We start from the raw sequence: 144,179 nt of genomic DNA, 5'->3' as shown, positions 1-144,179 counted from the left end.
CAATTGTAGTGCGCTTACGTAGGAGCATGGGATCACGATTGGTGTTAACGGCGATTCTATCAGCCGCTCCGTGTGAAACGCGCATGAGACTCGTAGCGATCACCAGACCTTTGGAAAGAAAGCGAGGAGTGGGAACGATGAGGACATCACTGTCATAAAATTGATCAGAACTAATGGAAATGATTTCCTCACAGCAGGGGTTGAGGACGTAATCCGCGCTGGCCAATAAGCACTGCTGCGGCGCGTCAGGAACATTTGAATCGTCTGTTTCCGTCAGTTCGATGTCGGGGGAGCGACAACAGATTACGGCGGATGCAGACGAGAGGAAGGCCCACCCTAAAATGAGATTATGGGCGGAATGCGGCAAAACCGCACACTGTATGTGGTGCCGAATACCATCTATAAAAACAAGCACAATACAATATCCCGTAGGTTCCATTCCACCTTGATTCGCATTACATAAGGAGGGGCCAGTGCACCGGATTTGCACTTTGCGTAGCTCTGAAAGAAAATTATCATCAATCACTGAAATACTGGCTCCTGTGTCAACAAGTGCATCAACCTTTACACCTTCTACTTCGACTCTTACAGTGTTGAATGGTCTTTCTGGAGGAGTTGTCGTTGTTCCCACTAGTGCAGGTTTCCCTCCAAAAAAAAAGTTCCTGCGTTTTTGCAGCCGCCCCTTTCCATAGGGGCGATTTCCCGTGCAAGCCGGGTGAACTTCCCAAGCGTTGTAGTCCCACACAAGGGCCGAGCGCCAGACCGGGGAGTCGCTTGTACCTATTTTACTGGTGGGTGCCCGGCGCCACCTAGGAACACCAATTCACATGGTGCCTTCCACAGCCACGATGGACGCTCAACTCCCAACCGCCTGTGGCAGGACATGCCGCCAGACTCTTTCACCACCGGCAATGGCGCAACGCGGCATGATGGCCGGGGGCCCCGCCAGATGGACAAGGGTCAGGGGCCCCTCGATAGCGTAAAGGCAGCTTTCCTGACGTGGATTCCCCTTTCAAGGGTCCGCACTCGACCAGGGGCGCCTGTGCCCATTAAAGAAATCGGTGGGTGCCCGGCGGCACCAGGATTCGAGCCCAGCACCTTCCGCATACGAGGCGAGTGTTGTACCTCTGAGCCACCGCTGCTGTCAAAAGTTACGACCTTTTCCACCGGGGCATTTCGCGACAAAGTCGGGTAACTTCCCAAGCACTAGATCCCCTGGGCAGGGTGTGCTTGTACCAATTTTTACTGGTTGGTTCCCAGCGGTACCGAAGTACCTCCCACATTCTCGTACCCCATGGTACAAACTGACGTGGTGGAACGGCTTACAGTACACTGGATCCCCCGTACGGGGGGCGCCTGTCCCCATTTTTATTCTGGGGGGTGACGAGCGGCTCCAGAGGAACCTACCACGTCAGCCGCAGTGGTAGTGCGTGTCCAAGCCCTTTTTCCTCCGCCGAGACAGGGGGCGCTTGTGCCCTTTGAACTGGTGGGTGCCCAGAGATACCAGACCCCGCCCGAAGGTGTTCGAGGGACCTACCACATGGCCTCCCATGGCTGCTTGTGGTCAAGCTCCCAGCGTTTGTTTCACCGTCGAGACAAGCTATGGTACGGGGACGCTTGTACCCTTTAAAGAAACCGGTGCGTATCCGGCGCCCCAGGATTCGAACCTGGTACCTCCCGCTTACGAGACGAGTGTTTTACCACTCGACCATCACCGTCGGTAAAAGTTACGACCCCTTCCACTGACTGGGGCATTTCCCGACAAAGTCGGGTAACTTCCCAAGCCCTGGATCCCCTATTCAGGAGGTGCTTGCACCAAATTTATACTGGTTGGTGCCCAGCGGTACCGAGGTACCTACCACTTTCTTGTAACCAATGATACGGTACGGGCGTGGTATTACGGTTTCGAGGAACCCCCGAGGTAGGCGCCTGTTCCCACTTTCAAACTGGTGGGTGGCCAGCGGCTGAAGTCGCGCAGCAGCAGCCTCCCGCATATGCCGCAGTGGTAGAGCGGGTCCAAAGCCCTTTATCCCCTGCCAAGGCAGTACAGGGGGCGCTTGTACCCTTTTGACTGGTGGGTACCCATCGGTTCCTGACCCTGCGCGAAGGGGTTCGAGGGACCTCCCACATCGCCTCCCACGGCTGCTTGGGGTAAAGCTCCAAGCGTTCGTTCCACCGTCGAGACAAGCTGCGGTACGGGGACGCTTGTACCCTTTAAAGAAACCGGTGGGTATCCGGCGCCCATGATTCGAACCTGGTACCTCCCGCTTACGATACGAGTGTTTTACCAGTCGGCCATCGCCGTCAGCGGCCACAAACCCACTCGTCACTCCACAGACTACAATGATCATCCTGCTGCAAATCTGACACTCAGTCAGAACGATTGGCCAATTGATCTGAGCCCTCCAGGCAGGAGGGGTTGGACAGCCGCGCGTATTTGCCGGCGTCCTGGAACGTCAATCGCGTACAGATTTTGTCCCCCCCCCCTACGACTGCCTCCCACCACGTCATCAGGAGCGCAGCCCATTGGGTGCCCAAGTTGGCCTACTGGTGTGATCAAGACCACACCAGCGTTTCTGCGGCAGGACCACGTCAAGGTCCAGGCACCCTGCATTGTCACTCTCGCTTCCTAGTAGCTCGATTACAAGGAGTCGCCAGCTTCCCCAGCAGGGAACCTGGCATAGTCCCGCTGTCACCACAATTCCTGAACGCCAAAAGGCGCCGAAGTGACCTCGAGGTTACCAGGAGAACCCACAAGAGTGCCATATGCTGTAACACTGACACCCTGGCCTCCTCCCACGCTGGATTACAGGACCCCGTTATGGACACCGGCTATTGGGTTATCTTAACGAGAAATTCCCACAAGAGAGTCATAGTTACTCCCGCCGTAAAAGTTCCTGCGTTTTCGCAGCCGCCCCTTCCCATAGGGGCGGTTTCCCGTGCAAGCGGGGTGATCTTCCCAAACGTTGTAGTCCCAAACTAGGGCGGAGCGCCAGGCCGGGGAGTCGCTTGTACCTATTTTACCGGTGGGTGCCCGGCGCCACCAAGGAACATGAATTCACATGGTGCCTTCCACAGCCACGATGGACGCTCAACTCGCAACCGCCTGTGGCAGGACATGCCGCCAGACTCTTTCACCACCGGCAATGGCGCAACGCGGCATGATGGCCGGGGGCCGCGCCAGATGGACAAGGGTCAGGGGCCCCTCGACAGGGTAAAGGTAGTTTTTCAGACTGAAATCCCCTTTCAAGGGTCCGCACTCGACCAGGGACGCCTGTACCCATTAAAGAAACCGGTGGGTGTCCGGCGGTACCAGGATTCGAAGCCAGTACCTGCCGTTTACGAGGCGAGTGCTGTACCTCTGAGCCATCGCTGCAGAAGCTAGTTTTCCAGGTGGGTGTTTGTAGCGTGGGTAGCCGGACGGAGGGGCGACAAGGAACGACGGTACGGTGAAGGCGAGCGGCGGTGTGCAGCACTATCACTCGGAGACTCGAGTGGCCCTGGAGGCGAAGAGGGGCGACGTGGAGGGGAAGCGTGTTCGGTACGCCGATAGCCGTAGGGAAACCGGGAATAGTCACGTTCGAACGGGGCCTAGCCTCTTCGCTCGTCTTGCTGACGACGACGACAGAAACGAGAAATGTGGCTCCTGATTCCACAATATTAGCACACTGGGCCATCTCCAGGAAACCGTTGACGGCCCGGTCGCATAGACGTGTAATAATGCGGGGAAACAGGTGCTGCGGCAAGTGCTGTCTCATTGCCCTGCGGCAACGGTGGCTCAAACTGCAAGGCCGGTTTGGCCGCAATCGCAGAGTAGGACGGCGCGTAGACGGTGGCCAGGGGAGGAGTCGTGGGCGAGTAGGACTGCGTGCAGACGGTGACAAGAGGAGGACGGGCAGGTGAATATCCCGTCATGGGTGTTAGCTCCTCTCTGACAATATCTCGGAGCTGAGGCGCATTGGTGTGACAATGGTCACGTGGCGAGCAAGGTGAGTCGGGGTGCTGTAGCTCTTCGGGAATGATCGCGCGAATAAGACTGCGCAGGTCCGAGTCCCCGTATTGATGAGGGGCCCAAGCCTCCTGGCGAAGGCAAATAGACTGTAGTTGGTCCGGCTGTTGACAAGTCTTGCGGACGTCACTAACGCTTGCAGGATTTTTTATAGCCAGAGCGTTAAAGGCAAACGGAGCGATACCTTTCAATATATGACGCAGCTGGTCAGCCTCTGGCATGGTTTCATCCCCACGGCGACAAAGAGCGACGACGTCCTCAATGTATGAGGCGAACCTCTCATCAGGACGTTTAATGCGAGAGGCAAGCTTTTGTCTGGCTACGTCTGCGCGAATGGACTGCATGCCGAAAATTTTCCGTAGCTCCTGAGTAAAGCCGGTCCAGTCTGTGATAGTGTGTTCGTTGTTACGGAACCACGTCTTGGCCGCCTCGTGTGGGGAGAAGGATACGATTCGGAACTTCAATGCGTCATCCCACCGATTAAAGCTGTTGACCCGATTGTAACTATCCAGCCACTCGTCGACATCGTCACATCGAAGCCCAAAAAAATCTGGCAGATCGCGTTGGTGGCTGGTGATGGTAAACGCAGCAGGTACGGCAGCTGACGCTCCAGAGGAGGGCGGGGGCTGTTGCTGCTCTCGTGCTACATCCTCAGAGGCAAGCGGGTACTGGAACGGAGCATCAGGTGTGTGACTGGGAAAGACACAGGACAGGACCCAGCTGCATCTCCACCACTTGAGGGAGACGTCAAAGGCAGCCGTCACCCAGAAGAGACGTCGCAGAGTCAGTCGAAACGGCGCGTTTATTCCGAGAGGCAACCGAGAATACCAGCCCGAGGAATGATGATGTGGGTGGGTATGAGAAACAGATGAGGTACGACACGGTGATGATAATGAACGTGAGAAGCAGACGGAGTGCAAAGTGGATTGGACACGAAAGGAGCCGGTACCTTCCATGTGTCCTTGAAGCGAGCACTATAGTAGCGCGCACACAAATGCTCAGAATATTATTACTGTGACATGGTCCCAAGCAATCACGGTGTGTATCAGCCTGATCGTTATTAAGGAAACGGGCGGCTTGGAAACACTTTTTCGAACGCGTCATACGCTGCTGCTTTTATGTCGTATGGTGTATGTCTGACGTATGCGCCCTTGATTTTTATCTACCACCCTTGTGTTTCAATAAACTCAGATGGTAGTACCAGCATGGGTGGTTGTACAATTGTTTGCCTCTTGTGCAGCCATCTTCAACTGCTTCGATCCGCAGTTTTCAGACCTATGTACCAACTGGCCGAGCACAAGACTCTTCTTATCCAGGTAAGAAAAAGGACCCAAATAAAGTTATTTGTAACATATTGGTATATATTTGGGGGTACAAGACTGCGAAAAGAAGTGCAGCACATTGGTGAAAAACGGTGGGACCGGACGGTTATTGAAGCGTACTCTCGCGTTAGAGCGTGCGAGAAAAGTTTCTAGACGATGCGGCAACAGTAAAAACTGATATGTACAGCGGTGAGGTTAGAAATACGCTATATGACAGCTTATTCTGCACTCAACAGACGACACCTCTATTGTCGCAGATACAACTGTCCTTGCAAGTCGGAGAAAAGCTGTAGAAGCGGCTTTATAGCGTCAAACCCAGAATCACGTTATACTTTAAAATTACAAGCAAATGTACACAAAAAGGCCAGGTGAACATTGCAAATTCCAAAGAGGGCAGAACAATAAACTTGGTCGCCAGAGCGTCAGGTCTCTGGCAAACAAATTTGCAAAAATTAAATTAGGAGGGGCTGAAGAGCCATACGCAACCTCTTGTTGTTCTTCTTGAACGGTGTCTCGCTTGAAAAATAAGATGACTGGGGCATCATCTTTTAAACGAAACGAGCAATGTCATCTTTCCCTCCTAACTAATCCCAAGCGTTGGATTACCCCGAAACGAACTACAAATGTTTCCTGGAATCCAAAGGCTGTGGCACGGGGTTGCGCTTGAGACTTCGAGGCTTGAGGCTTTTTCAGGTTAGACAGAGTGCTTTACACACACGTTTCGCTCGGGGAATGCCGAGCAAGAGCCTTGTTTGGTTGTGCCCCATTTCAAGCATACTGATAGTCTCTCTACTCAGCATTAAAGCCGCCCATATGTAGCCATCTGCAAATAACTATCTCGATGGTACCATTGAGTAAAAAGAAAGATCAACTTCTCAACTATCTCGATGGTACCATTGAGAAAAAAGGAAGATCAACTTGTCAGATTTGACAACATCTTCAATGTTGGTAATGCCAACAACATAACCGTAAGCTTCGCTTCGGCATCTCCCCATGAGCGGTGGCGTGACTCCTGTGCGTGCAGAGGATAAAGGAAACAATGGTACATATTCGACAACCGGTCGCTTGAATTGCTGCTCAGCACCAGTGAGCAGCAGTTCCAAGTAAGCTTACGAGTCACTGGCTATCAGTTGCAGCTTTCGGAGAATGTGTCTCTTCTCCAGCCTCCACGGCATCTCGTTAGCACTGGTCGCCCCTGCATCACCTGCAGTGCTGGTCTCGCCATGAGAAATTGTCCTTAGTCGAGCAGAGAGCTGACGTTGTTGAGACTGAAGTTCCTCCACTGCTTGAGTGGCCCTCTGCTGGCCCTGCATGGAATCACTGGAGATTCCTTCAATCTGGGTGGTGACGTTTCGGGCCTCTTCCAACACCTCGTTCATTTTGCTCTGAAGCGCTGGCAAGCGGTCCTGGTAAGGGTCCCTGATAAGTGCCTTCAACTCCTCAATGCATCTTTCGATGTATCCAGCGCTAACCACCACACCATGACGCAATGCTAGTTCTCGGGCTGCCGTCGCCGTGGCCGTATTGTGGCGCTCTGCCCGGTAGTGGCGTGGAAGTTCCTGCTGTAGTACGGCGCAATTGCAATGCGGGCATGTCACAGCGTGGAAAGTGCACTCTTGCTCGTAATGGGCCTGGACGGCTTGAAGTGTGTCCACGAAAGTACATCCACGAGTCTCGTTCCAGCAACAAGCCTTAAAGCAAAGGGAAAAGGAGACACGTAACTGATATAAGACATTGGGAGGGTTGCATAGTGAAGAGATTCGGTGTAGTACAAAGTCTTCCATCCAGCTGTAGTTGTTTTTTTCTTTGTAAAGCGTCGGAATAAAAATGTATAAATGATTCGTCATGAGGCGTGGAGTGATGCTTTGTTCATGAAATTAAAAAAGAAAACGAAATAAGTGGACGAGAATATAAATAGTCATGTTCGAATGATTGATATGCGCGATGACTTTGGGAGAAGAAATGCACGTTGATTTTGGGGACACTTCGAATCAAACGCAACTTCTTTTATCGCATTGCGGCTGAATAAGGACGCTTAAGTGTTCGTAATAATCGTTAACGCCTTTCAACTAAGCTATCTAACGGCATAACTACGCTATTTGAATATAAAGATGCACTGCAATTCTCTGGAGGAAAGATTTGCCGAGGCCTGTTTGTTATTTCAGCAATAGGGGGGGCATGTCGGAAAAAAATTTCACTGTCGATATGTCCCCAGAGTAATATGTAGTTATGGTTTTTATGGCACGGGAAGGCCGAACACTATGGCAATGGGAAACAGAGAATGAAACCGCGCCCTGCCCTGGAAGCGCTGCGCTCGCCCTCCAGCCGGCCTTGCTAGGGGCATTCAAGTCGAAGCGTGGCTAGCCACCGGCCTGTGTCAATCAACCTGTCTCTCACTATCTCGATAGGTCCGGTGACTCCCGCCGCCGCTTGTACCCGCGTATTGAAATGGCAATTTATAGTTAAAGAAAATCCTTTATTTCTCGTCTAAGCGGGAGGCTACTGGAATTAAAGGCCAAGATGGCTTAACAGGGGTCTTCAGCTACCTACACACTGTCTCAGCAGCATTTGAACGTGTCCAAATATTTCACAGAATGTATATCACAGTACACCTGCCTATGTATACAACCAAACAAAGCAATCCCTATCAGCGAGAGAGGAATAAGTAAAAATGTTTAAGCAGCCAGAAAGAGAGCACGCGCAATGATGTGGGCAAAAAAAAAACCATAGAAAACAAAGGACTACCAGATAAAAGTTTACAAAGAACTCTGCGCCATCGATAAACACGGGAATAAAAATTAATATTTCTCTACAAATACATACACATATACCTAAACATATACACCCGCAAAATGTTTTGTAAATATCACGGAAGCCTCGACTGATCGGTTAATCAGCGCCATATGACGGAGTGACACGGGAAACACGACGCGTTGCGGCAGGTGCACTAAGCTCTGGTGGCGGGAGCTCTCGTGTGCTCGGGTCTTCGAGAAGCTGAGAGCAGCCCTTATCGTTTTGTTCGCTTATCACTGTGCTTTGTTCTCGATAGGTCCGTTGTGCCAATACTTCGTAAGTCACCAAAAGGGCAGATTTTGGGATTGGCTACTGGAGAGCATAGAATGCTTCTTGCTGTCTTTTCACCGTTAGCGGCTGCTCGACAGGCTGTGTAATAAACGAAGGAAAATGTCGGGGGGCAGCGTTCTGCTCTTCGAACAGCCTAGCAGACGATGGGCAGTACGGCCAGGGCTTAGTGCGCTTGCGGCTACACTCGACGAATTTGCCGTGTCGCCCCGTCAAACAGCGCGGATCAACAAAACGGTCGACGCTCCGATGATATTGATAAAAAAATTGCCCGGCTGTACACACACTTATACGCTTATACAGATAGTTCGACACAGAAAAAACTCGCTCAATAACTGCGAGACAAAGAACAGAAGTGTGATAAAAGGGTGTGCAGACAATCGAGGGTGGAAAAATGGTATGGGACGACGTACATACTTCCGGGAAATGGGAGCGACGAAGAGCCGATTCTGATGAACAACATAGAAAGTGTCATGTGACCAGTGAGATCGTTAGGGCGCGAAGCGAACTTGGCACCGCGTGCGAGCCACGTGATTTTGTGGGCTTAGAAAGTGGCACTAGGAGTAGCCATCGGGCCGAGCCTGAAGGTCGCGTGGAAGGGGTGCGACATTCTCACACGTTTTTAGATCCGTCAATGAATATTCATTGATTTTGTGAAACTTTCTTGAGATGGCTTATTGCACACACAAGGACAATTGTTCGTTGTTGCGTTCTCACTGGTGGATGGGGGGGGAGCACATATTGGGTCAGTCATGTTAGAAAGTGTCACTGTGAACGGATCGTCTGTTTGATATGATCTCTAGTGAAGTCAGTGCATATTCAGCCAGTAGCAGGAGCATACCTAATGGTTTTTTCATTCCTCAAACCTAAAAATCCTTTGCAACCTGAGTTCTGGCAATTTTCAGTGAAAATAAAGCATGCTGCTTTATTTCGATTACAGGTGTCAGGGAAGCTTGCATAGCTCTCCATGGCTTCGTGTAGCGCAAAAAACGTGCCGGACCAAGTGAGGCGACGGGCACAAGCGCTAACTTCATATCAACGGAATTTCAAATCAATTTTTATTTACAGATAAAACTCGGTAGTATCCTAGGTAACATCTGCACAAGCCGCTGAACGGAGCCCAAGAAACTACTACAAGGCTCAACAACAAGCATATTCACAAAAATACAAGTTTACACTTGAACATAGCAAACCAGCACCACAAGAATAAAACAAAGGAAAGGTTTGCACACTTTCAAAAATTCACAATACTTCACGAAAGCACACAACACACCAACAGCAAGATCAAAGCCATTTCCTGATGGTCATTCAAAATATAATTGATTGTTGGGTTTATTGCGCCGACGCAACGCAGGCGATGAGGCGTGCCGTAATGGAGGGTTCCGGATTAATTTGGACCACCTGGTGATCTTCAACGTGCGCCGAAATCTCGTACACATGAGCGTTCTTGCGTTTCGCCTCCATCAAAAAAACGGCCGCAACGGCCAGGAGTCACACCCACGTCCTCGTGCTCCACAGCAAAACGCTTTGCCACTGAGCAACCGCGACGGGTGTCATTCAAAATGAAATTGCCCAAAATATGTATACAACAAATCTGAAATTAAGGAAACAAAATAATCAGAAGTATTCATACTAGAAATCTTAAAAATGTTGTCGAACTTGTTTGTGTCAGAATTTGGCTGTGTTTTGATATTTCTTCAAAATCAATGGAAGATATCGGCCAACATTTGTAGCTTGTAATTGTTATGGAAATAAGGTTTTTTCCAGACGTCATGACATCGTGTTTATATTTGAACTCGGTTATTGCAAGCCAGCCAATGAGGTTAGGATATTTCTTTTATTGAGTGAAGAAAAATAATAAGTCCGTTTGAGGCGAAATTCATAAATGTACTCTATTGAATTTTATGGTGTTTTTTTAAATGCTTCGTTTATTCTGTGGAGTCATTCAATATTTGCTATCAGCCGAATCATCCTTTTCTGGAGCGGGAAAATTTTTGTTATATTAGACTCAGTAGTGTTGCTGTTCACTGAGCAACAATAATTTAGTAAAATAATGCGCAATGAATTAGAACCTTAACCTTAATCGGAAGTAAGTATCGTGATCTGAATAGGGCACCACAAACAGAGGAAAGTTTTTTACGGGGATAGTCTGTATGGTTCTCGCAGCTTACATGACAAGTGAGATATACCCCTAGAATTTTGTGCACTTTAAGATTTGCTACAAGTTGGTCGTCAGTGTATAATTGTTTGATGCTACTTAACTTTTTTATTATTTGCACAGAAAGTCATAGCCTTAGTTTTGAGTGGGTTAATTTTTATTTTATTTCATTTCGACCAAGAAGTTAACTCCTGTAATACTACATTACATTCATGCATTACGGATTGTTTTTCGGGTGCCGGAAATCGCCAAGTACTATCATTAGCATATATTAAATAATTTTACTCTCTCACCAATATAATGATGCCGTTCATGTACGTGATAAATAACAATACACCCAGGACACTTCCTTGGGGTGCTCCAGACCTTGTTGGCAGAAAACTCAATATGTGGTTATTAATGAAAACAGATAGTCTTTTGTTACTTAAGTATGACTTTAAAAATAATAACAGCATGCCACGAGTTTTGTAAGAGGAGAGTTTGTGGAATAAAATTGTGAATAATACAATGAAAAGCTTTACTGATATAAAAAACGCACATTGAAAACATGTTGTTTTTGAAACCATATTAAAGGTGTTCTTTCATAGCTAAGATTGTAGTTTCGGTAAACCTGCCCTTTCGGAAGACAAACTGGAAATCCCATATAATATTGTTTATGCCAAAATCTTTTGTCACACGGAAATATATAATTTCATTTATTCCCTTCGAAAAAGAGGGATCGCCGATATCGGTCTGTAATTAGCAACAGAATTTCGGTCACCACCTTCATAAGTAACAGAGACTCTAGCACGCGTAATTCCATTTGGAAAGCGCTAGATTAACAATGTGAGTTAGTAGATGGGTGATGTATTTTGCGACATACTTAATTGGCTTTCTTTGAAAGTCTTCTGCATGCAACGCTTTGCTAGTTGAAAGGCTCATGAATGTGTTAAACACTTTTTCAATCGGTAGCACTCATCGGTAGGCGCCAGAAATGTGCTTTCGTTAGAACAATAACTCAAAGCAAGTTGGACTGGGCTATTATCATAGCGAACAATATTTACCAGATTTGAATAAAGTAGTTCGTAAGCACTGGGGCAGTGAGCTCACGAGAGTTCACTCATGTTTTTCGGGACGAGTTTCTTTTTTCTCGAACAGCGATATGGTTTATCAGCTTCCACGTCATGTCAGGGTGCTCTAGAGTGCTATAAACAAACAAGTGCTCTTAATACGCTATTTTAGCCCGTCTCAGTACAGAATTGAGTCGATTGGGCATTTTCTAAAATTTATTTACAGTTAACTCTGAACGCGAACGCAGAAATGAATGATACATCCTTTTTTATTATCCGTATATGATCCCGCCTAATCCACGGTTTTCTGATTTTTCTTTTTTGTTTAAAGATTTTGAATGGAAAGTATTTTTTCATAAAAGGCCCCAAACGTTTGTAGAAATTGGTTGTAAGCTATTTCAGCATCAGTTTAAATCAATCCAAAGACTATAATCTGCATTCATAACGTCACATTCACGTGCCTGAAGGTTACGCTCAGTAACAGACTTTAAAATGACGGGTTCAAATTGGTCCCGTTTCTGCAGCGCAATTATTTCGTATACAATAAAAACTGGGCTGTGATCCCTCATGTCACAACTGGTGGTTCCAGCGCTACGAATAGCTCTTTCGGAGCCCGTGACAAAGGTGTCAAGTAACGACGAGCTGGAGCTCGTAATCCTTGTGGGTGATTTTATGGGGTTCGGGAAACCAAAGAGATGAATTCTAATGTTAAACTCATGAACAGCACTATTATTCTGCAACATGTTTAAACTGAAATAACCGCTGTAAATCAGGCGCAGTGCGTTCCTCGAAACATGATCTAAACGTTCTTCAAAGAAATCTAAGAATGCCAATAGATTTCCATCAGGCGGTCTGTATATTGTACAAATGACAGCATTGTTGAATAGGAGTGTTAACATTTCATAATCGCTTGTGCTTTTGCTGTAATCGGGTGAAAGTTTACAACAATATTTGGGCATTTAAACAAGAACTGCTACGCCCCACCTATTCTACTTGGTCGGTTTAAAAGAAAGGTTTATTGCTTTAGTAAGCTTCATTGAAAAATGCGCGAATTTAAACACGGAGCCGGAACATTTTCGTAAGCAACCAAAGATAGAAAAGAACAGAACAAAACAAAGGTGTCAATAAATTCGAACATAAAATTATTCGCACAACGATGTGATCAAGACGTTAGGTTTTATAACGCTAAGGCATCATGGCCAAAGAGCGCCATTACTATGATGAGGATTATGAATTCCATTGGGAAGATGAAGTGCAGAATCTCTAGTAGTATATGTTTAAAACTTCTGCTAAAAAGGACCGCATTATTAAGCGCATACTAGAAACAATTGTCAACATCACATAAATTTTCTACGCGTGCGCTATGCCACCGTCCTTACGGTAGCAAGGAAAGACCCTATAGGGTTCAAGCGTGAAATGGTGGCTTGGTTCACAGATCATATGACACATACCTTAAGAAATCTACATCTGAGAGGTACTTAAACCACGGTTATCAAAAAAATGGCTCGTCCGATAAAAACAGCAATGGGTGTTGAGGTATCATGCGTGTGTACAATTCTGGAAAAGGAAGTTTTCTTTGTGGTTCAGGCAGTTTGCGTTCCACTAGTAAGTGGATGACTGATAACCCTCGCACCTCGAGCAGCGTGGCTGTTCCGTTCCCTTCAATAGGTACGCATGTTGAGCATGAGTATGGCCTATGCGCAGTCTACAGAAAGTAACCTCTGTGATCCTTTCTGGTTTCTCAAGGATCGATGTACCTAATTTGGGTTTTACCACGTGCAGTTTCTTTGCTGTTTGTCCATTCCAATCTTTTTGCCATTGGTCGCGAAACCTTTTTCGTACGCACGAGTTACGATTCTCGTAAGGGACACATTGAATATCTAGATCACTCCGAAGACCTCCAGCTAGAGCAATTCCTCTCTGCTTCCTAATTTCCGGCTATGCCGCAGTGACCTGTGACCCAAAAGATCATGATTTAAAGTTTTTGCCTGTTTGCTAACCACAGCAGTATTAGCGGGTGATTGAAAACTTGATTTGTTTGTAGTTTACCTGACCCTAAAGCTTGCATTGCACTTCGAGAATCAGTGAATATAACTGACATTTGAACTTCGCTCTGATATATTCTACAGCCGTTACAAGGCCGTGTGTTCAAGCAGTGACTATGTATGTGGCTTTAGGCATAGTCAGGCATGGAAAACTTTGGACCATGTGTAGCACATGATGCGTCACCAGATAACTTGGAGGCATTGTGTAGAACTCAGACGCTCTGTACTTGTTCTGTAAAAGAAAAAATATCCTGTATATTAATTCTTTTGGAGCGGTTTTTTTGTCAAGCTCTATAAAAGAGAAACCAAAAGAGATAGGGCAGCCACCCACGGAAGAACAAAGTCAGCAAAGCTGGTTTTCTGAGCGTCAGCGACGGATATTGCAAATCCTGGGGCCAGTGCACTCACGTACACAATAAATGGCTGAGCCGTGGATCTCGTTTTTCAAAAATCTGGATAGCCTGGTTGCCAAGAGTGCTGTGGGGATGTTCAGTCAAGGATGTCACTTTTAGAGCATGAGTCAGCCCAGTGTACTTCCGCTGTGTCTCAAGGGACCACTGATTTTCCTCCACATACAGGCTTATAACAGGGCTTCTCCAGAAAGCGCCGGTAGCCAGACTAAGGCCCAGGTGGTAGGCAGGGTCTAACATCTTTGGTACTGTTCTTGCGGCGGATTCATAAACAAAGCACCGTAGTCGATGCGTGACCACATATGGGTATTGAATAAGGCCAATAGGCACTTTGTGTCAGTACCCCCGACTGTTGGGAGAGAACTTTCAGGATACTGACAGCATCCAACCGTTTCACGCTAAGGCGCTTGAGGTGTGCGATGAACCAGATTGTTATCAAGCAGAACCCCAGGGAACTTGCGCTCCTTTTTTACTGCTATGGGCATTTCATTAAGTTTAATACCTAGATCCGGACGAATACCACGCTGTTTAGAGAAAACCACACACGTGCTTTTTTCCGGGTTGAAAAGGAAGCCATTCTCATCTACCCATTTTGTAAGTTTTTTCCATCTAGTGGGGCTTGACTGTCACAAATGGGCATATTATATGATTTAAATGCAATGTGCGCATAATCAACATATAGTAAGAAATGTAAGGAGGCAGTGTAGTTCCTAAAAAAATGCACTTAAACAATATAAGGAGTGCAGCTACGCACACCGCCCTGTGGAACTCCGTTTTATTGGATGAACATCTTCGTGGTGACATTTCCAATACTAACCTGAAAAGTGCGCCCCGAAAGGTAATCTTTCCAACTGTTCAGAATGTTTCGACAAACGCCAAGGCGGCGCAGATCACAAATAATACCGCAACGCCAGCTGTGTCGTTCGCTTTCCGAAGGTAAAAAAAACAAACTAAAAAGCAATGCTGCCTGTGAACAAATGATTCCCTGATATAGGATTCAATAGCCAATAGGCCTAATCTGCTGCGGATCTACTAGAGCAAAAACCCGCCTTGGGATGGGCACTTTTCGAGGCTTGTTATCGCCATCGTTATCAGTTGCATCGTGCGCAGCTCAACAAGGCCAGGGTCGGAAAACATTCCGGTAACGGGAATATCGGCCTCTTACAGCGGAAATTAGCCGTTAACGACCGCGTTCAGCACGTTGTTACAGATAAGCGTTCGAAGGGAGACCTTATCAGCTGCCTGTAGCAGACTTTGCCTTGCATTTTCTCTGTCAAGATATCCGCGGTCCCCCAAAACAACGTTTCGACATTAAGGGGGGCAAGTACAATGGGCTTATATGAGGGAAATGCTCGGCGAAAAAAAGTTTTAACATCACCGATAATGTGAGATACACTATTTCTTCAACGAGGGTTTACTGTGTTTTTAACTCGGTTCTGCGGATAGCAGCGCCGCCTCCCCCTATTCGCTATAATACTGTCGGTTTGAGTATTATATCAAACATAAATTGCCATTTCGCAAGCTGTAATGCTTTGTCCTCACCAGTGCGATCACACAAATCAGTTTCCTTTAACATATGCTCTCAGCTTAACAACATTCAATAATCTTAACACTGCATTTCTTTTCCCCGTTTTGCTGGTATTGGTTAGCGCAATAGAACTTGTCATGCATAATTTGCAGATGCCCCCAGAAAACCGCTGCTGGCAGTACTTTCTCGTATTTTGGACCCTTATAATCGCCCGTAGGGCTTTACAATAACCGTTCTACCGCTTGATGGTACTGTGTTCGTAAAACAATTGTTCCCACTGTTCTCTTGCTGTTTCCGCTCCCTACGGCCCAGCAGACTCGAATCCACCGAGCGCCTCGAAGCCCTCGAAAATTCGGGGGTCTTTCCCCAGCTGTTTGCTGCAAGCACGTGCAAGCACCGAATTCCTAGAAGTCGCGAAGCACTAACACGAGTTGAACGTTGTGGCAGAATCGGGGGAAGCATTCTTTTATGCAATGAAATGCCCGGTTTTTCGGTATAACAGTGCACAGTACAACTTTTAAGCCCCTCGGCATAGGGCATCCCGGATTCAATCCGCCAAGTATTACAGTAAGATTACAGTACGCTGTACTTCATGGGTTACATAAGTTCAAATTGTATTGATACGTTGCGCCCTGTGTCGACAAGTAAACTAAAAGATGCCATCCCACCCGCTACCAAGAATATTAGATTATAAATCAACTAAATGCGTAATAGTCTCGGAAAATTTGAGTTTCGGGAAGGTAGAGCCATGTTCTATGCGCACTGAGCTCAAGGCGGCCTACACCCAACCATTTCTCTCCATGTGCGCAAAATATTGCGCGCAAGTATATGAAATTGAGCAGTCAGTTAAGATGGAAAAATAACAAAAGTCAATGTAGTGAATTGAACCAGCCGTGTGTGCATGTTTGTGTTCTGAAAAGCTTAAACATACGGACTTTGTGCTGCCGAGCACATCGGGGGTCAGCTCTCGGGTAGAGATATATACCATTAGTAACAAGCGACTACGTAAGGCCACACAAACATTGCAGCAATTAAGTTTTGCCAATAAAGCGTAAAACTGAATATTCCCGCTGTACAAGGTTGTGCGTTTACTGGTTTGCTGGAGAGAGATTTCTGCGGTACACGCGGAAGAGAATCAGCCTTAGCGGCCGGCAATTTAACGCGCGAGGTCGCCGAGCCGGGCTGCTGGCTTCACGGGGCTGCAGCCATGCAGTGCAGAGGACCGACGGCGGCGGCGTCGTCATTGGCCTTGAGTTCCTCCTCGGACTGAATGGGTTTAGGGCCCGCCAAAAAACTATGCTGAGAACCCCGTGTTTGGCGCTCATTATTTACAAGGACGACAGGAAAAAATATCTCTAAGGAACTTGTGCACACTGCCGTGTTGAAGCACGTTTCTCTGAAGGGAGTCACCTCATCCGAGATGCAGATTTGGTGTGTGAGAACCGGTTCCACTGTTTCTAAGAGATGTTTATTGCTAAACAAGCGGCTCTTAAGAAGCTGGAACGGCGTGTTGAAAGCACAGAAATGTCGACGGAAATTTGGGTAGAAAATAGGTACTGCAGTGTACAGTGAACTCGCAATGTCCGTTGGCGTCCGTGCGGACAGCATCATAACCGAAAAATATGCGAGTCAAGCTAACTAAAAGAGTACAAAAGGCAAAAAAAAAATAACACAACTCCGCGCCGTGAACGATGCCGAGGGCGCGAAGTACTGGGACGCGAATTGTCTTTCGTGTGGCGCTTGTCATTTGCAGTGGATTTACTGCACCTCAAAATCATTTAAAGGGACCCTGCAACACTCTTTGAGCAGTACAAGTAAACCTGCGCGACGTTTAGATTACACTGCCAGGAATACCTGAGCCAAATATTACACGTGCACGTGAAGCGGTGAGCGCGCAAATCGATGTGAAAGACGCGGAAAAACAAACCGCTCTCTCTTCAGTTGTCCTCATTATGCATGGCCTAAGGGACGTCACATAGGCCATGCCTGCCCGATCGGCTGTCACTGGTCAACTTCGCGGCTAGATTCTCCCATTTCCGTCGTCGTCATCGCTGTGTACGAACCTCTTCTATGCCTGAACCTGTAGGCACAGTTTTGCCGTTCCTTTTGTGTTTTCAGTGCGCGCCGAGTTTGAGTGATGAGCTCAATACTTCCCTTTCAACGGGACCACTCGACTACAAACGTTTATTGCTTCAAAAACGCCCTACCAGCCCGAGCGCGCACTTGCGAGCAGGCACCCATGCCTGCTTTTTTGTGGCGCCAGACCGGAAATAGGCCCCTCCGCGTTGCGGAGAAAAGGAGAAAACTACCCGGCATGTGATATATCGAAGGCCGCCGAAGAGAACTCCGCGAGCCGCCCCCCTCTCCGGGAGAGAGCGCGCAGCTTTCGTCGCCTTGTCTGCGCTCGAGTTGAGAGGGAACGATTATGCGCGATTTCTCATCGCGCGTAGTTTCGTTAATTGTGAACGGATTTTCATAATTCTTGCGGGAGGAGATTTCTGGGACAATAGACTTTATCCCAAAATACAGTACTAGTAGTCCATGGCAAGTGTTGCAGGGTCCCTTTAAAACTCAGAGTGCATCAGTACGAACGGACGATGACGCTCATCACACAGGTCATACACAACTTGCGTCGCAGTACTTCGCACCCTCGGAATCGTTCACGGCGTGGAGATGTGTGATTTTTTTTTTTTTTTCCGGACTATTCTCCGCTTTGCTGTGCCTTAAGCTTTTCCTAAAATAGATGTAAGGCTTTCATCTTAAAAGTGCGTAATTTATTACATGTCAAGAAATCGGGCTCTTTACGGCCGGCTGTACTCCTGGCAGACAGATGGCTGTTATTCAGTCTGTCTAGGAGAGGGTTTTTCAAATTTTGTTGCTCAAGAACGTGGCTTATCTGTTCACAATAAAATCCAAACTCAAGTCAAGCCCAAGTGAGTGGCATGCTTCAGTTCTGAGGGGTAAAATTTAACCTAGAGAAATGAGCTCTGTCTGTTTTTGAAAATCCCGCAATGGAATTCACTGCGCCGTCGCAAGGGTGGTGCTGCCATCTGGCTAAGCATCAGCGGAGCAAAGTAGAGGAAGGGAAAACGCGCGCTACGATCATCTCGTTTGAATGGGGCGCTGAAACGGGCACATCTGAAACATACGCAAAATTGTCATTTTCCTACAACCGTGCTTACTATATCACAAAACTGACTGACAAACCATTCTTTTAAACGGAAATTTAAGAGATCGCGCTAAAAACTACCTACAAAATGTTTTAAATACATATGAAGTGTCCGTAAAAGAGGGCATGATTTTAAAACAAATCCTGGAGTGAGCAGAATGATCCTTTAACGAAAATTCTCTCTGTCCAGTTTGAGCCCGCGGCGAATCAGAACTTCGTCGCACAACTCGTTAAACGTATATACATAATTCTAACACGATCGCCGTTTCGAAAGTTGGTGTCACCACTTGAGAACAGAACATAACTAGGGAGATTTGGCTACTATAGACAATGGTGGTTTGGTAACTTCTTTGGAAACGAACAATCCTTTACTTCGTCATGGGCGGGGCGAATCCCATATAGATAGTGTCACTAGTTGGTAATGCACTGAACTCCTAACGCCAACGGACAAGGAAAGAAAACCAGGGTGTCACAATCCTTTCAAAAGAGCAAACAGAAAAAGTTCAGTCACAAATTTCAACTGGTTTTCGTATTGTGTCCTTCATGACACCCATATTAATGCCACTTCGGTAGTATAAACAAGCAGAAAATGAAATGCAAATACACAACGAAACAAATTTGGATACTGAAGTGTTTAGACGGCTGAGCAAAAGTGCTCGCTGTGCACTAAAAAACGCCTTTGACACATTTGGACGTTACTGCACCCCACGACTCGCTCTTCCGTAGGGGCAGCGGTCTTCAGGGTTCATGTAAGAGCCCACGGGACAGGCAAAGGCCTTGGCAAAACGCGGAGAATTCCTCGCTGCCAGGTTGCACTGGTGCGATGCATTCGGGTCTCCCTTGGTGCACAGCCCAACGCAGGCGCCGACAAAGAATAGCATGTCTTCATTCATCGACTCGAATCCGGGAAGGTTCATAGGCAACGTGGCTTGCGAGTGGAGACCGGCAAAGTCGACAACCACTTCGGTGGCTAACGTCCTTCTGGCGGTGATGGAGTTGTCAGCATCCAGGCGAGCTTGTGGTTGCAGTCGCGCGAGGCATTCTAGCCACGAGCGATCCAGACGCACGTGCAGGGCCAGTGCTGCGGTGAGGTCCAGGCCCAAGCCACCGTAGGTGAGAGCCGGCGGCAGGTCAGCCCCGAACAGAGGCGGAAGGAGCCACGTCAACGGTACCGAGGCCTTGCCTGCTTGGGTGGCCTGCGAAAATTGGTTGTATAAATAGGTTCTTCCATAAGCATCCGGTGCTTCATTCAGTGTTTTAGCAGCCGAGATTTTTAGCTTTTAATTCTGCCGGGGAGCGTTACCAGAACACTCGGTCCAGCCGAGCGCACGTGAGCGTACGCCTCGTGAAGACCGCCCGGCGTTGTCAAGGCTTGCGCCACGAGAGGAGTTCGGGAACAAAATGCCAAGAAAAAAATCTGCACAAATTCAGAGATTTGTCTACTAATGTGGTGCATTCTATGCCACTTATCTAGAGTGTGATTTCTTTACAGCCAAACGTTTTGGTTTTTTTTAAATTCTGCTCGAATAATTATCTTTATTTACGCTATTATGACGATTACAGTTGGAAATTCCGCCAAACGAGCATTTTTTTAAATGCCGGGCGTGACACTGTGCGTGACATTATGGTATTTTTTGCCATTTTTCTCATTTTATTGTTTTTCAGCATTCTGTTCGACCAATTATTTTCATTTACGCTATCATAAAGATTGCAGGTGGAAGTTCCGCCAAACCTGTATTTTCTTTTGGAAATGCGGGGCGTTACACGGTTGATCATTTCTGCCTATGTTTTTCTTTTTTGTATTCTTTGGTTCTTCAGCATCCTGTTCGACCAATTATCGCCCTTTACGCTATCATAAAGATCACAGGTGGAACTTCCGCCAAATCTGCATTTCTGCGGTAACGCAGGGCGTTACACGGTTCGACTTTTTCCACTACCTTCTTCAGCAGCAGAGCCGTTGTATTAACTTTAAGGTCGCCGTTGCAGGAAAAAAATAAACAGAAAATATCGCGCGCCCGTGAGCGCGTGCCTAGGGCGACCGCCGAGTCCCCTACTCGCGCAGTGGTTTTAGCAAAAAAAAAAAAACTTTAGCCCTGTGGTTAAGCGTTATCGCGCATGTTACTGGCTAAGCCGTTGCGCTGCTGAGCACGAGGTCGTGGGTTCGATTCCCGGCCGCGGCGGCCGCTTTCCTGATTCTGGCGAAAAGCAAAACCGCCCGTGTGTACGAGATTTAGGTGCACGTTAAAGATCTCCAGGTGGTCAATATTAATCCACAGCCCTTCACTACGGCGCGCCCTATCACCTGCGTTGCGTCGGCGCGTACAACCAATCAATAAATCAATCAAAAAACAGCAGCCGCGCTAAGGATAAAGATGCAAAGGCGCCCTGCTTGTGGGAGGTCACCGCGGCCGCCGCATTATTTAAAAGCGAATATGAATAATTGCAGACATAAGTACGAGTGTGCCAATTCTTGCTGAGATGACCTGCAGAGCCCCCCACCACAGCCTCCAGTTGATGACAAAGAGCTGCTAAAAGTCTACAATGCTGAGGATGATTTGCGTCCACTGCTCAGACGAGGAACTCTTCGACGCATTGGACCACGATTGCTAGTGCCGCCATCATGCAAATAAACAATGATACTGAAACTGAACGATGTATCCGGCAGTGCTCACAGCTTTTCCAGTCAAGTCTTGGCGTAAGTGCAAGCTTTCATGAATTTTAAAGGAATTCTTTTTAGCTCTACCAGCAACGGATCTTTCGTGGCGTGCGGGACAACAAACTCCCAACGCGGCAGAGCGCCGGCGGGGGGGGAGGGGGGGAAGGCGGAGGGGTTCCTCAAGGAGCAGACATGTAGATTCCGGGGCGAATTCACCCAGCCTTCCCCGCGCGGAAGTGTCTGCTCACAGGCTTCGGCGTCGGCGGTACGGTTTTGTCGCCGGCTTTAGCGATGGTTGTTTTGGGCCTGTTTTGGTGCATCTTCGCGTCCATTTCGCGCTGCCTTCGCACGGCTTGATTAACTTCTTCGACAGCACCTTCTGTGTAACCCGCACCCGACGGAATTAATTGGTCGTACGGCAAAGCTACGTTAAGGATTCGTTTGCAGGCCACGAAAACAAAATGTACAAACAACATGCAGACATCAGGGACCGAATTCTCTAAAACGACGGGGCGTCATTTTGAAACGACGGGGTAGCGCCATGCAAATGCATGTGTTCTGGGGTTGGGGCCGTCGCTTTGGGGTTCTCTGAGGTAGGATGAGCCGCAGAAAAGCGCTGTGGCAAGGGCGGAAGCGACACCCACTGCCCCCCCGTCGTTTCACTTGTGGCTTCGCGCCCTTGCCACGGCGCTTTTCTGCGGCTCATCCTACCTCAGGGAACCCGAAAGCGACGGCCGCAACCCCAGAACACATGCATTTGCATGGCGCTACCACGTCGTTTCAAAACGACGCCCGTTTTTTAGAGAATTCGGCCCCTGGCCGCTAGAGAAACGCTACCGTTTCTGCACTACTTGCCATTAGTGGGACTCCGTTTTATAAATTGGTGAATGCCAATTCGGTTGTGTTTTAAAGGGTATTACAAAAGGCGAAAGGGTCAACTGGACATGATAAATAGCGATTATAAAAGTTCCCCCCGGTTTCTCGCTATCCTCAAACTCACTGAACCAACAAGTTTAAATCGGCATAAATTGCTATCACTAAGCTCACATGCCCAATTGTGTCGGTGTCTGCGCTTGTGTCACGCGGTGGTGTAGCCCCGGGCTAGCACATCAGGATGGATAGGTTCCGCTGTCTCACCGTTCGACAGATGCTCCCCTCCCTTTCCTTTCTGCCGACGCACGTTTAGGCTTCAGCGGCGGCGTCCGCCGCTCTAGCCCCGCCACGGCCGACGCTTCGGCGTTCGGGACGCCGTCCCCGCGAATTCCAGGTAACGGCGGGCATAATCTCTGGTTTCCCTCTTTGTCCAGCCCAGTGTGTATTCAAGTGATGTCGCATGGGCAATTGTTGTGGGTGTCGTTTATAGCTTTAATTTCCAACCACCTTCCCAGCGCGGATTGAAGTCGAGTTTTCATTTATTTTTATTTATTTTTTTTTTCAAAATTATGTTCGATCAATGATCTCCATCTACGCGATTATGGCAGGTGGCACCTCCGAAGGTTGGCATGTCTGTGGAAATTCAGGGTAGTGCACGGTTCGCCACTCTTCGCGATTTTTGTTTTTCTAATATTTTGGTCCATTTACACTATTATAACGAGTGCAAGTAGAACTTTCGCGAAATCTGCATTATTGCGGAAATGCAGAGCGTTACGAAATCATGGGTGTGAGGGTACTTGGCGAAGAATGCTACGCGCGTGGCGTCGGCCAGCTCGACCTTCGAAAACACCATGTCCAGCGTTCGTGGCGTGATCTCTCGCGGGCTCTTTTACTCGCCAGTTCACGTGCGGTCACGCCTGAAGTGGGGAGCACTGACTCCGAGTTCGCGATACAGACGCTGATTTCGCGAAGCCGGTTGCCGCCGGTTCTAGCGCGCTAACCGGTCCACTTTGGTAGAGCTGTCGAAGCCTGCGGACTTTTTTGAAATTGTTCCGGGCATGCCAGTCATGAAAAACTTTCGACGGAAAGTTTGGAGGTCCATGTAATGTGCAACAGCCGAGTCAAAGGGAGAGGAGCTGCCAGCCCTGCGGTGTCTCCTGCCTTGTACCACTGGTGCAAGCTGCGAAAATTTTTTCTCATTCAGTGCTTTATGAGCCACTGGACCAAGAGAGGCAGCGAGAAGCAATCTCGGCAAGCAGCAGGAATACATTAAGCGCCGCATGTTTAATCATTCCAAGGAAAGTCTATTCTGAGCTTAAAACCCTAGTGAAACGTTCCCTATAGCTTGTGTTCACTGGTGTGGCACGCATGCAGGCTACCTTGAGTGCGCCGTTAGTGGTTACGTCGGGTTCCGCGGGACGGCGGTGCTTGTCCGTGCTTAGCACATGATTTGTGTTGGACGTTCGAAACTCTACCCACCGAACGCAATGAAATGCCTCGAGTACAATAGGAGTGCGACTAATAACATCTCTGTTGACACCACCGTGTTGAATCGTGGAGAAACGGAGCAGACGGCCCACGCCGGTATATTTTTCTTCGGCGTGCGGGCCCGGGTGCAAAAGCCGCGCCATGTCCGTGGCGCATCGGCCATGTGCGTGGCCTTTACCACTGTTGCCAAGAGAAGAAATTGACAGCTAAACGTTTCAATGAATACCACCTACAAACGAAATTATGTGAATACGGAGTTCATACGGAGCTTTCCGGACCTAGGCATAGCTAGCGCAGACAATCTTTCCAAAAAGAAAACCGAATTATTTCCAAAAAAAAGAGAAGTTTGACGCCGTTTTTGTGTTTGTGTCGCCATTAAAGCTTGAAATACGGCACCAGATAGTTTCCGTATGCTTTCGGTACACTACACCTAAATCGAATTCATGGGAACCACGATTTGACATTTCTGGCAGTTGTACGGATATAAAAAGGGTGTCAAAAATTTTAATACTCTTGACTATTGTCGTACGTCGCGGAAATATAATAGTGTTCTTTTTTGCGGCCGCTTTGTCAGCAGAGGTAAGGATTTTGCACTACCTTGATTCCGTACATAAGGAATGTTCCAGGAGGGCACAATGCCTCTGTACTGTTCCTCCACACTTGTGACGTGCTTGTGAGAACGTATCGACAAAGTTACCATAGAACACAGGAGGAATAACAAAATCAGTTGCGTAGATAAGCACTCAACCAGGCTGCGAGCAGCTGTGACACAAGAAGTCGGAGGAGGTACACTCCAAAAGGACCGCGTGACACTGATTGAAAGCGGAGAAATATTAAAATGTAAGAGGAGGGCAGTGGACCTCTTCCAGCTGCGTAGGCCCCTTGTAGCGGCCGCCGGAAAGACACTTGGGGGATTATAGAAGACACCCCCTTTTTTTCCTCCTTCCCTGCGCAGTGGAGGACGCCGTCCCAGGCGTCATGCATGATTTTGGTGGCACAGAAATGTTTCGATGGCAGCCATAGCGCCGACCTGCCCGCCACTTTCAGGGCTCAAAAAAAGGAGCAGCTCTAAGCTGGCTCTGCATTCGCAACTAGCTAATGTAATATGACGTCGTTTTGTTTACAATTTGCCTCCCAATAATAGTGGATGGGTCACTGGGAACAAGACTACCGCATGCGCAGAGCGCTAATGGAAAAAAAGGTAAATTCTAATATAGAGATTCGCTCGTTTGCGTCAACCTACCTGCGCCCGTGTAGCCCAAGGCGGTGGAAACGGGAAATGTGGGGCGTTGTTATGGGTGATGCTGGCGAGCTCTTTGCTGCGTATCTGGGAGAGCGCAGACAGGTACGCGTGCAGAAAGGGCCGCTCGTCCGAGTGGCCCTCCACTTGCACGTCTTCGTAGAAGGCGTCCAGCTCGCCCGCCGTCGGAAGGCCGAGGCTAGTGGTGGAGTTCCTGCGACGGAAACCGGAACAATACGATAGGACGACATCTTAAAGGAGCCATGAAGAGAAAATACAACTTTGTTTAATTGGAAAGAACTAGGATTCAGTATCTCACTCAGCTCCATTAGAGCCACAAAAGATGTTTTGTTAACGAAAAAAAATCAAGAAGTATTTAAAAACTTTCAAATTTTGCGCCACAGTGACGTGTTATGAGCAAGAATGACGTCATACGGGACAACAATAAAATATAATTTTCAATGCGTTAACTGCACGTTAGCATTCAAGTGATGCGGTCAAATGGAACTAGAGGCCCCATTACAGACGTCCAGTCATGCGTCGTCGCGACAGGTCAGTTAGGCGGCCGCCAATCGCACAAAGAAGGTTCCGTGACGTCATAGAAAAGTTGCGGGAAATTGGCTAGGGGGTCGCCACGGCTTCACGCCTTTTCTTTAATATCTCCGTTATTTGTTCGACGATTGCGATTATATTGGTATCATTGTTATCGGGAATAAGCAGTTTTTCTATTAAACCCAACTTGTATTTTGTCTTCATGGCTCCTTTAAGGCATTGGAGGGTTAAATTTCTACATATTCTTAATGCCAGAACGTTCAGTGCCGTCTGGGCACCGCGGAAAATGGTTATATCAGTAGCACGCACCGAACCCTTAAACGAAATAAAATTTCTTGGGCGTGAATGCCGTGTAAGCCAATTGTTGTCCGCTGCCCTTTTTGAGTTGTTGTTAAAGTGAAGGATTTACGCAATAACCCAATAAATTTTGGCGATATTTGTCTGAACTGGTTTTGACCTTTGATATTTAGCCTGACCAGTCACGTAGCAGCTGGACACGTGAAACCGTAAAAAGAGGAATGAAGAGTTGGGAGGACAACGGAGGGATGGAATAGTGCATCGCTAACCTGAAGTGACGCAAGAACGTTTTCAAATTAAGCAATTCCATTTGTCTTGCAATTCGTCAGTCTTGTGTGTAATTGTACGCTTGAGCCCAAGCACGGCCTATAGAAGAAAATGCCAAGAAACCCGTAGTGGTAGACATTATTTGGAGGAAATATGCTTTGAATAAATAACACTCCAAAGAGGAGTTGGGCGGAAGGCCGCACAAAATCGAAGTTGGCGAGCAGTTACAACAAATTTGTTCAAGAAAAGACAAGATCGCTTAAATAAGTAAAGTCGAGGCAGTTCTGGCGTGAAACACGGCTCTTCTAAAAAATCTCTTGGAGGACATCCCTTCCAATCCGTCAGGTCTTAGCCCAAGATTGTATTATAGTATTGGCAAAAAACATATAAAATTATGTAATGCACTTTTGGACGACAGCTGGGCCTTGCTGGAAGATCTGTAATCATGCTATTTGTGGCATATACTTCCAGTGTCTACTGTGTTCCCTATCATGCCTGCTACCGTGGTGCATTCGAGTACTTTTTAGCGCTCTGCAAGAAGATAGCAGATATAATTGGGGTTCAATTTCGGAATGTATGAACTTATCGGTTTCAAACTGAAGCCGCAATTTGCCACTTCATCCAAACGGCCACATTCTCCGAGCAAATTCAGGCGGTAAATCTGGATCCCCTACCCATACTTTTTTTTAACCAACGGCTTCTTCTGGTTTTCCTATGCCTTTTTCTCGAGGTACGCTGGCCCACAACAGCACACCTAGTAGCACTCACCATTTTGTTTCCACCAAGTGAAAGCTTTCGAAAGCGATGAGCAAAGCAAGATAGATACACTTTGATAAATTCTGATTGTGGGGTTTAACGCGCGGACGCTACACAGGCGATGAGCCGAGCCGTGGTGGAGGTCTTCGGTTTAATTTTGACTACCAGGGGATCTTCAACATGCGCCGAAATCCCGAACACACGGGCGTTTTCGCTTTTCACCTCCATTAGAAAAGCGGCCGCCGCAGCCAAAAATCAAACCCACGTCCTTGGGCTCAGGAGCACAAGGCCATAGCCAGTGAGTCATCGCGGCGGGTACTTTGATAAATTGTAATTGGTCAGCCGAGCTAACAGCCACAAGAGACAACAAAGAATAACGTAAAAATAGCGTGATATCAAGAAATAAAGATAACAAAATGGAGGGGTAAGAGAGAGAAATAAGTGTAAGCAGGTAATGTCTTCTCACCGACGCACATCCGGACAAAACTGCGCTAAGAGGAGCAGACACCGGCGTCTAAAGGTTGTAGAAAAGGATCGACGACTTTTCTTGACACTAACCCAGGAATCGCATTGAAGGGTTATGCTCCACACACAATTTGGCTGTTATCTGTTGTCCGGTGCACAATATGTATGCAAAAATCGTTTTGTACTGTCATCAAATCAGGTTGCAGTTTTCGCTCTCGTCTTGTTCCGACGCGAAGTTTAATTTACCTATTTCGGGCTTTTAGTCACGGCCCTTCTTTAAACCTAGCCGCTTGTTTTGTGTAATTTTCTAATAGTTCTTACTCAGAAGACCGATCATACAGAACCACCGAACACACACTGCCCTTCACTGAATGGACCAGTTGATCACAGCCCGTGGTTCACGCCTACCTCGAGCGAAAAAAAAAAAAAACCTGCCAGACAATTATGTACCTATAATGCAACTTTCAGTCGCGTTTAATGATAGAAATCGCTAATTAGACGATGACGTTTTAGCCAAATGGCGTGAAAGCCAAGGATGTGCGAAAATTCACCACGGCAGCGTCATCTTTTCTCCCTCGTCCTCGCCTTTCGCGCAGTCCTATTTCAAATGAAACTTCACAAACCAGCCCAAGATGGATCCCAGTTTAGATGGGTTTTAGGGCCGAAGCTCCTTAAGTCATGGGTCTGTCCATCCCTTGTGTCTCGTGGTACGTGACCGCCGCATGCTTTCGGAGATGTGCAAAGTGGGCCGCGTTGCAGGCGCAAGAACCGGCTGCAACCGGCAGCGCAAACTCGGCACCGGGAGCGCGAGCTTGTCTGTGTTCGCCAACGGAGGCGCGAGCGCACGTGCACTGCGAGGGGGAGATCACGCAAGAGATCACGCCACGAACGCAGGCAGTCGTTCTCGGAGATCGAACGAGACGCAAGGACCTTTGCTCGTTTCCTCTCGTCTTGTTCAGGCACAAGTTCGCCCTAAATAAAAGTTCTTTCTTTACCGTTGTGTCCCATCCTACGTGACAAATTGTGGTAAGGTGCGGGGTAGTCCTCGATGGCGCGGGGTCTTTCACCAGGTCTGGGCACACAGTCTTACGTACGCACACAGTCTTACGTCTTTCTTAATGATGTAATGGGCGAACTTTCACGGGAGAGTTACGGTTACCGATGATCTCCCCCTCTCGAGCATCGCCCCACTTATCATTCATTCCGTGGATATGGCGTGATTTTTTCGCGCTTGTAAGTATGCAAAACGCGACCTTTTCATTATTTTTTGCTTTTAAATCGGGAGCAGGGGGGTTTCGGGCCAGCATCTGTCGCGTGTAAATATTTTCGTGTGTGCCAAATTCGGGTGCCACAATTTCCGGCTTCTTCTTCTAGGGACCTTCGACGGCATTTGCGGCTCTACGTTCACTCGTAGTCACAACATTTTTCCTCTTATTGTTCACCACTCACCTGGATGCGATCTCCATGCCCCTGTTCTTCAGAAAATTGCTGAGGGCCTCGATGACGTCTCTAAACACGAGGTCCGCTTCCTCCCAGCCTCTGGGAAAGTCTAGCTGTTCCATGTAGGGCAGCACAGTAGGGTACGGCATCAGCCTGTACAGGGCTTCGAAGCACGCGTCCTCGGATGACCCGTGCGACAACCTGCAGTAAACAATTTTCATTACGTTTGGGGTATAAATTTCCGGCCGTAAAAAAATGAATCTTTCAGGTGGCAGATATCGTTGAAAGTGCCAAGAAGGGAGCTGCTGAAGCAGTTATTATTGAAATGAAGGCCTAACTATTGTGTAAAAGTTTCAGTTTAGCTGCTCACGTAACCGAAAACCAGGCTCTCCGTGGGATAAGTGCATCTTTTAAAAGAAAACGTAAACCATCCAAAAGGGGTAATCAATGCAGTGCCGCTCATTCCCACGCAGAGGCATGCGACCGTAAAGCCATCTAGCGACATTTTTATCAAGGAACAATATTTTTCCTCCACCTCAATAAATATAATGAAGCCTGAATGACGTAGTGGCATTGGCCTGAACGTTAGTGAGTACCGTTAAAGAGATATGTGTGAATTGTCATGCAAAATGTAAGCAGCCTGGCGTAGACTTTTTTCCTTATGAACTGCTGATACTGCTTGCCTGTTGGCTGTGAGTTTAATCTCAGCATGAGCAGACCACCAGCCAATTTATTTTAAAGACGATAGTCTTTCTTGGGCTACTTAAACCCAGAAATTTTGGTCTGTCTGTCTGTCTGTCTGTCTGTCTGTCTGTCTGTCCGTCCATCTGTCTGTAACTCGATTCAGCCACCCTACCAAGGTAAAATTCTTACTGCGCAATAGTCTTATATACTCACAGCCAAATGTAAACGTCTAAGCCCGGTTTATATGTTCATACTTGTCAACTTTGTTGAACAAGAACACGACATTACGCAAATATGACAGGAATTTAGTACAACAGTGATTGTACATCTACTGCAGAAAACCGCCGCCTCCTGGCGGCATATGAAAAATCACGCGGGAACAGCAACGAAAGGTTCCACTAGCTACGTTCCACGTTTTGCTTGGAACGCACGTGGAGCACGGCCACGCGGTTCTATAAACCTTGTAGTCGGCCGCCGCCATTGACGCGCGTCTCCGCCGTACTGCAGCGCTGGCATCTAGGAACCCGGCCTGTAGCAGTGGAACGCGGTAAATTCAAATCGCCCTGCGCAAACCTTTAGTGTGTTTACCTTGGGATGAGCGCGACGGTACAGTAACATCATGAAAGGTGAGCGGGAAAGCAAAGGGGGGCATTTGCTTGGCAAATGTCTAGAAAGACTATCGTATTTTGACATTTGCAACGAAAGGAGCAGATACGCGGCCAATTTTTTAGCATGGCTTCAGTTTTCTGGTTTCCATATGTTTTCATAGATTGCGTTTTGCAATTCGCAACCGGCTCTTATGCTTGACTCCACCTTACTGCACCCGAGATGGACGTGGCAAATGCGTTTAGCGCGTTCTGGGGAAGGCCCGTTCTTCGGGGAAAGCGGTAAGCCTGCACGCGAGCTGAATCGCGGAGACTATAATGTAATTAACCGTGTCTTGGGCAAACCAATGTCGTCCTCAGTGGTATAGGGGAATGGTGGCATTCATATATGTGAGAGGGTCGCGTCCGTAGCGTCACATAAGCCCGTCCACATTTTGATGCACCAAATTTATCAAAGGCTATTTCTTAGTTGTAATTAAAAGAAGAACATTAATTATGAATGGCCGATATAAAGCGAAGTTTCATTCAATTTATCCGTGTTTAATCCATCAATTTTAAGAGAGGGCTTACTATTATGGGCGGGGGGAGGGGGGGCGTTAAATCACCAAACTAGATACTTCAAAAGAATTCAGATGGAAGCATTCTTTCATCGGTTTTCCTCTGACCCAAAGTTTTGATGTAAAAGTAATGTTAAGACACATTCATTAAGCTTCTTTTATCAACGCACTGCACCGAAAACTAGGAGTAGGGAGCGAAAAGCCATGTCACTGCGACAAAGAGCTCAAAAAATTGGCCGCGTAACTGCTCCTTTGGTTGCAAATGTCGACAAAGGGCGATAGTCTTTCTCGTCATTTGCCAAGTAAATGCCTCCTCCCTTTGCTTTGCCGCTAACGTCTCTTCCGCGGCGCTCCTCCCAAGGTAAAACACACTAAAGGTTTGCTCTAGTAAATTTAAATTTACCCCGTTTCACCGCTCCAGGCCGGGTGCCTCGATGGCAGCGCTGCAGTACGGCGGAGACGCGCGTGCATTGAGTCGCCTTACTACAACGTTTATAGAACCACGTTGCCCTTCTCCACGTGCGTTCCAAGCGGAACGTGGAACCTATCTAGTGGATCGTTTCGTCGCTGTTTTCGTTTCATTCCTAAATACCGCCATGAGCTATAGGGGCGCTGGAAACAGCAGACAACATATTTCTGCAATTTATGTATTTCGCTTGCTATGTCCAAAAATCAAGCATCCATAATTTTTTCAATAAGGGAACACTGCAGATATCACTTATGTATGGATTTTCCGCCTCATATACTCATAATGTCTTGTTCTTATTCACCATTGTTGACAAGTATGAGCGTCAACACCAGAATTAAAGGTTGAGAGTTGTGAGTATATAAAACTATTATGCAGATTCCGTTTCACTTTGGATGGGTGCCTGAATCTAGTCACAGACAGACAGATAGACAGACAGACCGATGACAGACCAAGATTTCTGGGTTTAAGTAGCCCAAGTAGACTATCGTCTTTAAAACGCAACATTAACGCGATGCTAACTCCCAAATTTGAGAGCAGTTGCAAAAGCCAAACGGGCAGACGACTAGGTGGGCGTACGGATATCACTTGCTTTAGCACAGACGTAGGACAAAGGTGTGGTGTAGTGGCGCCCTCTGGTGGAGCGCCCGCGCACTGTGTGTGCTTGTGTTGTATTAGTTTGTAACTAGATGTCGTTGCGGTGGGACGCACGTGAGGGGAATGCTCCAATGTCCTGATGTGAAATAAATCATTCTTTGTCTGTGGTTGAAGTAGCGACGTCGCACTCTCTTACGGGTTGTGCCTGGGGCCGGCGCGACCACCTTCGCTCCTGTCGCTGCCAATGTCGCTCGCCGTCGCCCACGACACAACAAAAGGCACTTTGCGTGGGCTTTGCAATTTGTTGCCGATAGCTGCTGGGTAAAATGAAAGGTATGAAATAGCCACCAACGCAAACGCACACAGGCGCCCAGTGGTACCGGCGCAGCTTCAAAACGCTACCATAAAAAAATGGCGGCGGCTAGGTCTCACCTTAACCAGAACGGGCTATGGATTATCTTCAACTTTTTTGTCTCCTTGAGCGCGGAATGTGCTTGAAGCGCCTAAGATTTTATCAAAATGTGTTGAAAATTCTAACGCTCGAGCTTCCTATGGCTTGGCTATACTGTATGTACTAATAGTACTGCCTTGGGGCTACGATGTTCATTTCTAGTTTATAAACATTCAGAGACGGCACACCTGGCTACGAATTTGAGCAGTGGCTGGAGTTTTTACTCATCAAGATTATTGGTTGATTCATGCTGATTTACTGAATGTATGCGTTGAAAGTAGGTGACATCGACTGCCTCAGTCATTGATTGAACGATTGAATGATTGTGCGCATGACTGAATGATTGGATGAACAATAGATCAACATAAAAATAAAAAATAACAAATTAATCAATTTATCAATTGATCGATAGATGGATTGAATGATCAAATGATTGATTGATTGATTGATTGATTGATTGATTGATTGATTGATTGATTGATTGATTGATTGATTGATTGATTGATTGATTGATTGATTGATTGATTGATTGATTGATCGATCGATCGGTTTCTTTACCGCAAAGAGGGGGAATGTGTATTTTCAACAGTATATGAACACGCCTTTTTTGTTTGCAGGTTATGACTCTTATGACGCAACTACGAACATCTCAAAATCCCACAAGTCTGATGACAAGCTTCACATTGCCATCCTGCGCTTTCCCTCGACCCGCTGTGGTGGCTCAGTGGTCAACGCGTTGTGCTGCTGAGCACGATGACGCGGGTCCCATCCCCGGACTCGGCGGCCGTTTTTCTGACGCAGGCGAAAAGCGAAAACATCCGTGTGTTCGAGGTGGTTAAAGTTAATCCGGAGCCCTCCGCTGCAGCGCGCCTCATCGCCTGCGTTGCGTCGGAGCATTAAACCCTACAATCAATCAATCAATCAATCAATCAATCAATCAATCAATCAATCAATCAATCAATCAATCAATCAATCAATCAAGCAAGCAAGCAAGCAAGCAAGCAAGCAAGCAAGCAAGCAATCAATGTTTTCTCTAACTCGTGGACGTAACAAGGTGAGAGGTCACAACTATCACAAGCCATATGGCGACACCTAACGACGTGAAGCGGGGTGACAATTACTCCGTTTCGCCTACTTCATCCTAAATCCGTCTTCGTACGTGCTCCTGCCATGACGGTGAGCGAAGCTCCATTCAAAGACTCGCTGTTCAGCATGCTAACAGAGCCGCCAGTTCTCTACCTGGACTCGGTCATCCTTCTCCGTGTTTAATCCACCAGAAATGTCAGAGGTAAACATGTGATCTGCAGCCCTTGCCCAGAAAGCTTTGAAATCCTGCCCTCGTATGTTGTTGTGCCACACTTTCGCATTTGCTTGCTTCACTAGCTGCGCTTTACTCGTGATAGCACGCATCTACCAGCGTGAGCTATGCCAAACAAAGAGTCCTTTGAATAGTAATATTTATTTATTTATTTATTTATTTATTTATTTATTTATTTATTTATTTATTTATTTATTTATCAAAATAAAATTTATTGTCCAGAACTGCACGCGGAGCGCACCTTTTGCAAACACAGCAGCGTTACGTGTTTGACGGACTGGCTCTACCCACCCGCCGCCACAGCCAAGCAGGTGTTTGCCTCCTTGTGGGACTTCGCTCTCGCCACGGGCGTCCATCTGAGAATGTAAAGTTTGCCTGAATTGACACCACCCTCCCCACCCGCCCCCACATAGGCCGAGTCGCCAGGCTTGTGTCAATAAAGTTTAATTTATTTATTTATTTATTTATTTATTCATTCATTTATTTATTTGTTTATTTATTTATTTATTCAAAATACCTTACAGGCCCTGTATCTAATTATATCATATTTTATAACATGTAATTTGTAACACAAATTTAATCCATCAAAATATTCTTGGAATTTTAACACTCCACTATTTTGCAGATTGCTTCGAAGAACTTTTGATAATCTTCTAAAACAAAAAAAGACAATGTTGAATAGGCGCGGTCAATCAAAACGCAGTAAACCTTCGTTATATTAAAGTACCAAAAACGAAATTTGGATTTTTTATAAGCACTACTTCTGGAAAAGTATACTGGATGCACTGAAGATGGTATCACGAAAAACTTCAAATCAAGACAGAATTAATATAAAGCTTTTCTAATGGAGGCGAAAAGCAAAAACGCCCGTGTGTATGACATTTCAGCGCAAGTTGAAGATCCCCAGGTGGCCAAAATTAATCAGGAGCCCTCCACTATGGCGCGCCTCATCGCCTGCGTAGCGTGGGCGCGTTCAGCCCTAAATCAATCAATCAATCAATCAATCAATCAATCAATCAATCAATCAATCAATCAATCAATCAATCAATCAATCAATCAATCAATCAATCAATCAATCAATCAATCAATCAATCAATCAATCAATCAATCAGTTCTAATAAAGGTATTTCCTTGTAACTAGGCTTTGCTGTATTGTACGTTAGTCATAAAGATCACAAAATCCAGCAAAGTTAACCACGAGTAATCTATATCATAAACGAACATTGCCCAAAACAGAAAAAAATCTAATTTCCTTAGAACGAGTCTAATTTCTAATTCTAATTCGAGTCTAATTTCCTTAGAATTTCCTTAGAAAGAGTCGAGAACTCTAAGCACAAGATACAAATCCAATTTCTAAATGGAAACTCGCAAAGCAGAAAAAGTTTTCGTCTACAAAGGCTCACTTCTGATCTGCCAGAGGTCCTAGGTGTCGCACCAACTCCCAAGTCACATAGGCGGCCAGGTCACGTGGCTCCATGTGCGCCTCGAGAAAACCTCGGTAAGCGAGCATCGCCGGGCTCCCGATGGCTACCTCGTTCACGGCATTGAGGGCCAGCATCGTAGCTTTAGAAGACAAGGAGTCGTGCTCCAAGAGCGGCACGATGCGGTAGTACCGTTCAGGGTCTTCCTCGGGCACTCCGGAAGCCAACGCAAGCACGACCTCTTCCGCGGCCACAACGCGTGCTACGATGTCGGCTACATTGTGAATGCCGGGCGTAGCCTCCTTGGAGACGTTTTCCTTCGGTGACATGACGAGGGAAGAATGAGAAGTTGGAAGGTGAGAGAAGGTGACAACTATCTGAAGCCATACGGCGACACCAATCGAAGTGAAGTGGGGCGACAACGATGGTTACACAGAGCTCGAGACCTCGACTACTTAAGCTCTCAGCGGACACTCATAGTCAATCCAGGACTGGTGCTAAACGCGCGCCATAACTAATTTATAGAAGACTGTGACTGCTGCCTCTCAGTGTAGGCGAAAATTAAATTATCGTGAAGTCCAGGACGTCACTTATACGTCGACGTCATCTTCCAGTACTACTTTATAGGGTTCGTCGAAAGTTGGGCTCAATTTGGAATCTAAAACTTGTAATTTGAACTCGGTCTACTGTACAGTAAACTTCACATTGCTTTAATAAATCCCCAAGTTGGCACGTAGATAGTAGTAGTAGTAGTACTAGTAGTAGTAGTAGTAGTAGTAGTAGCAGTAGGTAGTAGTAGCTCCCAGTCGGTAGTAGTAGCTCCTTAGCCCGAATTGTGACGCCCTTCGCCTCCCTATTGAACAGACCATCATGCTCACGCGCGGCAGTGACTTTGCCAGCCTAGTAGTGTGCGCATCACGTTAAAATGCGAAACGGGACGGTTATCTGTAAACGCCTTCCGTCATACAATAGACGTGACTAACCTCCACGCCCAAGGCGCCTTCCCCAAGACGAAGTATCCAGGCACGAGGAGTGCATACAAAGCGTGGTCGGTAGAGAGGCCGGAAACGTGGTACCGTACTCCCTCTCGATCAAAATTACGTTTTCCTTTGCCCCATAGCAGTAGTTAGCCTGTATGCGCTTAAAGGGGCCCAAACGAGTTGTCAGCCTTACGCGATAAATTTTCCAGATTATAGCGTAAAATGTACACGCCGTGTTCTGAGTTCTTTCGTCCGATTTACACGAACATTCGAACGAAGTAAAGTCTTTCAAAGTCCCATTTTTGTCGCACTATCCTTTCTATGTGGTCATGTTGGCTAATCGACACACTGGGAAGTTAGCGGAATCATTTTAAGGAATTGCACGTCCAACCACCACAATCAATGCGGGAAAGCGAGAGCTTGGTGCTAGCTATAAACTCGCTTAAAATTAAAAAAACAATTTCAAAAGGTAAGGTTCAGCTCGTTATTCTTAGGTTTCCTGGTTGTCTAGGATTAGCTGATTATCATGCCTAGTGTTGATAAAATGATTTCCAATCCAGTATAATCCAATCCAATCCAATCCAGTCCAGTCACAGCTCCTCGCGCATGCGCAGCACGGCTCTCCAGGAGCCGCGCGAAACGGCTATCAAGCGGCTCCGGGGCAGCGTCACACCTGGCTACTGCGCAACAGAGGTGCACAGCTAGGCTTGCGTCGGCGCCAGTGCGTCTGCCGAATGCCCAGACCGGCGAATGTGCAGACCCACTTCTCTTCAGATTTCAATCTAACGCAATACAACTTAGTCCAAGCCAATCCAAGCCAATCCGATCCAATGTCCTCGCGCTTGCGCAGAACGGCCCTTCACGGCACACGCGAAACTGCACAACCTCGGCCAGTCTAGCTTACGCTACAAAACTTAGCCCAGCTTCACTGGCGTGACGTCCGAACGCTCAGGTCAACAGCGGGGCTGCCCGGCGTTCCCTAATCGCAAGTCTAAGCTCCATGGGACTTTTCATAGCCAGGAGGTTGATTCCCCTTCGCACAAATTCAAATTCTCAGTGTTCCAATGCTGCCGCCGTCTACAGGAATCTTTCGTTACTTTTGAATTTCGAACACTGAGAAGATATTTTGATGGCGAAACGTTTTTTCAAGGCGTAATTTTATTGGCTATCGCAAAAAACAAACAGCCATGTATTTTAATTTAGAAAACAATGCCAATATCACTTATGTATTGGTCTCTTCCATCAAATATGCCTGTTTCCTTTTTGCTCAACAATACTGACAATTATAAACATTGTCGCCTGATTTATAGCTCAGAAATTATTTGCCTATACAAATGCCTGGTTGCTACACATGTGCTTGGCGCTTACTCTCACCATCGCCGGGCTATATGCCCTCTCCACATCGCTGCGCCTGAGCATGAAGAAAATTGCAAAACACGGAAACATGGTTAGGAAGTTGGTGCGGCCGCCGCAGACGGCGGATATTGTTTTCTCTTGTGGCCTTAGTATCGAAAATAGTCAAACAACCTCTGTGACAGAGGACCTGTCTGTCGCAGCGTCCAATACGACTTCGACGAATTCACACTACCATTTTTTCAAGCAAGCTTCTGAGGGGCGGTAACAATTCTGCTTCTTCATCACCACCTATGCTGGCCTATTTAAGCCCACTGCCGGTCCGAGGCCTTTCTCAGCAACTTTCAACCGTACTGTCCTGCGCTGCTCGAGTCCATTCTTTCCCACGAATTTTCTTATTTCGGCACTACATCGAGTCAATGGCCTTCCCCTTCTTCTAAACCCATCTCTTGGTATCCACTCAGTAACCCTAGGGGTCGACCAGCTGTCATTCCGTGTATTTGCATGGCTCACCCAAACTCGATTCCTTTTTTTTTAGTCTAAACTAAGCTATGTTCCACCCCAATTTCTTTTCTCATCCAGGACGCTCATTTTCGGTTCTTTAGCGTTGATCCTACCATATCCGTCGTTCCATGGCTCGCTGCGGTAACCTCAGTTCTCTTTCCAGTTATTTAGTCTTTGAGGTCGTCGTTCAGCTTGCAAAAAAATACACATTGCGCTTTTGTACTTGCTCACATATGTCAGGACGACGAGGACGTATCGCTGAACGTGGTCGTCGTACGCGTTGTGGTGGCGCATGTTGGTCCTGTCGCGCCACCAGTAGCCCATGTCCGGACGCACACTCATAGCGAGCAGGGGCCGGCCATCGGGACGCCGCCATGTGGCATGTCGGTGGAGGTCAAACAGCGTCTGCGGTACGACGAGCGTAGGCAGCGCCCACATTATGCAACGTGTACGGCTGAAATCAACTGACCTACGTGACTTGATGACCTTACAAATGAAACGGTATGGAATAGATTACGTTATCCTGAATGGCAGGTTGAAGGGCCCTGTTCCGGGAGGGGAACGAAGGTACATGAAGATGGTTGAAATTTGTCCATGACAGTGTTTTCATGTGTTACGGGCGTGTTACCCCTTTAGGTGCAACACGCACGTACGCACACGTACACACATCGCAATACACCACCCAGTTATGAGGAGTCACCCGGGTCCGACAAAGCGCGCGCTCCGGCGGGCAATTTATAAATGGGTAGCGCACCACCATCACATTTGTTATTGATAGCTTGTTGTAAGACCTAAGCCCGTGATTTTATCAAATAGTCGGGGATTGCTCCTTGCACACTGGTGGTGTTCTCTAGAAATTCTGGAGAATTGAGTGAGTGAGTGAGTGAGTGAGTGAGTGAGTGAGTGAGTGAGTGAGTGAGTGAGTGAGTGAGTGAGTGAGTGAGTGAGTGAGTGAGTGAGTGAGTGAGTGAGTGAGTGAGTGAGTGAGTGAGTGAGTGAGTGAGTGAGTGAGTGAGTGAGTGAGTGAGTGATAGTGAATGAAAAACCAGCTCGCCTTCAGATTGTACAACAGGTCGAGCTCCAGGGCTAATGCCACTGGATTTTTGACGTGTCTGGAAAAGCCCAGGCCAACCTCGCCGAGGAACTCTATCAGGACGTCAGCGCGGTGTTTCCCTGCTGCAAGAAGGCAGTCGTTGTACAGAGCGGCCGCCTTTGCGGAGCTTCTCCTGGAAACTGCGCGGGAATCACCCCACACGGATCTCAGCTTCTTCTGGAAAGCCACCGGCCTGCAGGGAATATTTCGCACTAAGGTGGCGCGCACTGAACTCGGATAAGGTATGAAAATGTGAATTAAGTCGAGAAGGTGTCCTGTCCTCAATGCATTCCTTTGCGAGACGGCAGGGCAGCATTCCCATGAATTAGTTGTGGGAACGGCGCTGGCCTACGACCCCAGAACTAAACATACTCGTACTACCCATAAGGACACAGGAAAATGGAGACAAATTCAGTCGCTCCAGTAGCTAAACTGGTACAGCATCGCAGGCGCCGTCCGAAGCCTGTGGTGTGGGATCCCAACCGAAAGGTAAATTTTTTCGTGTTCTTTCTGTCCAACCATAATGAAATTCCGTATTCGGCGGAAAAAAAGGACGAATTACTTGCCGTACTCTATAGTTGGCTTGCCTGCCCTGCGATGCCCTGCCCTGCCTGCGTGCCTGCCTGCCCCCTCGTTTCCCTGCCCGCTTGTATACCCGCTTGCGTGAACGCTTGCGTGAACACCTGCCTTTCCCGCCTGCCGAATGTTTTCTAGCTCCTTCATTTATAGCCTCCCTCTACAACATATTCTGTAGTTTAATCCTGCAAACAATACTATGTCACTGAAACGCTATTCCCGGCGCTCAGACAACACACCACGGTTAGTGTTTCTGCTTCGATGGGATATCGAAAGTTAACGAGTAAATTTGCTACTGGTGCGTCCCTTCTATGGCTACCAGTTGAAGATACCAACTGACACAGGAATTAATCTGCAAATCGGGACACGCGGGGTGGTTCCCTCTTTTCGATGTCTTACCTCGTTCTAGCGGGGTGCGTGGCGGCGGTCTGGTCCAGCATGTGTCTCAGCCTAGAACGTGCTTCTCGCGAGAGCAGTGCCCTCTGCGAGTCGTGAGTGCTGGTGAAGGACGCCCTCTGCAACCATCCCGAGCAGACGTAGGCGTAGAAGTCGGCGCACGGAGCGCCTGTCAGGGTTTCCTGTAAGGAAGAAGCGTTTGCGAGCCTCGAATGAGCACAGAGCGTTACGGTACAAATAACTGCGGAATAGCCAGTGTCTTGCGATCGCAGGGGCCATTACCGTAACACACGAATCTGTTTTGGTTGAAAGTTTCTGGATTGATCCGGTACAGAGGAATTGACATCTAGAAATACAAATTTCAAATTTCTCGTTTCCGTACATGAAGTGTCCCGTGTTTATTACGTAACTGGCCGAGAAGACACAAAACCGCCATGAGTATGCTGGCTACGGCTTGAACAGTTTTATACTAATATATAAGAAAAAAACTGTAGCTGCAGAAAACGGGCTCCTTGGGGCGCCATCATAGCAGCTGGAGCAGTTCCTCTCCCACTGGGCCCAAAATGTAACATGCCGTGTTGTTGCCCCTTACGATGAAGGCATCAAAGGAGGCTTGAATACGCTGTCCTCTTCAGCTTGCATGAAACTTCTAAAGAATTATGATCCAGAAATCTTTTTATAAGAAACCGCAACTACATTTTAATGGGATACTTTTCGTGGCTCTGGAACCTGGTAGAAAAAGCTGCAACAGTTGCGAAACTGCTCAGAAAGCAAGATTTTCCCCTCGTTATTGGCCGTGCGAAATACGTTACACTACACAGGCTAACACCACAGTTATCACTTTTCAAAGTACTTCGATCAGCTGAAAATGTACCTCTTAACAAGTTCGATTAGGAAGTCGAGCAACTTTACAAATTTCCGTACTATCAATTGCGCCCCACCTTGAGCAATGCGGCGGAAAGGCGGCACGAGGTGGCGTTGCAGAGCCGCGACGGTCGAGTGGTCCCGTGGGGGGACGCGTTCCGTGCGTGTTCCCGGGCTGCTGCCAAAGCGACAGGCAGCTCCTGTCGGCGGTTGCGCGTGAGCACCAGGATTATCGTGGTGAGCACGACCACGAGGGCGAGCAGGATCAGCGCTGTCCTCGCCAACCGGGTCTGTGTCTGGGGGCTCATGCGAGGCTCGCCGGTGAGCCGGAATTCCATGCTGGCTGCTCGCGCACGCACAGAATCTCACCCATTATTCACGGATGAGAGAATATACTCCCTCGGCTGAGTCCTAAACTTTCATGTTCATTGGACACTCCTCAAAAAGACGCCTTCTTTAGCCTATCAATCCTGAAAATTATGGTGTCTGTCTGTCTGTCTGTCTGTCTGTCTGTCTGTGGGGCAGGCCATTCCGCCAAAAAGAGCAGCAAAATACTTCAACCGTTACGAACTACTAAAGCGGCTGCCGCGGCTCATACAAACCCACATTAGTCAGCGCAAAGGAAACCTCAGCCGTATTTGAGACAAAGTATAACTACGTAGCAGAGAGTACCAGCGTTCTTATTTGGAATGCACGTTAGCTTGATTGTTCCAGCAGCAACAAAACAACTTGTCAAACACGATGCCGAAGATATGTGAGATGAAAGCAAACACTAAAATAAAAGATCTCAGTTCGAGCTGTACGAAGCACAACAGAGACACATTGTCTTAACCGAGTGCGCGCGAGCAGTTGGCACATTGAAAAAAAATTAATAGAATTGATTAATCCTCCAAAGCATTTATCATGGGTAGAGCAAGAGGGGAGGGGAAGAAGGTGATTCGGTCTAGGAGAGAGAGAGGGCAGGACAGGGGCAGCACAACACTATGACCTTTCGACGGCATTTGCAGCGAAGCAAGATAGGCGTCCGATTTTTTACCACTGAATGCGACGCAAGACTGATGTGCTGTCAAACATTGGTTTAGTGCTCACTACAGATCAAAGTGCCTGCCTACCTGGTTTGCAGGTGAAAATTGCAGCTTTTCTTGTGTGTCGAGTCCCCAAGGAATCGTTGGTGGGCGAGGAAGACAGTGAAGCCCGCCCAGCGATGTTCTTCGTTTTTTTCGTCTCCGTCTCGCGCTAGATGCAGGCACAGCCCATTCTTCTTCCTCTACGGCTGGCGTAGTCCGACAAGGAGGATTGGCTCCAAAACTTATAAAGTGCCAAGCCATCGTTTTTGCCTGTAAAATTTTATAGACACTGTTGATTCCTCATCATTAAAGGCATTCCTCCCTCCTCCTTGATAATAAAAGGGACAATATGAACCTTAAGGTGAGGGATCACTAAGTTGTCCCGTGAATTTTAAAACGTGGTCATTGCGGGTCGCCGATACAAAAACAAAAACCGTGGATCATGCAGAATATATATTTATTGCTTATGGATATATCTAAGGGTCACGTACCGCGCACCATATGAAGCCTTACTTTTATGCGTTAGAGAGAGAGAGAGAAATAACTTTTATTTGTCCAGTTTGTGGAGGAGAGCTAGACCTCCACCCTAGGCGTCGGCCAGGAGCCCTTGGGTCCTAGCAGCGTCTTCGGCTAACTGGACGGCCCAGACTTGATTCGCCGGGTCTGAGCTGAGCAGTACGGTCTCCCACTGCTCATTACTGCTAATTTTGCGGCTCTGAGGAGTCGCCTGAGGACATGCCCATAACATATGTGCAAGATCGGCCCGTTCCTTGCATCTCCGACATTTATCTGAAAACTGTCCAGGATAACAATGACTATACGCGACGGGGTTCGGGTACGAGTTCGTCTGAAGAAGCCGCCAAACCACAGATTGCCTTTTACTGAGGGATGGATGAGCGGGGGGGTAGCGGGCTCGTTCAAGCCTTTTATGCGTTAGATAAATGTTTTTTTTTCGCTAGGTTGCTGCACTTTTTACACAACATAAGTTTGAAGATGTGGCAGTGAGCCTTCGTGGGGAATGAGGTTTTTGCGCACTTAAGCTACAACTTGACTGATATTGGCCCTAATGGAGGCTACGGATAAATGTAGACCTCCGTTGAAACGTTCCTACACCGGCATTCCAGGCTACTGTCGTTTTTTTCTCCCTTGTGAAAAGAACTGCCGGCACGCCCAGAAATTGGAGCCGTTCCTAAGAGCCTAATAGCGCCACATCTAGCCACCGATCACTTAGGCGGTTCAGACATCGTGGTGTACGTACGGACGGAATTCTGTTTTTACTGTAGCCTGGCATGAAATCGATGGAAAGCTTTTTTTCGCCAATGACAGCAACGCTTGCCCGATAAACCTTCTCCCGTGCTGGTACATATAAAAAAAAATGAAAAAGCTCTTACTAATGCGTAATACTTGAAGGTAGCGAAGCTCTATGCAACCTTCACGATCATCCCGACGGTTTAAGTGTAGCGGTTGCATAATTTCGCGGGGCGTTGTTTCACGGGCCTAAATAAAATGCCGGTGGCAGTAAAATTAGGCTTACATCTGCTGCGCTTAGTACAGTGTGAAGAAAGAGGGCATGCTGAGGGGCTCTTTAATGACAGTTCATGCCTCTCAAACGCACGTTGATACAACTTGCGTTCCATTTTGTTTGTCTCTCGCGCTGTAGTTCGCGCTGGTTTCATCTAAGAATATTTCTTTCTAACTAGTCCACCTTGCAACCCTTCTGCCGATAGATAGGCGGGGAGCGAACGGAGACGTTTTCGGGACTCATGTCGCCACCTGGCGGAGCGCCCGGCAAGGAGCAGCGGCCCGATGGTGGCAGGGGAGAGATAGGCTAGGAGGGAACGGAGACGTGCGCGGAACCCGTGCCGCCACCTGAAGGGGGAAGGAGAGGAGGCCGCCGCCGCAGCGATAAGCGCGCGCCTAAAAGGAAGGCCAGGAGGCCACGTGAGGCGCAGAGCTGTGTGCGATGGATGGAGACCAAAATCCAGCTGTGGTCACTCGTACAGCGGCGAGACTTCAACAATGCCGTGAGGTGAAAAAAGATTATGAATAAGCAGTGTATTTATTGCAAACATGTCTGTATATCATAGCGAACCCACACCTCGGCCACACTTCGACAATGGGCCTAAGCAGAGCAGGGATGCTAGGATTAAACCAAAGCTAAAGCACAGCAATTTTTTTCAGGGTGCTCCCGCAACTAGTGTAAGCGCGTTGAAAAGGAAATTGCTAAATTTGTGTCTGGACGGGAATAAAACTCATGGTCTGCGGTGACGTGCGCCTATTCTTAGCGCTGCGATTGGTTCTAGCTGGCTACAGGAAGACCTACTGAGCACGTTGTGGCCATCGACTTCAAAAAATGTGCTGGATAGATGTAGTGAGGCGTTACACGAGTACTTTCAGCATGCTAATTACAGAAGTAACACTTAAGCGAGTGCCAAAGTGTGCTTCCGCTAAATGAAAACCTAAGCGGCATACCACCCATAATCTGTAAAATAAATGTGGTGGAGCAAGCCAAAAGACCACCCAGACTCTAGCCCAAAGTAAAGCTGCTATTACACAGATTTAGTTAGGCGTTCTGGGTGTTAGCGCATTGCTGGGCGTAAAGAGGAGCGTACGCTCGCAGCGACGCGTCCATGGGTAGTTTTAGTACAGCGTTTTTTCTAGCGTGCGCTAACGATTGCGGCGCCACCTGTTGAACCCAATGCAAACTACCAAAATTTGCCCTTTTTCACGTGGCTATCCAAGGCAAGCTGTATGTGGAAGGCACGTTTCTTTTTTTTTTCAGTACGTTAGCGCTGGTTTCGATTGCCCAAATCTTGAAAGTAGGATAAAGACATTCTTACCTTGATTCAGTATTAGGGGTAAATACGATACACCCATCGCGATTATTTTGCTCAACAGCACAGGGCCAAAGCTTTGAAGCAACACGCAGTGATCGGCATTGGCCGCGAGGCCCACCACTGGAGAAGCCGGTGCCGCGATCGTTTTGACCTCACTTGTAGGATCACCGTTCCTATCTTGCTGCGTAGTTGGCTTGCAGCGCGGGACACTTCGTTTGGGACGCGCGTTCTAAAAGTATTTTCGTGTTAATTTCAGTCGTTTGAAGATAGTGCTCAGTGCGTCAAGCGCAGTTTGACGTCACGGGAACTTTATAATCGTATCAACTGCGGTACATTATCCGTAAATATGAGCGTTGTGGTGTATGACGTATGCGACCGAAGCATTAGCAGCGGCTTGTTTTCCCGATCCACAATGTGGACTATACAAAAAACTTGTTAGGCACAAAATACTTTATTTTTCCTGTTACAGGTCGTAACTGTCGTAGGCAATATTCCCCTTTCTGCTTTACGTCCACCTTCTCTCTATAGCCCTCTATAGAGTTCCTGTATATGCTCCCTACAGGGAGCATATACAGGAACTCTAGCCCTCTATAGGCGGCCGCGCCCTCTATCGGTGCGATTAGGAACCTCCGGCGATGTGGTTACCAGGCCCACCAGTAGAGGCTGCCGGCGGATCTCGGAACCTGTTCCTACAACTCCGTAACGCGCAACTTACAGAAGACGTGTGAAAAGGCTCTGCCTACAACATATCCGCTGTTAAAAGTTGTGTTAGGGAAACGTTCCATGCTGCGCCTTACAAGGTAAAAATACGCCAGTTGACAACTTCGTTCAGAAGGCAGAATTACGGTTTACTTTGTCCCTGGAATACTAAAGGCGTTTGAACAATGTGTACATTCTTTCATTCTGTTTTTCTGCCTAATATAGCCGAGATTACAAGACAAGCACATTGTCACCTGTTCCTTCGCTCATGTTCTTGCTTTGCACTTGATCACCTCGTTTTACTAGATGCCATGTTGCGTTTGCAAGAGTCTCACTGCCTTGTGTGCGTAAAAGACTGCGGTATGTTATTACAACTTGTTTTTCTAATGGCTGTGTGGTAACGAAACCGCAAAGTTGAGAAAGCGCATGTCTTTTTTTTTCGTGCTTTGGCAATGATTTGGTCGATTTGCGATGTTTTTTTTATTTTACCGTTGATTTGACGCACGCACAGTGCACCCATTTTTGTATTCATGCAAACAGTGCTCAGCGAGCGCCCACGCCCTGTAAGTTTCTGGCAAGGCTTAGTGTATTTAAAAATAAAAATAAATAAGCGATTACGATCAGGAGGGGAAAAAGTGGCAGTATCTCCACTTCGTGGATGACGGCGATGTTGCGGAGTACGGGGGATCAAAACGACATCCAAGTTGCCCCCGAGTGACATCCGATTTGCGCCCCCACCGTCATTTGATTTGAGCCGTGAGTTGCACCTTGATTATTCCCTAAATGAAACTCGAACTCACAGCTCAAATCGAATTTCGCTTGATTTTCGCTTGACGGTGGTGTGCGCACGGATGGACGCGGACGGACATTGGGGGGGGGGGGGGGGGGTCCTAACGTACTCTGCACCGTTACAGGCGAGGGAGCAAGCCGTTTGACCCTAGGGTACTAACTCGCGCGGTCCTAGCCCAATGGGTAAGACGGCTGACACTAACTACCCGCCCCGGTGGCTCAGTGGCTAAGGCGTTGCGCTGCTACAAGGTCGTGGTTTCGATTCCCGGCCGCAGCGGCCGCTTTTCTGATGGAGGCGAAAACCAAAACGTCCGTGTACACGAGATTTAGGTGCAGGTTAAAGATCCCCAGGTGGTCAAAATTAATCCGGAGCCCTCCACTACAGCGCGCCTCATCGCCTGCGTTGCGTCGGCGCGTTAAACCCTGCAATCAATCAACTGACACTAACTCTGTCTGGTCTACCAGACACAAGCTCTTATCCTGCCGGTGCCTGGGTGATTTTTTGCGATTGTGAATACTATGCGCACGAACGCGGACAGATATTGTGCGGTGCTAAGCCGCTCCGTACCTAAAATTCAGTTGCGTCGTGCACGTGTGTCTGGAAGCGGGGTTGATACCAGAGGAAGTTCGCCATGAAAATGTGTGCAGAAAAATGATGTCCACTTGGGAGAGTGTGTTCTGAACAGCGAAGCTGTTTGGCAGTCTATGGGTTGTTTGGCGAAGCAGTTTGAAGCCGTTTAACGAAACCTGGGTTGACAGTCAACCCATGCTTGGTCAACCCATGCCTTTGGACGTCCACGTACGCCGCGCTTTATCAGAGCAGAAGGGCACAGCTAGGGTCTAGCGCGGCAGAGATAAAGCGCGCCGTATGTTTGACGAGGGACGTCAGCGCGGGAAAATGGCTTTGCGGCGCTTTGCGACCGCCGATCTCAAGAAGCGCGCGTTGGGGGCCTGAAGTATTCACAACGTATTTCTGGAGACAATTACATATTCGCAAATCTAACGCTTGATATCGGGTCGACTGATGATCTCCTACAATTTTCACGTTGCCACGAAACGACTAACTGCAAGAATTAAAACGTTAGTTAACATGCACTAATTTATTTCTAATAGAAATACCACTTGGAACTAGTTTCATTGAGTCCTCCATGACCCCTGATCACTTCGCACAAGAAAAACAATTTTACCTCCGAAACCCTTTTTTAAATCACTTAAAGGGACCCTGCACCATTTTTTTTTCAACTTTTCTTGAAATCCTTAATGCTTGTAGCATGTATAGTCACCCAAGATACCCAGTACGTAGAATACAGGGTCGCAAAGCACCTCAGCAAAAAATATGACCATCAGATAACTTGTAGACTCGCTCAAAAAAGTTTTCCCTCTTTCCCCGTCTTGACGTTCTTCGACGGCTCGAACTACACCTATAAAGCCATGTAGCGGCTGTTGACATGTTTTCATTCAGTTGCAGCAATGAACGCTTTTCGATAGCAACTTCAAAAATAAATCCCCGAAAACGAAGCAGAAACGGAAGGCGTGCCTGATGCGACGAGCAAATCACGCAGTGCCGTTCCTTGCTGGCGATAACTATAGCATTCGCAGTGCTTCCTGACGCAAAGGAAAGAGTGAAAGCGTTTATCAAAAGTGTGCGGGGTTTTTTAAAAGGGTTCCCTGAAACACCCTCTGTATGTCGTCTAGAATTCTTGTGTAGGTTCTTCTATTCCTTGGTCTTTTAATGCTTTTAGCCCACAGCGGTATGTACTGATTCAAACGCTTTCTTATGGTCTGTAAATACCATGTAAGCTGGTTTAGCCTATTCTGCAGACTTTTCTATTACTTTTTTGAGAATATGGATGTTATCCATAACCCTTTCCTCATTCCGGCCCGCTTTCTGGGTTGTTGTGAATCAAGGCGCGGCTAACTAGAACTTTGGTAAACATTTTGCAACTAACTGAGAGTACAATGATGAATCGGTAATTCTTAGGATCGTCTTTATAAACCACAATATTGTTGGCTTTTTTTTTCAGGTAATGAGAATTTTCGGAGCTTTTGGGGGCACCCTCCCGGAGTGAGCGTGCCCCCCGCGAGAGAGAAAAGGGTCAACAATGTCCATTGCAGCTCAGCTAAACGTTTTCACCACCAACGTTGGATGGATGACGTGAACTCGTGTGCGCGACCCGCGGGCTCACATCGGTTGGTATTAACTGTGGAAACGAAAAGTTAGTTTCTCGCGGCTTTTTTTTTTTTGTAAGCACCCACACCCCTTTCTTTTGCCGCGGAGCTGTGGTAGCTGGCCGCAATGTGTGACGCGTAACGCGTTAAAAGTACCAAGAAAATGACGAGCGCTAGGGAGCGCGTGCTTCGCGACGACCGCCGAGCGTCCCCGGCTCGCGCAGTGGCTTTAGCAAAACAAAAAAAAAATCTGGTGAAAACCCGGAGGAGTGCCTCGCGTTGCCCAGCAACGAACGACGCCACAGCTGCCGCAACACCTGCTCCACGCAACATCGGCGTGACTCCAGGAACGCCGTCTATGCGTCGTGCGCACACGCACCCCTTCTGCGCCCCAGCTGTCGTCAAGCACTATCCCGCGTGTAATTCTTGGCATGAGGCACACGGCGATATCGATAGATATGACGATGACTACTACTGGTACAGCGGAAAGCAACGACGAAGCATGTCAATCAACAATTTCAAACTTGTACAAACGCTTTGTGATGTGTCCTTCAGTGCTTCCTTTCAGTGCTCACGTAGAAAGTGCTCACGTGATGTGTCCTTCAGTCCTTCAGTGCTCACGTAGAAAGAAATCCTGTGGCTCCGCTATGGTTTAAGCCTTGCGCCACTTAGTGCAAGTTTCGCCATTTTTTTTACATTATTCGACACGCTTCCCCGCCATGTTTCCCCGATTTTTGGTGGGAGCGGCATGGCAGGGCCGCTTTAAGGGAAGCAATGAGGAAGGACCTCCTCCTTGATGTTATGTGGTGTCGGGTTTTCGAAGCGTCTGTCAGGTCCCGAAACGTTGGCCTCGTATATTGCTTAGGTACTTATATTTTGCCCCAATTATGCCGGATGTTTCCTTTGAACACAGTAATGGGGCTATCTGGGACTTCCGCCGATAGTTTTAGTTTACTGGAACAGTTCTGCCTACAAATACTTGTTTTTGATGAATTGTTCGAACTTTTGGCTGGAGAGCTGAATCAAAGGACAAATGGGAAAATGAACAGACAGACAGACAGACAGACAGACAGACAGACAGACAGACAGACAGACAGACAGACAGACAGAAGGACACCGTAGCAGAACTAAGCTATCGTGAATTAAAACCTGTGACTATAAGTGTGTATTAACAGCCAAATATCCAAAACCACTCACTGCAAAAGGAGACATACAAATAAGACGCACTTTGGACCTCGTGTTGCATATTTATTCAGGCTGCAACGCCGTATTCGAGGTCAGAAATGCGCCAGCTGCCAGCATTTCTTCCTGTATGCCTCGTACTTGACAGGGCAGCGGAAGTGGATGGCCGTGTGGGGGCCCCGGCAGTTGGCGCAGCGCGGCCTCGTCTTGAACGTACAGACCGAGAAGTGGTGCGGACCGGCGCACGTGCGGCAGCGGGCCTCCCGGCGACATCCCTTGGACGAGTGCCAGAACCCCTGGCAGTTGCGGCATTGCAGGGGAGCCTCGACGTACGGCTCGACGGGAAACTTGAAGAAGCCGAGCCTCACGAAGGCAGGCAGCTCGATGTCGTCGCGGAAAGTGAGCACCACGCTGCTTCTCGAGCGTCGCAGGTTGGTGCCCTCCCTCGTGCGGAAGGTCTTCATCTGGCGACGCGCCTTGACAACGCCGACGCGGGCAAGCAGAGTGACGAGGTTGCTGTCGGTGTAGTGGAAGGGAACGGTACGTATCTTTCCCAAGTTCTTAGAGTACGACTTTGGCACGTGGACGGTCACGGGCAGCTCGGCGACGTTAGTGAGCTTGAGGAGCTTGTGTGCTACCTCGCCCGTCTTGACGTACACCACGAGGGAACCGTAGTTGGTCATGCGGTGGCTGGCGATATCGTCTCCGGCCACAGCCCGTAGGTCCCTCGCAAAGTGGTTCGGGTTGAGGTCCCAGAAGGACACGTCGGGTATCTTGCTGGTGAACACGACGGGCACTCCATCGGTGTCCTTCTTTCGGTAAATGGCGCGCGGTGGGCGGCCATTTTGCGAAGGCTTGACGTTGTAGAACTGGCCCTGGGGCAACGGAGTAATTAGCGCTGGGCCACCTGAAGGGCCAGGAACTGCGACGGCATTCTCGTCTTCCACTTTGGCATGCAATTTTAGGACACCACTTATTAACGGTATTGTCTTTTCCGTATATTTAGTATTTATCTGCGAGTGCTCCCCTCCTACGTGGTCCTTGGGACCATTGTATGCTGGGTCCTTCTTCGAGACGTCAGCGTGGAATGAACTCGAAGCTAGGTCATCTTCGAGATTTGAAGGGCCCTGGCTCAAAACGTCAGGCGTTGCTCCGAGACTGGATGCTCGATTTGCGACAGACGAAACCCATTCCTCTACCCGCCTTTTTTGGGCGTCAGAAAAAGTTTTACCGATACTATGTCCGGTAGGCAGGGAAGCCAAGGGGGGAGCTCCCCAGCGAGTCGCACGACTGGAATGTGGGGCTTTTGGTTCGAGCGGCTTCTTGAAGACGACGCTGTTGTCAGTTTCTTCAAGGCTGTTCTCCAAACGTTTGCAGAAGTTATCAGTGTCAAGCTGCTCGGTTTTCTCGGAGGTCCCAGGAATTGCGGACGTGTCGGCAAGTGACCGGCTGTCGCCAGTTTCTGCTTGGATTCTTCGGTCCGTACTGTCTTCAATTGCGTTGTCTTCGTCCACTCTCGCGGTAAGCTGTGGTCGTCCGTCCTCCTCATTGGGCGATGAAACCGCCACAGCTGGCGCTGAATTCGTTGGAACTCCTTCCGGAGTTTTTAAGTCAACAAAATGGGCTTCTCTGAATTGCGCGTCTTCATACCAAACTTCCGGAGCACGCAAATGGATTGGGTTTTTAGGGTCAGCAGCCGACATCACAACCAGCTGGTAGAAGGAAAACTTGCAGCAGAGAGGCTGGTCGGCAAGGAAAACACTAAATAAGTTCACGTTTCTGCTGAAATGATTATAACTTCGCTTCAGCCTCACGTATTTTGTTTTCTTTTCAGAGGAAAAGAAGGACTCACCCCACAGTGAACAACTCTAGTTACTGGGCTAGGCTGGTACAAGTCTGCGGTTCCGGTGCAATTAGGAAAAATATGTGAAGACGCGCAACCTCGCTTTTGATATACGAAAAAAATGGCGCACTATCAAGGAAGATGAACGCCCTCGACGGTTTCACGAACAATGATAGCTCCTAAACCACCGAGAGGGCTGGAAAGTTTCCGGCTGCGTTAAGTTAGGCCCGAGTGGCAACCTCTCCATTTTTTACGCTTTCCCGGCCTTCACTTCCGTGTGCTTCTGAAACACTTGTGTTGCCTCGCACAATGCGAGTGGGCTTCATGCGGCTTCTGCTGCGCTTTTAATGTAGAGGATTCGCTCTTCATAAAAATCGACGTAGCTGATATAACAAACCCCCCCGAATATCCAGTTCATCTGCAATTGTTTTCTTTTTCTTTTATCTTCCGGTAGGTAACGTGCGTTTATAAAGAGTTTACATAATAGTTTATGAGCTCTACCCCTCCAATTCTCTTCGCTAGCGCGCAGCTGCAATAATATCTGGCTGTACGCCGCTACCATAGGGCGAGCGCGCCGGTAGATGGCATGCAAGCTTCCGATCAAACGTAAAAATAACGTTTAGTAAAACAGATGGCGTCTTTTCCCAACCATCGCCATGGTATAAACAGCCGCCGGTTGGTTGGTTGGTTGGTTGCCTCCCACCATGGCACATACCCACGCGGGGGATTGGCCAAGAAGTTTTGTGCCTAATGAGGATGTGACCTATATTATTTTAGATCCCAAAATTTAGAAAAGAAAATACCCAACAGAATTTTTTAAATATGTATAATGTGAAAGTAGATTCAGGAAGAAAAATGAGGTATGTGTGAATGTTTAACTGGCTAGCAGGAAAACCTGCCTGTCGCCACAACATAAGAATGGAGGGCAGACACAACATCCCTGTGGCAGACTCCTAGGGCGGAAGCGCCTAGTGACAGGACCTCGTAACTAGATAGCGGAAGGTTAAGGCGTCTAAAGGTTGACTCCAGATGCGTGCGTCGCATTGGGGAGAAGCTGCGGCAATTAAATAGAAAATGTTCTAAATTTTCCAGTTCGTCGCAGAATGGACATTGCGGAGATGGAGCCAGACGAGATTTATAAAGATAAAAATTTAGTGGGGGAATTTTGCACCGAAGTTTAGTGATTGCTACCTCGCATATCCTTGTTTCACAAAACATTGGCTTCCATGCATGACGAAGGTGGCTATAATCTCTAGAGGATAGAAGGGCGTCTTGCTTATAAGCCTGGAGTAGCTGTAGACGTTTAAATCTCGCCCCCAATAGAAAACTGTCATTTGGACATTGCACGACCACAGGGCCACCAAGAGACATGCTGGCTAATTGATCAGCCACTTCATTGTATGAGATTCCTGCATGTCCTGGAACCCACACTAGCCGAACCTCACAAAGCTGATGCGGAACAAATGATCGGAATGTGCGGATAATTGGAGAATCTTTTTCGGATGTTAATGCGGAACACACAGAGAGGGAGTCAGAAAGTATAACTACATGGGAAAATCTATGCTGAAGTTTTTGAAGAGCCAAAATTATTGCCAATAATTCCGCCTGGAAAATAGGTGTGAAATCAGGTAACCTGATCGAAAAGGACCAATCGAGGTACTGGGAGAATATCCCGACTCCAGCTTTTTCATCAACTTGTGAGGCATCGGTAGCAATGACGATATGGGAATGAAGGGTTGACAAATGATCCTCCAGCAATCCATTTAGAATTCGGGCTGGCAACATCTTGGCATTCGGGGGGAAGATATTATCAAACATTATTTCAACAGATGACACACTAATACAAGTAGAGGGGAGCCGGAAAAGGTCTGCGTGAAGTGGCTGGAGCCATGACTGTACTAGATCCATCTGGGGTCTCTGGAACCGCGTCCACTGAATGCCTTGAAAAAGATCAGGCCTCAGTAGCCGTCGTCGTTATTGTCTTCTTCTTCTTCTTCTTCTTCTTCTTCTTCTTCTTCTTCTTCTTCTTCTTCTTTCTTCTTCTTCTTCTTCTCCTCCTTTTCTTATTTTGTTTTTCCTATTTCTTTTCCTTCTTCTTTTATTATTCTTGTTCTTGTCCTCGTTTTCTTCTTGTGCTTTTTCTTTTTCTTTCCTTTCTTTTTCTTTTCCTTCTTCTTCTTCTTTTCTTTTTTTATTGTTCTTTTTGTTGTGCTTTCTCTTTCTCTTTTCCTTTCTCTTTTCCTTTTCCTTTTTCTTCCTCTTTCTCTTTTTTTCTTCTTCTTTTTTCAATGGGAGAGGTAGCTTATTTTTCATTATTTTCTCTTAACATGGGCGGCCATTTCACTACGATTCGGTTTGACGCTGACAACAAGGACTACGACGACGTTGAGAGTTTAATGAAACACCTAAGGCTTTCCCCTACTAACAAATTCGAGCTCGGCTCTAAATGCTGCGCCCGCATTGCAGTGTATGAGTCCGAGTAAAGTTCGAGCTGTACTTTGGTCCGAATGTAAATATTATTTGATAAGTGAAGCTTAACATATTTGTATTAGGGTGTGTTTCGCCAAACCCTAGACAAATTTCCACCAGCTACAAATCTCCAGTCTGACGGAATCACAGAGAAATGCAGAAATTATTGGAACTGAAATCTATTTCAGGAGAAACATTTTAATCTTAAGCGTCTCGGAGGGAAGCCGAGGCAAGTTACTGACCATTGTTTAATGACTTCAGTAGCTGAACTTAAAATGTGAAGTCGACTGTACCACTTACTTTTCACTGATTCCCATATTTGTTCCTGGGACAGATAGAACAAAGGCGGTATTCAACAAATTAGTGGCATGTTTGTCATCTATAAAGAATGCCTGAAGTTCCTAACCCCTGGTCGAAAAGAACCAAGTAGCTTCATTTCAACAAGGAACACTTAGTCCGGAGGTCCGGGATTAGTCGACAGGGCAGCTCTGCACTTTCCACCAGTCCTCGTTGCACTTCCGCGCTCGAGTCGGCCAGCGTCTAAGCAGCTTTACAGATACCACTTGGAAGCCGACAGCGGGTAACACCCGTCTTTCTGGTCAGGCTTTTATGCGGCGTAACATCAGTCCCCTTTCTTGAATTAGCCTGCCCTCCAAAAAGGTGTTTAGCCGTATTTGCTCTGAAGTAACACTAATTCAACAGCCCCGCTCAAATACCCATAAACTGAAGCTTTCTTCGTAATCCTTCCGATGGTAAATGCAACGAAGCTTCATTAGTGAAGATATAGATGGTATTCACTGAAAAGTTAGCTGTCAATTTCTCCGCTTGGCAACAATGGAAACTGCCACGGACATGGCCGAAGTGCCACGGGCATGGCGCGGCCTGCGCCACTGCACCCGCACGCCGCAGAAAAAAATAACACGGGCGTGCGTTGTCTGCTCCGTTTCAGCCGGATTATCAACCATGGTGTCAACAGAGATGTTAGTAATCGCACTCAGATTGGACTCGAGGCATTACTTTGTGTTCGGTGGGGTAGAGTTTGGGACGTCCAACACACAACATGTGCGCCAACACAGACAAGTACTGTTCCGCGGAGCCCAATGTAACCAGGGACGGCGCGCTCACATGGTTGCTTGTATGCGTGCTTCACCAGTGAATAAAACCTATACGGGCTGTGTCCCCGGCTCGAGAAGCCCGCTTTAAATCCTTGCGCATATACCCGCCGCGGTGGCTCAGTGGCTAAGGCGTTGCGCTTCTGAGCACGAAGTCGCGGGTTCGATTCCCGGCCGCGGCGGCCGCTTTTCTGATGGAGGCGAAAAGCAAAACCGCCCGTGTGTACGAGATTTCGGCGCACGTTAAAGACTTCAGGTGGTCAAAATTAATCCGGAGCCCTCCACTACGGCGCGCCTCATCGCCTGCGTTGCGTCGGCGCGTTAAACCCTACAATCAAATCCTTGCGCATATGGCCTTTCATAGCGTCGTTGTTTCGCTTCTTTTTTTCCCTTCTCTGTCTTCTCCTTTTCGTCCTATGTTCTCCTGCGCATGTTGGCCAACCATGCGTCATTGTCTCGTTGTTGTTGTTGTCGAAAACGCTAAGAAACACTCCTGCCTTTACTTTCACCCTTTCTTTCGTTCATTACGATTGATATTTCATCAAGTAACATAAAAGCTGAGCACCAGAAAGCCACTCCCACGCGCTCATGTCACTCGCAGGTGGACACGTCACACACCCAGCATGCATGCTTTATCTTCGGCTTGAGCGGAAAGTGTTGCGCCGTCGCCGCCGTTTGCGCGCGCAGATAAAGGCGAAGATAAAGCGTGGTGGACGTGTGACGAGTACAACTCCGAGTGACATAAGCGCGTTGGCGTGGCTTTGCGGCGATTAGCCGCCTCATGGAGCCCGTAGCGCTCATCAGGAGAGGTGAGGTTCTGAGAATTGCAGCGCTGCACGAAATTACAATTTCGCAAATCGAATGGTTGTTATCGGTTTGTTTGATGATCCTCTACAATTTCCTCATTACATTCCAACACCAAACTAGTATAATATAAAAGGTAATTAACAAATTATAGTTCATTATTTCGGTAAAGTGCTCTTAGAACCCGTTTCGTTGCCTCCGCCACGGTATCTGAACACTTCGCGCAAGAAAACAATTATACCCGCCGCGGTGGCTTAGTGGCAAAGGTATTGTGCTGCTGAGATCGAGGTCGCGGGTTCGATTCCCGACCGCGGCGGCCGCTTTTCTGATGGAGGCGAAAAGCAAAAATGTCCGTGTGTACGAGATTTCGGCGCACGATAAAGATCCCCAGGTGGTCAAAATTTGTCCGGAGCCCTCCACTACGGCGCGCCTCATCGCCTGCGTTGCGTCCGTTAAACCCTAAAATCAATAAATTATTCACTCAAGAAAACAATTATACCCCCGAAAGTCATTTTTTAATTACTTAAAAGGTCCCTGAAAGAGCTTTTGCCGATGGTATTCGCATTTTCAGGTTAACCAATTTCCGAGTAATCACCTCCTTCAGGAAATCCGTTGAAGCGTCGCGCATTAGTGGCGTTATTGCAAATCAGAACGTCGCATTTCGCACGCGCCGCATTTCACCCTCGTTTCTTCCACCTCCTCGCACCGCGCGAACTTGACTGCCCATAATGTCTCTCTTCTCGGCGACGTCTGCAAGAACATCCGGTTGCGGCGGCGGCTGCTACTGCGATATTCTGCGCCGCAGCCTCGCGCTGGGACAGGGCCATCTGACTTCCTGTATTCCGTTTTGGCAGTTTCTTATCATTTGCTGATGTATCCTGCACTCCGTTCACGGCTGCAAATGCTGATGCAAGGAATGAGGCGGGACATAGGGGAAGTTAAAACATCTAAGGGAATGTCCAAAGAACCGCCGCAAGACTTATTAGAGTGACCACGTACATGCTTTCCGAATCGACGTCGGTTCACCCTCATTTTGTTTAATTAATACATTGCTTAATTGGCCGCTCGTTCGCGCCGTTACGTCCATCAGTTCTTAACGTTTAGAACCGTAACAAAAAGCAGCGGAAAGGTTGCACGGTAACGTACAGGCAGTATTTTTAGAGCGCGTCATGCATCCCTTTTCCCCCGACTTCCCCCCTTACTTTCTTGGAAACTTCTACGCGACTCTGTGTTGGCCAACTGCTAGACAAGTACACAATAACGGATATTACGAGTGGTCTCGGAAGACTAGTGTGAGCTGGCGGGCCGTGCGTGCCTGCCTCTCTGTTCGACTGTGCATGTAATTGCACAAAACTTATTCCACCCTTGCTGTCTCTCCTGATGGAATGGAGGTCGTTTTACCTCAATGAAGGCTGTTCGTTTTTTACGTGCTCAGGGCTGCCAGTGGCGATACATGGAAGGCCTGCTTGCCGGCCGTGACCCTGTAATTCCCCCCTCCCGCCCCCCCCCCTCCTCCAAGCCTACCCTGTGTCTTGTTTAAGTGGATATCTTGACGCTGTATCAAGACATAGCAGTTTTACAAAGTACACACATCAGTATATGGTCCTTTGAAAGCACAATTGTCTTTTTATAGTCAAAGCACGAGTTTAAAACTGAACTTATCGTACCTGTGACTTAAACGATGCATTGACGATTGAAATGTTAGTTCCACAGTTCAACCAGAAAGTTTGTTTTGGATTCTCGAATACGATTCCCAAACCATGCCACTATGGCTCCTAGAAAGATTTGCTAGTCTGCCGTCCAGCGGCCGCGAAGGAGGCTACTCGGTGATGCACGCAGCGGCGGCGCTGCAGGGAATCGGAGCGCGGCCGGCCAGTGGCGGCGCGGGGAGCAGTGCGGCGGACGGTGCTCCACCCTGCTGGCTTCGTGAAGGCCGGCGGTTTTAGCCGATTTTAACTGTGCGTTTTCTTCTTGTCCTCGTTTCTGTCTACAAAACATATTAGCCAAATAAATTGGTCCCTACAAATACGAAGAGGTTTTTTTTTTGTTTTACCGAAGCATGAATTGGTGGGTGTACGTACGTTTTCGCGTACTATGAACGATCGGCCAAACAACGGAATCGTGTGGCGGCATTCTATCCTCTACATCCTCTTCCGGGCAGAAGGTTTCCACACATAATGGGGGGAGGCCTCTGAAACACTGTCGGCACGGCATCTTGTGCTAACTGTGGTACCTTACGCGTAAGTTTGACTTGTTACCTCCGAGAGAAGCATTTTTGTGTATACCCCCGCCGTACACTGTCATGGATTTACAAAGTAAACGCGTGAAAACATTTGTGTGTTGGGTGGGCGCTCCGAAAATTCTTTTGAGGCCGAGTCAAATATATGCTCTGAAGCTTGAACGGGATCTGAACAATTCGCATCGTTCGTTAATCAGGCCAAATCGCATGTCTTCGCTGCCTGCTCAGTTGGGAATATCTGTTAAATGTTATTGCCGAATAAAAAAAAATTGGGCCCATCTCCTCGCGAGGCGGACTCGAGTAAATGCGTCGCATAGGGGGTGGGTGTATTGCGTTAACGTTTAGTGTTTGGGGAGTTGGTGGTAGTGAATGCGTTGTATCAGCAGCTTCTTGACGTAGTTTGAATGAGGCAAGGATATAAGGCGCGTTCGTAGCCTCCCATTCTGTGTCGGCTTGGTGGCGCAGTAGGTAGAGCACCATGTACATTGCGTTCCGCCAGCAGGGTCGAGGGATCGAAACCAGGCGACGGATAGTATTTTTTTTATATAGTGTAGGGGGAGGGGTGCGGACTACGACTACGGACGTCAACGCGGGTGACATCGTGAGTTACTGAAATGCTCTGCATTTAAAATATTACGTGTGTACGCATGCATACGATGTCTTGTGGCCCTTTCAGTCAACATGCAGAAGCTGGGGTACCATGAAACCTTTTATTTTGCGCGCCTGAATTCCGCGATTTCGAAAATTTGCTTACTTGAGGACTACGCGAAACTTATTTTTAATAAAATCAGGCTGCGAAACTGTCACTGCGCTTGCATTCTTCATTGCACAGGGCTTTTTAAGTGCGAATGCACTTTATAAGCGACCCCGAACCTTCCGCCGTCCGCATAGCAACAGCTGCGGGTGCGCGCGCTTTTCGTCTTCCTTAGCAACGGGGGGAGATGGGCGCGCGCTGCCTGGCCGCTGACATGGCACATACCCACGTGGGAGATTGGCCAGGAATAAGCGCGCTGCCTGGCCGCTGACATGGCACATACCCACGTGGGAGATTGGCCAGGAATAAGTGCGAATGCACTTCTTAAGCGAGCCTGAATCGTCCGCCGGGGAGGTGGGGGCAAGTGCGAATGCACTTTATAAGCGACCCCGAACCTTCCGCCGTCCGCATGGCTCCTCCTCCTCTCCCCTAGCAACGGCGCGAGGAGCGGAGAGGAGCGTGAGGTTTGCCCCCACCTCCCCCCCCCCACGATTCGGTGCACGTTCCCCCCAGAGGTTTGCACCAGTGGAGTGAGGTTTGCACCTTTGAGTGAGGTTTGCACTTTGGAGTGAGGTTAGTATTTAGGAGCGGGTTTTGGTGGTATAGTATTTCACTGCAGCTTTTTTTTCCTGTTTCTCGAGCTTATAGCCTGGTCGACTACATGGCGACCATTTTCAATGCATGACGTTCGGCGATAACCCAGTAGTTTTCACAATTATTTGGAACAAACACTCCGACTGCCGCCGCCGGGCTCTGTTTGAACATGATCTCACTGTCTCACCAATGCGCGGAGTAATAGTTCCAGCGGCGGCAGCAAAACAGCTATTCTCGTTGCTGCGGTTTCATCTTTCGGTCTCACTCACGAAGGTCGGCGGCCGCACATAGGCTTCGTAGCCCGATTCGCCAAAAATCCGTGCCGCAAAATTAGAGTTGAAAAGTAGTTTTATCGCAGGTTCAATTGTTAGCTGATGTACCTCGAAGCATTGGATTTCAGCGCTTTGACTGGCTGACAAACCACGATGCGCGCCCGCTCTCGCTCCGACCGCTCCGGCGCTCCGGTTGCTCGCAGCGGCCTCTGCGCAGGGCTATGCGTTCATCAGCGGCGCGGACACGCCTCCCCCATAGATAAGGCGTGGGGACGGCAGATTAGCAAATATTTCTAGGGACCACAATGCCACTTAAAAGGCAGAAAAGAAATGAAAAACCAACACCCGGCCGGGATTTAAACCAGCGGCTTTGATTGAGTGTGTGCGAGGCATGTGACCACTGCACCACAAAATAACCGGCGATAGTGCTGAAGTAACCTGTATACTACATTCAGACCCAAAATTTGTGTCACATCAATGTTTTTTACATGATTTCAAGGATTGCTGCCTGGTTAACTGAACATTTTAGGAGTAACAGTTTCGCAGTATGGTTCCATAAAGCCCCCACCATAGCTGACCTCCGGCAGCAGCGCTGTTCCGGCTGCCACTGCAATTTTGCCGTGCGGGAAATGTGCTCGCCGTGCTTTTGTACTACGCTTTACGCTAAAAACTTTGGTCGATATTGCGTCCTTATTGCCTAATACACCTTGCGTCACTAATCTTCTGCTATTAACTGAGGTTATATTTTCTACGAGTGTTGCTGGTCGCACGCGAAATGTAGTTTGAAATACCGGGAAATGAATTGTCCCCAAAGCGAACAGACTTAAGCCGAAATACCGATCTCATGTTTTGAGCCGTAGGAACTTCATGGCTCTTACAATGTTTATTACGCTCTAGGAACTAACATAACGAAGCCACATTCATTGCAGCACTATTGTTGCCGGGCTGCAGTTTACGCTTCTCGATCAATTCCAGGTGCGGCCTGTCGGTCGTCGTCGGCGTCTTCGGTCAGCGAGCCAGTCACACAACGCGGGCTTTCTATCGGCCGTTGTCGCGTCATCGTCGTGTCGGCACAGCCAACTCGCCTTAAAGGAGCCATGAAGAGAACATACAACTTCGTTTAATTTGAAAGAACTAGGATTCAGTACCTCCCTCAGCTCCATTAGAGCCACAAAAGATGTATTTTTTAACAAAAAAAAGCAAGAAGTATTTAAAAACTTTCAAATTTTGCGCCACAGTGACGTGTTATGAGCAAGAATGACGTCATACGGGCCAACAATAAAACATAATTTTCAGTGCGTTAACTGCACGTTAGCATTCAAGTAATGCAGTCAAATGGAACTAGAGGCCCCATTACAGACGTCCAGTCATGTGTCGTCGCGACAGGTCAGTTAGGCGGCCGCCAATCGCACAAACAAGGTTCCGTGACGTCATAGAAAAGTTGCGGAAAATTGGCTAGGGGGTCGCAACTGCTTCAAACGTTTTCTTTCATATCTCCGTTATTTGTTCGAAAATTGCTGATATTGGTATCATTGTTATCGGGACAAAGCAGTCTTTCTAATAAACCTAACTTGTATTTTGTCTTCATGGCTCCTTTAACGAGAGGCGTGACAATACAGCAAAAAACGAGATAAATATTGACAAACACAATAGCGTTAACCGTGGTTTGGGAAGCGCTAATTCACCAAAGGCGCCGCCACTACCCGTCGACGCTAAGCAGACGACGTTTCTCTTCGCCGGAAGTGAGTGAAAAAGCCGTCCAATTGCAAGATTTATGCTTCGTGACGCACGTAGGAGAGTGTATTACCTACACAGGAGATCATAGCAGTTCTCGGCAAATCTCCCTTTGAAATAATACATCTTTATGCGTTTTGTGCTATCACATGTCTGCTAAAAGTTGAATTATACGACCGCGAAAATGGATCTTGACCAACATTTCTAGAAATCTTAGGTTTACTATTCGCTATACTAGCTTCAACCGCTTTTCAAAAAGGCACAATTTGTATGTTTCGGAGCCGCTGGGGCCACGACAGGTCCGGTTTTGCGGTGAAAACATCGCTGCCAGGCCTGGCCGCTCCGTTAATGATGATAATATGTTAGGCGATACACTGCGCCATCTTGCGAAACGTATCATAATCGAACCGGAAGACGTCCTGCTCACATGCTTCAAGGAAGTTATAGCGTCAGGAGTCAACATCGAAGGGTCAGTTCTACGCGAAAAAGTTGACATATCCGCGCTCTTCTTGCAAACTAAAGACTTCCAAACATACGGCAGCTGGATTCACCGATTTAAGGCCCGCCACGAATTTAAGGCCCGCCACATTACCTACTGTAAGTTCGCCAAATTATATTCCCGACAGCCTCACCACACTCGACAAAGTACGCCCTGTGTTCAGAGTGTCGTGTCTTAGGTGTCAAAGTATTCCTATGGAGTTACCCCATCCTTTTTTTTAATTTAATATGCTTACCCTAATTCGTGTTTCTCGCTGCACGCACACAGGACCCCCCGGACTAAGGACACCACTCACGTCAGCCGTTAGCTCACGTGAGTGGCTGGATAACGGCATAAAAACAACTGAATACCTTCTCCTTCGCATCCCGACCCCCGTCTCCGTTTCCTCATAAAATTAAGTATCATTTAATTCGTAATTAACGCTTTCCGTCTCGTGTCGTGTAATGTTTTTGAATGGGCTCTTTTTTTTTTCACTTCAAGCCGCAATTGTTTTCGTTCAACTCGCTCCGTTTTGACGAATGGACGACAATGGGGTAAGTTAAGTTACCTAAGAATGGGAAAAAAGCTTCCCTGTAAAGAACCCTCGGCGATAAATCGTTTACCCGCCTCATGTCTGCGTTACCCGATTGTCTTGCATTTACTCGCCATCCGTGCAAATTCAGACGTTAGCTTGACCAAGGGCGCTTACTTTGGAAACTGTAAAAATATGTTTTTAGCTAACTCGTCCCGCTACCGACCTGAGAGTTTTAAGAGAGAGAATAAACTTTTTTATTAGCAAAAAAAGTGGAGTTTTGAGAATTGATAACGGGCGGCTAGACGTTAAATTATGGGGCAAAAGGTATACATAGAATAAGGTATACATAGAAAGCAGCACAGAGATCCCAGTAAACCGGTAGGTTTGAGGAGGTAATAAAACACTAATACAACAGACAGCACCGAGGAGGAAGTTTTATTCATCCGGAAAGCCATTTACACCACTTGAAAAGAGTATATGGTAAGAGAAAGAAAACTGCAAAAGAAACGGTTTGCCAAGCGATGTACAGAAAAGCGCAAGTGAAAAAAATAACAGGGGCTTAAGTCTCTGGGACAAAAAAAAGGTTTTCAAACTGTTGATAATGCCATGTAGCGCACAGAATGGTTACTGCTGGGAGGAACACCATGTTCACGCAAGCCACCACTCAGTGTCTTTTTCTCACGTTGAAGTGCTGGAGAGCACGCTGTTCACAGCCGAACTCAACAGTCCGTCGTCCGAAGGTGAGATTACGCTGACGCGGTCACAGAGGTAAGACAAACACCCAAGAAAAAGATTATTAAAGTTCCTTGGAAGGGGAGAAAAGAACGATTACCCAGGTGTTTTTAAATGTCTTCCTGATGGATCCAGCAGCCCAAGGCACCGATTAGTGAGGCGATACCGTGTCACCAACACCCGTACCTCTGGAGTCTTTCACAGAGCGTGGATGTCGTAGGTCCTTCTCCAGAGGCTGGCGAAGGCCACTTCCCGCCTCCTAGGGCAGCCCACGTAGGTGGCCTGGTGCGGCCCGAAGCAGTTGGCGCAGAGGGGAGTCTTGCGTTCGCACTCCTCCTGGCAATAGCGGGCGCCGCAGTTCTTGCAGCGACTCACGGACACGCAGTTGCGAGCGGTGTGCCCAAAGCGCAGGCACTTGAAGCACTGCATCGGGGCCTCGATGTACTCTTCGACGATGAACCGGTCAGGCCCGAGCTCCAGCATCCTTGGAAGCGTGGCGTCCGGCTTGAAGGCGAGCACGACACTGCTTCGGGGATACTCTTCAAAGCTGCCGTCGTGGAGCCTCTTGACTGTAAGCTGGCGCCTGGCACTAACCACTCCCGCATGAGCGAAGTACCGGGCGAGCTCTTCGTTCGTGAAGTGATAGGGAACACCCCTAATCTTGGCCTCGTGGCGAAGATACATGCTGGGTATAACGGTTTCCACTTCGACACCGCCTAGTGTCTTTAGGTTGAGGAGCTTTACGGCATCACCAGCTGTCGCGACATTCACGCAAAGAAAGCCTGCCCGGTTGATCTTCTGGTTGATGACGACGTCGCCGACAACTTCTTCGATCTCACGAGACACTTGGGAGGCGCGAATGTTCCAGAAGGTCCGGGTGGTGCCGATGGCCTTGAAGACGACGGGAATGCCAAAAACCTGGCCATCGTTGCCTCTTCCAGAGAGGCACACGCCATCGGTGCGGTTTTCGACCTCATGATCGTCCTCACTCTCCGATTCTTCGTAACTGCTATGATGCGTCTTGTGCTTCTTCCTGGACGATTTCTTGTGCGATCGCTCCCTGCTCCTTGACTTGGAGCTCTTTTTAAAAGAATAACGTTCCGACTTCTCCGACTCGGAGCTTTCCGTGTAAGACGAGCTGGACGCAGTCTCCATGTCTTCGTCCGTGACTTTTCCGTCCTTTGGTTCCTCACGACGGTCATCGTCCTGTGGCGTCGGAACCGGAGCAACACTCGGTTTTTCAATCTTCTGCGCCTTTTCCTTTTCAATCTTCTGCGTCTTTTCCGGCGCACTGCTGATCGGCTCTGGCTCTTTCGTTTCTTCGGCGATGACACCCTCAGGCGTTGATGATGACACCTCCTGATTCATCAAAGCGGGCTCCTTTTCTGAGGCCACAACTTTCTCAGTGGTCGCTTTGGATTGTTCCTCTGCTTTAGCAGCGTCCTGCCCTTTCGGGGGGTTTTCTTCTTTCCCCTTGTCTGAATCGGTATTTTTAGGCAAGGTTTCCTCCCCTTTAGTTTCTTCTACATCTGCAGTGCCCACTTTCGGGGTTGTCACGGGGGCTTCCTCGCTTTTGCTGGTAGTCTGATGGCCCTTGACTGAGGGACCATAAAAAATAGTGTCAGCTTCCTCTTGCTTTGCACTTGCCTTTTGTGCCTCCGTGACTGCTTTCTGGATTTCCATGGAGGGCTTTTCACTTTCAGTTGCAGCCTTCGTGATTTCCGTAATGGCTGTTTGAGTTTCTTCGACGGGCTTCGGCATTTCTGTGATGGGCTTGATTGCGATGATTGGCTTCTTGCCCTTTTGCAGAAGTCCACGGTTTCCTTTCAAAATTTCCCTATTTTGGTTGTTTCCTTGCAGTTCCTTCTTCTTTCCGACCACTGGTTGGATTTTCGTTGCAAGTTCGAAGTTTTTCGAGCCAGCCTCTTGTTTCTTCGCTTCAATCTCAAAGCTCTTGTTAGCTGATATCTGGCTTTTGAATAGGGCTTCTTGTTTCTTGGCGCAGGCTTCCTGTTTCATAAGAAGGGGCTCCTGAAGTTGAATGGATATTTTTTGGGCCTTTACTTCAGGCCCTTTCGTCGGTTCTTTCCCGGTATTTAGGCTGGCACCAACCTCACTCGTGCTGGCCTTGACCGCTTCCTCCTTAGTCTTTGCTCCTTCGTTAACCTCAATGACCTCTACGTCCGAGCTGTTGTCTGTGTCTGTACTGTTTTCAATAATTTCTATGCTGCAGCCGGGAACTTCAGGCCCATAAATTTTACTTTTCTGTTTTGGCACATTAACCTCCCCCTGGAACAAAGCTAAGCCCTCGGGCTTGTCGCTTACGCTGGACTGGGCCTTCGCAGAAGGCGATATCTTGTTCTGCTCTTGGGGGATAGAAACAGAATCCGAAGGCTTTGATTGCTGATTAGCAGGCCCAACTGATTCAGGACCTGGGGCGGAGGTCGGGGAAGAACAGGCAGCGTGAGCATTCTTTGCATGAGTAGCTGCAACGGCGGCCACGGGGCTGGCCTTGACACTCGTTGAAACTGGGACAGTCGCCATCATTTTCTCCTCGACCGACTGTAGCTGACCTCCTGTTGTAGCACTAAGGGGCGGTGTGGGGAGAGATGGCTGACGTAAATTCCCTGGTATGGGGATCCTTGGTTGACCCGGCATAAACGGCGGTGGAAAACGATAGCGTTCCTGGTTCCCGGTAGGGCCGAAAGGTGCTTGTCCGGGAGTGCTGCAGAATGGCGTGGGCGTAAAACGGGGCTCCAGGTACGAACTGGTTGTGGCGCTACGGGGGCTAGGCACGCTGGAAGGGTGCTGTGATGGGTCGGCGACGTCGGGCACAGGCGGCCGCTGACTTGCAGGTCGAGCGGGCGGGGGATACCTTATGCCTGGTAAAGGGTACTGCAGTGCCCCAGGTGGGAACGAAATCTGGGGACCTTGCGGCGACTGTTGCATATGGCAGGGAGGTGATGGAGGTATTCCGGGAGGTATTACGGGAGGTGTGACTGCTATATTTGGAAGCTTTCCTTGGACTGCAGTAGCCGCACATTGTTCCTGTCCACCCTGGGGACTCGTAGAGCTTATGCTAACAGGTGCTGCGGCATGCTGTGCTTGTCCCGTAGAAGGCGGGAACCAGCTTTGGTACGAAGGTTGGGTGATGTTTGGACACGTGGTAGAAGGTGAAGACAGCTTGTACGCTTCCTTGTCTTGGGATACATTAGATGCTACAGTCGAGCCATCAGTTAGCTTAGTCGGGCCTAATTGTATCTCAGCTGTTCCAGTCGGGAAATTTAGACACTGCAGTAGCCCAGGAGGTGGCTGTAAGGGGCGGTCATGGCTTGTACCAAATGTAGCAGCACCGCCTGGTCCCTCTTTGGAATCAGATGCAGCCTGACTTAAGGCTCCTGGTCCTTTTCCTTCGACCTTTTCCGGGTTATACTGGAGCTGGCCTGCCGATGTGGGCCCAGGGAGTTGCTCGTGGTAACCGGCTGCTGCTGGCCGCACTTGGCTGGTAGTCTGATTGAAACCTGGTACAACTACGAGTTGTGCTTCATTTCCGGAAGTGGCCGAAGGAATCGGATAGCCTGTAGGCAGTGCTTTCTGTTCTGCACCGTTTGTAAAGCATTTAGCGCCCAAAGGAGTCACTGTTTGGCGCATGGAAGGGGGTGCGGTGCCGGCAAAAAGAGCTGTGTGCTCGGGGAGACCTTCTTTTAGAACGTTAGCGCCTGCAGGTGTGTTTCGTTGACCAGTATAATTCGGCGGATAAGCTGAAGCAAGTGGCATCCCTTGGTTTTTGCTAACAGCAGGAATGGCTGTACATTGAGGCCCCTGACCTTGACTTGCAGCAATTGGAAGTTTGACTGGGAAAGCTAAAGTAGCTGGTCTGCCTTCAACATTTCCAGCAATCTTTGGATCTGCAAACCGTTGACCTTGCACTTGGTTCACAAACGGAAGTGTGGAATCTTGGCTACCAACGGAAGCACGCCGCTCGTGATTTCCACTTCCGGGAACGCCTATGGCTCCAAGGCTTGGTCCAGGACCTGCCAGTTTCTGCGCGGAGGCTGGATTTCCAACTTCTTCCTCGCCACCATGAGCACGGGGAAAGACCGGATTTCGAAGGAGGGGTCCTTGGCCCGCGCAGGGAGGTATTTTTTCTTGGAACGTGTTCGTGCTTAGTTGCTTGTGGCCTACGCTTTCGAAGTAGCCGGGACCACTGCCACTGGGTATCATTCTTGCGGCTGAATTTTGTGAAAACTGTTTATCAAGTGCCGCACTTGAAAATTCTGGAGATGTTTTCTGGTACTCTCCAAGGAGGGAAGCTCGTGGGCGCTGACTCTGACACACACCAACAGGGTCCTCCTCGTCCGGTACGCGGAACCTTCTAGCTTCCGGTAGACGCTGCTGCTCTAAATCTCGGGAATCCAGTGTCCGTTCCTTGCATTCGAACTCAGAGGAATTAAACAGGCCGCTTCGGCCAATGAAAGGGTCTGGTCGTTCCCGACCAGCCGATGTGGGCATGAGCTCTCTGTCCGCTCTTCTAGTTTCACCCATACCGAGGATGCGTTCACCAGGTCCCAATAATCCTGACGGTCTATGTCGAGTCTCCGAAGGTGCTCGCCACTCCTCATCTCTGCGGAAAGGTACATCATCCATCTCCAAGTCCCAGTTTCGGCTCGCACCGACGTAGCTTTGCCCGGGACCGACAGAGCTCGACGGTCGGTCTTGGCGCAGAGCCGTCGCCGACCATTCTTCATCTTCACGCCCACGTGGTGCACTGCTAGAGCGATGGTGTTGGTCCAGGTCAGTGTAAGTAGCAAAACGGGGCTGTCCGCTCGGAAAGCTGCTAGAGTGCAGAGGTCGTTCCTTTCGGTCCGCAAAAATGCCGACCCGACGTTCGTGGTCGCTCAGAAGAGCCGAGGAGCAAAACGAAGGATTCACAAAGACTCGAGAGGCCAACCCCCGTTCTCGGTCACTGCTGTACAAAGGCGAGGTCATCGAGCGTAGGGAGCGGCCTATAGAGCTAGACGTTTTCTCCGGTCCGCCTCCGTCTTGGTAGTCGTACGAGCCTAGGGGCCGCTCGTCCCGCCCTCCGGATAGAGTAGGACTGTCTCGACTGCCGCTGCTCCTTCCAAGAGACGAACTGGAGTAGTCAGGCCGTAGCCGGTCGAAAGGACTGTAGTAGCGCGGCTGAGAACTTGACTGCTGCGTCAGGCTCGATCCCCCGAGCCTGCGTTCCATGCTGAGTGGACCCGGAGGCCGTGACCCCGGGTGGTATCGACCCGTGTCTTCGCGGCAAAGGTTCCGATCACCGGAGTCTTGTGAGCGATGTGACATGTCGCTGGTGGCTTCACGGAGGGCCTGCAGTTAAAAAAAATACTCGTTACAGGCGTCATGCCCCTCGACACCCTTTCTAAATTCTCTACTCTACGTGACCAAACCTTCAAGTAATACGTGGAGGCGCATGACCATATAGTGGCATACATTACTTGTACTCCTGTATGACGTTTGCGCGTCCACATTGTCATTAGGAAATTTTCAACTATATCCCCGAAAAAAGCATATGTCCAAGCTAAACGCAGCGGTCATCCTCCACAGTACACAGGAGCTGAGGGTAAACCACTCATCGTAATAACTATCCTGCTGCGCACGCTAGGGCTTCGACAGACTAGTGCTAATTTCTATGCCAGTTATCGCCAAGTGCCTGACGTACCTTGCCAACTGTATGGGGTGGCACACATTAGGTGTCGCTTTTTTGTACAAGCTGTGAAGAAAAAAATCCAGAAACTCCCAAACTGGGACTATCTAATAAATACGCTTTTGCTGCAATAAAGCGAAACTTTTTAAATATGGATACACTACAGCACTCACGTTAATTGCTGGGAAGGTATTTTTCGCGGATTCACTTCAAGGAGTATTATTTGAAAATTTGAGGGTGCAAGTTGCTTGCGCCTCGACATAATGCCTCCAGAAGTACCATGTATCTCTTTGAAATTCCATATACCCAGCCCAGACGTTTACCCAGAATTTCATTTAGGGGAGTGGGCAAAATGGAAAGTGAACGCATGAAATGAAAGCAAAGAAAAGAAAAAGGCAACAAAACAACTCAAATCAAGACGCCGAGGCAGGAATTTTACACGAGTCACAAGCACAAATACATCGAGATTACACAGTCTTCAACAACATTTTCATCTTGTTTTGGGCATTTTTCCCCAGTGATGATGTAAAATGCCTGATCGTTGCACTGAGCCCAGGTACATAAACAGGAACCGCAAATGGGTGGTGCGAACCTTATCCACACTAAAACATTCTTGGTAGTCATAATTTGTTGACTGACAAGTAGTTATTTTCGTCCATCATTCCCCCTTCCTCTCCCCCCCTTCCCCCCCACCAAGGGAAATCGTATTTCGGAAAGAGGTTTCCACGGCCCCATCGCCACCCTCCCCCCTCGTAAGCGCTATTGACCCCAACCATTTAGAGTCGGTTTCACTACTATGCGCTCATGCGTTGCGGGAAGATATATTTCGTAGGAAAATTTAGGAATCATATTTTAGAATAAGGACACCTTCATAAAACCGCGTGTATATTTATGGAGCACTATACAGCGAGTGCCTTTAGAGCCGGCTTTCTTACTGCGCGCAATGTCACTGTTGGAAAAAAAGGTTTACGTGAAAGAAAGATGACTTCAGAGAATTATGTCACACTGCGCTCTTTAATTTCATCAGCGCATCCCTATAGCCCGCGCCTGTATCTATGTCGTGCTGTGCACCAAGAGCATTAAGACGCGGCTTCACCGCGAAACACAATTGCACTGCTGCGAAGAGATTTTTAGAAGCCATATAATGACTGTATAATAAATTAAATAGCCGCAGTGGTGTTAGAATGAATAATTGCATAATAACCTGGGTATTTCCAAAGACGCGCTGTACACCAAGCCCTTTAAAGGAGCCATGAAGAGAAAATACAAGTTGGGTTTATTAGAAAGACTGCTTAGTCCCGATAACGATGATGCCAATATCATCGCAATCTTCGAAAAAATAACGGAGATATGAAAGAAAACGTGTGAAGCAGTCGCGACCCCCTAGCCGATTTCCCGCAACTTTTCTGTGACGTCACGGAACCTTGTTTGTGCGATTGGCGGCCGCCTAACTGACCTGTCGCGACGACACATGACTGGACGTCTGTAATGGGGCTTCTAGTTCCATTTGACCGCATCACTTGAATGCTAACGTGCAGTTAGCGCACTGAAAATTATGTTTTATTGTTGGCCCGTATGACGTCATTCTTGCTCATAACACGTCACTGTGGCGCGCAATTTGAAAGTTTTTAAATACTTCTTGCTTTTTTTTTCGTTAAAAAAACATCTTTTGGGGCTGTAATGGAGCTGAGTGAGATACTGAATCCTAGTTCTTTCAAATTAAACGAAGTTGTATTTTCTCTTCATGGCTCCTTTAAGGTAGGCTTCACTACTTTAATCAGGTGCTCTGCTTGAGAGACGTGTCTAAGGCAATATAAGTCGTCTTTTATCGAACTATTAAGACCAAACACGGTTAATTACTACCATTTTCTTATCGGCAACAGTGCGACACATTAAGAGTTAAAAACGAACGCTCGGATTTTCGCGTCTAGTCTAACTAGAATTGCATAAAAACGTAGCATAATTTTGAGTGGTGCATCGCTGCTCTCGGGCCTTTTGTATTTACACATTGTAAATGGGCTAGAATGTCCGCTTCTGATGTGTTGTCGTCGCCACTTAAACCATAATGTCTCCTGAGCAATTTCTATCACGCCGATATAACCTAGTTGCCTTCTTTATGCAAGGGTCGGTGGCTTGGTGCATTATAAAAGTGGTTGCTGAGAACTCACACAGGGTGATGACGGTCTCGTAGATTGATTTTTATGTGAGCATCACCGATTGAATTTTGGCCGTGTCCATTCTCACGGCAGCCGCGGCAATCACCAGGGGACATTTCCCACACAAGTTGCTCCAATAGCTGACAGGTCTAAAATTGCCTGGACGGAATTAGCTGAACGGGAGAAAACAGACGTGAATTTACCCCGGGTAACCAATGGTAGTAACCAAGGGGTATGTATTTTTCCCGGGTGAAGAATGATGGTCCCGTACTGCGACCACAAATCAGGTGACAAAAATAAGGGCTAGATTTAGCTTAATATAGCCTAAAGTAAACCAACATGACCTAGCTTCACTGAGTAGCGTAACCTAACCTAAGTTAACCTCACCGAACGTGTCCTAACCCAACTAACTCACACCAACCGAGCTTAATGTAACCTACCGAAGTCCACCCCAACCGCGCCGAACGTAAGTTAACCCAGCCTGAAGTAGCAGTGAAGTTGGGCCAGTTGGTATGTGATCTTGGGAAGAACCCAGCGCTCAAACGAACGGGACGACAAGTGGCACAACACAAGCGCTACTGACTAACTACACAAGGCTAACTACACCAAACACAATCCAACTCAATTCAGAAATCATGGACTCGATCGCGTGATATTTATACGAACCAGAAGAAAAAAATAACAAAATTCCGAAGAAAAAACAAAATTCGGACACCCCAAGCAAAAAATTTCCTGCACAGGGTTCCAAGCCGAGTCCACCCGTTTAAAAGAAGGTGCTGTATATCAGCGCCAACGCAGCAGCTGTAGGATTGAGTCCTGGCAGAATATGCATCCAGCGTGGCGTGCCTATCCGATAGGAGGTGACGGCCGTGCCGCCGTGAGAATTGGCACTAATGAACACGTCATGTACCGAGATTTCAGAGCCCGTTATACCTCCCCATGTTGTCAAAATTAATGCGGAGCCCCTCCACTACGGCGCGCGTCCTAACCTAGATGCTCTTCGGAGCGTTCAACCCGAAAATTGGATTTCTTTGTTAAAATGTATGAACAGGGGCAACGCCGAGCGCGCCATCCGTCCTCCGCCAAATTACTCTTCCTACTCCTCCTCCCCGCACCCACTCCCGCCCGTGTGGCGGTTGCCGTGTGGCAATCATCACAGCGACGCACCCCCACAATGGCCCAAGTCGCGGTATAAACATCGCCCCGGTCGTACCTTACCGCTCGCAGACATTTCCTCTTCACCCTTCACATGACTCGGTTGCGATGCAAGAGCGAGTAAATCAGACACGAACTCACTTGGCGTCTGCCGTCTGCCTTCGGCGATTCCAGGCGGCCTCGGCGCAGAGAACCTTCCTCGGGCAGCTGGGCTTTGCTCTCTTTTTCTTCTTTTCTTTCCTTATTTGTGGCCCTCGGGGGCGTCTTCATCTTCTTCAGACGCGTATTCAGCTAGCGGTTGCAAACCCTGCGAGCGGAAAAGAATACCTCGCCGTTACCCACCGTGTTTAATGCCAAAACGGAAATACATTTCCTCATCTCCTTAGATAATTATTAATTACAGAAGGCACGATCTGAACGAAAAAAAAATTGCCTGCAACGGCCGCGAGCGCCTTCTTCATTCTTGCGCGTGAACCATAGGCAGCATTGCGTGAAACACTGAAGTGCATGATGTCAGTTTGTGTCAGTTAATGTAAGCAAGGCCAAATAATGCTTTCGACCTAATTCAGCTTTACAGTGCTTAGAAAATGGAGTGACTAGACGTATGAAACGAACTGCCCGTATTTTTCTCGACGGAATTAATTCGTTTACATGCAGGATTTGCTTTTTAGGTGTTAACGTTTCAGAAATTGAGCGTTTAGGACTCGCAAAAACATGGCCATATGTTATACAGCTCGCAATGATGATATTCACGTCACGGTAGTGCAAGTTAGAAATAAAGGCGCCAAATTCAAATTGGTCAGATTTTGGCGGGAAATTTTGTTGTCATGCCTGAAGAGGCTCCAATTCTTGTTTATCTTATTGGTATGCATGCGACCCGGTAGTAACGCTTTCTCTTGAAGTAATAAACCAACTTTTCCAGTCTCTGCAGTCGGTTTTACATTCAAACGAGCGGTTTTACCAGTAGCAGTAGTGGTACTAATAATATTATAATAATATTAGCAGAAGCAGTAGTAGTAGTAGCAGTAGTAGTACAATTAGTAGTAGTAGTAACAGAAGTGTTAGTAGTAGTAGAAGTAGTAGTAGTTGTAGAAGTTGTAGCGTTACAGAACTTTTGTGGCAATGCCCCACAGCGCATTTACCCCAGACGACGACGACGACAAAGCGGCTGGCCCGTACCTTGCGCGAGCTCTGTCGTGGCCGCCATGTACATATGTAAATGCGTCAATCGGATCTCTTTCCAAATATATCACTTCATCAACAACAACGAATCGTCTCAGCTGTTCCGCCACCACGTAACAGTAGCAGTAATAGCGGTAGTAATAGTAGTAGCAGTAGTAGTAGTAGTAGTAGTAGTAGTAGTAGTAGTAGTAGTAGTAGTAGTAGTAGTAGTAGTAGTAGTAGTAATAGTAGCAGTAGTAGTAGTCGCAGTAGTAGTTGTATCACTACTACTAATGATGATGGTGATTGTAATTGTAGTAGTAGTAGAACGTTTTTATTGAGGGAAAAGGTTAAGGGCTTGGAAGAAAGCGAGTTAACGGAGGGGCATTAAGTTCTTGGGTAAGCACGCTGACTGATAAGACAGGTGGTGTAGTTCAAATCGAATCAATTCAAATCAACTTTATTTTTCCTTTTGTACATAGGTGCAAGATAGGTGTGTCCACATGAAGGTGCGCAGAGCAGCCGAACGGGCGGCTGCCCGCACGTGTATGGCTGCAATGGAGTCCAACAGTGGCAATGCGAAACAAAGCTGCCGTTCTATATCACGCAACAAGTAAACGCAAAAAAAGTACCAGACAGTCACGCTCACGGATATACCATATCACACAAAATAACAAATAAGTGAATGCTACTAATTTAATACTGGTATGACATGCGCAACACCAAACATTGCTTCAACCCTGTTTTCGAATGTTTGCAGATCAGAGACTTGTTCATGAGGCTGTTCAATAATTCCCGTAAAGTGAATGTCGTGTATTTGAGGTCGTAGTTATTGTGCGTAGTGAATGAACCATGTGTTTGGGTTAGTTTCATTGCAGGCAGTAGTAATGTGCTCCATTTAGCTACGTCCTCGTAAAAACAGTTGTTTTTAATAGCAGCAAAGTACCTCTGAGCAACGCGGTATCCGCACTGGTTGTTAAATTTGCTTATTTCAAATGTTTCACACAGTTCTGGTGACAAAGGTTATGTTGCCCATTCGCTATTATCAACACCACTTTTTCTAGTGGAGGGGGTGTATTTCACAGCAACTTGGTGTCCGCCGAAGAGTAAACCAAACCTATGTGCTCCCCTCGGGCGTTCCTCTAAATTCTCTGTAGCTTACACGCTTCAGAAATATAAACCGCTTTCGCCTTTACCGAAGCTCGATCTAACGGTTATTTTTAGGAGACAGAGAGAGCGAGCTTTATTGGAGGCAAGGCGGACTCTTGGCCTGTGGGGGGAACCAGGTGAAAAGGTCTCAAACAAGGAGGATTCTTGTTGGTGTGGTATTACACCGCTCCTCAAGAATAGAGCAGACGGAGCAATGACCTGTTGGTTAGTTTAGATTAACTCTAGAGCTTTAAAATCACGCTTTAAAATTACACAAAAAAAGAGGGATGAGGAGAAGAAACCACAAAGTGGCAGCACTGGAATATTTTGTGTTCTTTAAGGGGGAATTATTCATACGTGTTATGTGGTATGCAACACTTTACTCCCGCGAAAACACAGTCTAAGGAAAGAAGAACTGAGCAATCTTGAGCACGTTATTCTATTTCGGATTATTTTTCTGCGACGGGTCGCTTGATTTCTAAAGGAAGGCCATGTCTCGGCGGTAGTTTGTATTTTTATTCCCTTGACACTTTCTTTCAATTCACACTGGTATTCTCTATCTGAAAAAAAAAGAAGCCTAATAGATCCAACGCAGCACAGTCAACGCAATAGTCACTTCCAATCCCCCTTTAGGGTGCGTGCCTACACATATCGAGAGCGGTATCATAATGATTATCGTAATCATGAAACGCACTTTATACCATCTAGGAAGAGCACAAGGAGACGCTATCACATGTTTGGACGACCATGACATCTAGGTCATACCTGGGATTCGCGATTTTGGGAGTCGTGCCAGTGTGAGGTTACTTTAACCAACATCAGATGTAGAATACCGCGGCTTATCTTTTATTTGTATCACACCGATCTCGCCCTTTTTGGTCTCTCCGCTGCTTGCTGTGAAAGTGCAACAATTTATCATTTTCTCTTGTATTGCCGCGGTTTCTCTTTCATTAGAAAACGCCATCTAGCCGCACCAATTCAACGCCTTGGCCTTACTTTGTCGATGCCTCTTCTCCTTTCGTTCGGGGCCACATCGCTGGCGTTATGCCACGGAGGGGTGGTTTCGGCCATTCACGTGTATATTTCAGAGGCCAGGCGCCTGACTTGCTAAGCAGTTCAAAATTGGTCTTTTCCGTATCCTCCTAACAAGGACGTCAATCTATAATTCTTCTCCAGTGCCATAATGTATTTCTGCCGCCGTTTCCCCACTTGAATTCTACAGGCTGACTTTAGAGTGCTGTTAGGTCGGCGTGTTAGCCCCAAAAAGCTACCCCGTTTCTTGGCCAATCCCCCACATGGCTATGTGTCATTCTTGAAGGAGCAACAACAATAACAACAATAGCCCATAGAAGGGTGTGGAACTCCACGCGGGCGTCGTCTTCGTCATCGTCGTCACTGTGGTAATCTCCATCATCATCATCATCATCATCATTATCATCATCAGCAGCAGCAGCAGCATCACCACCACCATCACCATCATCACCACCATCATCAGCATTACCATCATCATCATCGCCACCATCGCACGTAGCGAAAACAGTACATGAGGAGCTGCCGTCCAGAAGTGAGGACATAGGTATATAGACTGGCTTATTCCGTGTAGACGAAGCAAATAGGCCCCCGAGTACTCCATTGCAATGAATAGAAGAACATAATGTAAACGTCTCAAGTTTACGACATAAATGTTTATCGGGTCACGTTGGTGTCTATGAAATGAAGTCATAAGTTCATTGTCACCGATTCACATTGAGAGGTGTATATATACCCTAGGACAGCTTAATATTTTGAGCAGATCCTCGTGACTTAAAGAACGCGTTCAGGGCGCGGACAACCATGTTTTGAAGGTCAGCGTCGGGCCATGGCCCTACCAATGTTGCTGGATATGTATCTGCTTGTTGTTGAGGCTGAAGATTTATGAATTTTCTTTCCTTTAGGGGCTCTGACCCTCCAAGCTCTCAAAGGAAAGAAACGTCATAATTATGATCAGCCTGCAAGCCGGTGATGAAGTTGTCCACATTTTGTGGGAATGGCGTGAATCCGAAATAGTATACCGGTGAGCATTTATTTTTCCCCTCAGTTATGTGACAAAGTCTAAGCTAAATGATCAGACTACCTAGCTGTCGTAACTCTGACGCATCTTGACGCACACTCGTGCCATTTAAGAACACTTTTTATTTCAGCTTCGTTCGCGCGTACAGTGCGAGTGCTGCGATCGTCAAGAACGCTGAGACGTCTATGAGTGGCAAAGGCTTGAACTATTGATTACATAAAAATGTGGGCGACGCATTATCTTGCGTTCTCCAAGTTTCCATGATTGGAACTGCCCCAATATAAAACAAAGAGAAAGTGAGGCTGCATAACGAATCAAAAGCTTGCTCTTCTCATCAAAATGTAGGTGGTTTAAGGACATAACCAACCTTCATTTACTACAAGTGGCCGCAACGAGTGTGAAAAAGGTGTAGTTTGCTTCATTATAAATATTCGCCATCCTTTATATTTTGTGCACATTTTATGTGCGCATGCTGATATCACTTTTGAAAATTCCAGTATTTGTTTCGTTCGTCTTTAAACAGGAGTCTAGCATTAGCTATTAGAAAAGGAACGCTTTATGCCCATATGTCAGTTTAATTTAGGAATATGAGGGTACGGTGTTCCGCTTGTTTGCTTTTGTGTATATTTTTCGCTGCCGTTAGTTACATTGACCGCTGTTAACAGTAAACGATAGAGAATCCTCCGAGCAAGCACAAGTCTGAGTTTATCAGCAAAAAAAAAAAAAAAAACAGACACAGTTGATCACCCACTCGACACCATCATCATCATCACCACACCACTGCAGTCTGTGCCGTGCGAAACTCACCATTACCGCCACCACCATTATCATCATCATCGTCAGTTTCCGGAAACAAACTACAGCCCTAAACAGGATACGTTGAATTTTTAGCATCACCCCATGACCACGAGACCCAGTCCACAGCCTAATTTTTGCAGGCTGCTTCTTGGCCAGTCCCCTCGCCCGAGTATGTGTCCAGATCTGAGGTTACAAACCAGCCAACCACAAGTTGAAGCACACACGCAGGACATTGCCATCAATACGGATTCCGCAGCGCCATCCTTTTAAACAAAATAAAAAAATGCAGAAAGGGTGGCATGAATCACGTACACACACATTACCAGCATCGGTAGCAATGCCTAGATCGTTACAGTACTATACAGGAACACTGCGTCGTTGTATCATGCGCAGGCAGCAAATATTGTAATCTATGCAGTGACGTGAAGGCTCAGGCCCTGTGAACGGAGACGCTACGGATTGCAGCAGCGGCAGGCAGTACACGGCGCAGCAGAGTTAAATTGTTTATTAGCGATGAGCGTCCACCTTTGTTCTTTTGTCGGCCACGTTCTGATTGTTCTGATTGTTCGGGGAGCTATTGAAAGCTCCATTTACTCATGTTTATTGTAGGGTTTAACGCGCCGACGCAACGCAGGCGATGAGGCGCGCCGTAGTGGAGGGCTCCGGATTAATTTTGACCACCTGGGGATCTTTACCGTGCGCTGAAATCTCGTACACACGGGCGTTTTTGCTTTTCGCCTCCATCGAAAAAGCAGCCGGTGTGGCCGGGAATCGAACCCGCAACCTCGTGCTCAGCAGAAACGCCTTAGCTACTGAGCCACCGAGGCGGGTCTCGGCCACGTTCTGCTCCGTGTTTTACTTTCTCCGCCGCAGTGTTGTCAACTGGTCGTCTGGGTCTGTCTTTCTGTCTTTCTGTCTGTCTGTCTGTCTGTCTGTCTGTCTGTCTGTCTGTCTGTCTGTCTGTCTGTCCTACCGCCGAAACCATTCAAATGAAGTATCAGGCCGCGTCACATACGTTTCGTGAGCAATTCTGTACTCGCACGCCAACACTATGAAGACTGTATTTCTACCGTGCATAACGCATAGCGAAAACTTTATACTTATACAAAGTGAGAGAGGGGGGTTTCAGGAAGGAAAAATACACGTTTACAGACCTTTATTTTTCGAGCACACGAGTCTACGATTTAACCATTTATTTTTTCCCTCTTTCTTTCCAAGTATATTGCGGATGTGGGCCAGCTGGAGAGGAGTAATGGTGCATTAAGAATTATCCTGATTCATCGCACCTTATTCTTCTAATATTAGGAGAGGTCCTAGCCTCTGAAAAACAAGTTAAAATATTGGTTCTACTATTTTCGTTACCGCCTTTCGTCCTGTAGCGGCAAGCCTCAGTGTCAGCGGCAGCAGCATGACGCAGGCCAAGGAGCCCTCCGGCGCTTCCTCGATGCTCCGGCGGGTGAGCGCGCTTGTTGGCTTACGTCACGCTGCTGCCGCTGGCACTGTGGCTTGCTGCTACAGTCCCATTAGGGATATTAAGTGCGAATGCACTTTATAAGCGACCCTGAATTCCGGTGACCGCCGTCCGTCCACATAGCAACAGCTGCGGGTGCGCGCGCTCCTCGTCTTCCTTGGCAACGGGGGGAGATGGGCGCGCGCTGCCTGGCCGCTGACATGGCACATACCCACGTGGGGGACTGGCCAGGAATCTCCTCGTCTTCCTTGGCAACGGGGGGAGATGGGCGCGCGCTGCCTGGCGGCTGACATGGCACATACCCACGTGGGGGATTGGCCAGGAATCGCGCGTGAGAAGGGCTAATGCACCCGCTTAAAGGAGTACTGACACGAAATTTGAAAGCTGAGATCCGCTCTAGCAATCAAGTACAACGACAACACAAATAGGTGTCTGTGAATAAACGCATCTTTCTTTCTTTGTAGTTGTGTGTGCGTGTGTGATCTCTCTTTCGCGAACATTACCGAACCGCGCAAATTCAACTCGTGCATTCGCACTTTCACATTCTTCCCCTCGGGGAAATGCGGGGAATTTTTTTTGTAGTGCCACGTAGCGTCTTTGCTTCGTCGATACTAAAACAATAGAAACATTCACATGCTGTGAAAAATATGGCTCCTTTTTCTCGAAACTTTTTTCCGCTTTTTATAATCTTTTTTTGCTTTTTTTTGCTCAGATAACGACACTATCCTCTGTGTCTCGCATGTTGTTTGGATTTTTTTTCTTCACTGCTGCGTTTCTGAGGGGCAATTCTGCAAAATCATGGATCGTCGTGGTGGGACACGTGGAAGCAACATTACTTTACCGCATACTTGCGAGAAAACAAAAATGATTCAAGTCTGTAGTTGATACATTGCAGTGTAAGTGACCCCCCACCCTGCCCCCCAAAGTGACCTAAGGAAGAAAGTGCATGACAGCTGCGCCTTACCCGTACTCACCTACGGGGAAGAAACTTGGAGGCTCACTAAGAGAGTTCAACCTAAATTGAGAACGACTCAGCCGGCAATGGAGCGGAAGATGATAGGTGTAACATTAAGGAACGAGAATAGAGCGGAGTGGATGAGGGAACAAAATCGTATTAAAGGACATATTAGTAGAAATTAAGAAGAATAAATGGACGTGAGCAGCGCATGTAATGCGAAGGCAAGATAACAGTTCGTCATTAACGGTAACAGAGTGGATTCCTAGAGAAGGCAAGCGTGGCAGGGACGGCAGAAGGTTAGATGGGCAGATGAGATCAAGAAGTTTGCGGGGGTGAATGGGTCGCAGTTAGCAGAGGACCGGAATAACTGGAGATTAATGGGAGAAGCCTTTACCCTGCAGTGGGCGTAGACAGGCGTAGGTGGTGGTGGTGGTGATGGTGGTAGTGATGACGATGATGATGATAAACAGGAAGAAGAATAAGAAGTTACCTCCACGCCCCTCCTCTTGGGTGAGGAGAGCGAAAAAAACGCAACTCTTTGAAGACGTTGGCATTATCCACTATCAAGATGGAGGACTACAGCCCCAAGTTTCACGAAACAGGATTAGTGGGTCAACATGTTGAAATGTTGAAATTACATCCCCTACGAGTATGAACACCCGGCAGAAGAAAATTGTCTTCCAATATCCAATCGTGTGGTAAATACAATTGTGGAAGTTAAAAAATGCGAAATGTGATTAAACAGCCTATCTTTCTGAATGTAACCACTAAGCAGTAATTCGGTTTGCAAGAAGCAACAGCTGCCTCGAATAGAGAGTGGTTGGAAAACCCGGCCAGAGAATGTTTGGAAAACCAGCGTGAAAACTGCACGTGTTTCACGGTGAATACCTGATGTTTCTCAAAACAAAGTCAGCCATTGTATTATCATCCGTTGCTTGCAGAAATAAACTGAATTTTCCAATTAATTTTATATTTGTCATAGATATTTTACCCTAGATTGCGAAGGTAATGCATGATTATTTTTACATTTTCTTTTCTTTGTGCTCAACTGAACATCAAACGGTTCGGTTATGAACCGGAACCAAACCTGTTTTGGCGCGTCCTTGGATCGTTTCCCAACAAGGAATGCTAGCATATTGGTTGCTTAATCGCGGTTTTCGAGACACTGCAAACGACAGGGCTGCGCCTGTCGCTAGACGCTTGATAAAAACAAAGTACGTGGCTCGAAAGAAACATCTGGAACAACGCTACCTCGCATTATCGAGCCGAATACAAAACACACACCACACACAGAGTAAGAATCGACCAGAACATTAAAGGGGTCCCGAAAGGCGTTTAGGGCACATAAATGAATTAGCGCAATCGTTAGGTTGGGTGTTCAGCGTCATCTGCGCCAAGTGTTACATTTTTTACGCGCTGCAGAAAGTTAATGCTTTCGAAATCTAAGGTTAGACAAAAACTCGTCTGGTCGGGTGAAAGATACATAGTTGAAGAAACTGGTTATCGCCGAGGAAAGGTTTAGTTAAAACGTCTTCCTTATGGAAGACGAGCCTTTTTAACTAAACCTTTGGTCGGCGATAACCAGTTTCTTCAAGCTCTCATACTTTCGTTGTAAAGTTTGTTGCCGCGTTCCCACCCTCTCCTTCATTGATTGATTGTATGGTATAACGCGCCGACCTAACGCAGGCGATGAGGCACGCCGTAGTGGAGGGCTCAGGATTACTTTTTACCACCTGGAGATGTTTAACGTGCGGCGAAATCTCGTACACACGGGCTCCCACCCTTTCCTGCGTGTTTTTGAGTTCCGCCATTTTCCGGAAAGTACGCCATCGATTTTCCCAGGTGCGTCACGAAGCAGAAATCTTGCAATTTGACGGCTTTTTCTCACTTCCGGATAAGAGAAACGTCGTCTGCTTAGAGTCGACGGGTATCGGCGGCGCCTTTGGTTAATTAGCGCTTCCTGCAGCAAGCTTAATGCTATCCTGTTCGTCCATATTTATCTTTATTTACTATATTACCACTCTTCTCATTAAGGCGCCGTGTCTAGGCTTTTACGACGATGACAAGACGGTGACGCCGACGTCCTAGTTGGCTGATAGGCTTGTCACACTACGCCGACGGCGACACGAACACGTCGACCCATTGAAAATCCGCGTGGTGTGACTAGCTCGCTGACCGCAGACGCCGACAATACAGATCGCCGAACGGTGGCCGAGAATCGTTCGAGAAGCAAAAACTTCACCCCCATAACATTCGTACCGTAATGAATGCGGCTCTATTGTCTTAGTTCCTAGAATATAATACACATAGTGAGGTAAATTATGTTCGTACAACCCAACACTAGCGCTGATTTGGTTCGGATTTCGGTTTACGACGCTTTGGCCGTTCGTTCTGGCGACAATTCATTTCCTGAAGTTGCAAACTGCATATTCGTGTGCGATCAGCAATTCTTGTAGAGAATACAAGCTCAGTTAAGAGCAGAAGAGGAGTTGTGAGAGGTTTATTAGGTAATAAGGAATCAATGTCTACTAAAGTTTTCAGTGTAAAGCGTAAAACACAATCACGGCGAGCGCTATTCCTCAAGAGCGAAATCGCAGTCGCAGCTTTTCGATGTAGTATAGAAGCTATTTCCGTGCCGTCTCCAGTTTTTCTGTGGCTCAGTGGGCTAAAGCCTAGCGCGCGCTGAATCAATGTCGCGGGTTCAAATCCGAGCAGGATGTTGCTTTTTAGTTTTGTTTTTCTGCCTTCTAAGTGGCGTGGTTTGCGAATCGTGTTCACGAATGGAAAACAAAACTTTTTGGGTGAACTGTGAAACTACCATATCACACGTCGATGCATCGTTCAAGAATAGGCACCATTTTTTTCTGTTTTAAACTCGTGATTTGTGCATATATAGAGACGCTTGTACTTTCAGAGGACCAAATACTGATGTGTGTATTTTTCAAAATTGGTATGTTTGTATATAGAATAAAATGGTTTCCTTCTATCCTCTTAAGACACAAGGTAGGCTTGGGGGGAGGCAGGAGGGAGGGCAATATAGGGCTGCGGCAGGCAACCAAACCATCCACATATCACCATTCGCAGCACTGAGCACGTAACTCAATGAACGAACAGCCTTTATAGAAAAAGCAAGGGTGGAATAATTGATTTGTGAAAGGTCGTGTCTAGAGTGCCGTCCGACGGTATTATAAGCACCCCACTATATCGACGTCCACCGGCGTTGTGTGGCAAAATTGCCGCGTTTGGCAGTACATCGCTCTAGATAACATAAAGCTAGGCCACCTAACCTAAACATAACATAAGATAACCTAACGCACATAAAGAAATAATTTAAAACACCAAAACTAACCTAAGGCATAAAAATTATACTGCAATTGAATAATGAAAAAAACAATCGACGCAAGAACCGGTCTCGAACCTCTGACTTCGGGATCAAGAAGGTAAGACGAATCCTCTACACCACAACGATAGACTCTTTGGCCAGTGCTAGCCTAGTCTTAAACACTCGAATGTCGTCGGACGGCACTCTAGCCATGCCTGCAACGATCAGCTAGAGCGCCGTCGGACGGCACTCTAGACACTGCGTTTGTGAAATCATATGCACGGTTCATCAAAGAGGGAGGTGCGCGCGGCCCCAAAACTCACACTACTCTTCCCATAGCGCTCGTAATATCGGCTACGGTGTATGTACTTCTCCAGTAGTTGATAAACACAGGGTCGCGTAGAAGCTTACCGCGAAGTGAGATACGGGGGTGGGGGAATGGAATGCACTACGCACTCTAAACAAACTCTCTGTGCCACACCGTACGACCCTTCGGCTAGTTTTTGTTACGGTTATAAATGTTTTGAACCGATCGGAATAACGGAATGGAATAGTACAACTTCCTGTGTACGCGCGTGCATAACGTGACCACAACAAGGCCAAGTTCGACATTGGCGCGAACGAGCGGCTAATTAGACAACATATAAACCGACGTCGGTTCAGAACGCATGTACGTGCTCACTGTAACAGTTTTTTGGGGTGATTCGTCAGACATTCGCTTACATATTTTAGACACCTATATGGACCAAGACATGTCGTCGCCGCGAACGTGTGGTAACAGGGTCGTTCTCTTCTGGCGTGATCTTTCGGCGTGGTGTGAAAGCATGTGAAAGCATAAAAGTCCCCCCATTCCTTCCACCAGCCCTTCCAGCCGTGAGCCGAGTGCAGGATCCATAATCAAAATGATAAAAGAACAGCCCAAATGGAACGCAGAAAGTGAGACGACCCCGTCCCAGAGCGATGCTGCGGCGCACAGTATCGCAGCAGCAGACGACGCGCCGCACCGGCTGCTCTTGCAGATGCCACTGAGAAGCAAGGCTTCATGGGCAGTCACGCTCCTGCGGTGCGAGGAGGTGGACGAAACGAGGAAAAATGCCGGCACGGGGGGAAAATGCCATGTTTTGATTTGCAATAACCCCACTTATAATACTCGTCGCTTTAACCAAATTCTTAAAGAGGTGATTACTCGGACATTGATTTACTTGAAATTGTGAACACCAACGTATCGGTAAAACCTCTTTCAGGGCCCCTTTGAATTTAAGTAATGCCCCCAGAATAAATATAAAAAGATATATAACACCAATGCAGAACCGTTCCCCGTGTACCTAGACCACAGAAACGTTTACGCTGTCTATTCGGGAATTGCCTCCGCTTTTGCCTCCCGTCTCCCGCGCCTCCACTGGCGAGTGTAAGAAGTATCAAATTCTCATCAAAGTGCCACCGCGCTACCTCCCCCCCCTCCAACCCCAGCCCGGCCCCCTTAAAAATTACCTCTGCATTACGCAAACACAAATGTTGCATTTTCGAGCAGCACCATTCCATAGAGGCGATTTCTCGTACAAGACGGGTAAATTTCCAAAGCGTGGTCGTTCAGCAAAAAGGTTTTACTGCATGTGGGTGGAAAGTGAAGTTTCTGGTAAAATCTAGGCGTAGAAGGATATGTTCAGACCATACATATTCGTGCGCTTTTAGAATTCAACAATGGAGCAGATACAGTACTGCCACAGACTTGTACGCAGAAAACGTAACTCCAAGGGTTGTAAGTGTCTTAAATAAAACTATTTTTGTAATATTGTGAATGTCCCCACTAATATTGCTCCCTTCCCTAGTAGACAGGGGGCCCATGGCCGCCTTGACAACCCCCCCTTTCCCCCCCTCCTCCCCACGATATGCTCACAGAAACCAGTGATAGACTCTTCAGCAGATAGGTCATCACTCCATGCCGTGATACCGCAGATGCGATAATGAGTGTTGTGTCTGAGGGTGAAGTCCCTCAAGGTAGATGCACAGCTGCCTTCACCGAGACGCGCGGCTACAACTGCTGTAGTACGCAGCAAACTCGTAACTTGGAAGCCTCTTAACTCCCATGACACGTTTTGGGAGGGAATGAACTACCATGCCACTGTTCTCCACCCTTATTGCGTAGAGGAGAGGCTGGAATTGGTCATGGAAGCTTTGAATCTTATTTCAGCATCTTTAAATACATTGTTCTGCATTTCATACGAATAAAACGTATCCCAGGTACTTCATTAGAAAGCAGGTGAGAGAAATGGCTTTTTATGTTGCTACAAATTCCCACAATAAGCAGGCTCGGTGTGAGCAGTTGTGATGTAGTACAACAAAGAAATCTTAAGGACGCTGCCCACGGGTGTACTACACGGAGCAGTGAAACAACGCATGGTTTCTGGCACAAACCCAGTCCAAGCATGGTTGGTATCCAAGCATCCTGAGACACCACAATTTCGGTAAAACATGCGCCAATGTAGACATTACAAACACCCCAGATGCATCACAAACGCCTCATTATATGCACCCTTAACACTTGTCAGACAGCTGCCGAGTTATCTGGTTGGTCGTTTGCGCTCATTAACAAAACCACAGCTTCCGGTCGCCTGCCCGCCACATCTTCATCACGCTGCTGGTTACTCGAAGATGCAAGAGCATGCTCAATATCTCGAATGAAGATCCGAAAGCCCTCTTTCTCTCCTTTAAGTAAGTACTAGGGGCATTATTTGGACCCGAAATCACCGACTGCTCCTCGATGCAAGCAAAACTTTATGTCATTATGAGACTGAATGAAGATCCACTCCACTGTGGAGATGTTGTAGGTACGTCGATATAAAATCTCCGCGGATTCTTTTTGTACGGACTCATTCGCATCCATAACTCGCCCGCTGCGAATCAGTATCCAGTGTCTCATCAGTATCAGTATAAGCGCCTATTCGCGTCCGCTACCCCTTTCTCGCCTACAACTACCCATACAAGCAAAAAAAAAAAAAAACGAAAGAAGCTCACACTAATGCGCAAGGTAGCGAAGCTGTACGCAAATTTCATGACAATCACGATGGTTTATGTCCACGATTGCCGCCGATTTGCTTCTCCGGTGCCTCCGCGACCTATGTATACTCCATCATTGTTGCTATAAGTGTGAGCTATCCTTCATTTGTTTGGAAGTGATAAGCGTTGGACATCATTTTGGAGGGGCGTCCGCTCTGATGTATCTTTTTCGTTTCGAGCAAGTAATCCCACGATTACGGCGAACGCTGGGGATATTTTTTTTTGTTTGCCAAGCTTAGGCAATGTACTTAAAGGGGTGTGCTGAGCTTGACAAATGGCGGCATAGACACTGGGTGGTTGCCGCGAGGCGCACTCACGAGCACTCCGCATTTTTTTTGTTTTTTTGGCTGCCGGGCGGTCGCCCCAAATAACCCGCTCACTTGCGCCTGTCATTTTTGTGCTATTGTTAACTGTGGAGGAGAAAAATAACGACTTGCTAAACAGCCATGCTGTTAAAAAACAGATCTGCCAGTTCCGGGTTGCTCAGAGAAACACAGCTTTTCGTGGGGATAAGACCGCGGTTTGTAGGAAAAAAACGCTGCAAGCACACGACAGCAGGCGCCATTCTTTGTTACTTTAGCAAGCACCATCTGTGAACTGAACAGAATCTCCGTGCGTCGCCGTCAAGACTATTATACTCAAGATAACAGACAAGTTGCTGCGCCAAAAAACCAACAACGCAGCATGACTAAAAAGTTCCTGCCGCAGTTATTTAACATCTCAACATTCCTAATAAATACATAATGAGTAAATGTGTTCCGACTCTAAAGTAGATTGCCACATTATGTTGGACCCATATATCACAGCTCTTTGCACATCAATTAACCTACAAACTGACTTAGTAAGTTCTATCAGTCCAAGCTTTCGAAATGTCCGGTAATTTCTTGCAGATCTCTTTGATGTCGCAGGCTTACTCTTATTTGTAAGATGGCCGATGCAAATAACATCGTCACACAAGCAAGGCAGGTTTTTAAAAGTATGCGTATGCGTTAGGCAAATCACAAAGGGCATTTTCAGTGCGGCCAACGATTATAGCGTTGAGAGCTCTTCGAAGAACGACCGACAAAGAGAAAGCATTACATCAGCTCCTTCTTTGTTGTTTTCAGCGAACAACCAGGCAAAAGAAGCATTCAAGAAACTATGGCCAATAATCAACCGAAAAATGAAGCGAAGAACCTCTCCGTGTACAGGCAGCATCGGCAAAGCTTTACCCTTTCTTCAAGTACCATTTTCGTGTCATCGCTTAGAGATATGGTCATTCATTGAAAAGAAATTGTGTAATGTTGATTCTTTGTCATACTGGGCGTTTTTTAAAGTGTTTAATAGGAAAAAAATATGTTTGTACAACAAACTCAAAACCGAGTAAATCTGCACTTGCGAGAGTAAGATGTACGTTATTCCATACTTATGTATAAGTATTGTTTCGAGAAACAAGAAACATTTAAGAGCGGACGGACCAATCGACTTTGCTTTTAGGGGTAAAACATCTTTAGAGCAAGGGCTGTCGTCGTCTCGTCCCGTCGTCTCGTGTAGTCACGGTACTAAAACACCGGGACACTCGTTTTCCGACTCCTCGCGCTAGAACGTTTCATCTCCGTGGGCAAAAATGCGCACTAAAAGAACACACCGCGACACTACGTCTCCAACGCCTCGCGCTGGAACATTTCAGCTCCATGGGCAAAACCCCGAACTAAAAGACACACTGGGACACTCCTTTTGCAACGCCTCACTCTAGGACGCTGCGTGCTTCAAAGACACGAAGCTTTCACAGGAAAGCTTTATATCTCTACCTGAACACGGCACACTCTACGACTTGGAAGTGCAGAAGCATAATCAACATCGGGATCATTAGGACGAGGGAGAAGAACCGAAGAAATACATTAGGCATATTGTCTGCGATAACCTACGCAATTACTGATTTTTATATAATAAATGTACGTAAATATATTGTCGAAACAAAATCATCTCCTGTCTCTCATTGCCAATCAGCAGCGATTTTGCAGTGGGAAACACCGGCGCACACTGCACGCTCGCCCCTCCCCAGGTTTCACGTTGGTGAAGATGGCCCTAGATTTCTTTCTTCAAGTCTTTATAACAACACTTTAGGTAAGGAAAAGGAAACGGCAAATAGTGGCTGGCAATAGAAAGTTGTCGTATAAACACTTCAAAGTACGCAAGATGCGTTTTCTTGCATCGATCGCAAAAAAAAAAAAACATCAGGAAAGAGAAAAAGAAGCTCGGTTACACTGCTGGTTATTTTATTGCGTAGAAAAGAAACATTTGGGAGAATTCATACGTAGCCATTAAAGCAACCGGACAGGAGAATATGAAGCCCGTGTGTACGAGATTTCGGCGCACGATAAAGATCCCCAGGTGGTCAAAATTAATCCGGAGCCCTCCACTACGGCGCGCCTCATCGCCTGCGTTGCGTCGGCGCGTTAAACCCCACAATCAATCAAGAATATGAAGCAAGGCGCAAAAATGTCACGCACAAAATAGTGGTCTAAACGAAATACGGACACACAGACAGCTGGATGGTGCAAAAATAAAACCAAAACAAATATATTACAAGCCATCGCCAGAAATCAGTTTCAGTAGGACAAAAGGTACTTGACTAAAATGAGTACTTTGCTGGAAACATTGCAAGGCGCCTCTCGCTTGAGGACTTTTCGAGTGTATTTTACACTGAAAAAAAGTTCCGGCATCACCCAAAGCCGCCCCCTCACATCGACGTTCTAGCATTTAAATACAAAATTATGCTGCTATGAGAGAGAAATTGTCGCCTTCGGTTGTTCTTTTGATCGAAACGACGCGAATTCATTATGCATGCATGGTTCAGAAATATTTACGAAAAACAGTGCACACGAAATGCTAATGGCGCCAAGGCATGACGAATTTTAGAGTTCTCTCTATTCACAAAGCAGCTTTGACCAATCCCAACATTCTTAAGATTTTTATTGCGCAAGCAGTTTGGAGGCTACTACTGGTCTTTGGCGGCCGCGACGGCAACGGCGTCGCAGGAAGAAAACTGCAGAAGGAAGGCAGGAAGAAAACCGCGGAGGAAAATGTGGCGAAAGTGCGCGGGGAGGACAGTACGCTGAGTCCTGTCGGAGAGCCTGGCGAAATTCTCAGGTGGAGTGCGGCACGCGCTTCTATGGCGCCATCTCTCTCACTGCCTACCCCTCACACTTTCGGCAGTCGCTACTACTCCATCCGTGTCCCATCCGAACCCAATGACATTTGCGCGGGAGGTTCAAACAGGATATGCAAAAACATGGCCACCCTCAGCGGCGACGCGCTGCGATAAAACAGCACAGTAGCGCGCACCACCGTGCGTTTCCTGAAGACGCGATCACTTCCTGAGACGCAGCAAATGTGCGCCGTGACCGAGGAGACTGCAGTTCGCGCTGCGCGCAAATTTCGCAATATGGAGTATAGCAATCGTCGGTGCAATGTTTTCCTCCGGTTGGCTTGCTCGATGTGTTCTTTTACTGTACTAACTGTTGATTTAAATATAGCACCCAAAAGCCACTAAACAAGATTTATTTAGCCACATTACAGACGCCTTTCGCCTGCAAGCAATTTTTTTCTGTTCGATATTCGCAAGACGTACCCTAATGGGTGCGCCAATAAAAATTCAGGATATCGTTTTCTTTGTCCTCGAGCAATGTTGCAGAGGTGATATTTGAACTTTCAGAATCATTAGAAGAGCCATTCCGAGCTTAGCCTTGACATTAGGATGCATCGAATGGTGACATTTGCTAGCGTTCATTTTAACGCAGTGTTTAGTGCCATTTGATGGCGCGTCGGCTTAGCGCGGAAGCTATGACTCGAGTGCCTGGCGACTGCCTTCGTAATTATCAAGCTCGGCAGCGACGATCGGGAATCTAGGGAACTGTGGTGTTTTTTACTATTTTTATATAGGGGTGTGAGATAACTGCTTAGCTAGAAAATAAAGAGTGCAGAAGTCGAGGTCCGGGCTTCTGTGTCTTGTCTTTTTAAAACGTTACTTTGTCATTTTGGCGATTATTGTCTTGATTGGGTTAATACTTACAATATTTAGGGCTTGAAACAAACAATTCAATGAAGCGACATTACGTTAGGTCAGATTACGCCAGGCCATTGTATGATGGAAGGGTAGGTTAGGTCAGGCTAGGTTAGGGAGACGCAAAGTTTTAATCAAGAACATTAAGGGAAGGCGAAGTAGCTCCAGACGCCGCGCTAAACCAGAAAAAGCAGCCGTGCGTTACTCAGTGGAGTCCTTGTAGTACCGTCGAATGGCACTATAGAGATGGGGCTATTTTATTGCGAAAACTTAAATTTACATTTTAGCGTAAGATGAATTTGACGTTGCTTGGCATTTCATTATGCTCAGCATTAACGGCGCCATACGTTGAGGGTGATAATAGGCATAACAACATACCCGCGGGGATTGATTGCTCAGTGGCTGCGACAGGAGTTCCAACAATTGCAAATTTGTTTTAATCTTCAGCCAACTGCTTTGCAAGCAATGAAACAACTTCGCATGCGCCTGCACGTTCGGCAAGGCAACACGGGCATCCTATTGCTGCTGCCTGGGTCTCTGGAGTACAGCACGATCTGCCGTCCCAGTACGCGCATTTCAAAACGCTTCGCTGCACAGAGCCCCCACGTGACATGTCTGTTCGTCTGATGCAGAACGGTTTTTAAATGTCGTCATTTGCTGTGCCCTTAACCTAAAGCGACCTAAAACATCTGAAATCACTATTAGTAACAAAAACAACACGTAGATATGTGTTTAGAAAAAAATTTAGAAATAAAGGATGAATGAAAAAAAGACACTCAGGTACACCTGCTGGGGTTCGAAGCCAAGCCGTCAGCACCAGTAGTGAGTACCCTACATCACGGCCAGAAAGCCCGAACGGTGGGCTCATTTTAGCAGGCGCGCTCAAAAAAAAAAAAAGCGCGCGCAGTGGCGTCACGCATGTCACGTGGGTGCTCTGTGCAGCGAAGCGCTTGGAAACAAGCTCCCAGTATCAGCCTTCAGCGTCTTCTCCTCACCCTCCAAGGCTATTTCCTCCAATAAACATTGTCACCATGGTACCTACATTTCGGCGGAATGCGGAGATACCAGCCCTTGCTCGGAAGTTCATTGCCTTGGAGCACATTAACAACAACTACAGAGGCCACACTCACGTGTACACTTATGGCTCAGTGACGGCGGCATCGCGGCGATAGGGATCTGGATTCCTCCGTCGCTCACCCCACTTACCCACAAGTCCTCCACGACAGTTACTGAGCTGGCTGGACTGCGGGCTGCTTTTCAGTATATACTAAAGCAGCAGGCCAATCAATGGGCTGTTTTAACAGACTACAGGTCAGCACTCGAGAGCTCAAAATCCCTTAAAAAAGAACAGCTGGCCTGCTAAATCAATCTTCTGCACTTACAAGCCATACAAAGGGGACACTGTAGATCTGCAGGGGCTTCCTGCCCACTGCGGAGATGCCGGCAACGATGCAGCTGACATAGCCGCCTCATAACCCCACAGTTTCTCCACGCAAGCTCCGTCGATCCCACTCACGAGAAAGCATGCGCCAATACTCCTCTCATCGACCATATGGAAAGCGCAGATGTCTCTCTGGGCTGACGCAAGGCAGCAATACGCACGTTATAACGTGATTTATCCTAACTGCACCTTCAGAATGCCACCTGGGCTCATCAAACGCGAGGAAGCTATTCTGCATACACTGCACTTGAATATGGCCTACACGGGACATTAGCTGTACTAAATCCAGCAGGCATCTTCACCTTTTTGTCTCACATGTGACTTACGAGAAGACATTCATCATGTTATATGTGTGTCCAGAGTACACCACGCACAGACAGAAGCTTATATTTTCTCTGTGCAGGCAACTTGGTGCGGGACTTGAACTGAGTGCTGTTTTCGGTCCTTGGTTGGGTCCCAGTCAGGCTACACGTGCCATCAAAGCTCTCTTGGAGTTTCTTCCTAGCGCAGAACTGGAGAGAGTTTTGTGACTGAGAATTTTGGGCTCATCAAATGACATCTTTTCATTTTTACAGTTTTTTTGTTTTTCGTTTTCTTTTTTGTTTTTCTTCTATCATCTAGTGTAGCGAGCCAGCATGATGGCTCGGCTAAACTCGATGGTCTCGAATAAAGTTACTCACTCTCTGTGTGCATACCGACCCAAAGTTCCAACATAGCCGTAGAAGCGGATGGCAGTGACGATGGAAGCTGTGCTCAGAAGCTTATGGCTGATCAACCGTGTCTCATTTGCCTCCGACATCGACATAATGACCCGAAAGTGTGACAATTGCACTACTCGATGTGATTTTCCAGTGAAATTGCCGTGAGAGGCTTACGGTCAATTCACAAATTCTCTTTGGCTCCGACGTCGACATAGGAACTAAGGAAATCCCTCTGCGGCGTTCAAGTGGACTTTAAGCCTTTTGCATCACAACTCGTATGAAGTGCTGGGGTGCACTCGGCAAACTCTTGGACCCAGTTCACTGGACAGAGAACGTGGGCTCAAGCCGACAACTCACCGGTGCTTCATTCCATGTTTTCTTGCTAAAAAGGGAGTCGAAAACTCCCCTAAGAACCCCCCGAAGATTGTTTCCCGCGGTTCAAAGTCTTTAATACGTTCTTTCAACTTTCCCATTGTAATAAAACAGCCAGGTAGTTTCCGCTTCAGAACGCTGCAATAACCATTTTCTTTGAAATGGTACTTCCCTTCTTCACAACTGTTTATGCTGGGATACCTAAGATAAAGCGTAGCCGTTTAACCAATGCTCTGCTACAGACACTTCAAAAACAGGCATAACCCAAGTTATACTTAGATACCGTAATTTCTGAAGGCCTCTTTCTAGACTAAGCATAATTATTTTACCCTATAAAAGGTCCACTGCCCAAATAACAGAATAATTTTTCAAACTATTGTTCGCCTAGAATATTCTCTCTTAATACCAGTATTGCCCCTTATTTATGCTATCTCAAATATTAATCCTGCTGCCACTCGGGAACTACCCTACACTGCCTCTTTTTGCAGATGAAAGATTGGTGGGGCTGCAGTCGGTTAGTGGGCTTCAACGTAAACAATTCCCCAGCATTAAGTGACGTCAGTAGCGAACTCGTTCATGAGTTCACTCACTCGTACTAATTTATGCGCAACCGAATCAGTGTAGCCCTTAGTGCGTACAGGAAGGTCATGAAGAAGTCTGTCTGATAGTGAGTGCAGACTGATAGTGGTGGCATACGTGACACTTCATCAGTGTGCACCCGTTATCGTGAGCTAGAGTACGAACTCACACGTACGTACTAACAGGTAAAGTACGCGTTTACAAGCAGTCACTACATGGTCAGGAAGGCCGGCTTTCACCTCCAAGCCCTGACGTTCTATTCCACGTCAATAAGGTGAACTGCTTCGTTATTCAGAGATCAAGCCGTGGAATAAACGGAGCCCTGAAGTTCTATTTCACGATAACAAGGTGCTCTCTTCCGTTATTCAGAGATCACGTCGCGGATTAAACCGTGGTATTGTTCTTCGTAGAATTTGCATTTGTCTCAGTGATCAAAATATTAGATAATTACAGCATAAAAGTGTCAAAACTCGCTTACATTTTGGGTAACATATGCATGACGTGCACGGAGAAGCAAGGTGTGCAAGAAAGTCATTGCTGGATGGTCCAAACTTACCAGTAAGTGTTGATTATTCAGTTGAAGCAGACCCGTTTCCTTTACAAAGCCTTTATAAATGTCATAATAACTCCACATACAGTAGAACGTTTCATGCATATTGAAGATATCGATTGAAATGAACGTCTGCCACCAGGGATCGCCAGAAGCATCATTGTGAGCCGAGAAGAGCATTGTATTTTTTGCCAGAGTAACTGCTACAAAAACCTCACTTGAACTGAAAAGAGCGACCAAACAACAAAATGGGTCAGTAAGAAAGCGTCAAAAGCTAAACTTAACCCGATTGCCCAAGCTGTACTCCCTTTCACCTAATAGGGAAGTTGATACCATGATGTGCGCTCTTAGGGCGGTATAACAGCATCGGAAGACACCAGGTCTACGGTTCGCCTAGGTGTCTTCCGCCCTGCCAGGAGAGGCTCTTGAATATAAATTCCTCGCAGATACACAAGCCAATCCCTGTGGAGCGTGCTCAATCGCGCTGATGGTCCATCAATGCCCCCCGAGAAGTTGTCACGCTATATCTGGGTGATATTGTTCGCGGAAGAGGCTTGAAAACCTGACGTCTTGAGAGTTAAGGTAAAAGGGAGCGAGGACGTTATTTGCGGCAAAAGTATTGCTGAAATCCTAGCTATACGTAGGATCGACCTAATAAGCACGTTGGCTATAGCTAAGAGACCAAGGTCCAACAGGAGGGAAGTATGTCATTATCGATAGCCGTTTTACTGGAGTCTCTTCACTATGGGAAACCACTGAACACTACAAAGTGCAATGCAAGAACCAGGGTGCATCTCATGCTTCTTAGAAAGAACAACCCATGGACTTGTTCAGAGTATGATGGAGGCCCGCTTTTTCTGTGAGATATCAGGGCGTACAGCCCCCTGAGACTCAAAATGGCTTCGGGGGATGCAATCCGTTCTACAAACAGACATATAATACGTGCGACAAAAGTTGCTTGTTGTGACGCGCCTACCCATTTTTTCCTTCGAAGTGTGTAATCTAGGCTGTGCATTTTTACGGTGTACCGCCTGTGTTTTCATCCTCCACCTCACCACGTCACTTGGTAGCATATCTACTACCCGCAATGTCCGTACGGACCTGTTGCCGATAGCGCCAGTAATCATGTCTGGTAAGCCTTCGCAACCTCTAGCCAAGCTTTTGTCAATACACGAAGAGGAGGAGATGGAATGCACAGGCCTTGTGAACTTGTGTGCAGTTCGTGGTGACGTATAAGCTCGCCGTATAAACTCTCGGGATAGTGACGTCACTCGGTTTCTTCCTCGTCCTTTCGACACTTGCGGACCCTCTGCGCAAACGCAGCATCCCTTCGCTTCGAGCAACCGGAATATGTTGCCCTATGCTCTTCGAGACAGTTGCAACAACGCGTCACTGTAGACTTGCAATCCTGCAATGGGAAATGGAGAAAAAAGATTATTGGGCGTGAAAAGTAACACGTAGAACATGCATGAAAGTACATATAAGTGGCGCAAAGCACGTTGGTAGAATCTCATCGGCAACTCCTTATGCAGTGGGTATGCTTATATAAATATCGCCGGAGTAAGTGCGCCAATCAGCAACCACTCTGCCAGCAATATTTTCAGTGCTGAAGCCCAATGTGGATCAACCACAAGAATTATGCGCGCTCTGAAGCCTGCATACGCACTCCGAAGTCCGAAACATAAAACAGCGACGACTTGGACTCCCATGGCTAATAAAAGTTTTCTACTGCACACACACGGAGTTTTATTCGGACAACACTTTATAAATCATATAATAAACTAAGTAATCTCAGTCAGTAAGTTACGAAATTTAATAAATACCTCAATAGACCACCCCGCAAGCAATAGCAGGGTTAACTACAAGAATCTGAGCAAGTAGTATGAAGCCCAGCCCAGTGTTACGTGTGACAGAGTAGCGCATCCTGTGAGAGGTGTATTGGACAAAGCCCTTCATCCGGAATTTAGGGTGTGTCTGATGTACACACCCATTAAAACTCGTTGTTGCAAACCGTTTATTGGCCAAAGGAAGACACTGGGCCTGCGAGGGGTAGTGGGTAGGTAGGTATAGGAGAAAACAGAGTACAGTTCCTGAGTGCTGAGTACTCTGAAGCGAGTCTTGAGGTCTTTTGAGTAGGGTATCCGCTTCGTTGTAGACGAGCACTATACCACTTGTGTTAATTCGCTCTTAATACTGAATTGTGCAATTTGAATGATTGTGTGTTCTTCCGTTGCGCTAAGATCAATGGGAGTGGTGGTGTTTGCAAGCAACAAACGGTGAAAAACAAGATGCATTTTGAACTGCCTAATGACACAACTGAACGAAATGGAATTTGATTGAGACTCTTGTACAAACGCGCATGAAATCATCCATAGTTATGTTATTTAATATAATAATTTTGAAGTAAAAGCCGACAGCAGGCGGCTGCTGCACTTCCATGTGTTTCTAACTCCCTCTTTAGGGAGTATTTTGAATTATTGGAGAGGTTACACACTGGCAGGAGCGTTGTAAAGCGAGCGCTGTCAGCTGAGCCACCCGATGCTTTATATTGTGGCAACCTTACAAGTGCGTGTTCAGGTGTGCCCAATCAAGCTATTTGCAAAATAGCTGGCGACACCTCTTGTTTTGACGAACACTGCTCCGCGAATCAAAGGGTGCAGGAGTAAGGCAAGGTCCTGGAATTGTAGATTGGAGTCGTTAAAAGCTAATATGAATGGTGTCCATGTCAAAAAGAGCCCTGTTAATTTATCAAATGGGAGTCATTAGCTTTTTGCATGTCCGGTTATCAGGCTTTTCGATACTAGGGGCAATTAAGAACAAACAAAACTTTGTTCAGTTTGAAGGAACGAGCCTTTGCTAATTCGCTCAGCTTTATACCAGCCACGAAAGACATTTTTAATTCGTCAAACGCCAAAAGTATTCGAGTTCTGAGCTACAGTGACGTACTGTGGCCAGAAGGGACGTAGTATGAACCAGCACTATAGGTTGTATTCACTAGCGAGGCACGCATGTAGGGAAACATGGGAGTGCGCCGTCACTGGTTACGTCGGGCCCAGCGGGATGGCGGTACTTGTCCGTCCTAAGCGCATGATGTGTGTTGGGCGTTCCAAACTCTACCCCAACGAACGCAAAGTAATGCCTCGACTTCAATGTCAGCGCGATTAACAACATCTCTGCTGACACCACCGTTGAGAACCGGGTTGAAACGAAGCAGACGACGCATGCCCGTGTTTTTTTTCTGCGGCGTGCGAGTGCAGTGGCACAAGCCGCACCATGTCCGTGGCGCTTCGGCCATGTTTGTGGCCGTTTCCAGTGTTGCCAAACGAAGAAATTGACAGCTAAACTTTCTAGTGAATACCATCTATAGAAACACGGTTCTGCCCGTTGTAACTGAACGTTAGGAGCAACCTGATGCGATCTAACGGAACTAGAGTCCCCACTACAATCACCCACATATGTTTCTTGGCGGTGGCTTAGGTCGACGGACATCGACCGCACAAACAAGATCCGTGACGTCTTAGAGACATCGACGGAAAGTGGCTGGGAAGTCGGTAGCCACGGCTTCGTCTGTTTTCTTTGGCATCTATTTATTTAGTTTAATTTCGAGATAAAATCGGCATAATTGTTGCTATGATAAAACAGTATTTTTTTATAATTAACCGCACTTGTGTTTTTCTTCATTGCCACTTGAAGCAACCAGTAATTATTTAAGTTTGGGGGGGGACTCACAGGGGTCTGTTTGGGTGAGAGGACTGTAAGAGATGGACGGAGGCACATTGCGCCCGGGCCTTGGAGATGTGGTCTATTTGGAGGAAGAAAAGATTACCTCCTTTCCCGCATGGCTTTCCTTAGATCCGCCATACGGACTGGGTAACATAATAACGTTAGATTGCCTGCGCCATATGCACATACAGAGAAAATACACAGACTGTGCTTAATTTTGGTGTTTCTGACTCATGCAAGAGGTAATGGGGAAATATTTTCACTCGCTGCCTGCAAAGCGGGCAGGGGAGACCGGTCCTATTACTGGAAATAGTTCTAGATAATGGGAGTTTACTAAAATATAAGTCAATGTAAACTAGAACTATTAAACGACACGTATTGGAGGAAAACAGCGACGAAGCTGTAGCGGAAACCCGAATCGAAAAATAACGAGTGGTGTGAGCATGACACTTTGAAATTAGATGAAGCAGAAAGAGTCTGTGTAATCTGTCTGTGTACCGGCTAACCTTAGTGGTGGTAATTAGACAAACGTGGGTTTCGTTTTTTACGTTTCAGCTGGAACGTCCATCTCGTTAAATGTATTCAGGACTAACAAGCGCCATCCATTTTCTCTGTGGCTCCGTTTCGGCCGCCATTATGTTGCATTTATTACGCGCTTACAACCATGTATATTCTCGATAATGTCTGTTTGAACTGAACATTGCACTGAAAAGAGAGTTGGAGGGGGTGGGGAAAGTTCTCACGGTCATGAATGAGCACGTTTTGTTTTTGTGATTTTCGTGTCGGTGTTTTCGGCGAAAAGGGAACCCCTACGAAGCAGATGGCCGTGAAGGGAATCTGTATAACTGAGGTTGGGAAGTTCATGTATCGGCGAAGCCTTCACGCTGTGACAATGAACGATTATTGGCGGTGTGCTTTTGAGAAACAAACTTACGCGGTAACATTGTTGGAAGCACCTGCTCAGCAGCTTTTTCACAGCGAATGTCTATGACTCGGTTCCCAGGATCCTATCGTATACGTCAGGAGGACACGTTTTGCGGCAGAGCCACAATTTTCTCCATCGTTCGATAGATGGCATTCTAATGTAATGTCTTCGGAAAAATTACACTGCGATTGATCGCTTTCCCGATTCTTTCATTACGCCAAGTTTCCTTTACTTGTAGTAATCTCGGCAACGGGCGTTTTAGTTGTTAGCCTGCAGCAGAACATGGCCACCGCGAGCTGGATCGAACCCGGGTGTTTAACGACTTACCTCCAACTATTGTAAAATACGCGGCCGTAGGACATCGCCATCGAAGTTGTTCTAGCTATCAAGCTTCGAACAAAATTTTGGCCACTGATGGCGAATATCCTTTCGCTTCCCAAGGCTGCCGAAATCAATACGATCAAAGCTTACCCTCCCCTTAGGTACTGATCAAACCGAGTCCAGTACGGTTTGTGGGTGGTACGCGTAGCGCAATATTACCTTGTAGCTGTGGGCTCCCGCACAGTGTCGGCATCGCGGACTGGCGCGGCAGATCTTCGCGCTGTGCCCGAACCGCATGCAGTTGAAGCACTGCATTGGAGCCTCGAGGTACTCTTCAACGGGGAACACGTACTGACCCACGTGGACCCTACTCGGAAGTGCCACCTCGGGCTTGAACGTGAGGATGACCCCGCCCCGAGGATTGAAGGTCAGGCCACCGCTCTCCACCTTTCTCGCCTTCACCTCGCGGCGCACGGCCACCACTCCGTACGGAGCCAGTTCTTCCAGCATCTGGTCCTCCGAGTAGCGGTAAGGAACGGCGATGATCTTTCCTTCGTTCTTGATTAGTGACGGCGGAATATGTGCCTCCACGCAGACGCCAGCCAGAGTCTTGACATCGAGGAGCTTGATGGCCGCGTCGACGTTGTTCACACACACGGTCAGCTGCCCGCGACGACTCAGCCTCTGGTAGACGACGTCTTTCTGCAAGCTGCCGACCAGGTCTTCAGCGATCTGGTTCGGGTCAATCTCCCAGAAGGTCTTGTTTTTTTCAGTGATCCGGAACACGACGGGAAGGATTATTCGCGGAGGGCTGTCCTTGCGGTACTTGTTGCTGAAGTCTATTTCGTGCACAGTGTCGTCCCAGTCCCGTTTGCCGAGAAGTTTCCGCTTGCGGCACTCAACGGCCCCTGAACTCTGGCTGGCCATATCGTATGGAACAGCCCGCCGAGCGATGTCATATTCGGCGGTTCTCAGAAAGTTCAGAAAGTCTTTATCTTCCCAGGGCTGGTAAGCCTGCCCGTTGATGTAGTTATTTCGAGAATTCAGATGATTGGCCATCGCAAAAATAAGAAGGGCTGCTGCTGTTCGAGTCAAAGGTATTTTCTTTCACCAAAACTAACAACAAAGGCGATTGCCTAAACTTTTGAAGGTGGTCTCAAAGCTGTGTAAGTTTGATCCGATGGTTTACGGCGTCTTTGCCTCTTATGAGACAACCTCACTGCCGAGATAAGCGATTTGATGGTTTCCTCAAATGTATTAGTGCTTTTCCATTTTTCCGAAGCCAGAGGTTGACCACAAGCGATATTCCTCCGCGTATCAATCAGTGCGACATGGGTGCTGTGTATTGAGGGGCACGTAAAACCCCACTCCATTCGTTTGCCTAGAAAGTTCCTTTGTGTATTTCTTATCCGGAATGTTTTATGCACATCATGCATATCATGGGGGCGCAGGCTCCATAACGCTCCGCAAAAGAAACCGAATAGGCAGTATTTACAATATAGATACTGCCATTATGTAAGGCCTTCCCTGTTTCTCCTTACAGAAGATCTCCAAAAGCAACCCAGCCGTGGCCGTGCTTCTATATTTTCCTTATGCTACCATATTCTTTGTCTCTTCTCGGTTGCCCATAATGAAGTCTTTTATCCTTTGTGAAGGCTCCAATCATTATTTAGGAAAATCATTGTTCCAGGTCGGCTTAGAACTCCCTCCTTTTACGAGGCCATCTGGATTACGTTAGTGCCGCCCCCTCGTGGTCGCAGATAATACTAGTATGGCTGAAAAAACTTCACATTACGAGCTGGTGCTGAGTCCATACTTGTGATAATTAAGAAACAGAAGCTAAGTCTCACATCCGCAGCGTGCAAAATAACGCCGCCCTCTAACCAGTGCATTTTGAATCTCTCACTGAATCACATATAACGGTCTCGTACAAACACTTACAATAGACAAACAATACAGCAAGGCAGCAACGAGTCCCTCAGCACCCGGCAAGGGACAAGAAATGCAGCAACTCAGCATTACACGTCATGCTCAACTAATCAGAAGCCTTAGAAAATATTCCCTAGAACTGGGGATTTTGCCGAAATAACAGCTTTTCAATGTCTGCAATACGTTACATCTCATCTCCCGTCTACAATACACGTCCCTTCTGCAATACAAAAGAAGTGTTATGTTCAGTTTTAAAGTGTGCTGCTTTGAAATATAGTGCTTACGAGCTTACTGCATGCTCGCTTTGTGAAAATATTAACCCAGCACCGAAACAAGGGGCGCAGCTGGCTTCCTGTTTACAAAAGGTTAAAACTGAAGGTTGCGCAACCGTTTCTGACGGACTATAATAGAAAGCGCGGTTTGGCATTGCATAGCGCAAACTGCTATTGTTGGTGTTAGATTACTTTTTTACTTTATTGCGCCTTTTAAAGCGATGTGTAACGGGCCCCTTTGCACAAAAAATCCGAAATCGTCGACAATGTTGGCCTAGAGCAAAATTCTTGTACCACCGACTTGCGGCGCCCACGTAAGCGCCACGGCGTAACGCGCTGCCGCCACATATGGCATGGTACTCCTAGCGGAAAGCTTTCGCCACTCACAGGCTCCGCTAGGGGGAACGATGGCGACAGCGCTAGGGTGCATTGAGCTGTCGTACATCAATGCCGGGCGCCCCACAGGGTCTCCCCGATCAGGTAGTAGGATCATGCTTTGCCCTATTCGCGTTCCACGCTTAAAAGCAAATTTAGCTATCCTCAATTTTTTTACTTGCTTTATTTCCGCTTAATTTTAAGGGAGCTTTTCTGGCTGGTTTTACACCTCTCGCTGCCGATTCTAGCACAGCTCACTATTTTAAATCATGCTGTGAGTTTGTTGTGTAAAGCAATAAGCTTAACACGAGCAGTAAAACGGGGTTTTCCTCAGTTTGGTGCTGTAGTTGGGAGTATTGTTTCTTTTACGCGGCATTTTTCTCTGCAGCATGATGGTGATTTAATTGTTTGATAATTAGAAAGATCGGCTGGAATAGGGCCATGCTACAGGAATTTGTACCTATAAGGAATTCCTTTCGTATACAGCAATCATTTATCTTCACAAACTTGCAAAAACACTTTACGCCTAGGAGTAGGGCACTTTAGAAAGTAGCGCCGTATCACCGGAGGTCCTGAAACAGCATCAAGAGAAATTAAAAATCCATTTATCTTTGCTTTACACCAAAAGGACTACAAAGACGGGCATGTTCTTTTTCAACATGGAAATATATCTTTCGCAGTCGGCAGTGAATAACGAAAGCATGCGCTTGTTGGTGTGTTTCTTGTAATATTTTCTGACGTTTAATACCTTGTGAATTTTCCAATGGACACAGGGATTTGTGAGCAAGGTCACGATGTGTTACAGCTAGCTGCGGTAGAGGCCCACACCACTGATCTCCACTAGAGTTGCTGGATAGCGCTTCGAGCTCTCCGGCGCGCGGCCGCCGGAAGTTCTATTGCTCGTCCCGGAAGTCGGGCAAATGGCCGCCGTTCCAGCATAGCGCATGCTACGTATGGGCTGGTTTCGCGCGCATTCGGCCAAATATGCCTGCTCTTTGCGCCATCAACAGCACAAGCAGACCAGAGAAGTCGTCTGGGAAGACGTTCCACTTGGAAGTATTACAATATTCTGCATGACGCGCGTGATACACAGGGAAACGCAAATGTCATATCAGTTTCGTTTTGAAGCTGTGGCTCTTGTTACGCAGATTCTCTCGCTCTAAGCCGGATTTATACCGGCGTTGGGTGGCAAACTTAAGAAGGGACAAATGGGCTCCATCCCCTGTCAGCAGGCTCTGCAGTGACCACTTTACTGACAGCTGTTTTGACAGAACGGGCGCACAAACTCGGCTACAGCCTGACGCCATGCGCACGTTGTTTTCTTTACCGAAGCATTTGGAAAAGGTATAGTGCGACATGGCTCGGAATTTCGGTATAGCGGCCCTGAAAAAAAAAAATAATACTGTTCGGCCATCACAGTTCGCTCGTTTAGAGTTCGTATAACTTCCCCTGCAGTTGATGCTACGTTTATTAGACACTGAAATCGCCTGCTTGCGTGCTACCTTCTTTCGTAGTATATTTGCAGAGTCGCTTTAAAAATGCCGCCCTACAAAATTAGCTCGGAGCACAATAAAATCTATATGGAGCTGTGAAAAGCTGTGAAACCGTGTACTGTAAGCAATGAAACGTAATTGGAAAAACATCTCCGTTACGTTACAAAGCACGATGTCTTAAATTTCAAGTACCCAATTTTTTCTTTCAATTTTTGAAATGCTGCTATCTGCATTACGTATCTCAGTGGTACTATGATAGCTGTATAAGATGGTAGGGGTATAATTCCCAAAAACACATATGCTTGAATTCATACTGTAAAGGGTCCCGATGTACTGACTTTCAAAGGTAAAACAGAAGCAAGCTGCGCACAGTCATTTTCAGGTTTTTTTTTTTCGGCACGTTACAAACCTCAGATCGGTTCTTCTGTTTCAGGCAGCTTCCCCCGTGTTGATATCGAACTCGCTTTGCTAGTTGATTTTCGGATAATCCAACTGCTTTCACAGCTGTTAATTCATTGTTTTCTACTAATACAAGTCCCTTCACGACTGTTAATTTATTCTAAGACGTGCATCTTAACACGAATCATAAAGTCCACTCGCTAGCATAAACCCCGTTCGAGCTGCGTCGTCTACACTCAAACCAAGACCCAAGTGACATTTTCGTTCTCCTTCGCAATTAAATTCTGATTCACATTAACGTCGCATGTTTCGGTATAGCATAAGTTGAGATCTTAACGCTATGTGTATCGCCAAAATGCAATAAAGTGAGAACAAGATGCCAAAATGCGCCAATGGGAACGCTTATCAGCGGTTGAGAAGCGTAGCAGCCGCCCGACTTCCGGGACGAGCCGTTGAACTTCCGGTGGCCGTGCGCGGGCCCGGCCGCGACGGCGGCGAAGCGCCATCCAGCAAGTAAGTGGAAATTAGTGGCCCCCACCAATCAAGACGAATGGAACTTTTTGCGAGCTAGCAAGCACATACGTTTACGTTGTTATATTATCTTTTTTCAATGAACAAGTTTTCCATCAAGTTTGGCGCATCAACTTTCACAATTTCTGACGTCCGAATGCCTGGTACAAACGCCTATCTCCACACTCTGTTTGTACTGTATATCGCTGTAGAAGTAAAAAATCTGTGGCTGTGTGATGTTTCATATTTTTAGAGCCTGTTGATGGGTAGCCCACATTGTTTCCTATTTGAAAATTGCTTTGAGCACGTCCGTTACGCACTGAATGTTTCAACGATGTTTCCAAGGTTGGTTGAACAGTGATATAAGAAAGCTTCAGCAGATCGCTTAAAAATGATTTGTAGTTGGCCAACAGGGGTTAGTCCTGGTACTCTGCAGCATTAGAGCAAACAACTTATCTTGAACGATATTGCATTTGAGGAGTCATGCACTGCAAAGCACTTGGAAACAACATTTACAGCAATCACAAGACCATATTTGTTTTTTTTTTCTTTGCCGTGTCGATTGTCCATTCGGGTGTGGTTATGAGGTAAGAATATACTTGAAAATATTTCACTTTATTTGGTATTGTGTTATTCCAGTCTGTCTACTGATGATTTCCCTGTGCAGTTATGTATGTACCATATGCTTTCCTTCCCTTACATTGATTCCTTAGTGTCACCATTCATTATAAGTCGCATTGACTTTTTCCCTGTTAAACGAATGAAAAAGAGGGAGAGAACAGGATCTACTTTATATCTTAGTCGTCGTGAATTGTGCTACTGTTATTATGTTCTCCTTTTTCTACCTCTCCAAACCCTTTGCAATTCCAATTACTGTACCATAACAAAAATAAAATAAATGATTTGAAGGGAGGTTAGTGTGCACGCAGCAAGCAAATTGAATTCGCCATGCATGCCCACATCCCGTAATAAAGTCCTATGCAGGAACTACATTACAATGTAAAGTGTAAAATGCCCACCCATAGTAAAAAAAAAAAAACTTTTTGGATACCGGGTACCCATCCAAATAGTTACCCCAGTGCGTTCTCGGCCAGTAACTGACCTGCGTTGTACCACCTTCGACTCTGAAAGAGGCAACAACGGCTTGAATATAACAAGCCTAATTTACATATTGCCCATTGTACTAGCACTGTCACTTTCCAACACTGTTATTTGCAGCGTGGCAAATAGCGCCAAGATGAGCTCGGGAAGGGTGCTGAAGGCATGATATATTAAAAAGAGGGTTACCATGCCGGCTTACAAAGTATTTGTGCAGACTCCGTTTATGCAATAACAGAGAGCGCTGGCTTACTTACAATTTCTGTCACCATACTCTTTTTAAGCGAGTTTTTTAGGCTCTTTCTGGATGAATGAGCTTAGATATAATTAAGCAGAAAAAAATAGCAAGATGGCGAAGAAAAGAACGAATCGTGGACGGGCGGCAGACAATAGGTTAAGAGCAATCGCCTGTGATTTTCGTCTTTACCTTTCGTGCTGTCTTGTATTTCCCTTCAAGTTACCAATGTAGAGCTTAAGTCACACCTTAGGAAAAAGAAACACTGACAATGGAAAAGCCAGATCACTCCTCTTTGTTTGCGGTGTCTAGAAAAATAAGGGTCCCTTTTGTTACATAACGAACACTAGCAACGGGGAAAAAAAGCAATGTTTGTAATACGGGAAAACGTGTATGAGCATTGCCCCTTTAACGACAGTAAAAGTCGCAAAAACTGTTCTGTGCAACAGAAAAGCCCTCTTATTTGATCCGTAACATCAGTACCACTGAAAAAAAGGAACGTAAGGTTAAAATAATATACTAAACTAAACCATAGGGCCGAAGCAACACTCGCAGTGCGCCATTCTTTCGTAAGACCCTCGTCTGGACCGTGCATTATTGACATATACTACCTTCGGCATACGCGGTGTTCAAAAAAATGGGCCCATCTCCCCGCGAGGGGGACTCGAGTAAATGCGTCGCATAGGGGGGGGGGGGGGTGTATTGCGTTAACGTTTAGTGTTTGGGGGGTTGGTGCTATCACGTGTACACCACGCAGCTATCACGCCGCTAGCACGCCGCTGAGTCGCCAACGCACGCCGCTGACGACGTAGTTTGAATGAGTCAAGGATATAAGGCGCGTTCGTAGCCTTTGATTCTGTGTTGGTTTTGTGGCGCAGTGGGAAGAGCACCATGTACCTCGCGTTCCGCCCACAGGTAGTGAATGCGTTGTATCAGCAGCTTCTTGACGTAGTTTGAATGAGTCAAGGATATAAGGCACGTTCGTAGCCTTTCATTCTGTGTCGGTTTTGTGGCGCAGTTGGTAGAGCACCATATACCTTGCATTCCGCCCGCAGGGTCGTGGGATCGAAACCAGGCGCCGGTAACTGTTATTTCTTTTTATAGTGTAGGGGGAGGCTGGCTGCTGCGGACGCCGACGCACGGGTGACATCGTGAGTTATACAAATGCTCTGGATTTAAAACATAGTGACTACAAGTATGCGCAGCAAGCACTACTCTCTAGAGACTTCCTTCAGAGTAGTCGCAAGCTGGTCGGTTACCATTACGCTCTACTTTTTCCTACTCAACAAAAAATACTTTTCACCTCCAAATCTGAAGATGCCTCGCGAAAACATGATCATCTGCGGACATCTCTAGACAAGCACATTCCAACATGGTACACCACACTTCGTGCACCCGACAGTATCCACATACAACTGTAAATTCGGCATAGAGCAATGCAATCACTACCAAATAGCGTGCCGCCACACGCCATCCCTTGCCGCGGATTCCCCCCTCATTTGAGCAGTGGGGGAGTTGGATGACCAGCATCAACTCGGATAAGCAACAACACCTCATAGAATTGGTGCGACAGGCCGTCCAAACCCATGGCCTCCTTAGCTAAGGAGTTCCCCCACCTGGCGGCTAATCAAACAAAACTTTGACTACCCCATTAAACGTGTATTACTCCACATACCAAACCACATGTGTTGCATCCCGTATCCTCTTCTGAAAAAAACCCGCAGACCTTTCCATTTGTTTTTGTTTTTTTTCAGGGCGTAGTATACGTTCGTTGATTGGCCTTGCTCTGCCTCTGCCAGTGCGCTGTCGACAATGTGCTTTAAAGGAGCCATGAAGATATGATGCAACATCGTTTAATTTAAAAGAACTAGGATTCAGTATCTCACTCAGCTCCATCACAGCCACAAAGGACGTTTTTTTACCGAAAAAAAAGCAAGAAGTATTTATAAACTTTCAAATTTTGCGCCACAGTGACGTGTTATGAGAAAGAATGACGTCATACGGGCCAACAATAATACATAATTTTCAATGCGTTAACTCCACGTTAGCATTCAAGCGATGCGGTCAAATGGAACTAGAGGCCGCATTACAGACGTCCAGTCATGTGTCGTTGCGACAGGTCAGTTAGGCGGCCGCCAATCGCACAAACAAGGTTCCGTGACGTCATAGAAAAGTTGCGGGAAATTGGCTAGGGGGTCGCGACTGCTTCACACGTTTTCTTTAATATCTCCGTTATTCGTTCGAAGATTGCGACGATATTGCTATCATTGTTATCAGGACTAAGCAGTCTTTCTAATAAACCCAACTTGTATTTTGTCTTTATGGCTCCTTTAAATTGCTCCGCACTCTCTTATAAACTACCGCTCCCCTGCCTCACCACCACGCTCTCAATGACTAATAATTGCCATCAAAAGATCAAAGTACTCCAGTATAAAGCCAGCGCATAATACACCTCGAGCAACAAGACGTGGCTCTCGTTGCGACATTACGAGGTGGGAGCACGATATCTAGCTTGACGTTGCGTGACGCCACCTAAAGCGCTCAATTTGGAGCCTTGGCTTTCCGGGACTGGGCTTGGGTGAATGCGGCAATTAGTTATGCAGCGGCATAGCAGTGAAACGGATATGCCGAATTTAGATAGTCCCAGACTCTTGAAAAGAGTACGCCCTCAGGGTTTCTGCCTTATGACAACACCATCAAGATGCAAGAACGGGTCTTCATTAATAAGACTTATTCAGACACAACGGGTACACCGAACGCAACGAGTAAATGGTGTAACGCAGCCCCGCCATCTACATCGGCGCCCACGTGCACCGTCTGCAAGGCAGATGTAGTACCGAAACTGTGCCCTTTAATAGGTCACTGCACAAACTTCGTTACGGGTAAAGCTCCTTACACGAGAAATTGCAAGCCCTACTGACCTAAGTGCCCATTTCCGATTAGTTCGCAGCGAAAAATCTTTGCTCGGAGAAATTGGCCGCAACGAGCTAAAAAGCGGCCTCTCTAAAGCGTTCTCATGATAGCCAGACAAATTTTCGACATTGCATCCATCACTGAACGCACAAGGACGTGTCAACCAACCATTCCCTTTCTATTCCCTTCCTATATAATTAAAGTTTCCTATCGAATAAAATCAATCAATCAATCAATCAATCAATCAATCAATCAATCAATCAATCAATCAATCAATCAATCAATCAATCAATCAATCAATCATTCACTTATTTATGCAATCTTGCCAGAGTTTGTAAGGGGTGTAAAGGAAAAGTTACCTTTCCGCGATGAGGGCCGGCGCATCGGTGGCATCGCGGCGCCGCTCGGCACACCCTTGCGTAGTGTCCGAACCGCATGCAGTTCAAGCACTGGAGCGGAGGCTCCAGGTACTCGTCCACCCGGAACGTGTGGCCGTCGATGTCCACTTCCGGAGGTAGCGTCACGTCGGGCCTGAACGTCAATATCACTATTCCCCGCGGGTTCCGGTTGATGACTCCGCTCTCGTGTATACTACGCTTGTACTGGCGGCGCACGGCCTTCACGCCGATCGGCGCGAGGGCGTCTAGGATCTGATCGTCCCTGTAGCGGTGCGGAACGGCGTAGATCTTGCCCTCGTTCTTCAACAGCACCGGTGGTATGTGGGCTTCGACGCTGACGCCACCCAGTGTCGTGACGTCCAGGAGCTTAATGGCTGCTTCCGCCCGAGCCACGGACACCATCAAGTTCCCGCGCTGACTCAGCCGCTGGTGTATCACGTCTCGCTGAAGAGTAGCGACGAGTTCTCGGGCGACTTGGTTCGGGTTGATGTCCCAGAAAGTTTTGTCCTCCTCCGTGATTCGAAAGACGACGGGAAGATTGAATCGTCGGCGGCCGTAGTCGGACAAGATGGCGGTGGCCTCGCTCTTGGCGGAGCTGGCCCGGGTGCCCGTTTTATCAGAGTCGGATCGCTCTACCCCTGGTCGGGCCTCCTTTCGGTCCCGTATGCCATGCCTACGGTTGGACGTCACGCTGCTTTCTCCAGGCGCATCTTCCAGGTCGGACTTGGCGGCTCCTAAGAAGTCCAGGAAGTCTTGTTGTTCTGGTTGTGGTTGTTCAGACTTCTTAGTGGTGTAATAGTTTAGTAGTTTTCTCGGCTTCGACATCTCGGAACGCAGCTGATGTTGTTGCCTCGGGGTTTGGGTTTGTCGTTCTTGTTTTTCCCGCGCAAGGCGCCACAAGACGAAGACGCCGGATGGAGTTGTTAGATGGCCACGCTAAATGGCCTACCAAAGCTCTTCTACGGCGTCACAACCCACTGTGCGAGGTCTTTGATAATGACTTCGAACAATGCAGCTACCCCTCGAGCCAAGGCAAGATTGTATAGTTGAATGTCACGATGACGCTTTGCTATGACGAAAACGCGATCTCACATTGTTGTTCCCACGAAAAAGTCGTGCTTCCGTCGCTTTTTTGCTTTACAATTGCTTTTAATTGTGCAGTTTCGGTTCTGGCACCCTAAGTGCATGGTCTGCTTAACTGCCCGCTCTCCTTCGCATTGAATCGATTGTAAAAATGATCTGTAGGGGTTATGTAGCCATTATTTGCAGCAGCATTTGTATTAAGATTTGCGTGGAGGCCATCGTTACGCAGGCAACCTGAAGCTCAACGTAGGATTTGACCGTTGATACGTTTGCTGCAAATGCCAAATTTGATATCTCCAGACACTGATAACTGTATTTAGAAAGCTTTAGGAAGGACTCAGGTCAACGCCATTGCAGTGCACTTACGGGAAAAGTTAGACAACTCACTTTCTTGTTTTATTTGCAACAGCTGGCCTCTGATATCTCCCACATCTCTATTCTGCCCCCAATAACAATTTTAAAAAACAAGAAAAGTTGACGAACTTGACAACAAATTTCTTAGTAAATATAAACGGTGACGTCATGAGGAGGCACCAAACAAAAAAGCATTCCGTGCGCTAATACGTTCAAGTGATGCAATCAAAATGGAACCCTGTGCACCAATGCAACTGCACATTCACTTTTACGGGAAATGACTTTTTTGTCGGCAGACTCCAATCAAACAGAGAGACAGCTGTGAAGCCAGGGGAAGAATGCTGTGAGGTAGCTTGTGAGTCATCACACTTCCGCCTGTTTTTTTCTTATTTTCTTTCCTAACTGTTTGATTTTTTAAAATTATTGTGGCCATTATTGTTATATTCAAACCTTGAAATTAGACAAGCTGACATTTTTCACCCCTGTGGTACCTTTAAATAGTATTACCAATGAATAAACTTAGGTTTGCTTGAGGAATTACTGCGCGTTGAAAATGAAGAACGCATCTTACTTCCACTTTGCCGACTACGGGGGCTGCCGTTCAAAAAAGAAAATAATGTTTGTACGGCTCCACACAGCGCTGACGATTAAGAAGGAGCATTGGTCTCTACGCACGGGGCGTCTGGTGCGCGATGTCGGCGAAAGATCTTTAGGAAATAAACATATATGATCAAGAGCTTTCCATTGTTCTCGCACCGCCAGCTGCGTTTATCCACGTGCAGATCGCCTCGGACTGCACTTTGGTCAACGGCTGCAGTTCATATTTCTGTAAGAGATCTAACCTGCCTTAGTTAACACCTTAGCTCCACGTGTGAATAAAGCTAAATAGAAATGATATCGGATTCACCGCTCCAGGAAGGAGTTCACCTACCTAAACGCGACCAAGCAAAACGGTGGGACGACCATGGAACAGCGGACAAGACCCTTTCCGATCAGTCTGAACACGGAAAAGACGTCTCCCTATCACCGGGCCAAAATGGCGACCGGGCCACCTCAACGGCATGCGTGGAAGGTCACCGACAACTTGCGATTAAACCTTCTGCAGCTGGCGGCACTCTAGCAAAGGAAGCAGTCAACCTTGCGAACGGAGAGAGCTCGGCGTCACACCAAGATCGACTGTCCTTCACCGAAAGAAAGGGCTCACCATCTGAAAGTGATCTATCCACCCAATGCTCTTCTACTAATGACGACGGTTTTGAATTAACAGAGGAAGAGCTGGGAGCTTTTAAGCACTACCCGTGCAATCACAGGAGCTCAACCTCTAGGGACGACGATGACGTAACCGCGGCGGACGGCGGTACGACGTCTTCGGTTGCGGGGAGTAGTAACGACGGGAAGAAAGACCGTCCGGACACAGAAGCAGCGTGGGACAGCGAAACGTCTGATGAAGACCACGAGGGAAAACTGGAAGATTATAGGGGAGAGGAGGACGAGAGGGACTCCAATGCCTCGGACGAGGACTTTGACATCGCCTTCATCCGGCAGCCGCGAAATAGGGTCAAGACGTTCGGAATCCCGCTGCTGTTTAAGAAGACCGACGATTCACCGCCCGCACTCTCAGAGGTTTGCCTGCAGTGCGCGGAACAGCACATCGCCTTCGCCGCGCAGGAGAGTCCCCTGACCGTCACTGCTACGCGCAGAGGATATCTACGCGTCACCGTGGAGACGACTATCGCCGCAAGCTTCTTGCAGGTACGTCATACAAATATTTTACAAAAAAGTTCACGCATCTCCACGAAGTGAATCATGACGAGTGGGCGTAGCACAGGGGATCGTTCTTACCGTAAATCACCAGTGGCTTTGTACCCTCACGTATTTATACGAGTGACAACGCGTGTGTACAGTACATACAATTCCAATCGAATCCAATACGATACAATTCACTTTATTCCAATACAATCAAATCCAAATCCAATCCTATTCAATCCAATCCAATTCAATGCTCATCGCGCATGCGCAACACTATGTACACGGACGCCAAACCCCGGACAAAGCGAGGTCCTAAGGTGCTTCGCCCCAAAACAAAAAAGAATGAACAAATACTCACAGCCTGTCCCTTGCTTATCATGCGAGAGCGATGTGCTCATGTGGATGCGTTTCGAGCAGCGCTTTGCCCACATGTTTTCCGCGATGAGCGCCGACATGAACTTTGCAAGCGCATGTGGTTGCTAGGAGACGCTAAAAAAGGGGCCCACTACAGCTGCAAAGAGAGGCCGTGCGCGTTGCAATAGCAACACCTTGTAGGCAAAAGAAAGGTCCTCAGCACTACGTCACAAACATGTCGTTCCTCCCACATACTTGTGGGCCAAGTTAACCGCCACAGTTTAAATAAAAAAACCACATCGCTAGAGTTAGGGAAAAACCTGCCAACCGGAGTGTAGGGACACATAGACGAGGGCGTAATCATCAGGCTTTCTGTTAATCTTGGAGGTGTTCAGTACAGCCTTTTGCAAAGGCCAATCGCTCGAACTTTGTAACGGAAAATACGCTTGGAGACTGTGATGGAATTTGGGCAGGGAAACGCTGGGTGACAACCAGTGTGTTACGTAGGTTAAAATAACGTCCACAGAGAAAGCATTCTCAATACACCGTAAGCACGTTCGTATTCCATTGTTGAGGTTTAAAGCCCGCAATATGCGGAAAAAAGCCAGAATCCACTGTCTGTTCAGTCTACTAGTGATACTGGGACAGGAAAGTGTTTTAAACTAAAATGACTGCGCAAGTATTCTTTCTTTCTTCCTTCAGAGAAGGAGATATATAGATAAAAGGGTAACGGCCGGATGAAAGAAAGATAAATGCGGCAACCAGGCGGATGCTGCTACGCATAAAAAAAAGCTGCTTCGCAGCGCACGGTTGTATCACTTAAACTGAAGCCACCGGTTCGAGGGTGTTCAGTGCGTCGTACACTTACGTGTCCATTGTTCTTGTTCTTCATTTTGGGCTGCTGGTGTGTCAAGTCAGCGGTCCAGCGTATTCCAGCGAGCGGTATCCGTTTTTTTCCTCGACGTCTACGCACACATAGCGCGCACGGCGAGCGTCCTCTAATTCCAGCGCACACTCGAGCTCTGCGCTTTCCAGATGTCACCGCGTGGCGCGAGAGCGCGCGGGACATCGCTCTTTATTTGTTTGAATGCCAGCTTGACAATCAGAAGGGGCGACGTATGGAAAGAGATGCGACGCACAAAGTGAACGAACGTATATACAAAGAAAAACGAAACCGGGGGGAAAAGAAACATATGAAAAGGTCGTAGCATTTATCGGGACCGCACAAGTGTTTTATTTGTTTTGTGCGGCGCCGGAAAGAGCTCACCTGCTGGCCTCAACACGCGGCAGTTTTCAGCGACTGCCCCGATTTTTTTCCCGCGCCCAATAAAACACAACAAAAAGCAGCTCTGACGAAATAGGTCTAACAAAAAAACACTTGTGCCGGGTTCGGCAGATGTTTTCTGCAACAGACCACGCCTCCGCGATCGTCACGAGCCTTTTTACTTGACTTTTAAGTTGGCATTCATACGCCAGCGCGAGCATTTCAGCGCAGCATTGTTATTATGGTCGGTGCTGTGTTTTCTCCTCCCCAGCCGGCGTCCCCGAGTGCGCCTTCGGGTCGCACTTTCGTTGGGTACGATTTTGAGCAACGTTGTCGTGACGTCACGAGCACCAGCTGAACCATATTCGCCGCTCTCCATATTATTTGTTCACCCATTTAAGCGCGAGAAGTTTCCTCGGCACGTTCGCCTAATTACTGTTTCTTCCGCCTTATAATTGTGCGAGAGTGGTCGACCAGCGTTGAAGAGGGTTCAGCGCTGCTTGACCACTCTCGAAATGTCGTAGACACTTGAGTCACGGCCCGGCGGTTAAGAAGAAGGTCTGCTTCACCCCGGGTAGTCCGAGTGGCGCTGGCTACCACCCCCAAGCGCAGGAAACAAAAATACCTTAGCGTATACCCCAGAAAGTGGTGGGAAAATTGCCCCGCCGGTAGCGTAGTGGTCATCGCACCAGACGCGTATTCTGGAGGTCGTGGGTTCGGATCCCACCCGGCGGGCATTTCTTTCTCCACTTTCTTTCTTTCTTTCCAAATTCTTTATCTGTTTCAATGACCTACCACATCCTCCCCTTTGCTTTCCGAGGGTTTCTTGACTGCCAACTCTTATTTACGTGTTATTTTCAACGAGCCCTTCATTTCCTATTCTGATTCGCTACATGCATACCGAGGGCCTCTGTTCTGGCAGTCTTGGTGCCATAGGAAGCTTAAGAGGGTTCAACGCTGGTCGACCACTCTCGACATGTCGTAGACACTCGATTCACGGTCCGGGGCTTAAAAAGAAGGTCCCCCTCCCCCCGAGTAGTCTGAGTGGCGCTGGCTACCACCCCCAAGCACAGGAAACAAAAATACCTAAACATAAATACCCCACAAAGTGGAGGGGAAAATCGCCCCGCCAGTAGCGTAGTGGTTATCGCACCAGGACGGTATTCTGGAGGTCGTGGGTTCGGATCCCACCTGGCGGGCATTTTTTCTCCACTTTCTTTCTTTCCAAATTCTTTATCTGTTTCAATGACCTACCACATCCTCCCCTTTGCTTTCCGAGGTTTTCTTGACTGCCAACTCTTATTTATGTGTTATTTTCAACGAGCCCCTCATCTCCTATTCTGATTCGCTACATGCATAGCGAGGGCCTCTGTTCTGGCAGTCTTGGTCCCATAGGAAGCTCAAGAGGGTTCAACGCTGGTCGACCACTCTCGAAATGTCGTAGACACTCGCGTCACGGCCCGGCGGTTAAGAAGAAGGTTCCCTTCACCCCGGGTTGTCCGAGTGGCGCTGGCTACCACCCCCAAGCGCAGGAAACAAAAATACCTTAACATAAATACCCTAGAAAGTTGTGGGGAAAATTGCCCCGCCGGTAGCGTAGTGGTCATCGCACCAGACGCGTATTCTGGAGGTCGTGGGTTCGGATTCCACCCGGCGGGCATTTTTTCTCCACTTTCTGTCTTTCCGAATTCTTTATCTGTTTCATTGACCTTACCACATTCTCCCCTTTGCGTTCCGAGGTTTTCTTGACTCCTAACCCTTGTTTCTGTCATATGTATATACAGGGTGTCCCAGCTATCATGCACCAAGATTTAAAGGAAAAGAAATTGTGTAAGTCGAAGAAAACCTTGTGCGTAATGTTTGCAGTACTGTGGAGAAGCGGACAGTAAATTTTTAGTTTATGATATACTTAACTAATAATTTGTGATTGATTATCTAACTCGAGAAGTACTGTCCTAATCACTGAAGTATCAATGAGGGACTTGTAGGTAACCACAAGGGTATGTAACTGCGGAATTTTCAACGAGGACCTAATTGCGTACTCATTTATTTGAACTGATAAAGGAAACCCGCGAAATATGAAAAATACCACGTGACGGCGCCTCCGCGCGCAATGGCGAGCATCGTAAAGCAATGCCCTCAAACAGCCTGCCTCTGAGTTAGCCTGAATAAGATAAACAAAATAAAGAAAGAATAAATCGCACCCGAGATTGTGCCTTATCTGCACACGCGCCCCACGAATGTTGCTGTTGCTGCTCCTCTAATGCATGCCATTATCAAGGTGATGCGCTGTCTCTTCAGGCGGGTGACAGGCTAAGCAGTTGCTTCCACGCAGCTTATTTGGGGACGCTGCTTTACAGTGTGCGCGGAAGCGCCGTCACGTGGTATTTTTCATATTTCGTGGGTTTTCTTTATCAGTAAGAATACATGAGTACGCAATTAGTTCATCGCTGAAAATACCGCAGTTAGATGCCCCTCGTGGGTACCTACAAGTGCCTTATTGACACTTCAGTGATTAGGATACTTCTCGAGTTAGGTAGTTAGAATTAATTGGTCAAGTATCATTAACGAAAAACTTACTGTACGCTTCTCCACAGTGCTGCAAACCTTACGCACTACGTTTTCTTCCAGTAACGCCATTGCTCTTTTTTTAAATCTTGGTGCATGATAGCTGGGACACCCTGTATATATATATATATATATATATATATATATATATATATATATATATATATATATATATATATATACAGAAAGATAGGTCAGCAGTCTACAACGCCAAAGGAGGCATGGGGGTGTGGTTAGGCTCTTTTCTTTTTCACTACGGTTAATGAAGTAAACATTTTTTTAAATATACAGAAGAAAGAAAGAAAAACACGCGCCCAGAGTGGGGACCGAACCCACGCCTTTCGATTACATGTCGAATGCCTTACCAATTCGGCTATCTGGGCGACTGTGTTCTCCTTCACTTCCTGGGCTATTTATATTTACTAGAAGTGTATCTGACACTTGAGGGTGGTAGCCAGCGCCACTCTGACTACACGGGGAGAAGGGGACCTTCTTTTCAACCCCCGGGGCGTGACTCAAACGTCTACAGCCTGTCATGAGCGGGTAACTGGCGGGAAGCCCTCTTATGCTACCTAGGCATCAAGGCTGCCAGAACCGAGACCATCGCTAGGCTTTCGCAGAATAATATAGTAAGGAAATGAGGGGCTCGTTGAGGAAATACAGAAAGATAGGTCAGCAGTCTACAACGCCAAAGGAGGCATGGGGGTGTGGTTAGGCTCTTTTCTTTTTCACTACGGTTAATGAAGTAAACATTTTTTTAAATATACAGAAGAAAGAAAGAAAAACACGCGCCCAGAGTGGGGACCGAACCCACGCCTTTCGATTACATGTCGAATGCCTTACCAATTCGGCTATCTGGGCGACTGTGTTCTCCTTCACTTCCTGGGCTATTTATATTTACTAGAAGTGTATCTGACACTTGAGGGTGGTAGCCAGCGCCACTCTGACTACACGGGGAGAAGGGGACCTTCTTTTCAACCCCCGGGGCGTGACTCAAACGTCTACAGCCTGTCATCAGCGGGTAACTGGCGGGAAGCCCTCTTATGCTACCTAGGCATCAAGGCTGCCAGAACGGAGACCCTCGCTAGATTCGAGATTCGACATGTAATCGAAAGGCGTGGGTTCGGTCCCCACTCTGGGCGCGTGTTTTTCTTTCTTTCTTCTGTATATTTAAAAAATGTTTACTTCATTAACCTTAGTGAAAAAGAAAAGAGCCTAACCACACCCCCATGCCTCCTTTGGCGTTGTAGACTGCTGACCTATCTTTCTGTATTTCCTCAACGAGCCCCTCATTTCCTTACTATATTATTCTGCGAAAGCCTAGCGAGGGTCTCGGTTCTGGCAGCCTTGATGCCTAGGTAGCATAAGAGGGCTTCCCGCCAGTTACCCGCTCATGACAGGCTGTAGACGTTTGAGTCACGCCCCGGGGGTTGAAAAGAAGGTCCCCTTCTCCCCGTGTAGTCAGAGTGGCGCTGGCTACCACCCTCAAGTGTCAGATACACTTCTAGTAAATATAAATAGCCCAGGAAGTGAAGGAGAACACAGTCGCCCAGATAGCCGAATTGGTAAGGCATTCGACATGTAATCGAAAGGCGTGGGTTCGGTCCCCACTCTGAGCGCGTGTTTTTCTTTCTTTCTTCTGTATATTTAAAAAAATGTTTACTTCATTAACCGTAGTGAAAAAGAAAAGAGCCTAACCACACCCCCATGCCTCCTTTGGCGTTGTAGACTGCTGACCTATCTTTCTGTATTTCCTCAACGAGCCCCTCATTTCCTTACTATATTATTCTGCGAAAGCCTAGCGAGGGTCTCGGTTCTGGCAGCCTTGATGCCTAGGTAGCATAAGAGGGCTTCCCGCCAGTTACCCGCTCATGACAGGCTGTAGACGTTTGAGTCACGCCCCGGGGGTTGAAAAGAAGGTCCCCTTCTCCCCGTGTAGTCAGAGTGGCGCTGGCTACCACCCTCAAGTGTCAGATACACTTCTAGTAAATATAAATAGCCCAGGAAGTGAAGGAGAACACAGTCGCCCAGATAGCCGAATTGGTAAGGCATTCGACATGTAATCGAAAGGCGTGGGTTCGGTCCCCACTCTGGGCGCGTGTTTTTCTTTCTTTCTTCTGTATATTTAAAAAAATGTTTACTTCATTAACCGTAGTGAAAAAGAAAAGAGCCTAACCACACCCCCATGCCTCCTTTGGCGTTGTAGACTGCTGACCTATCTTTCTGTATTTCCTCAACGAGCCCCTCATTTCCTTACTATATTATTCTGCGAAAGCCTAGCGAGGGTCTCGGTTCTGGCAGCCTTGATGCCTAGGTAGCATAAGAGGGCTTCCCGCCAGTTACCCGCTCATGACAGGCTGTAGACGTTTGAGTCACGCCCCGGGGGTTGAAAAGAAGGTCCCCTTCTCCCCGTGTAGTCAGAGTGGCGCTGGCTACCACCCTCAAGTGTCAGATACACTTCTAGTAAATATAAATAGCCCAGGAAGTGAAGGAGAACACAGTCGCCCAGATAGCCGAATTGGTAAGGCATTCGACATGTAATCGAAAGGCGTGGGTTCGGTCCCCACTCTGGGCGCGTGTTTTTCTTTCTTTCTTCTGTATATTTAAAAAAATGTTTACTTCATTAACCGTAGTGAAAAAGAAAAGAGCCTAACCACACCCCCATGCCTCCTTTGGCGTTGTAGACTGCTGACCTATCTTTCTGTATTTCCTCAACGAGCCCCTCATTTCCTTACTATATTATTCTGCGAAAGCCTAGCGAGGGTCTCGGTTCTGGCAGCCTTGATGCCTAGGTAGCATAAGAGGGCTTCCCGCCAGTTACCCGCTCATGACAGGCTGTAGACGTTTGAGTCACGCCCCGGGGGTTGAAAAGAAGGTCCCCTTCTCCCCGTGTAGTCAGAGTGGCGCTGGCTACCACCCTCAAGTGTCAGATACACTTCTAGTAAATATAAATAGCCCAGGAAGTGAAGGAGAACACAGTCGCCCAGATAGCCGAATTGGTAAGGCATTCGACATGTAATCGAAAGGCGTGGGTTCGGTCCCCACTCTGGGCGCGTGTTTTTCTTTCTTTCTTCTGTATATTTAAAAAAATGTTTACTTCATTAACCGTAGTGAAAAAGAAAAGAGCCTAACCACACCCCCATGCCTCCTTTGGCGTTGTAGACTGCTGACCTATCTTTCTGTATTTCCTCAACGAGCCCCTCATTTCCTTACTATATATATATATATATATATATATATATACATATATATATATATATATATATATATATATATATATATATATATATATATTGAGAAGCTCCAGCGAGTAGGCTTTGTTGAAGTCGAGAAGGCCCTTTATTCGGCAACCAGCAGCCCGCACCCGAGAAGGTTCTTCGAACAACGATGATGATAATCAAGCGTCGCGCGTCCAAGCGATGATGTGGTGATGATGAACGGGCGAAGTGAGAAGACGAAGACGATGTGCTGATGGTAAATAAATAAAGGGAAAACGACGAAGGAAGCTCGGTGCTTTGAGTTAGTCACTTCCGCTTACAATATATATATATATATATATATATATATATATATATAGCGAATCAGAATAGGAAATGAGGGGCTCGTTGAAAATAACACAGAAATAAGGGTTGGCAGTCGAGAAAACCTCGGAAAGCAAAGGGGAGGATGTGGTAGATCATTGAAACAGATTAAGAATTTGGAAAGAAAGAAAGAAAGTGAAGAAAAAATGCCCGCCAGGTGGGATCCGAACCCACGACCTCCAGAATACCGGTCTGGTATTCCGGACCGGTATTCTGGAGGTCGTGGGTTCGGATCCCACCTGGCGGGCATTTTTTCTTCACTTTCTTTCTTTCTTTCCAAATTCTTAATCTGTTTCAATGATCTACCACATCCTCCCCTTTGCTTTCCGAGGTTTTCTCGACTGCCAACCCTTATTTCTGTGTTATATATATATATATATATATATATATATATATATATATATATATATATATATATATATATATATATATATATATATATATATATATATATATATATGCGTCCGCATCGTAGGCACGTGTTACTTGTACACACGTAAAGGTATCCACCATGTTCCTTCATCTGAAACCAGGTGTCGTTTAGGACTCACTTCGAACATCCTTCAGCTCCGCATTCCCCCGCCACGTGTCCGGCTCTCCGCTCGCTTCCGTACGGTTTCTTTTATTTTTTTCACTTGGGCTCTTCACTTAGCGCCAGTGATTTTCCGTCTTCCAAAGCCCCCCCCCCCCCCCCCCTCCCTCTGACGGTTATTTCTCATGCCCGCTGATTTCCCTCTCGTACTTTGTGTATTCCCGTATGTTGGTAGCTTTGGTACCTCGCAATGTTCGTGTGGCCCTAATGTTTTCTTAAAAATAAGCAGCAGGGGGCCGTAGCAGGCGACCACCAGCCGGAGCGAGTCAGTGGACACGCAAGCGCAAGAGCCGAACTCCTCCTCGGATCTTTTCGTTCCCGCTTTCCCGTGGTGTCTCCAGTGGCACGCAGCACTTCCCTCCCTATTATCATCAATCCACGGCTTCCTTGTGTGCGCCCCCTTTCCCCTCAGTTTCCCGGCCCCATTCCAACCTCACTCTCCTTCCTTTGTCCCCACACTCGCGTTTTTGGGCTTTTCTATGCTTCTGTGGGTCCGGTCGCGTACAGCTTACGTTTGGATTTGCACAGTTTCCTGTCTCCTACACGCCATCAATGCATTTAAACCCAATTGATCGGTTCCCCGTACATCTTGGAGAAAGTCCGGTCCCCGGCGGCAACGTGAGGATAAGTATTCTTATGTTGTCGCTGTGACTACTTAATCTAATATACATGTATATAACGAATCTTCTGTTTTACTGATTTTTTATGAAAATATATAAGCCAGAACTGTGCAAGCCAGAGGTCACAGTAGAGCTGTGCTCGTCTGACTAAGCTAAACGCGTCGAGCGCCATATAAGTCATTGACAACCTTGTCGCACACACATATACAGTTTACAACTCCAGTAAAGGTAAGTCAGAGTACCGTCGTACCACCACTATAGGGATCCTATATGCAGTAGGGAAGAGGCGTCTGCCTTCCTGAACTTCATAAAGAGTAATGATATTTGCAAAGTAGCATAACGGAGCCACATTATTCAAGGCGAAAATGTTGTCGGGGCTCAGTGTTCACTTCGCAATCTACTTCTGACGACCAGTCGGTGGTTACGCGAGCCGTGCTTCAGGCGAAGTCAAGTCAATCCGAAGAGTACGCGGTATAGGGACCGTCATGCGAAATCGGCGAGGAGCATGCGCAAAGGAGAACAGCGCTTTCGAAATAATTTTAATAGTAAATGAATTCACGCAAGCGGGCACAGAGTGGTCGAAAGATGGACTCCAGACTCCAGAACTGAATCTGCGCAATTATTCTCCCAATGTTGGCCGCGTTACCTGTTCAGCCCCATTCGTGGCGAATGGTTTTGCATGAAGTGTAAAAGCGTAGGCATTCATTGTTTGTGTAAAGCCATGCATTCATTCTATTCCAATCTTCATCACTGTCATCCTGTTTACCCGCCTTTCCGTCCCCAAACACAGAGTAGCTGGCTAGAGCTAATATCGCCAGGCCGACCTTTCTGTGATTTTTTTCTTTTCAACAAAATCACTCTATCAACAACAACGTTTCTCTTCCGATTAACACGTGTTGGAATTGCTGTGCAGGACATGGACGAATTGGGAGGAATCCCCGTCAAGGTGGAGCTGCCCCGAGCCTACTCGGACAATGTCGCGAAGATCACCAACGTGCCGGAGGTCTACACGGACTCCCAGATCCGCCAATTCTTTGCGGCCTCCGGAGTAGTGTCCGCCAAGCGGCAGTGCTCCTACCGTACACGGGAGGACGGCTCAATCGCGGTCGTTCCGAGCGGCGCCGTGCTGCTGACCTTCAGGCCGGAGAAGGTCATCCCCGTGCGCATTAGGCCTAACGTGGAGAACGCCGAGGCCTTCGCGTACCGCTTCTTCCCGGTGCGTCCCCACGTGACCGTTCCGACAATGTGCCTCAACTGCTTCCGCTTTGGCCACATGGCGAAGCACTGCCGGCGACGCAAGCGCTGCAAGGTATGCGCGGGATACCACAACTACAAGGAATGCACCACACGGGACGAGCTCAGGTGCTGCAACTGCAAAGGTCCGCACGCGGCGACGTACAGCATGTGCCCCGTCCGCATGGCGGCCGTCCGCGACAAGAGATTCGCGCTTAAGTTTGACCGTAGGCCTCGCGATGGAAACTGCTATTGAGATGGCAGCCGTCCGCGACAAGAGGTTCGCGTTTAAATTTGACCACAGGCCTCGCGATAGAAGCTGGTCTCTCTAATGCGATGAACAAAAGGTAATAAACTTACTCTTTGTGTCTTTTTGAAAACTTTTTTCATTATTTGCTTAGCCACGTAAGTCGTACGTATCCCAGAACTGTGCAGGCACTCGTATAAGGTACCGACCAAAGGAGGAGCACCGCATGTTGCGCAAACAAAAGTGCAGTCACAAAAAAAAATTTCTTCGAACGAATTATAGTCAGCATAAACCTATTTTTGTTCACTGGAAACGAGGGCCTCTACTATGGACCTCCAAGCACTCCCGTCCTGCCACCCACGAGTACATCGTTTCATGCCTCCATCGGAATAATAGCCACCCTCTACTTGTAGTCCCATTTCACGATAGCATTTTGGTTTCCCTGGTTGTCCATGTGTTGGAAGTGTTCTTCGCATCGCACGCCCTGCCCAAGTAATATTTTGGGGTACTGTCTATTGAACCCGAATCTGTTCCCTTGACCAAGCAGGCGAACGTCTTGTTCGCCTGCTATCCCTAAGCGTTACTCCCATTAGCCTTCGTTCTAGGGCTCAGTGTACAGACAAGTATTTTCGATAGGTGTTCTTCAGTCCTACACCTGACTTCGGCCCGTAAAATTTCTTCAACATCCCTTTCAAATCGTCAAAAACAGATATCATCAGGTAGTGTGTCCCGCTCTCACGCTTTTTCTAATCGAAAATTTCGCACCCTTGCGAAGGATTATCCCGCTCGGCGACTCATTGCGTACGTCCTCCAGAGGTAGTACGTAAGTCTCCTGCATTCCCTGGTCTTTCAACACTTCCAGCATTGCGGTGATGGCTGCTGAGTGAAATGATTTTCTGTAGTGTGCTCAGAAAACGTGAAATGATTTATTATTATCCGATGACTTTTAAATACCCGCCTTCTGGCGTGACTCGAATCAATTTTCCAGTAACCTTTCCCAATCCAGCCTATTTTCTCGCGTGTTGGAAAGAAAGGGTGCCGTTCAGGCGGGTAAGCTATTTGTATATTACCGAATAGGCTGAGAAGTCTGTTGTACTTAATATTTTTGGTGTCGCTCCTTTTGTAAATCACAATTACGAGAGCTTTTTCACGGCTGAGGGTAAAAATAAGCCTCTTAAGCATTCTGAAGTAAACCCTGCAAGCTTTTGTAGCCCAATTCCGCAAGCGACTCATTAATCCGAGCTACCCCTGAGGTACCTGTGTTCTCAGGTGTACCTCAGGGCACCATGCTGGGACCGTTACTTTTCCTGATATGTATTAACGACTTACCGCGTAATATTTCTTCTTCAATTCGCATTTTTGCTGATGATTGTTTGCTTTAACATAAGATTACTTACTCTTCTGACGTTGGATGCTTGCAATTTGACCTCAATAATATTACTTCCTGGTGCTAACTCTAGCATATGGAGCTCAACATAAATAAGTGTAAAGTGATGAGGGTATCCCGCAACCCGTTAAGTTGTCCTGACTATTTTCTTAACAGTACCCCGTTAGAATCTGCACTCGAATATAAATATCTTGGTGTGCACATAACTCACACTCTGTCCTGGTCTTTACATATTGGTTTATTAACATCAAAGGCTAACCGCATGCTTGAATACATAAAACATAATTTTTCCCTAGCACCTTTTTCTTAAAAAACAGTTGTATGTTAGTTATGTGCGCCCCACACTAGAGTATGCTTCATCAGCTTAGGATCGTGGCTATGTTACTTTAACCAACCAACTTGAATCTGTACAAAAACGTTCCGTGAGATTTATACTGTCTAACTTGAAGAGTACGTCTATCGTAACTTCTATGAAGTCTACTCTTAACCTACCGCCTCTCGCTACACGGTAGAAAACTGTCACGGCTGTGCCTCTTTCAGAAAGCTTATCACAATAACCAGGTACTCAAATCACGCTGGATACAACCCGCATTTTTCATATCCGAACGCTTTGATCATCGTCACAAAATTCATATTCGGCAGCAAAACACTGTCACCTACTCTCATTCCTTTTCGCCGAAAACGTGGCGTGAATGGAACCACCTGCCTTCTTCATTAGCTCGTATTACTAGCCCTGACCGTTTCCGGGAAGCGCTTTCAAATTCAAATTTGTTGCAATTTTCTTGTATTTTTTTCGGCTGAGTAGCCTCACGGTAGTGTGTATTTTTCTCCTTTTGCTTTATTGTTCTTTTTCAGTATATTACATGCTTGTGTCGACCCGTTATTTCTGTGTACGTATTTATGTGGCTGTACTCCGAATTAAGTGCCTTTATCCTACTTTTGGTTTCTTCCTTGTAATCTGACTGAGCTTATCGCTGTGTTTATTGCGCTTGTTGTACTACGTATTTTCTAAACATTATTGTTTTTTCTATGTATGTCCATCATTCTACACTTGTCGCACGCCTTTTTGCAACATTTTTTTCTCTTCTAGGTAAGCCCCCCCCTCTTCAATGCTGTATGCCCTGACGGTACAATTAATAAAATAAATAAATAAATAAATAAATAAATAAATAAATAACATTTCTTCCAAATCTCCCTTCCTCTGAGCAGTGAGAAACACTGTTAACCAGCGGTCGCCTGCTGAAGGATCAAGCACTCCTGGTAACCCGGGCTGTGACGGTGCAGTGGACCCATGCCTCCACGAAATAAGGATCCACTCCTACTTTTTCAGCTCTGAGATGATGTCTCTCTTCCTCTATTACATCCCTGCAATAACCGCAGGAAGCGGTAAGAGGGTGTGGTGGCGCGCAAATTTAAATCACGTGTGCCCAGCCTGGCGACCACGCGCTCTTCCTTTCTTGACTTGCAAATAAAGCTGCTTTTCACTACAATATTGGTACACCACAGTTTGAATATAATATAGACACCATTGCATAGGCGTTCACTGCTATTTGTGCTTGCGCAGAAGCTGGTTTTTGGTTTCAAAGTCACGCGTATACGTAGCCTGGTTACCACGCGCTTTTCCCGTCTTGACTTGCAAATAAAGCTGCTTTTCACTACAATATTGTTATACCACAATTTGAACATAATAAAGGAGCTAGTACATACGCATTCACGTTTATTCGTGCTAGCGCAGAAGCTGGCTTTTGGTTTCAAAGTCACGTAATAATTCATCTGGCCCTTAGTTCTCCTTTCAAGAACGCACGAATGGCCGCTCCACAACGCAGCGCCCTCATTTTCAACGAGCACAAAATCCCGACAGTTATTTATACAAAACCGGATGTTGTCTCACAAGTTCTTCCAAACGGGAAACCATTTCCGCCTAATACACACACACGTGTGACGTAATTATACGAATGATAACTGTTAAGCTTTGGTTTTTGACAGTGACAAGATTCGTGCAAAAAAAACTGTGTGCGCAGAACATAGAGCCCAAACTAATACGTTTGAAAAGTTATTTTACAAAAATGTATATTGTACCATCTCACTGGAGTAACGTCGGCTGGAATTGATGACCGTGTAGCTCCGACTGCAGCGCTGACTGGACACCTACTCCGCTCTCACCTGACTAAGGAGCATCTGTGTGTTACTTAGTTCGCGGTCACGGACGGACTGAATGATTCAAAGCTCATTCACCCTAACATATATTTTGCATACCCAGCTTTCTCGCTTAAAATTCCGACCTCCCAGGAACTTAGCAAAACCACTTCAGGAAAGTGATATTTGGCATAAAGGAAGAAGTCAACGCGGACATGAAAACTCTAAAAGGAGTTTCCAGGATTCTGAATATTTTTTTTGTTTTATTTGCTGTAAAATGTTACTCCATATGCATATGCATGGGATAGTTTCAATGAATCTCGAGCTTAGTCGCGCAAGCGCAAGATTTGAAACTCTGCGCAAACCAAGTTTTCACCCCCAATATTAGCTGCGCAAAAATATTTTACATTTCGATAAAAAACTACAGAGTAATCAGTGTTGAAAGAACTGCCATGAGCGGCAAAGCTGTCCATGGAGTACAAATTGTGGGTGCAGATACTGTTGTCGCCATAACCATTTCGAACTAGTATGTGTGAATATCACAATATAGTTGTCTTACAGGCTTTATGAGAGCAATTACCGGTTTACAGGAAGCTTTTTCTATTAGGGAGGCTTCCTTAATATGCACATTATAGCAGCCAGGCAGTTTTCGGAAGAAATTCCTCTAAACTTGCGAAACCGTGTCCCCGTTACTTTTGACGGCACCTGTACAATCGCGGCCTACAATTTAGGTTGTACGGTTTGTTTCTCTCCAGCCTACTGGCTAGGCATGTGCTACATGTTTGAATGTGATACGTGAAGCTTCACTGCTCTTCGTAAATGCGCAAACCACGTATTCTGCCACCAGGCTTGTGAAAATGGTCATTTGATTGCCGAAACCCTCCAGCGCAGATTTTCCACAGATGGTCCACTTTAGTAAAAGCCCAGCTTCGGGATGGGGTTCGGAAAATTGATCGCGGGCTACTTATTGTCATAATTGTGCGACACAAGTGCGCAAACACTGGAGTAAAAATTACACAAACAAAATTGGCCCATTCTATCGACTGAAGTGCTGTATTTACAAGTAAGTGATATAGAAAACATTACCTGAGACATTTTGGGTCATCTCGGCTCGGATCTATCGCGCTCAAACACAGCGTGGCAGCGAGAGCCAGTAAGAGACGGCCAACAATCGTTATAGAGAACGCCTTCCTTCCTTTCCCAAAGCCGACTGCTACTCGACCGCACGGCACGTTCGGCAAGACGCCGCGAAAGCCGTGATTCGACGGCATGCCGTGTCTCCGAGAAATTACCCTGGATCAGTTACCGATCACGAAAGCTTGATAGGTTAGAAGGCGGAATACTGAGAAAGGGCGGGGTTCGAGTGTCTAACGTGCTGGGACCGTAATTTATGGACAGGTGCAACAAAGCAACGAATAGATGGAAAATATTTATTTCATAGTGTGTTTACGGTCATTGTTGCGCTTTTCGCCATTGATTTTTTTCTCAGCAAGCAATGAGTCGAATGCTTGTTGAAGGACTCAGCTGCTGGGACGTACTGGTGCGTATCACGTGCTCTCAAGAAAAGCATGGCTATCGCGGGTTGGCTGGTGTGCTGCTGTGATAACTTCATAGGGCAGCTTTTAGAGAAAGACCTCAAAACACACGAAAGCTAACATCACTGGCGTTGTTTAGGGGCTATAAACAGTTAATTTGGGCAAATCCTTCTACTGCGCGTTTTGCTATTTTGTCGAATAATAGGGAAAAGTTGCCTATTCACATCATTTGTTTTGTGCCGAAATGTATAACAGGGATAATATTACTCATGCACCGTAATTTCCTTACGCTTGAAAAAAGAATGCAGTTGTCAGAAATGGACGTTCGTGCAGTGTATGAGCTGGACAATGATGACCGTCACGTTGGGTAGCCATATCTGTGCGTTGTACTCCCAACCTAACTGCACATTTGGGGCACCACCATCATTTTAAAAAATGAAGGAAGCGCACACTAACGCGTACGACTTTAGGCTAGCGAAGCTGCACGAACACATCATCGCCAGCATGGTGGTTTAAGTGTGCCCTTCCAGCCGATTTGTTTCTTCGTCGCTGCCGCAACAACCTTTACTCTATCGCTGTTGCTGTAAGTGTGAGCGTCCTTAATTTTTGGAAGTAATCATTATTGGACGCCACCATGGATGGGCGTACGCTACGCCGTGTCTTTCTCGTTCCGGGCAACTGTTGCCATGATTACGGCGAACGCTTTGGAATTTTTAGCGTAAGCTACACTGGCCGAGGTTGAGCAGTTTCGTGTGGGCTGTTAAGTGCCGTACTGCGAAAGCGCGAAGAGCATGAGATTGGATTAGATTGGATTGGGATTTGGATTTGGATTAAATTGGATTGTCTTGGCTTGGCTTGTCTTGTCTTGGATGGGACTTGGATTGGATTGGAATAAATTGAATTGTATTAGAAATCCAATCCATTTGTAGCACGGGTGTGTAGAGAATTGGATCTCCACATTCGCCAGTCCGCGCATTCCGGAGGAGTGACGTCATAGCCGCGGCAGACGAACTGGGGCCTGCGCGTGCCCAGCTGTCGGCTCCGTTGCGCAGCTGGCCAAGTCTGTTATTGCGCCGGAGTCGCTTGATATCCGTTAAGCGTGGCTCCTGCAGAGCCGGGCTGCTCATACTGGACTAGACTGGACTGGATTGGATCGGATTGGAAATCGTTTTAGCAGCAGTAAGCATGATAATCAGCTAATCATAGACAACCAGGACACCTAAGACTAACCAGCTGAACCTTAGCTCACGCTACGTATATCCTGGCATAGCCTAGCTAAGCCACTGCTAATTTTTCTCGTTCGATCAAGTATTGCCACGATTACCCCGAACGATGGAGTCTTTTCTTTTAAGGGGGGAGGGGGGGGTGAATTTTGGCTAATCTTCTTAAGTGCGTATGCTTGGCTTGACAAACGTGCGCAGGGGACGCTGGGTGGTCGTCGCGAGGCACGCACACACGAGCGCTCGGCAGGGTGGTCGCCGTGATCCACCCGCGCATGTGCGTGCGCTCGGCATTTTCTTCGCTTTGTTACCTGCGGATAGAGAAAATTCCGGTTTGCTAAACAGCTTCGTTGCTAAAAATGGCATCTCGCATTCGTGGGTACCACATCGGAGCCAATCAAAGGCGACCGTTGTCCCAATGTGGCCAGTTTCCAAATTTAATGCAGCCTTCAGCAGACTCCGGAGCTGCGCACTCGAAAGTAAACAGAATCACGGCTATTCACCCTTAAAGCGTTCGTTCTGGCTAATTTTTCTCCAATCGTTGTGGGCTTTTCTGATTCTTATGGCAGCTCTCAGAGCAACTTGGTTCGCTGCTGGGCACTTCGTCTTGCATGATTGAGGAAAATTGCGGGAGTCATGAGCACTCCTTAGGAGTTGAAGAGGCTAAAGCGAAAACTTCAACATCTCTTCCTAAAGAAAGTGTGGAGGAGCGCAAAAGATGCGCCCCATCCAAATAAATTGCGGCCCAATCGATCGTACACGCTTCAAAGACCCACGTTTTCAGGTGAAGAACGAACCTATGCGACGATTTTTTTGCGCACTAAGTAAGCGCATGTACGCACGATCTAAATGTATACCTATCCATTGTTTATCAAATAAAGATATGATAATAAATTCCTTCTTCATGATCGATACGTGTATTGTCTTATCCAGAACGGCTGATTTTTGCAATTTTCAAGTGGCCCTTTTGACACAATGGAAGCCCGGCTTCACGCACGCGCCGGATGTCCAGAGATCTTATCAAAGCTTTTCGGTCGACCAACTGGTCTACCGAGAAATGCGTTAGTTTTCTGGCAGGGCTCCATCGGTCACACTAAGAAAGTTTTGCTATTAAAAATGCACAGCTGAATTTCCCTGAGTTCTCCTTAGATTTTGGCGCTGCGAGTAATTGAAGCTCTTGCACCGCTGTGCCAGATCAGTAGGGCGCGCGCTTGATATGCCCCAGAAGACCGGACTCATAGCCTCAGCTGCATCTCTCCGCCTTCCACATGGCTCTACGTCGCCTTAACGTGGGCGCATGGCAGCACAGACTTCAGCTTGTTTGTTTGTAAGCACGCTGGTTGATGTGTACTGCATAAGCATCATCGCCAATTTCTATATCCTGGTGATTCGCGGTCATTTCTACAGTTTGTAGAGTTCTTTCTGTGCGTAACATTGAGTTTACGTAAGTGGCGGCGCCCCGACCGAGTTACCAACATCCATGATTATCTCGAGCCAATTCTCCGGCGCACACACAGAGAGGTCATCCAGGGTAACCTCATGATTAGAAAAGCCGAGACGATCAAACAGTTTAAGTATCGCAAATGAAAAGAAGTCAGACACCGCTACTGTAGTCGACCAATCAGGTTGTAAATAGCAAGAAAGGCAAGAAGGAACCGATGAATTTATCTCGGCCGTCATCTTTTACGCCTTGTCACAGGGCCAGCCTGCACACCGTATGCGCGGCACCATGCAGGTAGTGGATGATACCTGGCTAAGAAATCGGCACTTTTTGATCGATGTCCTAGCGCAAGCTACAGGCAGCTTTACTAGGAAAAGTGCTGCGATCACAGCGGCCTCTCTCGGTGCAGGATCCCTATTCTATTGCGAGGCTTGAAATTGAGAGAGAGAGAGAGAGAGAGAGAGAGAGAGAAAGCTCTTTATTAGAGGAAAGCAGACAGAGAGGTCTGCCGGCATGTTAACGCCGACATGCTACTCTGCGGGGTGCCGGAGGAGGGAAAAAGTTGCAATAGGAAGAATGGTGGAACGGAGAGAAGAAAATAAAAGAAGTGAAAAAAAAAAAGAAAGCGTGTGCGTTGGGGACCGTCAGTTCGACACGTGAAAAGTCTATGGACGGTTGTACAGTGCAAGGATCGTCTGGTCCTATATCAGCTCAACGACGCCGATGTCATTGAGGTATTCAAATAATGCGGTTAGCACTTCACGCTGAGAGGAGGGAGATGGCCATGGTCCCAGAAGTGCTTTTAAAGTCAAGGAACTGTGGTTGAGGTACTCGATCATCTGTGCGAGGTTGTTTCGCTGTAGCTCCCGTGTTGGTGCACGCGTGCGGGATGAAACGCCGTGAACTTATGTGCCGCTGACACCTTGAACAGCGTTGAGGAAGCTGAGAGCCGTGCACCAAAAAGAATGGTGCTGACGCCATGTGCAGATAATGGGCCTCCTTGGTTTACCAAACCTGCATGGTTCCCGGGCAGTACCGGAACTGCATTAGCAACGAAGAAGCAGGAATGAGCTTTATTGCATTGTTCACTTTAGGGGCGGCAGGTGGCCGCTGGGCTCATCCAAGCGGTTACTTCGGCAGCATGTTCCACCAGGGCTTTTTGGCCCCGGGGATTAGAGCCGCCAAACAACGCCTCCCATTGATAAGCAGAGGGGATTAAGGGTAAATGGTTGCGGGGCACGCCCACATAGTGTGGAAGATGTGGTCGACATCTCCGCATAGAGGGCATAGGGGGGATGGATACTGATCAGGATGTGTACTATAAAGTATGGACGACACGGAAGCGCATTATATTTCAAGGAGCCAAAACAATCGTTCTTCGGTTGTATAAAGTCAGGGGTGGGATGGGGGTGTATTTATGACAGAGGAGGCAGACAGTGCGTGCGCGGTGATAGCCGCGTACGTAATAATATAAGGCTATCTCGAGCAGATTTCAATATTGTGGTTAGAGCATTAAGGTCTCCAGCTGCTGTATGGGCCACCTCATTACCCCCTAAACCAGCCTGCGCAGATGACCACACGAACGCCACGCGCGCTTTGGGGAGGGATTGCGCAGAAGAATTTTGAGAGCTTTGGCTGATGTATGACCTCGGGCGAAGTTTGATTGAGCAAAGTTGAATAGCAGACTGAGAATTGGACAAGACTACTTTTGTGGTAGCGCTCTAAGAAATGGCTAGTGCTACTCTCGCCTCATCCGCCTCATGGGTACAGATGGTGAGAAATGTGAGGAGGAGAGCCGGAGTTACGACTGTTGATGACCGCCAGGCCATAGGCTGCGTGGTTTGATGGTGTATTGATGGCGTATTTTTCTTCCAGGTAATGTGGACGTTAATCCCTAAGAGAAACGTGGTTTGTGAGGTGCATGTTGCCGGGTATCGGCCTTGTTAGGATATTGCCTCGAATGAGAAGGGGAATCGGGTGGGCAGAATTAGTAAAGATGGGCATGCGGTTGTCCAATCGGCGAGGAATCGTTAGACCCGCAGGGATAATGCTAGATGGGAGTATTGATTCATTAGGTGGGCCTGAATAATTTGCTCAGCTGTTTTGTGGATACCAAGTTGTTCTAGCTTGGCAGTGGGTGCGCTGTGAGGCACCTGCAGGGCGACTCGGTAGACTTTACTCAGACAGGCGGTTTACTTTCGCAAGTCTTCGCGAGTGGTATTGAGGTACGGGAGGGAGTAGGTGAGCCGACTGATAACGAAAGCTTGAATGAAGCGTAGGCGTTCTGCCTCCTTGAGGCCCTGATGCCCAGGGGCGAAGCGTCGGACAAGGCCAATGGTTTAAGTGATTTGGGCGTTTAGTTGAGTGAGGTATTGGGAGTTCTCGATATTTTGTTGTATTGAGAGGTCCGGAGCACCGTAGGAATTTTGCTCAGGCCGAGAATTACAGTGATGGTTGGAGGACTCGGGGGCTTACCGCGATCCGGAGGGAGAAGTGCTAGCTCGGATTTTGCTGTGAAACAAGTGAGCCCAGCTTGAGTCGCGTCAGTGAGGGCCATGTTTTCACTGGTTTGAAATGCTTCCTCAATCTGGGGATGGCTACCGCCAGACGTCTACAGGGTAATGTCGTCTGCGTACAAACTGAGTCGAAGGTGGGCTATCTGCGACAGCTGCCGTCGGAGTTGGAGGACGGCTATGTTGAAGAGCAAGGGTGAGAATGCTGCTCCTTGAGGGGTTCCTATGGATGATATTTTTATTGGTGCGAAGGTGACACATCCTAGGTGAAGCTCCGCGGTATGGTTGGTTAAAAAGGAACAGACCGAAAGTCCTGTATGAATACGTGCTAACTTGAGCGCCAGATCGTGTCCCGGGCAGTCCGCGGGCTGTCCAGGAGTGACAATCAAATACGCCGAATGTTACGCGCCTCCCGGAGCACTTTCCTCTTTCAGAAGCCAAAGCCGACGCACAATACGTCATTTATTTTGCACTGAAACACGGCACTCTGCTTAAACGTACTGTGTAGCGCGTGTCGATACCCACTCCCTCACTCTGCGGCGGCGTTTATTGGTGCTCGGCGTGTTTGTATTCACCGGGCATTCCTCCCATTCCAAGTTACCATTTCCATCATCTCGATCTATTGTTGAGTCGACTTTCATACTAAACTGGAACGGCTTTGCCAAGATGACTATACCCCTAGCGAGATTGCACGCGGTGCCTACAAGACTACCACTTTGGTCTGCTTTCCGTGAGACAGGAAAGCAGGGCTAAGGAAGGGCACCGCTCATTCGGTCGTTCCAGACCAAGCATCTAACAGAATCAACGTCAATGATGACGGCCGAAGGAGGCAAGGGATTCAATGATAATAGCCAGTGGTGCGTAGATAAAGACGGTGCGGATGATGATAGTGCTTCTTGCTGGTGAAAGCGATGATGAGATTGGCCACTTCCGAAATCGTTGTCGAGACGGAGCTCACAATATACAGACGACATAGCATCATTTGTGTTTTGTTTTCTTTCGGCTGCTATCGGTATGGAGACTTCCTTTAACGGCCTGCAAGTACGCCATCTTGATTTGTTTTTATTGTGTTTTGCTTTCTGACGACACGCCAAAACAGACAGCCTTCACGGGGTTCCGAGACAGCTTCGAATACCGGGTGAGGTGCTCTGTCGTATGCAACATATTTGAAGAAGCGATCTAGCCAAAGGTTTGCTGTTGTGGGCATTGTTCAAAGTATTGCCCCACCCGCAAGTAGAATAAATTCGCCTTGTCCAAATGACCAGTTCGCGACATAAAATCATTACTTTAAACTGCCGGGGCATTGTAATGAGTGATACTCGGCGTGTGTTAGAATATATCGGAGTCAGCAAACGTCAAACGTGAAGATTTTTTAAAGAAAAAACATGTATGGGTTCAAACAACATGTGCGTCTACTCAAGAAAAAAAGTGGCCACTCTTAAAAACCGCTTTGACGCCTCAGTATAGAAGACAGTCGCTTTTCTTCCGTTTAGTAAAAATGTATTTCCTCTGGTGTATGGAGGGGTGCCAGTGTTCATATCCTTCTTAAAAGCTGATCCGTCGACAATGTGACAGCGATAATCCGTTATTCCAAGTCCGGAGGCCCCAGTCATCCCGTTATCAATCTGTTATTATTTTGTTATTATATGTAATCTACACATCTTATGATACAGTTATGTATACACCATACGATTTACTTATGTTAAATTCACTCCTCCGTTTCACCGTGAACTTAGCAGTTGCGTGTACTTTTGCCCTGTCAAAGGAAAGGAGAAATACAGACAATATGACGAACTTTGTAACGAATTTCATTTCAAATGTTTTACTTATTTGATGTTCTCCTATTTCGTTTGGACCCCCATTCGATGAAAAACAAAAAAATAAATTAGTAAATGAAAGACAAACAGATAATTTGGTAAATGAATAAAAATATAAATAAATATATTAATCGGTGCTTAAGGACAACCGTTTGCGAAACTCACCAGCAATATGACGCGGAGACTGAACGGATATTGATTCAGAACAATCTGGCACCTACTAAGCTGTCGTGCTTCTTAAGATCTGTAGTAACGTGTACAAAATACGTCAGAACCTTCGCGTTGTGGATAATAAAGAACATATTGGTTGATTGCAGGTTTTTTTGCTTTATTGTAGTCCGGCCCTTTGTACGTTCATTTTCTTACGTTGGTTCCTAATTTCAATGCTTTCAAGAAGAGCCTAATTGTCTTCCTTCTTGAAATAAGAAATAAATAAACAAAAGCAACAAAAGATAACCGCGTAAGCCACTGCTTCTCACTTTTGGTTTAACGTACGCCGAGAAACATAAATCGGCATGCTGCAGTAATTTAACTGATCATAAACTCATCTGCTACATCTCGCTGGTGAATTCAGAGCTAGTGGTTTATTGTTTTCCAAGATGTTCAAACTAGCTTCCTCGTCTGCACATAAAATAGCTTTCCATTGTTAAGGGTATAGGTTACATAAAATCCGCAAGTATGTGTTCATAATGGCTGTTTTTGTGGTTGTAATGAAACGATCACCTAGAGACTTCCTACCGTATGGACAATAGCGTATTTATTTGCAAGGTCTTCGAGAAACGTTTTGCTTCTTTAACGTTTGTTTCGGAACAGGAGCTCTCGGAGCAGCCCTTTATTTGGCTACTTAAGCTGCAGACTCAAAATAGGCGGTCGACTGGCAATCTACCAACCCTTAAAACAACAAAGTGGGTTATGTTTATCAGGCTCTCCTCTCATTTTAAAAGGGCATAGTGAAATATTTTCTTATTAGGTGTTTCTAATGATGCCGTCAAGTCACCATTCTGAAACATTCCGTATATACTGAATTGTAGGAATTCGGAGTACTTTCCTGGCATTACACAAAGCCACCACAAAACAAAAAGATTTTTTTAGAAACACCATAAAAAAACAGGGCAAATGTGACTAAAAATGTGACACCGTTTTTATGTCCGTAAGTCTACTGGAACGTCCACATCATTGTCCGTATTAATTCCCGGTGTACGGAGTATGCGGAGGACGCATGGAGGAAGGTGTTGCTGTGAAAAAAAAAACACGAAATCTGTGCCAAACGTTCACATTCTGCGAACTAGTGTGATGCCCTTGTTTGTGGAACTAACATGTACTTTAGTTAAACTGGGCGGCGTCATATCCCATACACACTCCGTATTCCTATAATTCTTTACAAACGAAACGTTTCAGTACGGCAGTTTTTCGGGCAACCTAAAACAATTTTCGGGATACTAACATTACACCGGCCTGGAATCAAAGAAAACGACATGCTATCCATCCGAGTTCCGCGGCGTGCTGGAAGCTTTTCAGAGCACGTGAATGATTGAATGAGCGAATAAATTTTATTTGCCCAGTTTAGCGGGGGGCAGCAGCCCCATTTTTTACTACATGAGATGTGCACTTGTCAGGACGACCTGCAATGTCATTCCTCACGGACGCAGGCACGCGGAATGCTGCCATCCGGTGCTGTGACGGTGTTAGCTATACCAACGCCGTACTGCAAGTAAACAAGTCCTGATTATGCCTTTCCAAACGAAAAACGCGCCTGTAGTAGTTAGATTATGCTTCCGTGATGGTCGCTGTGCCTGGTAGCTGCGGGTATCTGAGACAACGCCACGTGTATAACGTTGCGTGTCACGTCAGCTGAAAATGAGCTAACAGCCACTTCCCTGTTGTTTGCACTGCCGCCTCTACAAAGCTCCCGGCACCCTCTAAAATATTATGTGGTGCTATCACAAGAATCCCTAAGTACCCCCCCCCTGCCTTTCCCCTCTCCTCAGCATTGAGAGGGAGCACCCGCTGGAGACAAGCTTTGGCTGTTTCAGAGAATCCAAGAATCCGGTTTCCACATTAAGGGTCGGCATTCTTGGTATCAGAAACACCGGCGCTATCTTCTGCGGATACTGCCGGCCATGGTCTACGCTATCAACCTAACCGCGGCACCATCGTCAATCCACTCTCCGACAAACCAGAAGCATCGTCAGCCACAGCACCATGGCGGGAGGATATAAACACCTGGCATCGCCCTTCAGCCTCCAGTGGGCACGGGAAAGCAGCAACCATGTGGTCGTCCCTGCAAAACCCCTTTTTGTTCTACATGCAGGTTGGTAAACGCCCATCGCTTTATAGCACGCGTTCTAACAACGTTTGTTTGCTGCTCTTCCCGTGCCCAAGTGTCTTACATGAAAGCTTGTGTGTCTGTGTTCTTGTTTTGAAGGAGCTGCTCCTTTGAGGTAATATTGAGGAGAACCCTGGGCCTCTTGACCAGGAAACCCTTGCCTTACATAACGAACTATGTACTCACCGCAATAGCCGCCCTTTCGTCTAAGTTTGACTCGAAACATGCTGATTTAATGCAGGCTATAGGAGCACTTAAGCAAAACCAAGACGAGCTCACGCAAAAAGTATCCGACTTAGCGGCTAGAGTGACAACCGTTAAGTCTTGAATTGAAACTATTGGAACTCAGCCTACTTCATCAGATATTTCGCCTTTAGTTTCTGATGCTGTCCGCATTGAAAATGCGGAGATAAATTCCCGCGGAAACGATCTTGAGGATCGTTCAAGAAGAGACAACCTGCTATTTTATGGTATTCAGGACCGTCCATCGGAAACGTGGGCTGAATCGGAGGCTCACATCCGGAACCTTGTTTCTGAGAACCTCAACACGGCCCTTACTGATGACGCAATTGCGCGAGCACACAGGTTAGGCGCTTTGTTCCGAACAAAACACGACCTATAATAGTTAAATTTTTGTCATTCAAGTCTAAAGAGAACATCCTTTCCCAGAAATCTAAGTTCAAAACGGCTGGCGTTTCGGTAGGCGAAGATTTTTGCAGGGCTACACGACAATCCCGAAAAAAACTAATAGAGTATGGAAAAGCTAGCGGTGAAACTTATTCGCTGCGCGCAAACAAATTGATAATTAACAAAAAGAAATACGTGTACTGTACAGCTACGGATTCTGTATGTGAAATAAACCCCGTCCAAAACACGACTGCCCCGAACGACGATGAAAACAGCACCCAAGTGTCGACCGAACCCCATCCTAAGTCGCCATAGCTATCCTCTGCAGCCCGACAGCAGCAAAACAATGTATCCGTTTTTTACACCAATGCGCGAAGTGTGCTTAACAAACGCTCGGCTTTGTGTTGAATAATCGACTCGTGTTCGGCTGACATTGCCGTTTTTACTGAGACTTGGTTGTCTGCGAAAATACAGAACAATAAAATTCTAGATTGTGAAAAGGCATACACCATATACCGATACGACCGCGATTTTCGGTCAGGCGGAGGTGTGATGATTGCGGTTAATAATTCCATCCTTTCGAATTCTGTTGCTATTGTATCGCCTTTGGAAGCTGTTTGTGCTCGTGTTATCCTAGCCGGCCGTGAATTGATTCTTTGTGCGTGCTATCGGTCACCGTCTGCGTCGGCATCATTTTGTGAAGACCTACATGATCTATTAAACAGACTATTATTGTTTGGCGATTTCAACTTCCCCATCATCGAATGGCACAAGGACTCTATTACTGTTAGACAAAACACATCTGAGTCTACACACTTCTTCAACGTTTGCCACGATTTCAACCTCGTCCAACTTCTTCATAGACCTACGCGTACTACAGCCACATGCGCAAACACTTTAGATCTTGTTCTTACTAATGTACCGGACCTGATTTCTTCTATCACATACCTTCCTGGAATAAGTGAGCACTCGATACTTCATTTCACCTTAAAAGCTCAAATCCATTCTTAAAAGCATACAAAAATTATATAAGATTTTGGCAGAGCCGATATTGCGTCAATTATCAACGAACTAGAAGCATTTACCGATGATTACGTTCCCAAGTTTTGGGAACGATCGCTTGAAGAAAATTGGTCAATTTTTAAAAACAAGTTGCTACACTTGATTCAGTGCCACGTGCCTAAACGACGAGTAACTTCAAATCCCCGCTCCCCATGGTTTAGCGCAACCCTAAAGCGACTGCGTAACAAAAAGAAACGCCTTTTTCGTCGCGCCAAACTAACAAATCACCCCGATAAATGGTCTGCTTATCGTCAAATCAATGCAGAATACAATACGGCCACCACAAACGCTAAAAAAACATTTTTTGACCTCATGCTTCGCTCCCTTCTGAAAGACAACCCGAAAAAATACTGGAGCATTATTAGTGGAGCTAAAAATAGACAGATTACAATAATTGATCCTAACGATGTGGTTGTTGCCTGACAAGTGTTGTGTTGGGGAAGAAGATGAACCCCATAAGGTGCATGCGCGAGAAACGAGCTGGGTTATTTCAACGTATTGGCCTTCCTCGGTCGATGCCTGTGCTACTTTCGTTTGGGGCCATATCCCTGGGGTTTTGTCATAGAGGGATTATTGCGGCCATTCACGCGCGTATTAGAGACCAGACGCATGTCCTGCTAACCCGGTCAAAATTTTTTAACCTTTTCTCCCAAAAATGGCATCATTCACTGATTCTTGTCTAGATCTATTATATAATTCGGTTACCGTTTCCCCAATTCCTACAGGCTGATTATATAGGGCTCTGAGGTGGCCGTTTTAGCCCCAAAAAGCCACCCCGTTTCTTGGCCAATCCCCCACGTGGGTATGTGCCACTATAAGAGGAACAACAACAACAGCAACTCAACGCCCGGACCTGCGTTCCTATCGGCTTCACCCCTGCGAATACACACCATCAACCAACTATCGGTGCGTCGACTGTCTCCTTGGCAGCACATGTAATATGTATAAGCTATCCTGTCAGTAATGTTTTCACAAGAAAGGCGCGCTACGCAACCCCTCGAGGGAGACTGTTCGCCGCGCTGATGATAAACAAAACACACGGTCATGCAACGATTCGTTCGAAACTGCTTTGCGAGCAGACGATAACATTCAGCGGAAATCCATGTCGGGTGATCCGGGGCTCCGATGAAGGGACAGGGGCCGCTGGTTTTGTTTTGTTTCTGCAGCCTTACACCACTAGCGCAAGCTGCGCCCTCCACCTTCCCTCACAATACAATTTGGCATTTGTTTTTCCCCACCTCTCACTCACCACAGTGCAAGTTTTGCCCCGAAAGGGGTACACTTTATCACATCGTATGGGAATGCTCCCACACACCCGACCTCCCTCCTAACCGACACCCGACCCCTTTCCTTCACAGTGGGCGGCGCAGCTGTCCAGCTCTGAACCCGGCTCCCAGCTTAACCTGGTGAGACGGGCCCGGACTGCCAGCCAGAGCCAGGGACTCCCGGACTAAGGAGTCTCCCCACTGGTCTGCCTCCACACACGGAGTCGGATTGGGCCTCAATAAAAGTTTATTCCTCCTCCTCGTGGGAAACACGTACGCGCGCAGGCACACAAGCAATTAGCAGTAAGAAGTTATTCGTATTGGTTTATTAGACTATTAATGTAGTGTACACATTTCAGGGACTTATATCAAGTGGGAGCTAGCAGTTGTTAAAAGTGAGACTAGCTCATCTTTATAGCGGCGCAGTTGGCTTTCCCGCTGTCCGCAAGGAGGAAATATATTATTGGAAAACCACCGAAACACTCTAACCGGAGAGAGGCATGTTTTGCATTTTTCCTTCGATTATGCGCGAAGAAACCACCTTTCTTTATCGTACATTTTATGACGCTAGCAAGAAACAGAGTTGTGGTAAGATTTATCACGCTACACGCATTTCTACTGCCATAGTTTGATTCGAGAAGTTGCATAGTTCGTCGCGATAATCGCTGCGGTAATTTGTAGAAATCCCGAACAGTATAGCACGAGAGTTTTCCCGTAATTTGCCGCTGCGCGAGCAACAGCGGATACCTGCCAGTCTCGTATACGACGTAGAGCAAAGCTTCAGTTGTGTTACTTTCTAAGACCAAAGTACAACAATATTGGTCCATCTTTAGGAACAAATTTTTTTCTGCCTTTCTCGCAGGATTCCAGAGTAAAAATTTTTTTGAATTTTTTGAACTTTGCGCGTGACTGCATCTTCAGAGATTTGCCTCGTCATGCGCTGTTCTTATTCAACTTTCTCTTCAATGTTTCATTTCTTGCATTTTATAGTGTGTCTTTTATATTTAAATTTTTGTTTTCTTCCTGATTGTTGCCTCCACAATGTCCCGAATTTCCCTCACTCCACTGTAATCATCTCCACCTGCCGTAGCGAGCAATGCCACTAGCCGAGCTAAGCTCTTCAGTTAACATTGAAGAGCACTCTCTTTCTTTCTCTCTCTTTCTCTCTCTCTCTCTCTCTCTCTCTCTCTCTCTCTCTCTCTCTCTCTCTCTCTCTCTCTCTCTCTCTTTCTATCTCTCTACATAAAACCCGAGACAGTCCTCCGCTTGTAAGCGAGGGCCGCCCTCCCAACTTTGTACTCCGCCCTTTCACCGCGTACCGACGGGAATTCAAAGTTACCAGCTACCATACACATTTTTGTACACGGGTGGAGGCAATCAATTGGTACTTGGACCATGGCCCTCTCCCTCCGCTCAGCGCAAAATCTTGTCCGCGCTATTCGAATTCCTCCAGGACATTGGTGTGTCCAGGAAATTGTAGTCGTTCCTCCACCTCAAGAGCCTTTGAACTCAATACCCTGGAGAAGGATAATATTTTTTTTTCACTACTACTACTCTCCTTTTCTTCACTACACCTACTACCTTTTTCCCTCTCCTCCTTTTCCCGCAGAGTAGCATGCCGGCGAACTGATGTCGGCAAACCTCTCTGCATTTTCCTCTTTAATAAAGAGTTTCTCTCTCTTTGTGTACACGGGAATGCCAGTTCAATTCAGTGTCATTGTCACTGGGAGTTTAAAGACGAGATGTGCGCACCTGCAAGCCGACACTATCCATTTCTGGGGTGGCATTCGTTACTAGTCCTTAATTTGCAGAGCTGTTCGCGTAAAAAATCCGACTGCATTATAAACTGGTCAAGGGCATCCTTCGAAAAGTGAGACTTCGCACATGCGTCACGCCGACTTTGGTAAACCATGCACTTCTAATTGCATAACCTTTTTCGACAATTACGTCGCTTCCGTCGCAACGCTTCCCGCGATGCTTCCGTATTTGAGCCATGATTTATTATTGAAGATGAGTTGTAACTTTCGTAGCTTACCGTCAATAGCCGTGCTGTCAACGCAGGCATGGCTGGTAGTTATTCACTGTAAGGTCTAACAAGTCCACATTCCGCAAAACATGAGTCCGTGAGATATCATGTCGCGAACACGTCATCAACAGGGAAAACTCCTGTGCCTTCCCAGTCTAAAATCACAACAGGAATACCGCAAAAACCTAACAAAAACTGCCGTCGTACGAAAAAAACTTTGTTATGGCAACAGAAGTCCAGTTGTTACGACAAAGCCATCTGTTGCTACAACACACATTTCTGTCGTAACGACAAAGTCAATTTTCTCAACGACAAACATTCCTGTTGTCACAACACAACTGCCATTTACGGTACTCTTCACAATGGGCAATAACACTCAAACCATATTCAAGTACTGATGGAACATCAGGATCACAACAAGGCAGGAATTCGGAACGACGGAACATTAAAATCAAAAGAGGCATACCACATACGACAGAACATCATAATCACGACATGACAAGAATACAAGAGAACAGTGCTACGCGCGAAAACACGACAAAACTACAGAATTTTTTTTGTCATCTTTTTCGACAGGGTTGCCGAACTAAAGAAAATGGGTTTGATGTTTTGAAATTTACGTTGGTGTTTTAGCGCAGTTTTTCCTGTCATCGCATAAAGCCGTAATAGCAAATCAGCACATCAGTCACCGCCACAATCAAACCATACTATTGAGGGATGATAATATGGAAACTACCAGCCATAACGCGATTTAAAAAAAAACACTCATTACTTATTTGCATGCATGAATATGGGTGCTAAAATGCTAAACATGACACTTCTCAGATCCGAAAAGCTCCGTAAGGTGTATCTTCAACTCGTGCGCACTTTTTTTCGCATATTTGTAAGGGAAATTGCCATTATCATGAAGTAGAATTCATCCTTGAGTACATCCTTGAATTTTTGCAAGACAGTCACAAGTAATTTTTATGTTTTTGGAGAGGAGAAACGTTTATAGAATTTTTATAGAAACGTTTATAGAAATAGAATTTTCGCAGGCAGTCCTGACTGCTAGAAAGAAACCTTAATCAAAATAAGATGGCTGTTTTTGAAACGCCTTCACAATACTTTCTTACTGCTTCCCCTGTAACTCTTTTTCCGTTTTCGATATTAACGCCTCACAATTAATTCGTACCTATTTCAGCGCCAATCCGGTGGCATTTAATTCCGTCCTTGTAACTGCACCGCTGCTGCTGGCACGTGCACTGCGGCCCACCGCACAAACGCATGATGTGACCACTTCCAGCGTCTCGTTCCTAGCGGGTCCTTCCCGGTGGTTGAAGAGCATGACGTGAAATGTCTCCCTGACTTCGTGGCACCAAAAGTCTCCGCCGTCTTTGCAAAACCGGCCTGGACACTTGCAACTGACGAACGGTATTCGTGCGGGGATCCTGTTCTCGTCGACGTCGACGCTTCTGGTGAAGGTGCAGCTCGCACGGTCGCCGATGCTTGCAGATTCAGGATCGGGAGCACACACTTGGTTAAGCTGCCAATCGTACAGGCTACGCCACGATTCGGCAGAACCAATGTCGATAAAAAGGCCGCCGAAAACGAGCACTGCCGCCAACGCGCTCAGTACTCGCTCCATCTTCGTTCCGTTTGGTAAAGTAGCAAGAGAGCACTGCAATCAACAAAGCCCCCGTGTACAAACCGAGATGAAGATTTCTCGTGCGAGAAGTTCTGCTTTACGCACCGCAGCGATGTCTTGTACGCCAAGTTCTCAATTCTGTTGTACGTGTGGTCGTCTCCTTTCCACCGGGCTGTCAATCTTCACAGCAACACTAGAGCAACAATTCCACAAGGGCAGCTTTCGCTCCCCAAAGCACTGTTCGTATTGAGCTCGATGATTCCTCTGCGAGTGCAGCAGTGGAGTGATGACTTTTTCAGAACGGGGCCGCAAAGCGCAACACGGCCAGCACTTCCAGTCTAGTCTTCGAGGGGCCGTGTAGATCCAAGTCTGTTCTTTCGTAACGGGGGCAGAGAGCCCGGGAACATGCTTTTATACGTCAAGACACGCCCATGAACCGCTGCACGTTGACAACTGCCAGCGAGGGTCTAATCACTTGAAGCGGAAAGCCCCAGACAACAGAGCCGGGTGCTGTGAGGAGGAGGTGTGGGGTGTCCAGACACCAGCGATGGCAGAAACGTGGACCGGAAGTCTTCTCTTGCTAAGCACCGCTTCTTGATACGATCATGACTCGCGTGCCTCTGGAGGAGCGGTGAACGAAAAAAAAAAAGCAGCGGACGGCTCTGCTTTGCATCAAACGACGACGACGCCTCACTGCGATATCTTTATTCTCGGGTTCGCACGCGCGATACGCCGCATGGTCATGTTACGTGCAAATCTGCGAGACCATGCGAAGTGAGGAGTAAAGAAGACTTGGCGAACGGCAGTTCCGCCGGCCGGGCAAGCGGTTTTTGTTTTTCAAATCAAATGTTATTCTTTTTTTGTTGTAAGGTGAAATTTTGCTGAAAAACTGTAGTTCGGAGGCTCGCGCTTCACGAGAAATTTTTTTAGTTCTGTGGCGCGACGAGAACTCCGGGGGTAGGTTAACGAAAGTCAGTTTGATGTTTCCCGCATTAAGGCGGTGCTCTGAGTTCATTTTTGTAACTTCAAAACGCGGCGAATAAATTAAAGCATGTGAACCTCTTCACACATGCGCTGAAATTTTGACACAGGGGAGTTCTTGTAGTTCTCGGGCACCAGAAAAACGGTCGCCGCGATCTAACCCGCGTTCTTAATTGGTTTCAGTAGCAGAACGCCTCATTCATACGAAAACCATGCCGGGTAAAGATACACTTCGCCTTTCAGGCGCATCGAAAGCGGGTTCTGCGGATTAGGGCCATATGGGGTTACTCAACGTTGGAAAAAATCTCATTCAAAGGGGTGTTTTATTTTCTTCCTTTTTAATGAGA

The 144,179-nt window shown here is 47.2% G+C and overlaps 3 protein-coding genes, 1 long non-coding RNA gene and 2 other non-coding genes across 8 annotated transcripts; 3 read left to right on the top strand and 3 right to left on the bottom strand.

Annotated features, from left to right (window-relative positions):
* Positions 1–18,387: 18,387 nt before the first annotated feature.
* LOC144157917 (uncharacterized) lies at positions 18,388–38,192 on the bottom strand. Its single transcript, XM_077688633.1, has 5 exons — positions 37,973–38,192; positions 34,887–35,221; positions 28,815–29,006; positions 25,032–25,242; positions 18,388–19,967 (listed from the first exon to the last, which is right to left on the bottom strand). Exons 1-5 carry the CDS (start codon positions 38,177–38,179, stop codon positions 19,467–19,469), a joined length of 1,446 nt encoding a protein of 481 aa, XP_077544759.1. The 5' UTR covers positions 38,180–38,192; the 3' UTR covers positions 18,388–19,466.
* Positions 38,193–40,594: 2,402 nt separating this feature from the next.
* On the bottom strand, positions 40,595–42,052 carry LOC144157916 (uncharacterized). Its single transcript, XR_013319905.1, has 2 exons — positions 41,783–42,052; positions 40,595–41,013 (listed from the first exon to the last, which is right to left on the bottom strand). It is a non-coding gene; the product is annotated as an uncharacterized LOC144157916 (long non-coding RNA).
* A 20,613-nt stretch (positions 42,053–62,665) lies between these two features.
* On the bottom strand, positions 62,666–112,801 carry LOC144159170 (uncharacterized). Of its 3 annotated transcripts, none has more exons than XM_077690497.1 (4): positions 112,633–112,801; positions 111,769–111,921; positions 72,121–72,286; positions 62,666–68,331 (listed from the first exon to the last, which is right to left on the bottom strand). In XM_077690497.1, exons 3-4 carry the CDS (start codon positions 72,247–72,249, stop codon positions 63,178–63,180), a joined length of 5,283 nt encoding a protein of 1,760 aa, XP_077546623.1. In that variant the 5' UTR covers positions 72,250–72,286; positions 111,769–111,921; positions 112,633–112,801; the 3' UTR covers positions 62,666–63,177. The 3 variants fall into 3 exon arrangements, with proteins under 3 accessions (XP_077546623.1, XP_077546622.1, XP_077546624.1); XM_077690498.1 differs by lacking the exons at positions 111,769–111,921; positions 112,633–112,801 and adding exons at positions 94,834–95,041; positions 108,186–109,328 and having other exon boundaries at positions 64,590–68,331; XM_077690496.1 differs by lacking the exon at positions 111,769–111,921.
* On the top strand, positions 110,553–123,016 carry LOC144160047 (uncharacterized). The gene is made up of 2 exons (XM_077691667.1): positions 110,553–111,413; positions 121,303–123,016. The coding sequence occupies exons 1-2, from the start codon at positions 110,553–110,555 to the stop codon at positions 121,876–121,878; spliced, it is 1,437 nt and encodes a 478-aa protein (XP_077547793.1). The 3' UTR covers positions 121,879–123,016.
* Trnat-cgu (transfer RNA threonine (anticodon CGU)) lies at positions 113,691–113,763 on the top strand. The gene has a single exon. It is a non-coding gene; the product is annotated as a tRNA-Thr (tRNA).
* Trnat-cgu (transfer RNA threonine (anticodon CGU)) lies at positions 114,614–114,686 on the top strand. The gene has a single exon. It is a non-coding gene; the product is annotated as a tRNA-Thr (tRNA).
* Positions 123,017–144,179: the final 21,163 nt, after the last annotated feature.

This window comes from Haemaphysalis longicornis, unplaced genomic scaffold, assembly GCF_048455015.1.
Source record: "Haemaphysalis longicornis isolate Haplotype H1 unplaced genomic scaffold, Haemaphysalis longicornis Haplotype H1 scaffold_10, whole genome shotgun sequence".
Lineage (NCBI taxonomy): Eukaryota > Metazoa > Arthropoda > Arachnida > Ixodida > Ixodidae > Haemaphysalis > Haemaphysalis longicornis.
The sequence above is the reverse complement of the archived record's forward strand: the minus strand, read 5'-3'. Positions and strand labels throughout refer to the sequence as shown.

What these genes read in the sequence shown, in the direction of transcription:
- LOC144159170 (XM_077690497.1), bottom strand. Translation starts at nt 72,249, where the DNA reads ATGAAGACGCCCCCGAGGGCCACAAATAAGGAAAGAAAAGAAGAAAAA. An exon ending in AGGCAGACGGCAGACGCCAA is followed by an intron (nt 68,332 to 72,120) that starts GTGAGTTCGTGT and finishes TTTTAACTGCAG; the next exon opens with GCCCTCCGTGAAGCCACCAG.
- LOC144160047 (XM_077691667.1), top strand. Translation starts at nt 110,553, where the DNA reads ATGATATCGGATTCACCGCTCCAGGAAGGAGTTCACCTACCTAAACGC. An exon ending in TCGCCGCAAGCTTCTTGCAG is followed by an intron (nt 111,414 to 121,302) that starts GTACGTCATACA and finishes ATTGCTGTGCAG; the next exon opens with GACATGGACGAATTGGGAGG.
- LOC144157917 (XM_077688633.1), bottom strand. Translation starts at nt 38,179, where the DNA reads ATGTGGGCGCTGCCTACGCTCGTCGTACCGCAGACGCTGTTTGACCTC. An exon ending in GGCATGGAGATCGCATCCAG is followed by an intron (nt 25,243 to 28,814) that starts GTGAGTGGTGAA and finishes TTTCCGTCGCAG; the next exon opens with GAACTCCACCACTAGCCTCG. An exon ending in CTTGGGCTACACGGGCGCAG is followed by an intron (nt 19,968 to 25,031) that starts GTAGGTTGACGC and finishes CAATTTTCGCAG; the next exon opens with GCCACCCAAGCAGGCAAGGC.